Source organism: Salvelinus namaycush, chromosome 28 (assembly GCF_016432855.1).
Source record: "Salvelinus namaycush isolate Seneca chromosome 28, SaNama_1.0, whole genome shotgun sequence".
In the NCBI taxonomy this organism is placed as follows: Eukaryota; Metazoa; Chordata; class Actinopteri; order Salmoniformes; family Salmonidae; genus Salvelinus; species Salvelinus namaycush.
Genome location: NC_052334.1, coordinates 1844647 through 1962146, shown reverse-complemented (window position 1 = coordinate 1962146; position 117500 = coordinate 1844647). Strand labels below are relative to the sequence as shown.

General features: G+C 44.6%; 4 protein-coding genes across 12 annotated transcripts in view; 1 reads left to right on the top strand and 3 right to left on the bottom strand.

The window, feature by feature from the left end:
* Window positions 1-21436, bottom strand: part of zfyve26 (zinc finger, FYVE domain containing 26) — a 112432-nt gene extending 90996 nt beyond the window's left edge. The window contains exons 1-10 of the mRNA XM_038966934.1: window positions 21347-21436; window positions 15053-15356; window positions 14778-14937; window positions 14381-14596; window positions 13965-14280; window positions 11296-11420; window positions 10883-11047; window positions 9931-10019; window positions 9599-9750; window positions 967-1206 (exon numbers count right to left, since the gene is read on the bottom strand). Of these exons, the coding sequence (XP_038822862.1) occupies window positions 967-1206; window positions 9599-9750; window positions 9931-10019; window positions 10883-11047; window positions 11296-11420; window positions 13965-14280; window positions 14381-14596; window positions 14778-14937; window positions 15053-15243 (1654 nt within the window). The 5' untranslated portion in view covers window positions 15244-15356; window positions 21347-21436. The remainder of the gene's footprint in view (window positions 1-966; window positions 1207-9598; window positions 9751-9930; window positions 10020-10882; window positions 11048-11295; window positions 11421-13964; window positions 14281-14380; window positions 14597-14777; window positions 14938-15052; window positions 15357-21346) is intronic.
* An 8235-nt stretch (window positions 21437-29671) lies between these two features.
* Window positions 29672-38374, top strand: LOC120023136. Of its 9 annotated transcripts, none has more exons than XM_038967125.1 (5): window positions 29672-34891; window positions 35096-35187; window positions 35334-35477; window positions 35682-36443; window positions 37703-38374. In XM_038967125.1, exon 1 carries the CDS (start codon window positions 30312-30314, stop codon window positions 32784-32786), a length of 2475 nt encoding a protein of 824 aa, XP_038823053.1. In that variant the 5' UTR covers window positions 29672-30311; the 3' UTR covers window positions 32787-34891; window positions 35096-35187; window positions 35334-35477; window positions 35682-36443; window positions 37703-38374. The 9 variants fall into 9 exon arrangements, with proteins under 9 accessions (XP_038823053.1, XP_038823055.1, XP_038823056.1 ...); XM_038967127.1 differs by having other exon boundaries at window positions 35334-35681; window positions 35890-36443; XM_038967128.1 differs by having other exon boundaries at window positions 35334-35759; window positions 36250-36443.
* Window positions 38375-46249: 7875 nt separating this feature from the next.
* LOC120023138 (tandem C2 domains nuclear protein) lies at window positions 46250-79020 on the bottom strand. Its single transcript, XM_038967130.1, has 11 exons — window positions 78588-79020; window positions 78112-78309; window positions 77673-77819; window positions 74566-74642; window positions 69174-69255; window positions 66171-66271; window positions 65033-65149; window positions 62592-62783; window positions 47769-47874; window positions 47153-47349; window positions 46250-46949 (listed from the first exon to the last, which is right to left on the bottom strand). The coding sequence occupies exons 1-11, from the start codon at window positions 78655-78657 to the stop codon at window positions 46839-46841; spliced, it is 1398 nt and encodes a 465-aa protein (XP_038823058.1). The 5' UTR covers window positions 78658-79020; the 3' UTR covers window positions 46250-46838.
* Window positions 79021-82290: 3270 nt separating this feature from the next.
* Window positions 82291-109999, bottom strand: fbln5 (fibulin 5). Its single transcript, XM_038967508.1, has 11 exons — window positions 109719-109999; window positions 109395-109449; window positions 108947-108995; window positions 108503-108787; window positions 97499-97621; window positions 94886-95002; window positions 94590-94706; window positions 91380-91502; window positions 87870-87996; window positions 86638-86836; window positions 82291-83424 (listed from the first exon to the last, which is right to left on the bottom strand). The coding sequence occupies exons 2-11, from the start codon at window positions 109446-109448 to the stop codon at window positions 83263-83265; spliced, it is 1356 nt and encodes a 451-aa protein (XP_038823436.1). The 5' UTR covers window position 109449; window positions 109719-109999; the 3' UTR covers window positions 82291-83262.
* Window positions 110000-117500: the final 7501 nt, after the last annotated feature.

Below are 117500 nucleotides of genomic sequence, written 5' to 3'. Positions count from 1 at the left end.
TGACTGCAGTAAAGTACCTGGGGGGGGGTTGAGGCCTGACTGCAGTAAAGTACCTGGGGGGGGTTGAGGCTTGACTGCAGTAAAGTACCTGGGGGGGGGGTTGAGGCTTGACTGCAGTAAAGTACCTGGGGGGGGTTGAGGCTTGACTGCAGTAAAGTACCTGGGGGGAAGGGGGGGGTTGAGGCTTGACTGCAGTAAAGTACCTGGGGGGGGGGGGTTGAGGCCTGGCTGCAGTAAAGTACCTGGGGGGGGGGGGGGGGGGGGGGGGCTTGACTGCAGTAAAGTACCTGGGGGGGGGGTTGAGGCTTGACTGCAGTAAAGTACCTGGGGGGGGGTTGAGGCTTGACTGCAGTAAAGTACCTGGGGGGGGGGGTTGAGGCCTGACTGCAGTAAAGTACCTGGGGGGGGGGTTGAGGCTTGACTGCAGTAAAGTACCTGGGGGGGGGGTTGAGGCCTGACTGCAGTAAAGTACCTGGGGGGGGGTTGAGGCCTGACTGCAGTAAAGTACCTGGGGGGGGGTTGAGGCCTGACTGCAGTAAAGTACCTGGGGGGGGGGGGTTGAGGCTTGACTGCAGTAAAGTACCTGGGGGGTTGAGGCTTGACTGTAGTAAAGTACCTTGAGTGGGGGGGGTTGAGGCTTGACTGTAGTAAAGTACCTTGAGTGGGGGGGTTGAGGCCTGGCTGCAGTAAAGTACCTGGGGGGGGGGGGGGGGTTGAGGCTTGACTGCAGTAAAGTACCTTGGAAGGGGGGGGGGGGGGGGGTTGGTTGAGGCTTGACTGTAGTAAAGTACCTTGGAAGGGGGGGGGGGGGGGGGGGGTTGAGGCTTGACTGCAGTAAAGTACCTGGTTGGTTGAGGCTTGACTGTAGTAAAGTACCTTGGGTGGGGGGGGTTGAGGCTTGACTGCAGTAAAGTACCTTGGAGGGGGGGGGGGGGGGGGGGTTGAGGCTTGACTGCAGTAAAGTACCTTGGAGCTGGGTTGAGGCTTGGCTCTGGTCCTTCTCAGCCTCAGGTGTGGCCTGGTGCTCAGGTGTGGCCTGGTGCTGGTGTGTGCACTGCGTGGTGCCACAGTCGGAGCAGCCACTGTACTTGTGAGCGGTGATACACATGGCGTACAGGGCGTACTTCATAGCGCAGAACCCCCTGTACAGAACCAGGTTCCTCTGGACCATAGGACTGGGGCCGTCTACCACCACACCGAGCTCATCTACATTGGAGAAAGAGAGAAAAAGGAGATGTTTATATATATATAACTCAGCAAAAAAAGAAACGTCCCTTTTTCAGGAGCCTGTCTTTTCAAAGATAATTCGTAAAAATCCAAATAACTTCACAGATCTTCATTCTAAAGGGTTTAAACACTGTTTCCCATGCTTGTTCAATGAACCATGAACAATTAATGAATATGCACCTGTGGAACGGTCGTTAAGACACTAACATCTTACAGACGGTAGGCAATTAAGGTCACAGTTATCAAAATTTAGGACACTAAAGAGGCCTTTCTACTGACTCTGAAAAACACCAAAAGAAAGATGCCCAGGGTCCCTGCTTATCTGCGTGAACATGCCTTAGGCATGCTGCAAGGAGGCATGAGGACTGCAGATGTGGCCAGGGCAATAAATTGCAATGTCCGTACTGTGAGACGCCTAAGGCAGCGCTACAGGGAGACAGGATGGACAGCTGATCGTCCTCGCAGTGGCAGACTACGTGTAACAACACCTGCACAGGATCGGTACATCCGAACATCACACCTGCGGGACAGGTACAGGATGGCAACAACAACTGCCCGAGTTACACCAGGAACGCACAATCCCTCCATCAGTGCTCAGACTGTCTGCAATAGGCTGAGAGAGGCTGGACTGAGGGCTTGTAGGCCTGTTGTAAGGCAGGTCCTCACCAGACATCACCGGCAACAACGTCGCCTATGGGCACAAACCCACCGTTGCTGGACCAGACAGGACTGGCAAAAAGTGCTCTTCACTGACGAGTCGCGGTTTTGTCTCACCAGGGGTGCTGGTCGGATTCGCGTTTATCGTCGAAGGAATGAGCGTTACACCGAGGCCTGTACTCTGGAGCGGGATCGATTTGGAGGTGGAGGGTCTGTCATGTTCTGGGGCGGTGTGTCACAGCATCATCGGACTGAGCTTGTTGTCATTACAGACAATCTCAACGCTGTGCGTTACAGGGAAGACATCCTCCTCCCTCATGTGGTACCCTTCCTGCAGGCTCATCCTGACATGACCCTCCAGCATGACAATGCCACCAGCCATACTGCTCGTTCTGTGCGTGATTTCCTGCAAGACAGGAATGTCCGTGTTCTGCCATGGCCAGAGAAGAGACGGGATCTCAATCCCATTGAGCACGTCTGGGACTTGTTGGATCGGAGGGTGAGGGCTAGGGCCATTCCCCCCCAGAAATGTCCGGGAACTTGCAGGTGCCTTGGTGGAAGAGTGGTGTTACATCTCACAGCAAGAGACAACAGAGACAGAGAGAGAGACAGAGAGAGAGACAGAGAGAGAGACAGAGAGAGAGACAGAGAGAGAGACAGAGAGAGAGACAGAGAGAGAGACAGAGACAGAGACAGAGAGAGACAGAGACAGAGACAGAGAGAGAGAGAGAGACAGACAGAGAGAGAGAGACAGAGACAGAGACAGAGACAGAGACAGAGAGAGACAGAGAGAGACAGAGACAGAGAGAGACAGAGACAGAGAGAGAGAGACAGAGAGAGAGACAGAGAGAGAGAGACAGAGAGAGAGAGACAGAGAGACAGAGAGAGAGAGACAGAGACAGAGAGAGAGAGAGACAGAGACAGAGACAGAGAGAGAGAGAGAGAGAGACAGAGACAGAGAGAGAGACAGAGAGAGAGAGAGAGAGAGAGAGAGAGAGAGAGAGAGAGAGAGACAGAGAGAGAGAGAGACAGAGACAGAGACAGAGAGAGAGAGAGCGTGAGAGAGAGAGATAGATTCAGAGAGAGAGAGAGAGAGAGAGAGATTCAGAGCGAGAGAGAGAGATTCAGAAAGAGATTCAGAGAGAGAGAGAGATTGAAAGAGAGAGAGATAGATAGAGAGAGAGTGAGAGAGAGAGAGAGTCATGCTCAACATGAGCTCCTGATATATTTGATTTTTTTTGGTTTTTAGAATGAGATAAACACTCTAATCGAAGAAGAATTCCAGACAAGAAGTGATGAACAACAACTCTATACATTCAGAATAGAAAAAAAAGTAACTTTGCGCCTCAAGTTAAGAAGTTTTGAGTCTAGCTAGCTAGCTACACAACAAAGACCTAGCCAGCAGACTAACAAGCTAGCCAGAAGAAACGAGCTAGAACAAACCTAGCAAGGACAGTTAATACAACTACATCAAACGACCAAACTGAGTGAGTAAACCAAAAAGGAGCACGGACTAACTGTAAACATATCTTCAGTTTTTTGTGTGAGGATTTTTCACTCTTTTTGCTGTTTTTTGAACTAAAGTAGCGCGAACAGCAGACGAACAAATCGGTTGCCATGGCAACGGGGCAGCAGAACAGCGCAGCAGTAGCGGTAGTAGCAGAGCGCACAGACACCATGTCCCCACTCCCCCTCAGCGCAGAATCCATTCTCTACCCAAAAAAGGCCAAAAATGACACAATGAGGAAAGCTTTTAAACAGAAACTACTAGAGGAGAGGCCAGAAACCCTTTTTGCAGACCTCTACAAAAACGGTGACGTGAGTAATCTCATCTTCCTCACTGACCAGCCAAATGCATGGCGCTCAGCAGTCTGCTCTCACTACCCATCCATAAAGAAAGAGGGAATCTGTAATGGGTGGAAGCTGAAAATCAAAGAGACAGACGACCCTGACAGCACCATGATAACAATCAACCTCTACAAGACTGGAACTGTCATGGTGCAAGGTAACATTAGGCTGTTTGAAACAGACTTTCAGACCATTAAGGAGAGAGCGGAGAGAGAGAAGGACACCACCAGTGACATGCCCTCCCACAACACAAACTCCACCCTCACCCCTACCCTCCCCACCCACAAAGGCACATCCAGCACCTCTCTTCCCACCACAGTGGAGGACACGCCCCAGGAGGAGAGCAACCCCCTCAGTGCAGAGCAGGCTCAGGCCCTCCTCACCACCATGGCTGCCATGAGGGATGAGTTCACCAAACTGGAGGGGGAGGTGGTCCTGCTCAGGGAGAGCGTGAGCAAACAGCAACCAGACAACCACACCTTAGAGGAGCTCCTAACCAAGGTGAGGACAGAGCAGGACAGCAGCCTTGCAACACAGCTGAAAGAGGTTCAGCAAGAGAGAGACGGACTCAAGAGAGAGCTGGCTGATCTAACAAAGGAGGTGAGAGAGCTCCAAAAAGACAGGCAGAGCAGCAATAAGGAGCTGACCGCACTAAGAGAGGAGCTGCAGGAGAGAAAGAGAGCAGAGGACAGGCTGCAGGAGCAGATAGATCACCACCCTATGACCTGCCCTCACACAGCAGAGGAGCCCAGCTCAACCAGCCAGACTTCCCCAGCCCTGCCTGCTGCACCCCTCCTCCCCAACCCACAGAACAGCCTCCCACTGACAGTGGCACCGACACAGACCAGCCACACCCCAGCTCCAACACCCACCAGCCCCCACTCTGCCCCCCCCAGTCCAGAAGAAACACTGGCTGACATCGTCCTGTTAATGGACTCAAATGGGAAGTATGTTCAGGAGAAGAAACTTTTCCCTAGACACAAAACGAGAAAGGTGTGGTGCCCAACAACGCAGAGTGCCATGGAGCTGCTTGATAAGGCCCATCTCGGGTCGCCAAGCCACATAATCATACATACCGGAAGCAACGACCTGCGTGCTCAGCAGGAGAGGGTGGCGACTTCACTACGGGGAGTGATTGAGAAGGCCTCCGCAATCTTCCCCAACACAAGAATCATAGTGTCAACCCTTCTACAGAGGAGGGACTTCCACCCTGCCACAATCCAAAGAATAAACGCCAGCCTATCCCGGGACTGTGCCCTGCGACCCAATGTACACCTGGCCCACCATCCCACCCTCGATCTGGACTGTCTCTATGACCATGTTCACCTGTACAGGGAGACAGTCCCCATCCTTGCCAAGACTCTCAAGGACGTCGCTTTAAACCGCAGCCCGACCTCTCCACCCAGGAACAGCGGAGCAATCTCCACCCCGCCGAGATCACCGAGACAACACCCCGGACCAGCACCCTGGACCCCCCAGCCACGACCACAGCACCACCAACCTCAATGCCCACCACAGCCAGCGCAGCACAGACCACCCCAGCCCAGCTTCAGAGCCACCCAGACGAGGCCTCCCACCCCCCTGCCCCCCACCGCAGACCCACACCTGGAGGAGCCACAGCCCAGCAGGCAGAGCTACGCACAGGCTGTGAGAGGAGCAACTGGCCCAGCCCCCACCAACCAAATGAGTGACATCAAACAAATGCTGAGTCTACTATGCTCACATGTGATGGGCCGAGGGTCATGGTAAGATGAGCACATGAACTCCACCATTCTCACACTACATCCACCCAAGTGGCATGACACAAATTCTATCTTAAATTATAAACAAATCACATTTGCAAAATAAGAGTTTACTTTAATTGAAAAGTCCTATTTTAATGGTTCTTCTTGGATTGTGAGTGTTTGTCTCATTTTGAAAGGTAAAGAAAAGAAAAGAAAAAAAAAAAGTTATGAAGTCTTTTTACGTTGCATGTTGGAATTTACAAGGATTGAAGTCCTCTGCTTTTGGGCTAAAGAGCAGAAACCCAGACTTCATGAAAGAAATTGATGATGTTGATATTGCAGTACTACAGGAAACATGGTGCAGAGGTGATGTTTCCACTGGCTGTCCACTAGGTTATAGGGAGATAATCATACCATCCACTAAATTAAAAGGAATCAAACAGGGCAGAGACTCAGGGGGAATGCTAATATGGTATAAATCTGAACTAATTAATTCAATCGAATTGATCAAAACAGGAGAATTCTTTATCTGGTTAAAAATCAACAAGGAGGCTATCTTGACAGATAAAAACGTCTTCCTCTGTGCCACATACATTCCCCCCTCAGAGTCACCCTACTTCAATGAAGAGAGTTTCTCCATTCTAGAGGGGGAGATTAGTCACTTTCAGGCCCAAGGCAACGTACTGGTCTGTGGAGACCTGAATGCTAGAACAGCAGAAGAACAAGACACTATTAACAGTCATGGGGATAAACACCTACCAGGAAGCAATAACCTTTCCCTCCCCACATACCCCCACAGAAACAACTATGACAAAGTGAAAAACAAAAACGGAGTACAGCTCCTGAGGCTCTGTCGAACACTGGGTCTGTACATAGTCAATGGCAGGCTGAGAGGAGACTCTTTTGGTAGGTACACCTACAGCTCATCTCTTGGCAGCAGCACTGTAGACTACTTCCTCACCGACCTAAACCCAGAGTCTCTCAGAGCCTTCACAGTCAGCCCACTAACACCTCTCTCAGACCACAGTAAAATCACAGTGTATCTGAGAAGAGCAGAACCCAACCATGAAGCATCACGGCCCAATAAATTACATGGTACTAAACAAGCCTATAGATGGAGTGCAAACAGTACAGACATCTACCAAAAAGCAATTAGTAGCCAAAAAATACAATCTCTCCTGGACAACTTTTTAGCCTTAACATTCTCCTTCAGCAATGAAGGTGTAAATTTGGCCGTTAGGAACATAAACTTTATATTTGACAAATTAGCCTCCTTGGCTAATCTAAAGAAGCATAAGAGCAAACCAAAAATAACAGATAATGAAAAATGGTTTGATAAGGATTGCAAAAATCTAAGAAAGTCATTGAGAAATATATCTAATCAAAAACACAGAGAACCAGACAACAAAAATATACGCCTTCAATATGGAGAAACACTGAAGCAATACAAACGCACCCTAAGAACAAAAAAGGAACAGCACATTAGAAATCAGCTGGATGGAATTGAGGAATCCATAGAATCAAACCACTTCTGGGAGAATTGGAATAAATTAAACAAACCTCATCATGAGGAATTGGCTATCCAAAATGGGGATATGTGGAGAAATCACTTTGCAAACCTCTACAGCAATATAACAAAGAGCCCAGAACAAAAAGATATACAAGAAAAATTACAAATCCTTGAATTAGCAGTCAAAGACTATCAGAATCCTGTGGATACCCCAATTACAGAAGAAGAATTATTGGAAAAACTATGCAATCTCCAACCCAAAAAGGCCTGTGGTGCTGATGGTATTTTAAATGAAATGATCAAATATACAGACCACAAATTCAAATTGGCTATACTCAAACTCTTCAACATTATCCTCACTGCAGGTATTTTCCCCGATATTTGGAACCAGGGATTGATCACACCAATCTATAAAAATGGAGACAAATTTGACCCAAATAATTAGAGGAATTTGCGTTAACAGCAACTTGGGGAAAATTCTCTGCAGTATTATAAATAGCAGACTACATCATTTCCTTGACGAACACAACGTCCTGAGCAGAAGCCAGATTGGATTTCTAAAAAATTATCGTACAACAGACCACATTTACACCCTCCACACTCTAATTGATAAACAAGTTAACCAAAACAAAGGCAAAATCTACTCGTGTTTTGTAGATTTCAAGAAAGCATTTGATTCAATTTGGCACGAAGGTCTTTTTTATAAACTAATAGAAAGTGGTATTGGAGGGAAAACATATGATTTTATTAAATCAATGTACACTAAAAACAAATGTGCGGTTAAAATTGGCAACAAGCAAACAGACTTCTTCTCTCAGGGGCGTGGAGTGAAACAGGGCTGCCCAATAAGTCCAACATTATTTAACATCTACATTAATGAATTGGCAAAAATATTAGAAGAATCGGCAGCACCTGGTATCACCCTACACAACACTGAAATCAAGTGTCTGCTGTACGCAGATGACCTGGTGCTGCTGTCTCCCACTAAAGAGGGGTTACAGCAGCACCTAGATCGTCTTCACAGGTTCTGTCAGACCTGGGCTCTGACCGTTAACCTAAAAAAAACAAATATAATGATATTCCAAAAAAGGTCGGGAAATAAGGATGACAAATATAAATTCTATTTGGACACAGTTCTATTAGAACACACCAAAAACTACACATATCTAGGACTAAATATCAGCAACACAGGTAGCTTTCACATGGCTGTGAATGAGCTGAGAGACAAAGCAAGAAGAGCATTCTATGCCATTAAAAGGAACATCAAAATTGAAATTCCAATTAGAATCTGGCTCAAAATTTTTCAATCAGTTATAGAACCAATTGCTCTATATGGCAGTGAAGTATGGGGTCCACTCTCTAATAATGAATTTACCAAATGGGACAAACATCCAATTGAAATATTGCATGCAGAGTTTTGCAAGACTGTATTGCAAGTACAAAGAAAAACTCCAAATAACGCATGTAGGGCAGAATTGGGCCAATACCCCCTCCTCATTCGAATAGAAAAAAGAGCCATCAAATATTACAACCATCTAAAAACAAGTGACCCCAAAACATTCCATCACACAGCTCTACAATGTCAAGAGATGAAACCAGAGAAGAGTCCCCTCAGCCAGCTAGTTCTGAGGCTCAGTTCACCAACCCAAACCAACCCCATAGAGCCTCGGGACAGCCCTCAGAAAATCTGGCCCAACCAAATCATCACAAAACAAAAATAAAAATATATCACCTATTGGAAAGACACCACAAAAAATCAAAGTAAACTTCAATGCTATTTGGCTCTAAACAGACAGTACATGGTGGCAGACTATCTGACCACTGTGACTGATAGAAAACTGAGGAAAACATTGACTAGGTACAGACTCAGTGAGCACAGTCTGGCTATAGAGACCGGTCGTCACAGACAAACCTGGCTGCCCAGAGAGGACAGGCTGTGCTCACTCTGCTCCAGGGGAGAGGTAGAGACAGAGGTGCATTTCCTACTACACTGTGACAAATACTCAGACCTAAGAGCATATTTCTTTCCCAAAATTATAACTCAATACAAAGAATTTGAAACTATAAAAGATGAAGAAAAAATCAAATATTTATTGGGTGAAAAGCCAAAATGTGCAGTTTTGGCAGCCAAATATGTGTCCTCCTGCCACAACCTGAGGGACAGCCAGTGAAAAATGCAAAGTAATGTTGATAATATTTCCCATTTAGCTTAGTTTTGTTTTGTCTTTCATACCAGGTCATATGTCTTCTCAAGTCATGTTGACACTGGTCTACTACCATTGATTTAATTTATTGTTGTTCTGATTAATATTGTTGTTGTAGTTGCTGTTAATGGTAATCCCATGTACACTACTACTATTATTATTACTGTTGGTTCCACCATTTATTTATATATAAATATATATATATTTTGTATATATATACATATATATTAGATTTTTATTTTTCGATATGTATACTTTGACAATGTAAGTAATAATGAACTTGCCATGTCAATAAAGTCAATTGAATTGAATTGAATTGAGAGAGAGAGAGAGAGAGACAGAGAGAGAGAGAGACAGAGACAGAGACAGAGACAGAGAGAGAGAGAGAGAGAGAGAGAGAAAACAAGAAGACTGCGTGTAACACTGACCTGCTCCGGTGGGTTTGGGCTGTGTATTCAGCAGGTCCAGTACCATGTGTTCCTCATTCTGGGCCAGAGGGGTGAGACAGTGAAGGACGTACAGGGCTGAGTGATTGTCCAGTGTGTGCAGCTGGCCAAGCAACGCGTCCTTGGGGATCCCTCTACACACACACACACACACACACACACACACACACACACACACACACCACACACCACACACAGAAGATGGCACATTTATAAAAGGAACATGAATCCTACGTTATACACATGCCCACCTCAAGTACAAGCAAACTAATCGTGTTTTAATATGAACTATACAAAACTACTGCTATACTCACGGGTTGCTCTCAACACACCACTCCAACACTCTCAACTGAGAAGACAGACCGTTGGCAAACTCTCTCAGAACTGAGTCGTTGGCCAGCGCCTGAGAACAGGACAGGCAGGAGGATCATGTTATAGACATATGGGCAGTCTGGGTTGTGTTCATTGGGTACCAAACGGAAGAAAATGGACTGAAACAGGAACAGACTATGGTACCCTGGACTTGTGCAATAAGAAAACACAAAATGTTGTGTTAACGACCTAACCTGGCCGTGGGGTAGGAGGCCTAACCTGGCCGTGGGGTAGGAGGCCTAACCTGGCCGTGGGGTAGGAGGCCTAACCTGGCCGTGGGGTAGGAGGCCTAACCTGGCCGTGGGGTAGGAGGCCTAACCTGGCCGTGGGGTAGGAGGCCTAGCCTGGCCGTGGGGTAGGAGGCCTAACCTGGCCGTGGGGTAGGAGGCCTAACCTGGCCGTGGGGTAGGAGGCCTAACCTGGCCGTGGGGTAGGAGGCCTAACCTGGCCGTGGGGTAGGAGGCCTAACCTGGCCGTGGGGTAGGAGGCCTAACCTGGCCGTGGGGTAGGAGGCCTAACCTGGCCGTGGGGTAGGAGGCCTAACCTGGTCGTGGGGTAGGAGGCCTAGCCTGGTCGTGGGGTAGGAGGCCTAACCTGGTCGTGGGGTAGGAGGCCTAGCCTGGTCGTGGGGTAGGAGGCCTAGCCTGGTCGTGGGGTAGGAGGCCTAGCCTGGTCGTGGGGTAGGAGGCCTAACCTGGCCGTGGGGTAGGAGGCCTAACCTGGTCGTGGGGTAGGAGGCCTAACCTGGTCGTGGGGTAGGAGGCCTAACCTGGTCGTGGGGTAGGAGGCCTAACCTGGCCGTGGGGTAGGAGGCCTAACCTGGCCGTGGGGTAGGGGCCCTAACCTGGTCGTGGTGTAGGAGGCCTAACCTGGCCGTGGGGTAGGAGGCCTAACCTGGTCATGGTGTAAGAGGCGTAGCAGGGTCTGAGCTGAGAGCAGGCTTTGGCACTGGGTCCACCCCAGGAGGAGCAGGAGGCGAGACAGAGGCTGGAACTCCCCCTTCAGCAGGTCCTCTAGCCTACAGAACTCCTCCCTCTTCACCAGGTCCAGAGCAGTCACCTGAGGAATGGAGAAAAGTAGGGTTATGACTGAGGCAGTGTCACAAAATGGCACCCTAATCCCTATATAGTACACAACATTTGACCAGAGCCCGAGTACACTATATAGGGAATAGTGTGCCATTTAAGATAGAGCAAAAACAAAAAAGGTGCCTTATATGCAAGGAACTCATCTCATATAGTACCTGTTGATATCAGGATGCCAATAGTTACAGTACCTGTGTTGATGTTACACACTATTACACTCACCAGGACCTGTTCAAGGAAGTGCTTGCCGCTGCTAAGACACTCAAAGTAAATGGTTTTCCAGACGGAAGGCCGGTCCCCGTGGCAACACAAGCCCAGCAGTAACTTCTCCGCTTCAGGAAGATCCACTGGGATGAAGGGAGGAGGGAAAAAAGGTTAAAAGAAAGAAGGCTAGTGGTGGCATGACCTCCACGTTGTTGATACCCCTACCCGAGGTACAACAATACACAACCATGTTTTAACCGCGCAAATTGTTAGGTCAAAATATTTTGACACAACCATCGATTTCATAAAAAAAAAAATGGGAGACCGTAGAGATATGGCAAAAACCATGGTTGTGCTTTGTTCTTCCCTCGGGTAGGGGCGTCTCAACAACTAGGCCAGAGGATTGACCATATACAGCATATGGGGTCAATACACAGTATAGGGGCTCAATACACAGCATATGTGGTCAATACACAGCATATGGGGTCAATACACAGCATATAGGGGCTCAATACACAGCATAGGGGGTCAATACACAGCATAGGGGGTCAATACACAGCATAGGGGGTCAATACACAGCATAGGGGGTCAATACACAGCATAGGGGGTCAATACACAGCATATGGGGTCAATACACAGCATATAGGGTCAATACACAGCATATGGGGTCAATACACAGCATAGGGGGTCAATACACAGCATAGGGGGTCAATACACAGCATAGGGGGTCAATACACAGCATAGGGGGTCAATACACAGCATAGGGGGTCAATACACAGCATAGGGGGTCAATACACAGCATAGGGGCTCAATACACAGCATAGGGGGTCAATACACAGCATAGGGGGTCAATACACAGCATATGGCATCAATACACAGCATATAGGGTCAATATACAGCATATGGGGTCAATACACAGTATAGGGGCTCAATACACAGCATATGGCGTCAATACACAGCATATAGGGTCAATATACAGCATATGGGGTCAATACACAGCATATAGGGTCAATACACAGCATAGGGGGTCAATACACAGCATAGGGGGTCAATACACAGCATAGGGGGTCAATACACAGCATAGGGGCTCAATACACAGCATAGGGGGTCAATACACAGCATATGGCGTCAATACACAGCATATAGGGTCAATATACAGCATATGGGGTCAATACACAGTATAGGGGCTCAATACACAGCATATGGCGTCAATACACAGCATATAGGGTCAATATACAGCATATGGGGTCAATACACAGTATAGGGGCTCAATACACAGCATATGTGGTCAATACACAGCATAGGGGTCAATACACAGCATATAGGGGCTCAATACACAGCATAGGGGGTCAATATACGGTGTGTATATATATATATATATACACACAGTATATAGCGTTAACAGCAGCTGTACTGTCAACATTGCATAGAAACACATCATAACAAGTCTTCCTCCTCTCCTACAGTATATATTTATATTTCTACAATTTCCATAAGATAACCAAACAAAAACATCATTACTTTTTACGAGACGTGTTTGTGCCGTCATTCTAACTTAATTACATTCGTATGTTGACTCGATTGTTTTACGATTTGGCTGACTTTTCGTAGCAGATTGAATTATGGGACGTTTCAGGCCCCGAAAGTGAACATAATTGTACACTCGACAAACTCCATTAGAAAACAAAGGCTTGAGGGGGCTTACGTTGCAAACTTCCCTTGCTTGGCTAATCATGTGGACCGATGACAAGGCCGCGGGGATTCCCCCCCCAAGGGCACAACGCGAGGGTAAGTGGACGAGGGAGTGTCTTTGTTGGGAGTATTAACCGCAGTCCATGTCACGTTCCAAAAGACTCTTTGGTAAATGGCATGGAGTTAGAAGGAGATGAATGCCAGCTAAATAGACCGGTACTCAGGTGAGAAGGCAGTCAGGAGGCAAGATCGTGTGGGACCATTCTAGCCAATGAGAGGGCAGTGTGAACAACAGGTACAACTCAGATATAAAAAGTGTTTTTTTTCTCCTCAAAGTTGCCGGGGGACGTCACGTAACCTATCTATCAGTACACTCGTAACAACCTAAACACGATTAAACTTCCATTAGAGTAAATTAACCATTATACATTTTTTATTAACCGAATTCAACAATCTGTCATTGACCTCCGTACATAAACTCCTGGCTTGGTGAGCGAAAACAACAAGGGGCCAAGTTATCCCTCTCTCTTCTCGTCATCCTCTCTGATGTGCCTCACACGTTTCAGTTCATTAATATAGCTAAGGCCAAATCGGTATAATTTTGTAAATGCCCGGATACCTACGGAAAGACGCGTCTTTCACCCAAGTTTAGTCAAAAACAAAAAAAAACGGGGCTAGTGCCGTATCTGAGATATCGTGTGACTAACGGACGGACGGACGGAGATCGATTTCATCGTGGGAGACAATAAAGTTAGTTTTTTTCGATCCACTGTTTGTAAACAACGCAATTGTAAAGAAACACATTATAGTTTCAAAACATGGTCGTAACTATACTGTTGATCTCATGGATGGTCAGTCCTCGTGTCTATAGCTTTGTCTATGAATTTGAGAGTAGTTACTTCTGCCACATGGTGGGGTGACCACTTGTTGTCTGAACTTCAGATTGCCCCTTTTAGGTTTCAGGTAAAGTTAAGGAAGTAAAAGTCCATCCTCACCCTGGGTGCTGGGAGTCTCTCTCAGTAGTCGGTCTCTGTGCAGCCTGAGGGCTGTGGAGCAGTAGTGGGAGAGCAAGGTGTGGCAGTGGGGCCGTAGCAGGGAGCTCAGGACCCTCTCCTCTCTCAGGGGCCCGTCTCTGGCCCTCCACAGGGCCTCACACAGGGCCTCCAGCTGGCCCCCGCCTCCTCCACCTCGCTCCGACCTCAGGGGCATCAGGGCTAGGACCACACACATCTCCTCCGCCCAGCCCTCCATCTTCTCTGAGCCTGGACCAAGATGCTCCACTCTCTCCATCAGGTAACTGATGAATGTGTCCTTTAATAGAAGTAATAATAGATTTTATATAAACCCGGGAGGGAGGGGGGGGGGGGGGGGGGGGGGGGATGGGTGTAAAACAATTTCAATTAAAAGCTACCTGTAGGATGTGGTTCCCTGTATTAACACTCCTGGGGTGGTCCTCCAGGAAGCTAACCAGAGCCTGGGCCACTCTGGGTCTCTTCTGGTCCAACAAGGCTTCGAGACAGGTCTCTATCCCTGGACTCTGAGCATCGCCCGTCCCTGGTGATACCCTTGGAACCCCTGGTCCCTTTCTCTCCTCCGACTGGGTGGTCAGGAAGGCCTGGTGGAGCTCCTGGGGACGAGAAGAACATTTGTCTAATAACTCTTCCCCCCCCCTCCCAATTACTCTAAAATATTAACTTGCACCTAACCTTATGGTTCTGTATCAATAGCGGTAATTGTTGAAGTTAACTTTATGGTCTCTATATAAAATGTTGTCCTTGTCTATTTTTAATAAAATAAGAAGTATAAACCTTGAGCGTGGTCTCTGGCACCTCGTCTCCCAGCTCCTCTAGAAGCAGTAGGAACTCTAGTTCTCTCCTGACTGAAACAGAAACCTCTTCTTTGGTCCATTTCTCCAGGACTTGAAGCCAAAGCCAGGCCAGTTTGTGAGGGCTGCCCACACTCTCCCATCTACAATACACACAAAATATAAATTATATAAGCTATTTATATTGGCTAATCAATAATAATGTACCATAATTTCTCCCCCCCCCCCCCCCCCCTCCAGGTAAGCAGCCTAACTCACTCTAGCAGGTAAGGGTAGGTGATGATGGCCTTGACGATGTCCCGTAGCCGTTGTGACACCTCTCCTCCAGCGTCACACAGCTGAGACACGCAGGCTTCAGCCAGCTCCCACTCGCCATTCTGCAGACACCGAGTGAAGAAATCAAACAGCTCCTGAAGGGATGTCTCTGCCTCACAGCCGTACGGGTGCATGTCTGTCTGTCTCCTCCTCCTCTGGTTTAAATCACAGTCTGGTCGCCTCAGGATCAAGGGTTCACACCCCCCCGTCTTTCACGACATGGCAGTGGAGGAGTAATAACCAGGAGCTGGGTGAAAATACAGGATTATAAATCAGTTAACATCTAAGAGATGCTTTTATCAAAAAAAATGACTTACAGTCATCCGTGCATACATTTTTCCATATGGCTGGCACCAGCGGGAATTGAACCCAGGACCCTTGGTGTTGCAGGTTCTAGGCACAGAGGACCAACTAGCTGAGAAACGCTCAACTCTGTTCTCTTATATAAAGAGAGTTGAGCATTCTGCTAGAGGACCATAGGATTATTATGATTTAAAATCCCAAACTGTAACATGATTGATAAGGAAGAGTAGGGCTGTATCCCCAATGGCAATCTACTCCCTATCTAGTGCAGACTTTTGTGCTACATTTGACCGGTACCATATTCCCTATTAAAAACAACAAAACACGGTGTTTTAAGTGAGCAGTAGGCATTGGTCTGAAGGAATTGGTCACGATACCTGCTCCACCCATGCTCTACCAAGGTTTTCCAGCACTACAGTAGCTATGTTGGTCTATTGTTCTCTGAACAATATGTAGGCAGGTTTCTTAGGATTCAAACCAGCCTAATTTATACTCTTAGAGGAATTGTTGACACAATTCCTGGTTGATGTAACTGTTAGCTTACCTGTGTAATATTGACATAAGCTTGTTTTGTAAACATGGCCCTGTGCGGATCAATGGACAGTTCATTAGCTCTGTCAAATTAACATTTAGCTCAAAGATGTGTATTTTGTATTTATTTTTGCAATAAAGATGGTGACGCTAGAATAATACACATTTACAATAGGCCTATATCAAAACACACACAGTGAATTCAGAAAGTATTCAGACCCCTGGACTTTTTCCACATTTTGTTATGTTACAGGCTTAATCTAAAATTGATTAAAGTATTATTTTTCCTAATCAAAAAACACACAATACTCCATAATGACAAAGTGAAAACATGTTTTTAGAAATTTTTGCAAAAGTATTAAAGATGTAAAACAGAAATACCTTATTTACGTAAGTATTCAGACCCTTTGCTATGAGATTTGAAATTGAGCTCAGGTGCATCCTGTTTCCATTGATCATCCTTGAGATGCTTCTACAACTTGGGAGTCCACCTGTGGTAAATTCAATTGATTAGACATGATTTGGAAAAGGCACACACCTGTCTATATAAGGTCCCACAGTTGACAGTACATGTCAGAGCAAAAACCAAGCCATGAGGTCGAAGGAATTGTCCGTAGAGCTCAGAGACAGGATTGTGTCAAGGCACAGATCTGGGGAAGGGTACCAAGACATTTCTTCAGCATTGAAGGTCCCCAAGAACACAGTGGCCTCCATCATTCTTAAATGGAAGAAGTTTGTAACCACCAAGACTCTTCCTAGAGCTGGCCGCCCGGCCAAACTGAGCAATTGAGGGAGAAGGTCCTTGCTCATGGAGGTCACCAAGAACCCAATGCTCACTCTGACAGAGCTCCAGAGTTCCTCTGTGGAGATGGGAGAATCTTCCAGAAGGACAACCATCTCTACATCACTCCACCAATCAGGCCTTTATGGTAGAGTGGCCTGACGGAAGCCACTCCTCAGTAAAAGGCACATGACAGCCCGCTTGGAGTATGCCAAAAGGCACCGAAAGACTCTCAGACCATGAAAAACAAGATTCTCTGGTCTGAAAATGTAACTCTTTGGCCTGAATGCCAAGCGTCACGTCTGGAGGATACTTGGCACCATCCCTGCGGTGAAGCATGGTGGTGGCAGCATCATGCTGTGGGGATGTTTTTCAGTGGCAGGGACTGGGAGACTAGTCAGGATCGAGGGAAAGATGAACAGAGGAAAGAACGGTGAGATCCTTGATGAAAACCTGAGCTCTCTGAAGCAGGTTCTCAGACTGGGGCCAAGGTTCACCTTCCAACAGGACAACGACCCTAAGCACACAGCCAAGACAGCGCAGGAGGGGCTTCGGGAAAAGTCTCTGAATGTCCTTGAGTAGCCCAGCCAGAGCCCGGACTTGAACCCGATCAAACATCTCTGGAGAGACCTGAGAATAGCTGTGAGTGATGCTCCCGATCCAACCTGACAGAGCTTGAGAGGATCTGCAGAGAAGAGAATAGGAGAAACTCCCCAAATACAGGTGTGCCAAGCTTGTAGCGTCATACCCAAGAAGACTCAAGGCTGTAATTGCTGCCAAACGTGCATCAACAAAGTACTAGGTAAAGGGTCTGAATACTTATGTAAATGTGATATTTCAGTTTATTTTCTTGTATACATTAAGCAAAGATTTCTAAAAACCTGTTTTTGCTTTGTCATTATGGAGTATTGTGTGTAGATTGATGAGTAAAAAAACGATTTAATACCTTTTAGAATAAGGCTGTAACGTAACAAAATGTGGAAAAAGTCAAGGGGTCTGAATAATTTCCGAACGCACTGCATGTAGTTGGTTTTATTCAAACACTGTCTATATATGGGAAAATAAGGTTAAACATTTGGACCAATCGATTGGTCAAAAGAACAGGACGACTCTCAGTCTACCAAGATAGTTTTTTGTCGGGGACAGCCCTAATGCATTTAATGATTAACCTCAGCTTGCAAACCAACAGACGGGCTGGTGCAGGCAGTGAGCTCTTTGTGTTGTTGAGTTGCTGGGCAACAGAGTTGCTGGCCCAGTTAGACAGAATGAGATTTAGCTAAAAAGACGCGAGCATCATCAGAAATGCTACAAAAAGGTTCATGTGTAAAGTCAACAGACCTATGCCATGTGAACCCTACTCCACAGGAGAGCCATGTGAACCCTACTCCACAGGAGAGCCATGTGAACCCTACTCCACAGGAGAGCCATGTGAACCCTACTCCACAGGAGAGCCATGTGAACCCTACTCCACAGGAGAGCCATGTGAACCCTACTCCACAGGAGAGCCATGTGAACCCTACTCCTTGGCCAGAGCGTCCAGTGTACGCTCTGAATGCTCCGAGAGTGAAACCCTCTGAATTTACAAATGCCCAGAGTGCACTCTGGCACTCCAGATTAAATTTACGAAATACACCCGTAGTATAAACCAGCCTTAACTCTTGAAATCTTTGGTTGTTTAATACACTACCGTACTCACTCTGTTTAGCACATGGCCTCACATGTGAATCCTTAAAGAGATGGGTGGAGCTAAAGCTTAAGAGGGTGTGAACAATGCTGAATGGGTGGAGACAAAGAAGAGCTCTCCAGTAGGTGTACCAAAATATTCAAGAGCAATTCTCTCAAAAGTGAGGTTACAAGTTTACCAACTTTCAAAGCAGAATTACTTTCCCCATTGTTCCTCAACTGTAGTGTATGATATACCATTTTCTAGCTCCGAGTCTCTACTTTTATCCAATGGGAAAAAAACACAATTTCAAATTTTGCTACATAAGACCAAACCGAGCGTGTCGGTCACAAATATGCAGTTGTCACACAACACAAATGCCACAGATGTCTCAAGTTTTGAGGAAGCGTGCAGTTGGCATGCTGACTGCCGGAATGTTCACCAGAGCTGTTGGCAGAGAATGTTATGTTAATTTATCTACCATAACCCAACTCCAATGTCATTTTAGATCATCAGTGCGTCCAACCGGCCTCACAACCGCAGACCATGTGTATGGCGTCATGTGGGCGAGCGGTTTGCTGATGTCAACGTTGTGAACAGAGTGCCCCCATGGTGGCGGTGGGGTTATGGTATGGGGCAGGCATAAGCTACGGACAACAAACACAATTACATTTTATTGATGTCCATTTGAACGCACAGAGATACCAATAAAAAAGATGCTGAGGCCCATTTTCGTGCCATTCAGCCATCAGCAGACATGTCACCCGTTGAGCATGTTTGGGATGCTCTGGATTGATGTGTACAGACAGCTTGTTTTCAAGTTCCAGCCAATAACCAGCAAGTTGGCACGGCCATTGGAGAGGAGCGGGACAACGTTCCACAATCAACAGCCTGATCAACTCCACACCAAGTGGATGCAAATGGTGGTCACACCTGATTAGTGGCAGTCGGTATCATTTAAGATGAGGACAATCATTTTTTTTCTTCATGTACATGGCCTTATTTCTATTACAGCATGTTGGATGACTGTCATTCTTTATTCCATTCATCCAGTTCAATGTAACAGTGAAAGGTTTAGGTTACTGTCATTCATATTCCATTCACCCAGTTCAATGTAACAGTGAAAGGTTTAGGCTACTACCTGATTCTAGAATGTTCCCTGTACCCATCATGAGGTTGCTACAACCTAGACTATGAATGAAAGTTTACAACGTAGGTGCACACAGGTCGAGTTAACATTTTGAGGTGACAGACAGTGACACATGGACAGACAGTGACACATTCAATACCGCCTTGAACACTCTTGCCTGCATCTAGCTGATCTAGGGTGTAATCATTAGTCCAACAGTTGCAAACAAGAGTTTCTATTGGACAAACTCAGGTATGTTTATTTCATTTCATTCTGTTTCCTTCCGTTTAAGAAACATCTATCAACAGAATCGGCGGAATGAATACACCCCTGATCACGCTAAAAACACAGTTCACTTTCTAGCAGCCACGTTGTATTCTTTCTCACATCTATTCACTCTCTTCCTCTCACCTTTTCCCTTCACTTGTCAACTTCAATGCACACCAGATGTATGTGACCAGGCGGAAAAACCTTTCCAAACCAAACCATATCATAACCGCTACACAGCCTACATCGTTGTCCCCATATTAGCTAAAGTAACGTCATAGTCAACATAGCTAATAGAACTAACGTGTTAGTAAAACCTGCTACAATCATGCAGTAACATTACAGTGTAAAGTCAGTAAAGCAGTTTAGCACTTACACTGGCGGGCCCCAGTGGCAATACATTTGTAAAAACCAAAAGCTTACTTTGTCTTGGAAGTGTTCCAGTGTTGTGTTGTTTAGTCATAGCCAGCTAGCTAACGTAGCATCCCTCTGTTTGAGCAGGTGTTTGAATACGCTAAACTAGCTAGCTGCATTTGCTAGCTAAGTAAGTGAAAGTTAGGGGGAAATAATGACAATCTCTCTCTATCCCTTTCTTGCTTCTCCTTCATTTTGGAAGAAATTAATTTGTTCAAAACTGTTCAACTATTGTTTTTCTCTCTCTTTGAGTCAACTACTCACCACATTTTATGCACTGCAGTGCTAGCTAGCTGTAGCGAATGCTTTCAGTACTATATTAATTCTCTGATCCTTTGATTGGGTGGACAACATGTCAGTTCATGCTGCAAGAGCTCTGATAGGTTGGAGGACATCCTCCGGAAGTTGTCATAATTACTGTGTAAGTCAATTGAAGGGGGTGAGAACCATGAGCCTCCTAGGTTTTGTACTGAAGTCAATGGACTCAGAGGAGGACGGAAGCTAGCTGTCCTCCGGCTACACCATGGTGCTACCCTACAGAGTGCTGTTGAGGCTACTGTAGACTTTTAGTGCAAAAAAAAGTGTTTAATCAATTATTTGATGAATATATTTTGTATAGTTTTGTCTAAAAAGGTCAACTTTTTTAATGTTTTACAATTTTATTTTTATAAAATTCACTAAGGAGGAGCCTCCAATGCACCTGATACTGACTGGTTTTCTGATCTGCGCGGCTATCTGTGACCAACATAGCATATCTGTATTTCCAGTCATGTGAAATCCATAGATTAGGGACTAATGAATTTATTTCAATTGACTGATTTCCATACATAAACTGTAACTCAGTAAAATCCTAGAAATTGTTGTATGTTGCGTAAATACTTTTGTTCAGTGCAGATATTTTTATAATAAAGGTTCGTGCTTATTTGAGTGTTGTTAAAAGAAACGCGACCTATATCATCATGAGACAACATTACTGACATAGAAAAAAGCACCATCCAAATAATAGCCAGCTAGCTAACGTTAGCTGTCAAAAGAAATGGCATTGGATTCATGAAAGACGTAAGTTAACCGACTAAATCATAAACACATCATGCTGATTAGATCAAGAGAAACCAATGCACAGTAAACAACTAACTTACATTGACTTACTTTTTATCGATGTGAATGTATTCCTTCTTATAATATTTCACTGTTATTTCTTCCCTCTTCCGAATTGTTATGCTAGGCGCACAGTGACCAAGCTAGAGAGCTATGTCATGTGACGAAATCAGCTGATTTTGCTTGCAGTTCAAAGGTTGAAAGAGACCTTCGCGCAAGATAGGCTATACCACGGGTGTATTCATTACGTCGATTCTGTTGCAAAACGTTGCACCTGTTGCAAAACGTTCTGAATTGTTCCGAATTGTTTTGTCATTGTTGCAAATAATTTTTCAACAGAAACGAAAGTTTCTACTGGACAAATTCAGTTAGGTCCATCCACATTTCATTGCGTTTGCTCTGTTTGCTTCCGTTTGCTTCTTAAACGTTTAACGGTTTCCGTTGCAAGACGTAATGAATACACCCCAGAGATACTGGATATAATGACGAGATGCTTATGTCTCCGCTCTAACAATGGGATTCGTTGTCCACAGAGCGGGACAGCCGTCTGTCGAAGCTCCCGCCTATTCCTCTCTTTCGATTGGTGGATACATATCGGTATTCGAATATTGTCTTGAATATTCAATGAGGGGTGTTGACGTCAACCGCCTGTGATTGAATGGAGAGTGATATGCTAACCTCATGAATATGCATAGCCCGTCTCGAATTTCAATAGGAACAATCGATGACGTCTACCGCCGGTGCTACGATACTGATGATCTGACGCCACATATGGTTTGTTTACTTTTCTACCGTTGTGGCTAGATGGAGTAGGCCTAGAGCTCGATCTCGTGGTCACGTCGGGGATAACAATTGTTGACAACCTGACATCTCGATCATACCGACAGTGTCATTGCGTTTTATGTACACCAGAAGTACATTCATTTCCAATGGAACGCTGCGTTTGCCTTGCAGCATTGCGTTGGAGAGGAAGTTGCAGTGAGTTCTGTGTGGTGCATAACGTACTAGGGGGTTTACTATCCCCCTGCGCTAAATAGTACGCAGCCTTAACTGGATATGTGTGTAACAAAAGTTCAACATTCACCTTCTGCTACCATTTCTGTCAAGCCTTCTACGCATAACATAAATTCGATAAATCCAACATATGCACCACACAGAACGCACTGGAACTACCTCTGCAACACAATGCTACAAGGAAAACGCAGCGTTCCATTGGAAATTAATGTACTTCTGGTGTACCAAAAGGCAAATGGCTCTGTTGGTGTGATCAAGGCGTCAAACTGTATGCTTGAAATGGTAGCAGGAGGTGAATGTTGAACTTTTGTTGTACGCATACCCAGATGATGCTGCGTACTATTTTGAGCAATAACTCTTATCAGTGTGATCGAGGCACAACCCTAACCCTTTTCATAACCTTAAGCTCATTGTTCTAACCTGCTATGTTAGTTCTCCTAACCTGCTGCATTAGTTCTCCTAACCTGCCGCATTAATTCACCTAACCTGCTGCATTAGTTCTCCTAACCTGACACATTAATTCCCCTAACCTGCTGCATTAGTTCTCCTAACCTGCTGCATTAGTTCTCCTAACCTGCTGCATTAGTTCTCCTAACCTGCTGCATTAGTTCTCCTAACCTGCCGCATTAATTCACCTAACCTGCTGCATTAGTTCTCCTAACCTGCCACATTAATTCACCTAACCTGCTGCATTAGTTCTCCTAACCTGCCACATTAATTCCCCTAACCTGCTGCATTAGTTCTCCTAACCTGCTGCATTAGTTCTCCTAACCTGCTGCATTAGTTCTCCTAACCTGCTGCATTAGTTCTCCTAACCTGCTGCATTAGTTCTCCTAACCTGCTGCATTAGTTCTCCTAACCTGCCGCATTAATTCACCTAACCTGCTGCATTAGTTCTCCTAACCTGCTGCAATAGTTATCCTAACCTGCCACATTAATTCACCTAACCTGCTGCATTAGTTCTCCTAACCTGCCGCATTAATTCACCTAACCTGCTGCATTAGTTCTCCTAACCTGCTGCATTAGTTCTCCTAACCTGCCGCATTAGTTCTCCTAACCTGCTGCATTAGTTCTCCTAACCTGCCGCATTAGTTCTCCTAACCTGCTGCATTAGTTCTCCTAACCTGCCACATTAATTCCCCTAACCTGCTGCATTAGTTCTCCTAACCTGCTGCATTAGTTCTCCTAACCTGCTGCATTAGTTATCCTAACCTGCTGCATTAGTTCTCCTAACCTGCCACATTAATTCCCCTAACCTGCTGCATTAGTTCTCCTAACCTGCTGCATTAGTTCTCCTAACCTGCTGCATTAGTTCTCCTAACCTGCTGCATTAGTTCTCCTAACCTGCCGCATTAATTCCCCTAACCTGCTGCATTAGTTCTCCTAACCTGCTGCATTAGTTCTACTAACCTGCCGCATTAATTCACCTAACCTGCTGCATTAGTTCTCCTAACCTGCTGCATTAGTTCTCCTAACCTGCCACATTAATTCACCTAACCTGCTGCATTAGTTCTCCTAACCTGCTGCATTAGTTCTCCTAACCTGCTGCATTAGTTCTCCTAACCTGCTGCATTAGTTCTCCTAACCTGCCGCATTAATTCTCCTAACCTGCTGCATTAGTTATCCTAACCTGCCACATTAATTCACCTAACCTGCTGCATTAGTTCTCCTAACCTGCTGCATTAGTTCTCCTAACCTGCTGCATTAGTTCTCCTAACCTGCTGCATTAGTTCTCCTAACCTGCCGCATTAATTCTCCTAACCTGCTGCATTAGTTATCCTAACCTGCCGCATTAATTCTCCTAACCTGCTGCATTAGTTCTACTAACCTGCCGCATTAATTCACCTAACCTGCTGCATTAGTTCTCCTAACCTGCTGCATTAGTTCTCCTAACCTGCCACATTAATTCACCTAACCTGCTGCATTAGTTCTCCTAACCTGCTGCATTAGTTCTCCTAACCTGCTGCATTAGTTCTCCTAACCTGCCGCATTAATTCTCCTAATCTGCTGCATTAGTTCTCCTAATCTGCTGCATTAGTTCTCCTAATCTGCTGCATTAGTTCTCCTAGCCTGCCACATTAATTCACCTAACCTGCTGCATTAGTTCTCCTAACCTGCCACATTAATTCACCTAACCTGCTGCATTAGTTATCCTAATCTGCTGCATTAGTTCTCCTAACCTGCCACATTAATTCACCTAACCTGCTGCATTAGTTCTCCTAACCTGCTGCATTAGTTCTCCTAACCTGCTGCATTAGTTCTCCTAACCTGCCACATTAATTCACCTAACCTGCTGCATTAGTTCTCCTAACCTGCCACATTAATTCACCTAACCTGCTGCATTAGTTCTCCTAACCTGCTGCATTAGTTCTCCTAACCTGCCACATTAATTCACCTAACCTGCTGCATTAGTTCTCCTAACCTGCTGCATTAGTTCTCCTAACCTGCCATGTGAATTAACCCTGTTATGTAAACAAACCATCTGTGGCAACAAATCATTAGTATCACCACATCTGTATTCAATGGAGAGTAAAATATTTGCCTGAATATGTGTAGACCGTCTCGAATTTCAATAGGGACAACTCCGACATAAAGTGTTTTTTTCCTCAGTTTCGAGGATGTCACGTGCATCACACTTACTGTATATCAGTATAGTCTTACCACCCTAATCATTACGAAACTTCTATTAGATCAAATAACTATTAGATCAAATAAGCCTCATGTATCAAAATAGTCATTCATTTGATCCTGACACTCTTTCATTGCCCCCCCCATACAAAACTCCTCACATGCTTAAAGAGCGACTGCCACTAAAAAGCAACTTTTCGTTTTTTTTTTAAAATGGCCTCTGTGGCATCGATGAGTCAGAAACATTTATTCTAGTGTCAACATGGTCTAGAATGTGTAAATATGATAATTTTGGTCATAAAGTCAGTCTCTTCCAAAAACGATATTTGTGAGATGATAGGAAAACATTTACGTGGAATGAAAGGTACCATAACCGTTTTCATTGGGTTGGGTTTATTTTCATCTTGCCCACATGCTGGCAGCACAAGAGTAATCGTCAATTCGGAGATACACTGAACAAGACCAGATCATGAAGCCTGGTCTCATAAAGTACCACAGTAGCAGTCATAATACCCATAAAACCTAGCGGTCAAACAAGGAAATGGTTACAATTATTTTCCCACCATTCATTATTTTTCCCATAGGTGATTTTAGAAACACTTAAAAATAAGGGTTGTGTTTAGTGTCTACGAAATGTTTACATATCATACTAAATGTGGGAACTCGTGTTTTACATACAGAATAAAACAAAATGTGCTGAGACCAGATTGCTGGCCAGGATAAACGAAACTGTAGCATTGTGTGGGCTATTTATAGCCCATTTGTTTGTGAGAAAATATGTGAGTGGGATAAAAACTGGTTTTATATTCAAACTTGGGCTAACCTAGACTTTTTCAATCCAAAATGATTAACTGGAAATGGAATCAATAAACACAATAGCTAACAGACTGAGTTAATGTTTTATTGAGACCTACAGTTGAACAGGGCAGGACTACCACGATTCAAACCTGCATACAGCAAGCTCAGCTTTTTATTGTCCAATCATATGTTGCTTTCTCTGTGTCTGTGTATAGGAACCCCCCCCCCCCTAGTCGTTCTTTAAAATGTAATGAATATGAACAAGAACAAGATAGCTGCAGTTTGACAGGGTTTTCATCCTCCCCCGAGACCAGGAGTTTTTACAGGAGTTTTATTAAAACCGTGTGATATGACTAGAAAAACTCTGGTCCCATCATAGCCCATATTACATATTTTTACTACAGATTAATCACGTGACCGGATCAGGAAAAACTACAGCCCCCAGAATTATTTTTTTTGCCACACCACTCTGGGACCTGTGGTTTATCGAGGCTGTTTACTACTGTAAAGTGCGTCCAATTAAATGAGAGACGTTTAAGGCCTATAGGCTACTTTGCCAGTATGAAACGAATACAGTCAGAAAAAGTGAGGAATTTATTCAGCAATGATCATGGTATTGAAATAAGAAATAGGTTTCTAACTATTTTAGAGTGCAAAGATGCAACAACAACAAAAGATCTTCGCTCTTCTCACAAATGGAAAATTATTGCATCTTATTATTATATTTACCTGCTTTTTTTGTTATAAATAAGCATGTCATCATATCTCCCATTTACACAAAACAGTAGGCTATTTAACAAAAAAAAATGTTTAACCTTTATTTAACTAGGCAAGTCAGTTAAGAACAAATTATTATTTACAATGACGGCCTACCGCGACGTTGGGCCAATTGTGCGCCGCCCTACGCGACTCCCAATCACAGCCGGATGTGATGCAGCCTGGATTCCAATCACGTAATGCAGTGACACATCTTGTACTTAGATGCAGTCTTAGACCACTGCGCCACTATTGCCTGCTTGCGATGCTATTAGAAACGATTAGAAACTGTGCATGCACACGGTCTAAAGTTTGCGGAAAGCTAAGCACGCACGCCAAGTTCCGTGTTTATAAACGACAACTTTGGCTTGAAAACTGACGCACGCATGTTTTGGGGTATATTTTGTACGTACGCAACGTTTCAAAATGAGTCCCCAGGTCACAGAACTGCTGGAGAAGATAGAGGACATGGTGGTACAATTGCAAGTCCAATTAATATGATGTAATAACTTACTGATTGAGTCAATGTTATCAATAAATCAATAATTCTGTTTTCTGAATAACCAGGCACTCCATATTACAACAGTTCACGCGTTGCACAATTTTGTAGATAAAAGGTACATTTTTTTTAAAGTATTTGTTTTATTATGAACAATAGAGCAAATACAAAAACAGAAATATACAAACAAGAGTACATAAACCTAACAGACAGGGGGGTATTACATATCGAGATACATTTTCAATTTGTCAAAAAGTTTTATGGTATGTAATGCTTTTGTGTTTTTACACAAACTAATATTTAAATTCTATCTTAAACAATGTGAAGAGGGGATTGTTCTCCGCCCATTTCATTTAATGGATAAAGAATCTTCCATGAAAAATAAACAAATTAACAATGAACGTTAAATCAGGGTCCATATCATTTGGATCAAAATTAAACATAATATCAGTCTTTCAAATTAACATTAATAATAGTTTATTTTAAAATAAAATCTAACACACTCCAAAATCTTCTGACATAAGAACAGTCCCCAAAAAATCTAATCAAATCAACCACAACCACAACCACAAAATACACATTTGTTAGCTATTTTGAATCTGTGTATAATAAAGGTCTTTAGAGGGTAGATTCTATGAATGAGTTTGTATGATTTGTATGATTCTTCTTTCACCTTATTAGATATACAATATTTGCCAGACAACAACGAGACTTTGTTCCAGTTCACTTGTCCTAGGGCCGCATCATTGACGTCACCAGACCCGGGCTTTCGGGCTTCCCGGAGTGATTTTGTCTCAGCCCCGAGTCTTTTGCCCTGCTGGGATGGTGTAAAACAAGCTAGGCTACACTGCATTACACATTGCAATGAATCCTCCAAACATGAGGCCCACACATATTCCTCTCAAGCCAGAGGAAGTAGTCCTTGCTAAACATTACCTCTCAAAAAACGAAAGATGACACTTCTGACATGCCCTCGGTGTATAAATTGTTAGACCCTCATATGTTCCCATCGCTGAAGGGAATCATACAGGCCTCGCTGACCATCCCAGTTAGCAGCTGTGAGAGATCTTTCAGTGCATTAAGACGTCTATATACATGGTTTAGGAGCCCAATGACCCGAGATAGAATGCATCATGACAATTGACTAAGATCTACATACTAACACGCTTGGGAAAGAGTGAAGTCATAGACAGGTTTGCACCTACAGTTTCATTCTGTTTCATTTCTAATCTTTATGGATGGACTAACATCCTAGTACTGTGTAATATAACTCACAAACATTGTGAATATTTAGTTGGAGAAAGGATTGTATGCTGGTATGTACATGTGTGTAAAATTGTGAAGTGTTGTTACTACAGGGGTGTTGGAGGGGGTGTATTTGTTTTTGTGTAATTAATTAGGTAGAAATATTGTCCTGTAGCTAATTGGGAAAGGTTGACCTTGGAATCTGAGGCAGCAGGTAGCCTAGTGGTTAGAGCATTGAGCCCGTTACCCGAAAGTTTGCTAGATCGAACCCCAGGGCTGACAAGGTAAAAAATAATATCTGTCGTTCTGCCCCTGAACAAGGCAGTTAACTCACTGTTCCCCGGTAGGCCGTTATTGTAAATAAGAATTTGTTCTTGATTTACTTGCCTCGTTAAATAAAGGTTGAACAAAATTAATTATTACCAAATTATATTATAGAATCATGATTTTCAAGCGTGTTTGGTGCCTGCGTATGTACATATTATCTGCAAAATCAGCCAATTCAACCCACACACTCTACAGTATTAATACAAGCCTACTGCTATTGTGACTTTTCCAACATAATCCAAAGGATGGCAGCCTAAAATCCCAATCCTGCTATACTGCACGTAACTAGATTTTGTTTGAATGCGAAACATTAATTTGTGGTTTAGGCTGCAACCGTTTCGATTATTTTGGAACTACACGGTGCACGCAGCATGACTAGCTCACAATAGTTAGCAGTAACGTCACCGACATCAACATGAGGCGTTTTTTTATTGCCAATCAAATATTGGACATGGTTTTTGAAAAGATTACAACAAAATTATAAACTCCTTTTTCTAACAAATTACGATATAGTTATGCACTTGTAATTTGTACTTGCTAATATATTTATAAACAATATTAATGACACCTTATTCCATGGGTTACCTGACCACAATCCATTGAATTCATATTAAGAACTGTTGATTATTTGGCGTCAGGAGAGCACAGCACGTTGAAGAAAGCAGTGAGATATGCAACATAGCGTTATGTTTTGGTTGTCAAACCAGTTCTGGAAGAACAAAGACTTGTTTTTGTATTTTATATATTTATTATACCAGACTGTATATCTATGTAGGGAAGACTTATGTTTGTACATGAGGTTCCAAGTTAGAAGTATTAGTTTATGATGTTAATTCCTCAATATGAAGTAATTTAGTATCAACCATTTTAGTTACTGACAGAGTGGATATCCAAGGCAACGGAGGTATAAACTAAACCAAAGATAGTATATTATGAAGACTAAAGCTGCTTCTCCAATAGAGATTCCGGATCACACTCGTAGGCGATGTCATGGCAACGTTGGTTAGGTAATGCGTAGAAACACGTCATCGGGTCTAACGGTCGTCTCGCGTCGAACTGCGCATGTGCAAGCCGTCAAAATCAAAGGCACTCCTTCGATTATATAAAGTAGTTTTTTGGACGAAAATGAAAACGTGTCAATTTGTCAATCTCACGAGTCTGGAGCAATACCAAATTCAACTACATAAGACATTGGCTCGAATTTAGTTTATGCCTTCAGATTTAGAGAAAACTAACAAATTAAGAGATAATTGTTCACTTCTCAAACCAAAGGGCTGGTCTGTTTTGCAAGTGTTCCCGGATGTCGCACGTCTGGGTTTAGAAACTCTCTGCGTAAATGTTACATTCTGGTGCATACCGCTTTTTACTAGCTAGCTGACGAAGTTTTCAGAAATATTTCTCAAAAGATATGGGAAGTCTTTTTTTTGTCTCGAATTTCATTCAAACATAATGGAGGCCAAGGGATTTGCAGTAGTCCACCACCAGTAAAGGTACAGCGTTAGCTAGCCTTTCAGGTTAGGTCAACTAACTAGCTAGCTAACGCAGCTGCAAACTGCACTAGCCTAACCTAGCTTGCTAGCTAGCGAAAGAACAGGTAACTAGGTATATAGCAAATGTTAGCTGGATCTCCAAATACGATGTACGCGTTTGCAGCCACTTAGCTAACTTATATTTGGCAAATGATAATAGCTAGGTATCAAGTTAGCTTGCTCACATCAGTTTTATGGTCCCTGTATTCATTGATGCAAAATGGATGTTGTCGTTAAACTAGAGGAAGATGAGAGGGAGCTATCCCAAACAATAATTTGGTCTGATTCGATTAATGCCTGGATAGATTACCCAAGTTCTCCATTGTCGAGAAACACAGTAATAGGTTCCCATGTGGGTTTACTGAAAGAGCTTACATATGTACCTACCATAAGTCCCCAAACAACAAGTCAAGGGCAGATTTTACGTATTTTTCCTGAAAAGACCGGAGCACGTGATGGGGAGAACAGGGCTGTCAAAATGGTTTATTTCTGTAAAGACCAAGATACCATCAGCACATCTGAAAGGCATTTGATCAAAGAGAAGTCATGGTGTGCAACACTATCCAGTGATATTCTCAAATCAAGCTCAAATCTCAAAGCTCAAATCAACCCAACTTCACAGGAGTTTAGCCTAAACCAAAAACAGACCCCGACCAATAATGAATTGCCTGTAGACAATGTTAATATCCCAAGTCATAGTACTGCCATTCCTTCTGTACTAACCTCACCTGCAACAGAAAGCGGCTGTCATTTAGCTGTATCTACTAGGCTTATTCTTCCAGAATATTGTGAGCCAGTGAACTTCACCTCTGATGAAGACGAAGACTACAATGTCACTTTAAGACAAAGACTACAGTGCAAAAAAAGGGTAGATAAATATATACAGCAGTGTCGTGGCTGTTACTCAAGACCTAACCTAAGAAAGTTTGGAAAATGTTGGAAAGATCCATACGCCAAGTGCAAGGAAATAGGAATAGATTTCCACGTTGGATCTGGAGCGACGCAGAAACTTGATTTGCATTTAATGACAATTGGTGTCATGATTGAGGTGTCTGAATATGCTAAAGAGATTAATAGAGCTCACAAGCATGTTATCTTTGATATTCTAGAGTACAATTTTGATCTTGGTGTAGAAAATGAAAAACGATATCACTTTTCAAACAAGATAGAAAGAAAAATAAAAGAAATGCTGAAAATGTACCCCAAGAGAACACCTGATTGGTTAACAGAAGTGTTTGAACTTCCTGATCCAAAGACAATGAAAGTATTGGAATACTCTCTTAAATGGGCACGGTCTCATTTGCATAACAGCGTGTCAGAAAATCCGACACCTTTTGACATCTGCATAAAGGAGGAGCCTGTTGTGGACCTGATAGCTCCTCTGCATGTGACGACTGAGAGCTTCTCTACTGAGACAGATGTAACACAATGTGCTGATGAGACCGCAATCCTTGACCCTGAAAATGGACCTAATGATATCTGCACGAGGGATGAGTCGGGGACCATCACCACTCAGACAGACATGACAATGGATCAATCCTTCATGATGCCCACAGTAGAAGAAGCATTGAGGGAACTCTACCCAATCTGTAAGGAAAAAGGACTTGACCTTGATGTGAAATCAAAATTTGGGAAAATTGAGAAACTTGACTTGCATCTATTGACCAGAGACGTAATGGTTGAATTGGCTGATTTTGCCTCAAAAGTGTGTGGAAATTGGAAGCAGATGGTCTGTGATGTTGTTGAGTATAATTTTGATCTGGATTTACAAAGTGGGAAAACTGAGCAGGCTGAAGATATCATGAATAGGTTAAGAGCAGTTTTACAACGCAAGGCAGGTTTAAATGGTCAATGGAGATTTGAACTTGAAAAGGAAGCATTTTTCTTGAAAAAGTCACGCAAACGCAAGAATCATACAGAGATGTCCAGTAACCAGGTAACTACAGCATCATTTGTGCCGAAATATCAAATGAAAGAAGTGTCAAATAGGAGGAGATTGGATTTAATGAGAAAGAAAAAAGAAATGGACACGTGCGTAACCAGGGAGACGGAGGGAGTCCATTTTGAAGTCAGACCAGTAGAATCTCATTGTGTCAAGAAGCAGAGAATCTCTGAAGAGACTGACCTTGCACTTTGTACTGATGAAACAAAGCAAATTGTTGTTACCAACTTGGACCAATCAAATGTGACGTCTAACACCAAAAAAGGGGTCAAAGAGCGCTACTCACTCTGTGAGGAAATAGGTCTGGACCTTGATGTTGCATTCAAACCCTCTAAAAAGAAACTGGAATTTCAGTTACTGACAAACGGTGTAATATTTGAGGTGTATAAATATGCAAAAAGGGCAGCAGAGTCTAAGAAAGCAAAAGGATGGGGGTATATTCTCTATGATATTCTAGAATACAATTTTGATCTTAGTTTGCAAAATCAGATACGCAATCAATTTCAATTACGTATTTCCCATAAAGTGCGAAGAACGGTTCAGAAACACAAACATGGGCAAAAACCGGAAAGCAAACAAATCTCCAAAGATTTGTTCATAATACCGAGTGTGATTCAGAAAAGCAAAAAAAAAAGTGCTTTCAGATTATTTTCCCAAACAAAATACGGAACAAGATGCAAGACTGGTAACCTATATCCTCATCATGGTAAAGACACTATCGCTATGGAGACGGTTGAAAAAAATCTACACTGATGAGGCAGCACTGCTTGGCCGGGATAATGGACCAGCTGACATCTGCAATAAAGGAGGAGTCAGATCTTCACTCTGAGGTCAAAGTGGTTTATTTCTGTGAAGACCAAGATACCGTCAGCACATCTGAAGAACACTTGATCAAAGATGGATCGACACCCAGTAATATTCAGCCAGAAAATGTATTCAGCCTCCCACAGTCACCACTACCAACTGCAGAAAGGGATTCTTTTGAAAGTCAAGTCAACGCAACTTCACAGATGTAACCAGAAGGTCACTACAGCTTCACTTGAGCCAAAATACCAAAGACTGAAAGGAGAAACAGAAAAGAGGAGATTTAATGAGGAAGAAGAGTTAAGTTGACATGTTTATAGCCAAGAAGACCAATGAAATGTAATTCTATAAAGTCAGACAAGTAGAACCTCATTGTGACGAGACAGAGAGCATCTCTGATGTTTCATCCCAGTAGAACCTCATTGTGACGAGACAGAGAGCATCTCTGATGTTTCATCCCGGTAGAACCTCATTGTGACGAGACAGAGAGCATCTCTGATGTTTCATCCCAGTAGCACCTCATTGTGACGAGACAGAGAGTATCTCTGATGTTTCATCCCGGTAGAACCTCATTGTGACGAGACAGAGAGCATCTCTGATGTTTCATCCCAGTAGAACCTCATTGTGACGAGACAGAGAGTATCTCTGATGTTTCATCCCAGTAGCACCTCATTGTGACGAGACAGAGAGTGTCTGATGTTTCATCCCAGTAGCACCTCATTGTGACGAGACAGAGAGCGTCTCTGATGTTTCATCCCAGGAAAGGAAAAGCAGTTCCTTTACTTCAAGAAAATTCTGACCAAGATCTCAGGGGACAAAAAACAACAGATGCAAGATGGAAATCTCATCTCGGCCAGGAAAAAGAATGGAAGAAAAAAACAATGACCTTCTGACCTGGAAAAGGAGTCGGAGGACAGTGAAAAAGACAGTGTTGAAATCAGAGCAGAAAGCAGAGAGAACAGAGTTTTGCCTAAAGGTAGAAGGGCTGTTGAGCAGGTGTGGTAGAGAGAAACACACTGAAGCAGTGGAGGAGCTGAAGTCTGGACAGGATGTAGCCTAACTGTGGAAAAATTACAAACTAGCTGATGCACACATTACAAATGACAACAGTTGCAACAAGCTTACTCTGCATCAATTGGTCTATTTGTGCTGCTTGGCCTCCTCGTCTCAGCTGTAGGGTGGATAGCTCTCTCAATGCTACAGTGATCCAAAGGAATGTGAACGGTTCCTAATGGAAGACTCATTTCCTGTCTCCCTGAAGTCAATAGACTCACATTCTATTACTCACTGAGTCAACAAGCCTACCGGATATTCAACTCCTTCATTGTATTCATTAGGGACATTGTAGCACAACATGCAAATGGTGTACCAATTAGTAGCCTAGTCTTTTTAGTATTCAGGGAAATAATTGGAAACATATATATTGTTTGATTGATTTGGATTAAGGGTTTAGTCTTTGATTTGGATTAAGGGTTTAGTCTTTGATTTGGATTAAGGGTTTAGTCTTTGATTTGGATTAAGGGTTTAGTCTTTGATTTGGATTAGTGGATTGTGTGGATTCCCTTGGCCTCCTGTTGGTTATCTCTTGATGTCTGGTCTTGCTGTAAAGAGACTGAATACAGTATGATTATTGCTAGACTTCATTTGTCTTCACCGTTGAACGACGTATCAATTGACAAGTCAAACTCCACTACTTTTACAAGCCTCTATAGAAGAACCTCTGATCATTTTTTGTTCGATATAAGAAAGCAAACAAGGATATATATTTTTTTTAATTAAGACTTTTGCATTGGTGAAAGAACCTACTATGATGGAGCATGTTTTTCTTTTAGAAAATATATTTGGAACTTTTTCGGGGGGGGGGTTTCTAGCGAGATTAAGAAGACCGTACATCAAGACTTGGTTTACTGCAACCAATACTTCCTGTTTTGAACATGAAGTTATTCTACCATCAACTGTGAAGTGGAAGTGTTTTGTTTGTTTTGAAGAGGACACTTCCGCTAACATTCTTAGCTGTTTCTCTGACACCTGTGAGCCTCGGATTAAAAGGTTATGTAAGTAAATGTGTGACTGGAATTCACAATCTAGTTTTTCTATTGGTATTTAATATTTGTACAAAAAAAAATTGGTAAATTATGTTAAAATTTTAATAATTCATATAATCTGACTGGTGCCAATTGCATTTATTTCAACACTTAAATGAATGTAACCTAGGTGTTATTGCTTGGTCTGATAACCTTAAACATGTTTATTCACAGGTGATGTGTGTTTCCAGTCCTTAAAGCAGCGTGGTCTTATCCCTTCTCTACTGTTTCAACTCGTCACAAATGAAAACATCTCATCGCCAAAGGTTGTTGTCAGTATTCTTTTGAAGAATCAGATAATTGACTATTTGTGGCTTAGAAGATCGTCTTATTGGTGATGCCAGTATTGTCCAATTCTTATTTGTGGAACTCACTTGTCCACGGGCACTAAACATGTTCATTTCCCATCTAGTGGTGAAGAAGGAGGTCATCTACAGTATGACAGGAGCTGTGGCTTGTTCCTTCCAGAAGACTTGAGGATGCAACTTCTCAGTCGTGATGACGAGGTGGCCTCTGCTGGTGATGACGAGGTGGCCTCTCTGCCGGTGACGACGAGGTGGCCTCTCTGCCGGTGACGACGAGGTGGCCTCTCTGCCGGTGACGACGAGGTGGCCTCTCTGCCGGTGACGACGAGGTGGCCTCTCTGCCGGTGACGACGAGGAGGCCTCTCTGCCGGTGACGACGAGGTGGCCTCTCTGCCGGTGACGACGAGGTGGCCTCTGCCGGTGACGACGAGGTGGCCACTGCCGGTGACGACGAGGTGGCCTCTCTGCCGGTGACGACGAGGTGGCCTCTCTGCCGGTGACGACGAGGTGGCCTCTCTGCCGGTGACGACGAGGTGGCATCTCTGCCGGTGACGACGAGGTGGCATCTCTGCCGGTGACGACGAGGTGGCATCTCTACCGGTGATGACAAGGTAGCCTCTCTGCCGGTGATGACGAGGTGGCATCTCTACCGGTGACGACGAGGTGGCCTCTCTGCCGGTGACGACGAGGTGGCCTCTCTGCCGGTGACGACGAGGTGGCCTCTCTGCCGGTGACGACGAGGTGGCCTCTCTGCCGGTGACGACGAGGAGGCCTCTCTGCCGGTGACGACGAGGTGGCCTCTCTGCCGGTGACGACGAGGTGGCCTCTGCCGGTGACGACGAGGTGGCCACTGCCGGTGACGACGAGGTGGCCTCTCTGCCGGTGACGACGAGGTGGCCTCTCTGCCGGTGACGACGAGGTGGCCTCTCTGCCGGTGACGACGAGGTGGCCTCTCTGCCGGTGACGACGAGGTGGCCTCTCTGCCGGTGACGACGAGGTGGCCTCTCTGCCGGTGACGACGAGGTGGCATCTCTACCGGTGATGACGAAGCCTCTCTGCCGGTGACGACGAGGTGGCATCTCTACCGGTGACGACGAGGTGGCCTCTCTGCCGGTGATGACGAGGTGGCCTCTCTGCCGGTGATGACGAGGTGGCCTCTCTGCCGGTGATGACGAGGTGGCCTCTCTGCCGGTGATGACGAGGTGGCCTCTCTGCCGGTGAGTTCCTGACATTTTGTGGGTGGAGGTTTTTCATGTTCACTGTAGACTTCTATCAACATGGACCGACTAGGGAGAATAACTGCATCTACACAACGGTCTCCCTTAAAACTAGCTGCTTTTAGCAACGCTAGAATGTTATGTACACGCTAGCGTTGCTGGGAATTATTTAGCGAAAAATCTGAATAGTCCACCGGGGGGGGGGGGGGGGGGGGATTAATTTAAAGTAGAATTAAACCAAATTTTCAAACGTGGGTTTGAATTTTATTTAGCTTCCGGGCGGACTATTCCGTTTTTTTGCAAGCTAATTCCTAAATACTTACTAAAAGCAGCTACTGTAAAACATTTTGATGAGGCACTTATTTTTTGGTCCTTCTCTAAATGTAACGTTTATTTTTACCAGGGTGGGTCCATTAAGAACATATGATTCTTTACAATGACGGCCTGGTAAAAGGTGAAAGGACTCCAGTGGGGCAGGAAGTGGTTGATTTAAATCAGTTTTACTTTTTGATATTGTATATTTTAACACAGATTTAGCAGATTTTCAGGCTAATGTAACTGTATAACTTTATTATTATTACTTTTTATAACTAGCTAGCCATTTCACATCGGTTACACTAACTACCAAGCCAGACACAGAACTAATAATAATACTAATGTATTTACAGATACATTTCCCATGCTCAATGAGCATGTTATTTGTCTTTCCATTTGTGTCTCAACCATACAGTTGGGCTGAATGGTTCTGTGTTCATCCAGGTGCCTACAGTACCTGAAAGGAATCACAATCCCCAAACACGTCAAAACACATCTCGGGCAGACTTGAAAATCCAGGCTAGCTTTCACTTGTCATAAAGAAGACCTTGTTGTCATAGAGATTGCCTTGTTGTCATAGAGATTACCTTGTTGTCAGGATTTCCGTACAAGGTTTTTCATTTGTACCAAAACAATTAATTCCATATATCCTATATATTCCATAATCCTAGGTCCCGTGTGGCTCAGTTGGTAGAGCATGGCGCTTGCAATGCCAGGGTTGTGGGTTCGTATCCCACGGGGGGCCAGTACAAAAAAGTATGAATGTATGTACTTGTAAGTCGCTCTGGATAAGAGCGTCTGCTAAATGACTTAAATGTAATCCTTCAGGTGACAAATTAAATCATTATTTTAATCACAAGTGTCTTTTTTTTTTTTTTTTTGTTACCTCCAGAAACTTGATTGCCACTGTGGATGTATAATTTGTCGTCTCATTTTATTCACAGATCCTCTATTTCCATACAAGAGGGACAAGAAGTCTGACTCCATCCTCAACCTGTGGACCTGCTCTGAGGATGTTGGACACCTTCAGCCACACTGATTTCCTGTCAGACCGGTTGTCTTTGAACTCCATGCCATGTGACTGACTAACCTGAACATTTACTACCACAGGAATACAATGTTCATCAGACTCCCCACACGGTGGACAGACTACTCTCTATCTGGTTGTGAGGTCACAGGAAATAGACTGATCTGTTCATGAGGGACTGTAAGTTGTTGTAACAGAATAATACAGGCCAGCTCGTCTTCGTGTCTCTTCTGTTAGGCCTTCTGACACGTTGGTCTCTGTCAGTCTTTGTTCGGTGCTTCAGTTGTCATCATGGTGGAGGCAGAATTCTAATCCTGATAGATTATAGTTGTAAAGACTTCAGGATGTAGCCAGGACATTGATGTCCACTCTGTAGATGACATAAAAGTCCTGGGAGAGGGACCGCGCTTTCAGGAGAAGGATAACAGGACCTTGTCCAGAGACAACCCCCAGCCCTTAACCTCCAAGGCACTTGTGTACAGGGAGTTTAATACATTATTTGATACAATCAGGGAATTTGACATACAGTATGGATTACGTTTTGAATATTCAATGATCATTAAATGTATTTTTGTAATTTTTTTCCACAGTAAGTGTTTGGCAGTTGTCATGGAAACGTTGTGAAATTTTTAAGGTGTCTTATTAAGAGTGGAAACTCTGGCAACTTACCCTCTGATAGGCTAGATCGAATCATTTCAGATCATTGAACATTTCGTCTTTCAGAGGGTCAGTTTACCTGATTATACCACAGTCTTTGAGTTTTACATGAATTCTAGTCTTATCAACAAAAAAACACCACATCCGGCATGGGCGCCAGATTTGTTTTGGGGAAAACGTTTTAATTTTATAAAACATCCTGTAATTCTACACATTTTGCCATGGTTTTATGACGTGTTCATAGTCTGATTTGTATTCTATTCTTTGGGTTGGGGGCCCCCTGCAGGTCAGACAAGTGCCCTGCATGTCCGGTCGGTAATCCTGCTCTACTTCTATGTCGGGTTCACAAATTTTTTTCTGCAAACAATTCCAAATTGACACTAGAAAATGAAGGGGGACCCCACTTGGAGAAATTATAATCCCAAATGAACACTTCAGATTCACAGCTTCAGGTACCTCAGGCTGTCCCAACAACAATAATGACATGAAAGCGCATTCCAATAGTGTAAAAGGCAATAAGGGCCCGATTCAATCAGATCCGCACGTTGTCGGAGCTGTCAAATCCACAAGTGTCTGCACGGAGTTTCATTAGCATATGTACCTAAATATTTTTTGCTCTGCGACCTGGAATTTTAATTTACAGAGAAGGGGGGAAATCGCCCAGATAATTGTTGCAATGATTCCTTCACTACGGCAGCCCCTACATGTAGGGAACTCACTGAGCACAGATTCATGACCGTCATACTTGCACCATTACTACAAAGAAAAACTGATTGTTATCAACAACAACAACAAATAGTACTCCTACATTTTTCCTTGTTAAAAAAAAGTAGAGGCCTGCCTTGTTTACGTGTTCAAACACTGGAATGTGAGATGTAATCTACACCCTGATTAGAATGAGAGGAACTCCTCATTCTTTAATGGTTTTTCAATTTGAGCGTAATTATTTCAATATAGCCTAATTTTGAACTTCCAACAGGAACGGGGACGGTTGTGACTTTGTGACAATGATGCAAGGGCAGTTGCTCACTAATTTAAAGGCTCCAATTCAGTCCCACTGCCAAAATATCCGCTATGCGGGTGTCTGCTATTGCTGGGTAACACTTGATCTTATTAAATCTAGACCTGAGAGTTTGTATTCCATAGCCACTTGAAGAAAAAACTAGTTTTTAATTTGTTTGTTAAAGATGATAGTTTTTCCTCAGGTGACCCCAAGTACTGTATGTCCTTAGCTGTACTCCATCTAGCCAAAAAAACAAATCGCAAAAAGGTGAGATAATTACAATTTTTTTGCATCACTTCCGTTCCTTAGCTGTACTCCATCTAGCCAAAACCAGAACACACAGAGTTAACTTAGATCCTGGTGACCCAGGATGGCTCTGGTCACCATAGAAACACTGAGGCCCTTCACTCATTTTATCCATAGTGACGGTGGAATTAACTTGTGTAACACTTTTTTTCCTGTTGCATAGTCCCCAAAGAAATGGTTTGTAGATGTTCAATAACTGTCAACAACATTTCAACTAACTACTTACTAACCCTAACCCTTATTCTAAACCTAACCCTTATTCTAAACCTAACCCTTATTCTAACCCTAACCCTTATTCTAACCCTAACCCTTATTCTAAACCCTTATTCTAAACCTAAACCTAACCCTTATTCTAAACCTAACCCTTAATCTAAACCTAACCGTAAACCTTAGCAAGCAGTTGCTTATCAACAGATAGTTTGTGGAAAGTATGACCACCTGTAGATCATCAGTGTGGGGCAATCCAAATAAAGACCTGAACATAGAAGGCAGGTTGGAATGTTTGACCGCAGGTTGCCAACATGAGAGATAGCCTGTTACACACCAGACATGGGTTCAAATACTATTCAAAATCATTTAAAACACTGTATCTGTGCTTGATTGAGCTTGCCTGTTGCAATGGAACCAATAGAAAAGTCTCAAAAGGTGAAAACCCCGCCCACCTCACACACATTCTAAAGCCAAGTAGTATTTGAACCCAGGTGTTACACACAACTTCCCGAAAAACCTAATGAGACAGTCTCTCCATAAATTATAGCAGTACTTCCTGTTCTCTCAGTTAACAAAGAGCAAAGGGTCTGGCTGAGTGCTATGAAAAACTATTGGCCAATGTGTGTCTAGAATGCTTGCAGGCTGGCTAAACATTAACTTAGATCAAACATTAATTACGTAAATGACGACTGCCGATTAAACATCCAGGATGTAGTGGCGGTATTTGACGCTTGTCGCACGTCACGTGGAAAGCCTTGTTGTTCTGGATACACGCAAGCAAGCATTGCCCATACACACCATGTATTGTTGTCTTAGTCCACAACGTAAGTGTCCCTTGAGTGTGTTTGTAGAGATGTGCCATCACAGCTGCTCACACACACCTTCCACTGATCAGCCTGACCAATATACCACACTCCTAATAGACACTGATCAGCCTGACACCAATATAGCACATTCCTAATAGACACTGATCAGCCTGACACCAATATACCACACTCCTAGACACTGATCAGCCTGACACCAATATACCACACTCCTAGACACTGATCAGCCTGACACCAATATACCACATTCCTAATAGACACTGATCAGTCTGACACCAATATACCACACTCCTAATAGATACTGATCAGCCTGACACCAATATACCACACACCTAGACACTGATCAGCCTGACACCAATACACCACACTCCCAATAGACACTGATCAGCCTGACACCAATATACCACACTCCTAATAGACACTGATCAGCCTGACACCAATATACCACACACCTAGACACTGATCAGCCTGACACCAATATACCACACACCTAGACACTGATCAGCCTGACACCAATATACCACACACCTAGACACTGATCAGCCTGACACCAATACACCACACTCCCAATAGACACTGATCAGCCTGACACCAATATACCACACTCCTAATAGACACTGATCAGCCTGACACCAATATACCACACACCTAGACACTGATCAGCCTGACACCAATATACCACACACCTAGACACTGATCAGCCTGACACCAATATACCACACACCTAGACACTGATCAGCCTGACACCAATATACCACACACCTAGACACTGATCAGCCTGACACCAATATACCACACTCCCAATAGACACTGATCAGCCTGACACCAATATACCACACTCCTAATAGACACTGATCAGCCTGACACCAATATACCACACACCTAGACACTGATCAGCCTGACACCAATATACCACACTCCTAATAGACACTGATCAGCCTGACACCAATATACCACACTCCTAATAGATACTGATCAGCCTGACACCAATATACCACACTCCTAATAGACACTGATCAGCCTGACACCAATATACCACACTCCTAATAGACACTGATCAGCCTGACACCAATATACCACACTCCTAATAGATACTGATCAGCCTGACCAATATACCACACTCCTAATAGACACTGATCAGCCTGACACCAATATACCACACTCCTAATAGACACTGATCAGCCTGACACCAATATACCACACTCCTAGACACTGATCAGCCTGACACCAATATACCACATTCCTAATAGACACTGATCAGCCTGACACCAATATACCACACTCCTAATAGACACTGATCAGCCTGACACCAATATACCACACACCTAGACACTGATCAGCCTGACACCAATATACCACACTCCTAATAGACACTGATCAGCCTGACACCAATATACCACACTCCTAATAGATACTGATCAGCCTGACACCAATATACCACACTCCTAATAGACACTGATCAGCCTGACACCAATATACCACACTCCTAATAGACACTGATCAGCCTGACACCAATATACCACACTCCTAATAGATACTGATCAGCCTGACCAATATACCACACTCCTAATAGACACTGATCAGCCTGACACCAATATACCACACTCCTAATAGATACTGATCAGCCTGACACCAATATACCACACTCCTAATAGACACTGATCAGCCTGACACCAATATACCACACTCCTAATAGACACTGATCAGCCTGACACCAATATACCACACTCCTAATAGACACTGATCAGCCTGACACCAATATACCACACTCCTAATAGACACTGATCAGCCTGACACCAATATACCACACACCTAGACACTGATCAGCCTGACACCAATATACCACACTCCTAATAGACACTGATCAGCCTGACACCAATATACCACACTCCTAATAGACACTGATCAGCCTGACACCAATATACCACACACCTAGACACTGATCAGCCTGACACCAATATACCACACTCCCAAAAGACACTGATCAGCCTGACACCAATATACCACACTCCCAATAGACACTGATCAGCCTGACACCAATATACCACATTCCTAATAGACACTGATCAGCCTGACACCAATATACCACACTCCTAGACACTGATCAGCCTGACACCAATAAACCACACTCCTAATAGACACTGATCAGCCTGACACCAATATACCACACTCCTAATAGACACTGATCAGCCTGACACCAATATACCACACTCCTAATAGACTAGAACATTGCTGGTAACACTTTACACTAAGGCTGCCTTGATAATTGGTTTAGAATGGGCTTCTAAGGGTTTATATATGCACATTGCTGTAATTTGATACTATATGTTCATGTAAAGACAATATTAATGTCCCCTTTCAGGTAGATAAAGTGGTTTCTAACCGTGATATTTAAAATATATATATAAATATAGTCTTTTTAAATCCCATTTTTCAATGGCCAGACCAAAACCGTTTCTCTATTGTTGGACAAGAAAATCCTTGATTGAATTTTTGTAGAATACAGGTCAGTGGACAACACATGATTTCAGATGATTGCAACCCGAACCAGCAGGAAACTTACATTTTTGAGAGTTGGAAGGAGGTGAGTGACGCAGTGGACATGTCTATTGTATTGAGGCCAGTGTGGAATCTTTCACAGTTTTGTTCTGAACATGTGTCACTCACGCAATTCTATAATAAAAGGCTACAAATTGTTTATGGTTGTTGGTCCCATTTCAGAGAAGATACACACTGGCCTATAGAATACTGAGGGATACGTTAGCATCGTATGCTACACATACTGAAACAACAGACTGGACTGTTTCCTTGCTTTTACAACACCTTTGATCAGAACAAACCAGGTTTGACATCTGTACAGATTTGGGTTTAAGATAGGACCTTAGTTTTAATCATGCTTATCTTTACAATCTTTACATGTCATTACATAAAAGACAGGAGATGAAAGACACTCATACCAGTGTTTATATGCTAATATGCTAATGTGAGATTAATAATTATACTATACGCTAATATGCTAATGTGAGGTTAATAATTTATTATGTTTATACAGTAGTTCTCTAGATTAAGATTAGAAGACTAAACAAGGAAGTGCAAAAAATATTGATACATTATAATAGACAAGGGATTCATACATGCTACAATTCCTAGCAGTTATAAACAGCTATAAATATATTAAATAAGAGTTTAAAAATCATTTTCTTTCTTTAAAAACATCCATATCCATTCAAAAATAACTTTCCCCGAATGTACTGCACGTTCACTAAAACATTTGACAACATACAAAAACAAGTCAAACTTTATCGACAAAAAAATAAACAAATCCATTTGTTCTTCCAGACATTCACAGAATGTGTTTAAATAACAATCCCTTTTTAATTAAGCAGAGTGAGGGTACATAATCTGTAGTGGAAGCAGTGTCCTGTGATCTTATAAAACAACAGGATGTGCCCACATTCAGACGCAGGCCCGATTTATGTCGGAGCAGATGGTCGGGGGGGGGGGGGGGGGGGGGGGGCAGAACATAACTCTATACTAATATTTACATTTTGGCGGTATCGGAGGTGGAACTGCGTTAGAGACGTGAAATCCACAAGTGGCTCCTGGCGTTATACCTAAAGCGACCATTGTCATTGGTTGCACGGCGTCGCATTAAGAGAAATCCCATGCAGACTTGTTTACATGTTGGGAACACTGGAATGTGAGATGTAATCTACACCTCCATTAGGGTGACAGACATTTTTTACCGCTCCAACGTAGTTCCACCTCCCGACACGGTCAAAACATCAGCTATGTCAGTTTGATCTGATTGAATCTAGGCCTAAGCCCCAAAATAATTGAACATATTTACTATATTAAACAAATTTTAGCTGAATTCCTGGTGATTTAACAGTCTTTGAAAAAGCTGCCTGTTGGGCAGATACGGCGGATGAAACTGTTTACATTTAAATGGTTGCTTATGTTCACAAGTATGACCCCAAGGAGTTTTACTATGACTTTGGCAGCGCGTGGCCTGGCGAACCAAGTCTTGAGCCCTGGGAAGGAACGTTTTAAAGCCCCGCTACTTGGCATCGGAGAGAAAATTTTGCAGTTTTTGTATTTTTTATTCTGTAATTCTACACATTTTGTCATGGGGCAGAGAGATGTCTTGTTGTTGGGTAACAATTAAGTACGTTACTGTGATTGTTTCAAATGAAATGGTCAAAAATAAACAAAAATAGCTTCTTAGTAAAGAGACATTTCTAAAGCAAGAATTTTGCTAGGACTGTCTGGGAGTGGTCTGAGTGGGGGAGGGGGAAACTGAAAACGAGCTGTTATTGGCAGAGAGATTTGAAAATCTCTTTCTTATTGGCGCCGGAGGGGATGGCTGATGTTTTACGTGCTCCTAACCAACTGTGCTATTTTGTTAGTTTTTTGCGTTGTTTGTAACTTATTTTTTAAACTTATTTTGTACATAATGTTGCTGCTCACCGTCTCTTATGACCGAAAATAACTTCTAGACATCAGAACTGTGATTACTCCAGTCACCCAAATCACAGACTGTTCTCTTGCTACCGCACGGCAAGCGGTACCGGAGAGCCAAGTCTAGGACCAAAAGGCTCCTTAACAGCTTCTACCCCCAAGCCATAAGACTGCTGAACAATTAATCCAATGGCCACCTGGACTATTTAAATTGACCCCCCCCCCCCCCTCCATTTGTTTTATACACTGCTGCTACTCGCTGTTTATTATCTATGCATAGTCACTTCACTCCTACCTACATGTGCAAATTACCTTGACTAACCTGTACCCCCGCACATTGACTCAGTACCCTGTATATAGTCTCGTTATTGTTATTTTATTGTGTTACTTTTTAATGATTTTGACTTTAGTTTACTTGTTAAATATTGTCATAACTCTTTCTTGCGCTGCACTGTTGGTTAAGGGCTTGTAAGTCAGCATTTCACGGGTAAGGTCCACCTGTTGTTTTCGACGCATGTGACAAATAAAGTTTGATTTCATTTGATTAATTAATTTACTGCTTGGTGATGTCTTCAGGCAGACCAAAACTCCATCTCACCAAAACAGGATGAAATTTCAGGTCTTTTCAAAACAGCTCTTACACTAAAAGGGCATTATCATAATTTTCACAATTTCACAGTATTATTCCAACCTCATATATAAAACATAGGAAAATCACAGTTTTGACTGCATTAGGCCTTTAAGAACATACATTTTAGGTTAATAATATAACATTGTATTACACACCATAAACTTATTCCATAGATCCATATGCGAAAATTTGTGTTTAACCTGTTGTTGTTTGTAATATTAATAAGAAATTTATTTTATTTTATTTTAATATTTTTTAAATATATATTTTGAGATGTGGCCACGGACTCCGTGGCAGTACCACCGTGGACCCCACTTTGAGAACCCCCGAAATAGGGTGCCATTTTGAATGTAGGCTGTGTGAGTTTCTACAGGCTGTGACAGGCTGTGTGAGTTGCTACAGGCTGTGTGAGTTGCTACAGGCTGTGTGAGTTGCTACAGGCTGTGTGAGTTGCTACAGGCTGTGTGAGTTGCTACAGGCTGTGACAGGCTGTGTGAGTTGCTACAGGCTGTGTGAGTTTCTACAGGCTGTGACAGGCTGTGTGAGTTGCTACAGGCTGTGACAGGCTGTGTGAGTTTCTACAGGCTGTGTGAGTTTCTACAGGCTGTGTGAGTTTCTACAGGCTGTGACAGGCTGTGTGAGTTTCTACAGGCTGTGTGAGTTTCTACAGGCTGTGTGAGTTTCTACAGGCTGTGACAGGCTGTGTGAGTTGCTACAGGCTGTGTGAGTTGCTACAGGCTGTGTGAGTTTCTACAGGCTGTGACAGGCTGTGTGAGTTGCTACAGGCTGTGTGAGTTGCTACAGGCTGTGTGAGTTGCTACAGGCTGTGTGAGTTTCTACAGGCTGTGTGAGTTTCTACAGGCTGTGTGAGTTTCTACAGGCTATGTGAGTTTCTACAGGCTGTGTGAGTTTCTACAGGCTGTGTGAGTTTCTACAGGCTGTGTGAATTTCTACAGGCGTTTCAGGACCCGTTGAGTCTGTGCCATACAGCCACCACCCTCTCGGGGTGAGACATGCTGTCCCTCCACTGCTCTGCTGCTTCCTGCGTTGGGCTGTCGAAGCCAAGGTGAACCTACAGAAAAATGGATGTTGTTATGTAACTGGCCTAATCTTCGAAAACGCAAACACTCCACGTGGTTACTGGTGTGTGTGACAGCGAGATAGGCAGAGCGTTTGTGTGCATGGAATAGTGGCAAGAAGAAGAAGAAGAAAACGAAGAAGAAAGTCAAACAACAACAAAGTCATACAGATACAGTACGTTTAAGCCGTTATCACCTGTCCGAGGAAGTGTTTTCGTCTGACAGAGCGGTGACTGTAGAGTTTGACTGACAGAAGGAAGCTCTGGTCCAGAGCTAAGGGGAAGTAGAAAGACTCAGTCCAGGTCAGCTGACCTCCGGAGGACTTCAGGGTGTGAGTCTTCTTCTTCATCACCACCCTGCCCGACTGCTGCATCTCTATCTTCACAAAGAACGCTGTTTCACAGACAAGGAAGGAAGGAAGGGGCGGGGACACACAAACAAAATGGTTACTCGTTAGCCTCGGAATCCCAAGGCTTCTCACGTACCAGACGGGATTTGTAAGGATGGCCACTCAAGATTACTCATCGTTCAAATAATTTCTAAATGTTTTTCTTCGAAGAATGAGGTACGTGAATAATGTAGGTGGTCAGATCCAGACCTGGGTTCAAATACTATTAGATATACTTCTAAAACATTTAGTATTTGCTGTTGTAGCCTGCCCGGAGTGCCTGGTGGTGTCCAGGATTGGCACTTGTTGGACATTCCATTGGTTCCATTGCAACAGACAAGTTCAATCGAGCACAGCTACATTTTTATTTTTTTTTCAAATAATATTTTGAACCCAGGTCTGGTCAGGTGAAGAAGACACCTACCCTGCCGGAGTGGAGCAGGGAGATTCTGGGCAGCGAGAACCTGCAGTTGGATGCGTCCGTTAACGGGCTGGAAACAGGTGGCCAGGTGCAGCTCAGCGTGACACACCTGGAGAAAGACGGAGAGGAAGAAGAGGAGAACTTCAGACACTGGAGACTGGACACATTTCTAACAGTTTCAAACATTTCCTACCGACAACCTCATGTTGCTAAACACACTGGTGCTATCCCAAATGCCTGTACTTGGTTAGGTAGCTAATGAGGCGTGACAACAATGTGATTTGGAGGTACGGTAACGTCAGACTAGGTAGCGACGTAACAACAACGTGATTTGGAGGTATGGTAACGCCAGACTAGGTAGCGATGTAACAACGTGATTTGGAGGTATGGTAACGCCAGACTAGGTAGCGACGTAACAACGTGATTTGGAGGTATGGTAACGCCAGACTAGGTAGCGACGTAACAACAACGTGATTTGGAGGTACGGTAACGCCAGACTAGGTAGCGACGTAACAACAACGTGATTTGGAGGTACGGTAACGCCAGACTAGGTAGCGACGTAACAACAACGTGATTTGGAGGTATGGTAACGCCAGACTAGGTAGCGACGTAACAACAACGTGATTTGGAGGTATGGTAACGCCAGACTAGGTAGCGACGTAACAACAACGTGATTTGGAGGTATGGTAACGCCAGACTAGGTAGCGACGTAACAACAACGTGATTTGGAGGTATGGTAACGCCAGACTAGGTAGCGACGTAACAACAACGTGATTTGGAGGTACGGTAACGCCAGACTAGGTAGCGACGTAACAACAACGTGATTTGGAGGTACGGTAACGCCAGACTAGGTAGCGATGTAACAACAACGTGATTTCCAGGTACGGTAACGCCAGACTAGGTAGCGACGTAACAACAACGTGATTTGGAGGTATGGTAACGCCAGACTAGGTAGCGACGTAACAACAACGTGATTTGGAGGTACGGTAACGCCAGACTAGGTAGCGACGTAACAACAACGTGATTTGGAGGTACGGTAACGCGAGACTAGGTAGCGATGTAACAACAACGTGATTTGGAGGTACGGTAACGCCAGACTAGGTAGCGACGTAACAACAACGTGATTTGGAGGTATGGTAACGCCAGACTAGGTAGCGACGTAACAACAACGTGATTTGGAGGTACGGTAACGCCAGACTAGGTAGCGACGTAACAACGTGATTTGGAGGTACGGTAACGCCAGATTAGGTAGCGATGTAACAACAACGTGATTTGGAGGTACGGTAACGCCAGACTAGGTAGTGACGTAACAACAACGTGATTTGGAGGTACGGTAACGTCAGACTAGGTAGCGACGTAACAACAACGTGATTTGGAGGTACGGTAACGCCAGACTAGGTAGCGATGTAACAACAACGTGATTTGGAGGTATGGTAACGCCAGACTAGGTAGCGACGTAACAACAACGTGATTTGGAGGTATGGTAACGCCAGAGTAGGTAGCGACGTAACAACAACGTGATTTGGAGGTATGGTAACGCCAGACTAGGTAGCGACGTAACAACAACGTGATTTGGAGGTATGGTAACGCCAGACTAGGTAGCGACGTAACAACAACGTGATTTGGAGGTATGGTAACGCCAGACTAGGTAGCGACGTAACAACAACGTGATTTGGAGGTATGGTAACGCCAGACTAGGTAGCGACGTAACAACAACGTGATTTGGAGGTATGGTAACGCCAGAGTAGGTAGCGACGTAACAACAACGTGATTTGGAGGTACGGTAACGCCAGACTAGGTAGCGACGTAACAACAACGTGATTTGGAGGTACGGTAACGCGAGACTAGGTAGCGATGTAACAACAACGTGATTTGGAGGTACGGTAACGCCAGACTAGGTAGCGACGTAACAACAACGTGATTTGGAGGTATGGTAACGCCAGACTAGGTAGCGACGTAACAACAACGTGATTTGGAGGTACGGTAACGCCAGACTAGGTAGCGACGTAACAACGTGATTTGGAGGTACGGTAACGCCAGATTAGGTAGCGATGTAACAACAACGTGATTTGGAGGTACGGTAACGCCAGACTAGGTAGTGACGTAACAACAACGTGATTTGGAGGTACGGTAACGTCAGACTAGGTAGCGACGTAACAACAACGTGATTTGGAGGTACGGTAACGCCAGACTAGGTAGCGATGTAACAACAACGTGATTTGGAGGTATGGTAACGCGAGACTAGGTAGCGACGTAACAACAACGTGATTTGGAGGTACGGTAACGTCAGACTAGGTAGCGACGTAACAACAACGTGATTTGGAGGTATGGTAACGCCAGACTAGGTAGCGACGTAACAACAACGTGATTTGGAGGTATGGTAACGCCAGACTAGGTAGCGATGTAACAACAACGTGATTTGGAGGTACGGTAACGCCAGACTAGGTAGCGATGTAACAACAACGTGATTTGGAGGTACGGTAACGCCAGACTAGGTAGCGACGTAACAACAACGTGATTTGGAGGTACGGTAACGCCAGACTAGGTAGCGACGTAACAACAACGTGATTTGGAGGTACGGTAACGCCAGACTAGGTAGCGACGTAACAACAACGTGATTTGGAGGTACGGTAACGCCAGACTAGGTAGCGACGTAACAACAACGTGATTTGGAGGTACGGTAACGCCAGACTAGGTAGCGACGTAACAACAACGTGATTTGGAGGTACGGTAACGCCAGACTAGGTAGCGACGTAACAACAACGTGATTTGGAGGTACGGTAACGCCAGACTAGGTAGCGACGTAACAACAACGTGATTTGGAGGTACGGTAACGCCAGACTGGGTAGTGACGTAACAACAACGTGATTTGGAGGTATGGTAACGCCAGACTAGGTAGCGATGTAACAACAACGTGATTTGGAGGTATGGTAACACCAGACTAGGTAGTGACGTAACAACAACGTGATTTGGAGGTACGGTAACGCCAGACTAGGTAGCGATGTAACAACAACGTGATTTGGAGGTATGGTAACACCAGACTAGGTAGCGATGTAACAACAATGTGATTTGGAGGTATGGTAACGCCAGACTAGGTAGCGATGTAACAACAACGTGATTTGGAGGTATGGTAACGCGAGACTAGGTAGTGATGTAACAACAACGTGATTTGGAGGTATGGTAACGCCAGACTAGGTAGCGATGTAACAACAACGTGATTTGGAGGTATGGTAACGCGAGACTAGGTAGTGATGTAACAACAACGTGATTTGGAGGTATGGTAACGCCAGACTAGGTAGTGACGTAACAACAACGTGATTTGGAGGTATGGTAACGCCAGACTAGGTAGCGACGTAACAACGTGATTTGGAGGTACGGTAACGCCAGACTAGGTAGCGATGTAACAACAACGTGATTTGGAGGTACGGTAACGCCAGACTAGGTAGCGACGTAACAACAACGTGATTTGGAGGTATGGTAACGCCAGACTAGGTAGCGATGTAACAACAACGTGATTTGGAGGTATGGTAACGCGAGACTAGGTAGCGACGTAACAACAACGTGATTTGGAGGTACGGTAACACCAGACTAGGTAGCGATGTAACAACAACGTGATTTGGAGGTATGGTAACGCCAGACTAGGTAGCGATGTAACAACAACGTGATTTGGAGGTATGGTAACGCCAGACTAGGTAGCGATGTAACAACAACGTGATTTGGAGGTATGGTAACGCCAGACTAGGTAGCGATGTAACAACAACGTGATTTGGAGGTATGGTAACGCCAGACTAGGTAGCGACGTAACAACAACGTGATTTGGAGGTATGGTAACGCCAGACTAGGTAGCGACGTAACAACAACGTGATTTGGAGGTACGGTAACGCCAGACTAGGTAGCGATGTAACAACAACGTGATTTGGAGGTACGGTAACGCCAGACTAGGTAGCGATGTAACAACAACGTGATTTGGAGGTACGGTAACGCCAGACTAGGTAGCGACGTAACAACAACGTGATTTGGAGGTACGGTAACGCCAGACTAGGTAGCGACGTAACAACAACGTGATTTGGAGGTACGGTAACGCCAGACTAGGTAGCGACGTAACAACAACGTGATTTGGAGGTACGGTAACGCCAGACTAGGTAGCGACGTAACAACAACGTGATTTGGAGGTATGGTAACGCCAGACTAGGTAGCGATGTAACAACAACGTGATTTGGAGGTATGGTAACGCCAGACTAGGTAGCGACGTAACAACAACGTGATTTGGAGGTATGGTAACGCCAGACTAGGTAGCGATGTAACAACAACGTGATTTGGAGGTACGGTAACGCCAGACTAGGTAGCGATATAACAACAACGTGATTTGGAGGTACGGTAACGCCAGACTAGGTAGCGATGTAACAACAACGTGATTTGGAGGTACGGTAACGCCAGACTAGGTAGCGACGTAACAACAACGTGATTTGGAGGTATGGTAACGCCAGACTAGGTAGCGACGTAACAACAACGTGATTTGGAGGTACGGTAACGCCAGACTAGGTAGTGACGTAACAACAATGTGATTTGGAGGTACGGTAACGCCAGACTAGGTAGCGACGTAACAACAACGTGATTTGGAGGTACGGTAACACCAGACTAGGTAGCGACGTAACAACGTGATTTGGAGGTATGGTAACGCCAGACTAGGTAGCAACGTAATCGAGGTATGGTAACGCCAGACTAGGTAGATAAAATACTTACTGCTTCTGTGTCAAATCATTAAATCAAATTGTATTGGTCACATACACATGGTTAGCAGATGTTAATGTGAGTTTAGTGAAATTCTTGTGTAAGGACTCGAAGCGAGGTGACCATCTCTGTCGGCACCATCTTGCGTTGTGGATTAGTTTGAAGGAGTACCAAGTTGAAGAAGATAGTGAAAATACCACATGGACATTTTTAGGAGTTAACCGACAGGAATTGGATGTTCTGTGCTTGTTTGTGCTGTCTATGTGTACCATTAAGTGGTAGACTAAATCATATGGTTTAACAACGTGCTGTTGGATGTCTCTTTTCTGAGAAAGCATAATGATGATTTGTGTCTGACTTCTGGACCACAGAATGTCCTCTCCCTCTCTCCGTCCCTCCTGAGGTTTGACCTACCACTGACTTCTGGACCACAGAATGTCCTCTCCCTCTCTCCGTCCCTCCTGAGGTTTGACCTACCACTGACTTCTGGACCACAGAATGTCCTCTCCCTCTCTCCGTCCCTCCTGAGGTTTGACCTACCACTGACTTCTGGACCACAGAATGTCCTCTCCCTCTCTCCGTCCCTCCTGAGGTTTGACCTACCACTGACTTCTGGACCACAGAATGTCCTCTCCCTCTCTCCGTCCCTCCTGAGGTTTGACCTACCACTGACTTCTGGACCACAGAATGTCCTCTCCCTCTCTCCGTCCCTCCTGAGGTTTGACCTACCACTGACTTCTGGACCACAGAATGTCCTCTCCCTCTCCCTGTCCCTCCTGAGGTTTGACCTACCACTGACTTCTGGACCACAGAATGTCCTCTCCCTCTCTCCGTCCCTCCTGAGGTTTGACCTACCACTGACTTCTGGACCACAGAATGTCCTCTCCCTCTCTCCGTCCCTCCTGAGGTTTGACCTACCACTGACTTCTGGACCACAGAATGTCCTCTCCCTCTCTCAGTCCCTCCTGAGGTTTGACCTACCACTGACTTCTGGACCACAGAATGTCCTCTCCCTCTCTCCGTCCCTCCTGAGGTTTGACCTACCACTGACTTCTGGACCACAGAATGTCCTCTCCCTCTCTCCGTCCCTCCTGAGGTTTGACCTACCACTGACTTCTGGACCACAGAATGTCCTCTCCCTCTCTCCGTCCCTCCTGAGGTTTGACCTACCACTGACTTCTGGACCACAGAATGTCCTCTCCCTCTCTCCGTCCCTCCTGAGGTTTGACCTACCACTGACTTCTGGACCACAGAATGTCCTCTCCCTCTCTCCGTCCCTCCTGAGGTTTGACCTACCACTGACTTCTGGACCACAGAATGTCCTCTCCCTCTCTCCGTCCCTCCTGAGGTTTGACCTACCACTGACTTCTGGACCACAGAATGTCCTCTCCCTCTCTCCGTCCCTCCTGAGGTTTGACCTACCACTGACTTCTGGACCACAGAATGTCCTCTCCCTCTCTCCGTCCCTCCTGAGGTTTGACCTACCACTGACTTCTGGACCACAGAATGTCCTCTCCCTCTCTCCGTCCCTCCTGAGGTTTGACCTACCACTGACTTCTGGACCACAGAATGTCCTCTCCCTCTCTCCGTCCCTCCTGAGGTTTGACCTACCACTGACTTCTGGACCACAGAATGTCCTCTCCCTCTCTCCGTCCCTCCTGAGGTTTGACCTACCACTGACTTCTGGACCACAGAATGTCCTCTCCCTCTCTTTGTCCCTCCTGAGGTTTGACCTACCACTGACTTCTGGACCACAGAAACAGAACACCTTCCATTTATAATGTAATTTTCCCCCATACTGACCTATTATCTGCCAAAGGGAAGGCCCTTTCCTGTTTCAGCATGACAATGCCCCCGTGAACAAAGCGAGGCCCATACAGAAATGGTTTGTTGAGATTGGTGTGGAAGAGCCCTGACCTCAACCCCATCGAATACCTTTGGGATGAATTGGAACACCGACTGCGAGCCAGGCCTAATCGCCCAACATCAGTGCCCGACCTCACCAATGTTCTTGTGGCTGAATGGAAGCAAGTCCCCGCAGCAATGTTCCAACATCTAGTGGAAAGACTTCCCAGAAGAATGGAGGCTGTTATAGCAGCAAAGAGGGGGGGGGCCAACTCCATATTAATGCCCATGATTTTGGAACGAGATGTTCGACAAGCAGGTGTCCACATACTTTTGGTCATGTAGTGTACAGTAGTTGTGTGTCTGTAACTTTCTAACTCATTGTTATTCACGATTCATTCAGGACTATCCGTAACCATGGTAGCATCCACATTAACGTAGAAGTGTTTATAAACATATTATATTCTTATTTACAATAAAAGTGACACCAAAATTATACAATAGTTGAGTTACCATTCATTTCTATTGGGCAAAAGATGGATCTGAAACACAACCAAAACAAACCGCAAATGACTCCAACAAATTGACGTAATCATTGCACGCTAGGAATATGGGACAAATTACTAAACTTTTGACTACATTAATACACATAAGTGAATTTGTCCCGATACTTTTCGTCCCCTAAAATGGGTGGACTTTGAACAAAAAGTGCTTTAATTTCTAAACGGTTCACCCGACATGGATGACAATACTCTCAAATTAAAGCTGACAGTCTGCACTTTTAACCTCATAGTCATTGTATCGTTTCAAATCCAAAGTGCTGGAGTACAGAGACAAAACAACAGCAAATGTGTCACCGTCCCAATACTTTTGGAGATCACTGTACATGTCCTGTGTTACCACAACATTTTAAACACAATCATAACCGTATGTTATCCCTAGAAAATACATATTATTTGTTTAAGCATAGTCTTTAAACACAATCGTAAATCGATTCATGAGTACAAAGCTCAGGCTTCAGAATCACATGATGACTTCATCCGAAAATGGCACCCTATTCCCTATTTAGTGCACTACTTGTTGTCCAGGTTCCATAGGGCTCTGGTCAAAAGTAGTGCACTAAATTTCATTTTATTTAACCCTTATTTTACCAGGTATGTTGACTGAGAACACATTCTCATTTACCGAAACGACCTGGGGAATAGTTACAGGGGAGATGAATGAGCCAATTGTAAACTGGGGTTTATTAGGTGACCGTGATGGTATGAGGGCCAGATTGGGAATTTAGCCAGGACACCGGGGTTAACACCCCTACTCTTACGATAAGTTCCATGGGATCTTTAGTGACCACAGAGAGTCAGGACACCAGGGTTAACACCCTTACTCTTACCATAAGTTCCATGGGATCTTTAGGGACCACAGAGAGTCAGGACACTCGATTTAACGTCCCATCCGAAAGACGGCACTCTACACAGGGCAATGTCCCCAATCACTGCCCTGGGGCGTTGGGATATTTGTATATATTTTTTTTTTAACAGGGAACAGGGTGCCATTTGGAACGCAACCAATGTTGCAACAGAGCTCTTAATGACATTCCCATTGCCAAGTGACACATTTCTCCTGCTCCTCTTTTCAGCAGACAGCCACTGCTTTTCAGCCAGGAGCATGACCCGTTTCAGCCACAAGACGGACATGTTGAGGCCTGACAACAACAATATGTAGAAGGACATTTCCTGTTACGGTAAGTACAGTCCATAACCTTTCTTAAACTTCCTGGACTGTGGATACAGGTGTAGGATCGTAATTTGATCACCCTGTTGCAGGACATGTAAAACTTGTAGTGTATTTGAGGTTTAAAAATGTTTCTAAAGTTTGTAATTTCCACTTTGAAATTTCGGACTTGATTTTCCCTTATGAAAACGGTATCAACCCCTTCAAAAATGTCCATGAATTATAATCCACATTTCCTGTTGCCGTATGATGATTTTCCCGATGCAGCTCAAATTAACTGGCTCAAATTAAGATCCTACATCTGTACCTCAGATGCCTATAATATCCATTAAAAACCTTTCACATTATTACACAAGGCTATTTTTAAAGAATATTATTGCATCAATTGCTTCTAACCGTTTCCAAATCACCTGATCTCCACCAACAACTCTCCACATAATAAACCTATCATCTCCCCCAACAACTCTCCACATAATGAACCTATAACCCCCGTCAACAACTCTCCACATAATGAGCCTATCATCTCCACCAACAACTCTCCACATAATGAGCCTCTAACCTCCCCCAACAACTCTCCACATAATGAGCCTCTAACCTCCCCCAACAACTCTCCACATAACGAGCCTCTAACCTCCACCAACAACTCTCCACATAATGAGCCTCTAACCTCCACCAGTAACTCTCCACATAATGAGCCTCTAACCTCCACCAACAACTCTCCACATAATGAGCCTCTAACCTCCCCCAACAACTCTCCACATAATGAGCCTCTAACCTCCCCCAACAACTCTCCACATAATGAGCCTCTAACCTCCCCCAACAACTCTCCACATAATGAGCCTCTAACCTCCACCAACAACTCTCCACATAATGAGCCTCTAACCTCCACCAGTAACTCTCCACATAATGAGCCTCTAACCTCCACCAACAACTCTCCACATAATGAGCCTCTAACCTCCACCAACAACTCTCCACATAATGAGCCTCTAACCTCCCCCAACAACTCTCCACATAATGAGCCTCTAACCTCCACCAACAACTCTCCAGATAATGAACCTATAACCTCCACATAATGAGCCTATAAGCTCCACCAACAACTCTCCACATAATGAGCCTCTAACCTCCCCCAACAACTCTCCACATAATGAGCCTCTAACCTCCCCCAACAACTCTCCACATAATGAGCCTCTAACCTCCACCAACAACTCTCCACATAACGAGCCTCTAACCTCCACCAACAACTCTCCACATAATGAGCCTCTAACCTCCCCCAACAACTCTCCACATAATGAGCCTCTAACCTCCACCAACAACTCTCCACATAACGAGCCTCTAACCTCCACCAACAACTCTCCACATAATGAGCCTCTAACCTCCACCAACAACTCTCCACATAATGAGCCTATAAGCTCCACCAACAACTCTCCACATAATGAGCCTCTAACCTCCCCCAACAACTCTCCACATAATGAACCTATAACCCCCGTCAACAACTCTCCACATAATGAGCCTCTAACCTCCACCAACAACTCTCCACATAATGAGCCTCTAACCTCCACCAACAACTCTCCACATAATGAGCCTCTAACCTCCACCTACAACTCTCCACATAATGAGCCTCTAACCTCCACCAACAACTCTCCACATAATGAGCCTATCATCTCCACCAACAACTCTCCACATAATGAGCCTCTAACCTCCCCCAACAACTCTCCACATAATGAGCCTCTAACCTCCCCCAACAACTCTCCACATAATGAGCCTCTAACCTCCCCCAACAACTCTCCACATAATGAGCCTCTAACCTCCCCCAACAACTCTCCACATAATGAGCCTCTAACCTCCACCAACAACTCTCCACATAATGAGCCTCTAACCTCCACCAGTAACTCTCCACATAATGAGCCTCTAACCTCCACCAACAACTCTCCACATAATGAGCCTCTAACCTCCACCAACAACTCTCCACATAACGAGCCTATAACCCCCGTCAACAACTCTCCACATAATGAGCCTCTAACCTCCACCAGTAACTCTCCACATAACGAGCCTCTAACCTCCACCTACAACTCTCCACATAATGAGCCTATCATCTCCACCAACAACTCTCCACATAATGAGCCTCTAACCTCCACCAACAACTCTCCACATAATGAGCCTATCATCTCCACCAACAACTCTCCACATAATGAGCCAACAGAAAGGCTTTTCCTAAAGATGCATGTATTGTATCCACTGTCTCAAATACACACTCTTCATAGGATAGGTTAGTGTATTTCAGAAAGAGGGATACAACAAAAGGGAAGCTCTTATGTATGACTCTGTCTAAGGCCTGTGTTATCTAAGGGCTTGGTTGGGTGCCTTAAGAAACTGCAAATAAGCCAGTGCGTCACAGTTGGGCAGTAAAAGGAATAATGAAAGCAACAGCTGGGACCAGGACGATACTCCCAGAGGACAGGTTGGTGTTCAGAGGGATACTCCCAGAGGACAGGTTGGTGTTCAGAGGGATACTCCCGGAGGACAGGTTGGTGTTCAGAGGGATACTCCCAGAGGACAGGTTGGTGTTTAGAGGGATACTCCCAGAGGACAGGTTGGTGTTCAGAGGGATACTCCCAGAGGACAGGTTGGTGTTCAGAGGGATACTCCCAGAGGACAGGTTGGTGTTCAGAGGGATACTCCCAGAGGACAGGTTGGTGTTCAGAGGGATACTCCCAGAGGACAGGTTGGTGTTCAGAGGGATACTCCCAGAGGACAGGTTGGTGTTCAGAGGGATACTCCCAGAGGACAGGTTGGTGTTTAGAGGGATACTCCCAGAGGACAGGTTGGTGTTTAGAGGGATACTCCCAGAGGACAGGTTGGTGTTCAGAGGGATACTCCCAGAGGACAGGTTGGTGTTCAGAGGGATACTCCCAGAGGACAGGTTGGTGTTTAGAGGGATACTCCCAGAGGACAGGTTGGTGTTCAGAGGGATACTCCCAGAGGACAGGTTGGTGTTCAGAGGGATACTCCCAGAGGACAGGTTGGTGTTCAGAGGGATACTCCCAGAGGACAGGTTGGTGTTCAGAGGGATACTCCCAGAGGACAGGTTGGTGTTCAGAGGGATACTCCCAGAGGACAGGTTGGTGTTCAGAGGGATACTCCCAGAGGACAGGTTGGTGTTCAGAGGGATACTCCCAGAGGACAGGTTGGTGTTCAGAGGGATACTCCCAGAGGACAGGTTGGTGTTTAGAGGGATACTCCCAGAGGACAGGTTGGTGTTCAGGGGGATACTCCCAGAGGACAGGTTGGTGTTTAGAGGGATACTCCCAGAGGACAGGTTGGTGTTCAGGGGGATACTCCCAGAGGACAGGTTGGTGTTTAGAGGGATACTCCCAGAGGACAGGTTGGTGTTTAGAGGGATACACCCAGAGGACAGGTTGGTATTCAGAGGGATACTCCCAGCGGACAGGTTGGTGTTCAAAAGGTTACTCCCAAAGGACAGGGTCGTGTGACGCAAGATACTCCCAGAGGACAGGGTGTTCATCCACAAAATTATTAATTCATTTAAGGTTTACACAAATATGTCCATTCAATAAAGTATTACGTTAGCTTGTCAGTGGGCGTTCGAAGTGAGCACTGTTCTGCCTCGGAGCAACGAAACAGAGTTCTAATGAGCAGCGACCGCTTTTTGATCATTCCATTCAATCTAAATATGAGCAATTCTCAGAATAAAACGTCTAACTTTTGAACTGTACATGGTAGAGACATGGGTTTTGGACCATTTGTTTTTCTGACGTAATACTTTATTGAATGGACATATTTGTGTAAACCTTAAATGAATTAATAATTTTGTGGATGAACACCCTGTCCTCTGGGAGTATCTTGCGTCACACGACCCTGTCCTTTGGGAGTAACCTTTTGAACACCAACCTGTCCGCTGGGAGTATCCCTCTGAACACCAACCTGTCCTCTGGGAGTATCCCTCTAAACACCAACCTGTCCTCTGGGAGTATCCCCCTGAACACCAACCTGTCCTCTGGGAGTATTCCTCTAAACACCAACCTGTCTTAGGTCAGTTAGGATCACCACTTTATTTTAAGAATGTGAAATGTCAGAATAATAGTAGAGAGTGATTTATTTCAGCTTTTATTTCTTTCATCACATTCCCAGTGGGTCAGAAGTTTACATGCAGTCAAATTAGTATTTGGTAGCATTGCCTTTAAATTGTTTAACTTGGGTCAAATGTTTTGTGTATCCTTCCATAAGCTTTCCACAATAAGTTGGGGGAATTTTGGCCCATTCCTCCTGACAGAGCTGGTGTAACTGTGTCAGGTTCGTAGGCCTCCTTGCTCGCACACACTTTTTCAGTTCTGCCCACAAATTTTCTAACGAATTGAGGTCAGGGCTTTGTGATGGCCACTCCAATACTTTGACTTTGTTGTCCTTAAGCCATTTGGCCACAACTTTGGAAGTATGCTTGGGGTCATTGTCCATTTGGAAGACCCATTTGCGACCAAGCTTTAACGTCCTGACTGATGTCTTGTGATGTTGCTTCAATATATCCACATAATTTTCCTTCCTCATGATGCCATCTATTTTGTGAAGTGCACCAGTTCCTCCTGCAGCAAAGCACCCCCACAACATGATGCCTCCACCCCGTGCTTCACGGTTGGGATGGTGTTCTTCAGCTTGCAAGCTCCCCCTTTTTCCTCCAAACATAACGATGGTCATTATGGCCAAACAGTTCTATTTTTGTTTCATCAGACCAGAGGACATTCCTCCAAAAAGTACGATATTTGTCCCCATGTGCAGTTGCAAACCGTAGTCTGGCTTTTTTTATGGCGGTTTTGGAGCAGTGGCTTCTTCCTTGCTGAGCAGCCTTGAAATACATCCACAGGTACACCTCCAATTGACTCAAATGATGTCAATTAGCCTATCAGAAGCTTCTAAAGCCATTACATCATTTTCTGGAATTTTCCAAGCTGTTGTAAACTTCTGACCCACTGGAATTGTGATACAGTGAATTATAAATGAAATAATCTGTGAACAATTGTTGGAAAAATTACTTGTGTCATGCACGAAGTAGATGTCCTAACCGACTTGCCAAAACTATAGTTTGTTAACAAGAAATTTGTGGAGTGGTTGAAAAATTAGTTTTAATGACTCCAACCTAAGTGTATGTAAACTTCCGACTTCAACTGTACATTCTAAGTACAACTGTACATTCTATGATTTCAATGAGTCTTTCTCCATTCTGATTGTTTTATACTGTTCAATTCAAATTCAACCAAAACAAATTTCAGCACTTTTATCATTTCTGCATTTTCTGCAGTCAATTGCAGTGGTGGAAAGTAAAAGTAAAGATAAGTTAATAGAAAATGACTCAAGTAAAAGTGAGTCACCCAGTAAAATACTACTTGAGTAAAAGTCTAAAATTATTTGGTTTTAAATATACTTAAGTATCAAAAGTAAAAGTATAAATAATTTCAAATTCCTTATATGAAGCAAACCAGACGGCACCATTTTCTTGTTTTTTTTAATTTACAGATAGCCAGGGGCACGCCCCAACACTCAGACATAATTTACAAACAAAGCACTTGTGTTTAGTGAGTCGTCCAGATCTGAGGCAGTAGGACCAGGGATGTTCTCTTGATAAAAGTGTGAATTGGACCATTTTCCGGTCCTGCTCAGCAGTCAAAATGTTACGAGTACTTTTAGGTGTCAGGGAAGATGTATGGAGTGAAAAGTACAGTATTTTCTTTAGGAATGTAGTGAAGTAAAAGTAAAAGTTGTCAAAAAATTTAAAAAGTTGGAGTCATTAAAACTCATTTTTCAACCACTCCACAAATTTCTTGTTAACAAACTATAGCTTTGGCAAGTTGGTTAGGACATCTAATTAGGGCAACTTGCTAAGAAAAGACAAACTAGCTGTTTGCTGATGTAAGAAACACAAGCTAATAGTGTCATTATAGAACGCTAGTGGATTTATATTGAGAAGCAACATGAAACCAGCATTGTTGTCATCAACAGTGTTGTAAGTGCTGCTTTGACCAGCAGACTGAACACAAGTGTCTCGTGGTCGAGGAACATCAAACACGCTCCTTGAGTGACAGGGGGCGGGACTAGGTCTGTGTGGAAAGTGGCACTGAGAGAAAGAGCGGAGAGAGATGATTCAAGTAACAAAGTACTTGGTCTGAGAGTCTTTTAGGTGCCTTTTGGCAAACTCCAAGCCAGCTGTCATGTGCCCTTTACTGAAGAGTGGCTTACGTCTGGCCACTCTACCATAAAGGCCTGATTGGTGGAGTGCTGCAGAGATGGTTATCCTTCTGGAAGGTTCTCCCATCTCCACAGAGGGACTCTGGAGCTCTGTCAGAGTGACCATCGGGTTCTTGGTCACCTCCATGACTCATTTTTACACGCTTTGGTGCGACTCGGTCGGGGATCAAACTCTACAAAGTTCCAATCTCAGGCCGGACACTCAAAACCACAAGGCCACTGAGTTGGAATGGACTTTCTAGTCATGCTAATATCTATACTCACAGTGGTCTTGGAGGGGGGGCTGAGCTCCATCCAGTGCTGTGTCTCTTCAGGGCCCAGCTGTCTGAGGGAGAGGACACACTCTGCCACCGTCCTCTTCCTGGGGTGATGGGTCTGCAGACGGAATACCAGAGCACAGCAACGCAGCTGCTGCAGTCGCAACGTAAACACAAAGGTCTCCATGAAGACTGTGTCCTAGGAGGGAGGGAGGGAGGGAGGGAGGGAGGGAGGGAGGGAGGGAGGGAGGGAGGGAGGGAGGGAGGGAGGGAGGGAGGGAGCAGAGATAGAAGATTAGAATGGTACTCCACTCTGACTAGTACCTGGTAGATTAGGATGGTACTCCACTCTGACTAGTACCTGGTAGATTAGAATGGTACTCCACTCTGACTAGTATCTGGTAGATTAGAATGGTACTCCACTCTGACTAGTACCTGGTAGATTAGGACGGTACTCCACTCTGACTAGTATCTGGTAGATTAGGACAGTACTCCACTCTGACTAGTATCTGGTAGATTAGGATGGTACTCCACTCTGACTAGTATCTGGTAGATTAGGATGGTACTCCACTCTGACTAGTATCATTAGGATGGTACTCCACTGACTAGTATCTGGTAGATTAGGATGGTACTCCACTCTGACTAGTATCTAGTAGATTAGAATGGTACTCCACTCTGACTAGTATCTGGTAGTTTAGGATGGTACTCCACTCTGATTAGTACCTGGTAGATTTGGCCACTCTGACTAGTACCTGGTAGATTAGGACGGTACTCCACTGACTAGTACCTGGTAGATTAGGATGGTACTCCACTGACTAGTATCTGGTAGATTAGGACGGTACTCCACTGACTAGTACCTGGTAGATTAGGACGGTACTCCACTGACTAGTACCTGGTAGATTAGGATGGTACTCCACTCTGACTAGTATCTGGTAGATTAGGACGGTACTCCACTCTGACTAGTACCTGGTAGATTAGGATGGTACTCCACTCTGACTAGTATCTGGTAGATTAGGATGGTACTCCACTGACTAGTACCTGGTAGATTAGGACGGTACTCCACTGACTAGTACCTGGTAGATTAGGATGGTACTCCACTCTGACTAGTATCTGGTAGATTAGGACGGTACTCCACTCTGACTAGTACCTGGTAGATTAGGATGGTACTCCACTCTGACTAGTATCTGGTAGATTAGGATGGTACTCCACTCTGACTAGTACCTGGTAGATTAGGATGGTACTCCACTGACTAGTATCTGGTAGTATGTTATCAGAGAGGATCACATTGTTTCTTCACTTACTTACTCGTAGATCCTAGTGGAGCAAAAAACATCAACAGTATAAATGGGATGAATCCTGTTCTCACGTTATTTACTGACACTGAGTGTTCAGGCCTGCAACAGCTCAACAACAGAAACACTGCACTCGACAAGAGGCTAAACTATCAGTGAGACCTAAAAGCCAGTGACGCGGTCAAGGAATGTAAGAGCTCAGAGGAGATCTCTATCTATTTTCCTTGGTCACATCTGGGCCCGTATCCACAAAGCATCTTAGAGAATGAGTACTGATCTAGGATCTGTCCATATAGTCTGATTCAATATGATCTAGGATCTGTCCATATAGTCTTATTCATTATGATCTAGGATCTGTCCATATAGTCTGATTCAATATGATCTAGGATCTGTCCATATAGTCTGATTCAATATGATCTAAAAAGGCAAAACTGATTCTAGATCAGTACTCCTACTCAGAGACGCTTTGTGGATACAGGACCAGGTTAGCCAATGTAATGCCCAGGGGAGAGGAGAGAGATATATATATATCCCAGAGAGAATAACTTTTACTTTCTCCCAGACAGACATTTCCTCTCTATTAAACATAAACACATTCATTGGGAACTACCAGCGCCATTGCAGATCCTAGAGGATTGAACCAGTGACCAGCGAGACAGTAAATCAGTTATATCACGTGAATGGTTAGTAGTTCGCTGAAAATCACTACGATTACGTTTATTTTCCACTTGGATGACACATTTTCTGTACTGCTAACATTTACTTCCAGTCATTTTTGCTCAGGAGCTGTGCCAATTAATCTGTTTATATTCGAACGAATTATTAGGTTGTCTTAAGCTGTTTTGTTTCGACCTAGAGATAGGTGATGAAATGCTCGACAATCCTGATCCCAGATCTGTTTGTCCACGACAACCACCTATAGGAGTTGACTATAGGCCTTACAACTCAAACAGGTATGGGACCAGGCTAACGCTAGTCTATCTTAGATGTGATTGGATTGGAGACCTAGCATTGTACAGTAAATGGGTTTAGACTGGTGCCAGAACCGTTTGTGTTGTCTTTCCTACATCACTGACCATATGAGTTAGCAAGACAACACAAACAGATCTGCTACCAGGCTAACATGTTTTTTTTTTGGATGCGTTAAATAACTCACCGGAGAACCTTCCTTGACGGAGCTCTTGAACTGTACCGGTTTGCTCATAGTGATGATGCCTTTAAAGCTAATCTTCTGCTGCTCACTGCTGTTCTGAGCGAGGGACACATCCTTACACTGAGAGAAGGAGAGAAAGAAGAATTAGAGGTCCGGCTACAGAGTTAGAGGTCCGGCAACAGGGTTAGAGGTCCGGGTACAGAGTTAGCGGTCCGGCTACAGAGTTAGAGGTCCGGCTACAGAGTTAGAGGTCTGGCTACAGAGTTAGAGGTCTGGCTACAGAGTTGGAGGGCTGGCTACAGAGTTAGAGGTCTGGCTACAGAGTTAGAGGTCTGGCTACACAGTTAGATGTCTGGCTACAGAGTTAGATGTCTGGCTACAGAGTTGGAGGGCTGGCTACAGAGTTGGAGGGCTGGCTACAGAGTTGGAGGTCTGGCTACAGAGTTAGCGGTCCGGTTACAGAGTTAGAGGTCCGGCTACAGAGTTAGCGGTCCGGTTACAGAGTTAGAGGTCCGGCTACAGAGTTAGCGGTCCGGCTACAGAGTTAGAGGTCCGGTTACAGAGTTAGAGGTCCGGCTACAGAGTTAGAGGTCCGGCTACAGAGTTAGAGGTCCGGCTACAGAGTTAGAGGTCCGGCTACAGAGTTAGAGGTCCGGCTACAGAGTTAGAGGTCCGGCTACAGAGTTAGCAGCCCGGCTACAGAGTTAGAGGTCTGGCTTACAGTAGGTATCATAGTGCATTTATTATACAGAGACTTCTAACCAAGTGTCTCAGGACTTCTCTTGTTTTTGGTTGAAAGTAATTTACTTGTTAGTGTATCTACGTTGTGATTTTATGTTGTGATATGATCAGAAGAGTATGACCTTTTAATTTTTGATTGGAAAGGAAGTGGTTGTTAATCTACTTTACTGTTGAAAAATAAACTCAAAGCAGTGATTATTTCTCCTCAGTAAAAAACTTCTCAGAAGTTAACAGAGCAGTGACTCGCGAGAGAGAGGAGAAATTGAGATGGAGTTTCTGGGTCCTGGTTTCTGGTCCGACAGTCTGAGACAGAGGCTCCTTTCAGTCACCTAGCAGGCAGGTACAATAGGCCCTTCAGTCCCCTGGGTAGCCCCCTTCCTCCCGCGGCCTATAACCGTACCTGTACCAACGTGATCCACACCTGCTCCAGGGCCTCCTGGTAACTCAGCCGGACACACACCTTCCCCAAGTCTCTCTCGTCTCCAGACAATGTGATGGACTCTACAAAGACAGACACAACAGAGACATGTCGGATCAATGGAAAACACCAACAGAGACATGTCAGATCAATGGAAAACACCAACAGAGACATGTCGGATCAATGGAAAACACCAACAGAGACATGTCAGATCAATGGAAAACACCAACAGAGACATGTCAGATCAATGGAAAACACCAACAGAGACATGTCGGATCAATGGAAAACACCAAAAGAGAGACATGTCGGATCAATGGAAAACACCAACAGAGACATGTCGGATCAATGGAAAACACCAACAGAGACATGTCGGATCAATGGAAAACATCAACAGAGACATGTCAGATCAATGGAAAACACCAACAGAGACATGTCAGATCAATGGAAAACACCAACAGAGACATGTCGGATCAATGGAAAACACCAACAGAGACATGTCAGATCAATGGAAAACACCAACAGAGACATGTCAGATCAATGGAAAACACCAACAGAGACATGTCAGATCAATGGAAAACACCAACAGAGACATGTCGGATCAATGGAAAACACCAACAGAGACATGTCGGATCAATGGAAAACATCAACAGAGACATGTCAGATCAATGGAAAACACCAACAGAGACATGTCAGATCAATGGAAAACACCAACAGAGACATGTCGGATCAATGGAAAACACCAACAGAGACATGTCAGATCAATGGAAAACACCAACAGAGACATGTCAGATCAATGGAAAACACCAACAGAGACATGTCAGATCAATGGAAAACACCAACAGAGACATGTCGGATCAATGGAAAACACCAACAGAGACATGTCGGATCAATGGAAAACACCAACAGAGACATGTCGGATCAATGGAAAACACCAACAGAGACATGTCGGATCAATGGAAAACACCAACAGAGACATGTCGGATCAATGGAAAACACCAACAGAGAGACATGTCGGATCAATGGAAAACACCAACAGAGACATGTCGGATCAATGGAAAACACCAACAGAGACATGTCGGATCAATGGAAAACATCAACAGAGACATGTCGGATCAATGGAAAACACCAACAGAGACATGTCAGATCAATGGAAAACACCAACAGAGACATGTCGGATCAATGGAAAACACCAACAGAGACATGTCGGATCAATGGAAAACACCAACAGAGACATGTCGGATCAATGGAAAACACCAACAGAGACATGTCGGATCAATGGAAAACACCAACAGAGACATGTCGGATCAATGGAAAACACCAACAGAGACATGTCAGATCAATGGAAAACACCAACAGAGACATGTCGGATCAATGGAAAACACCAACAGAGACATGTCGGATCAATGGAAAACACCAACAGAGACATGTCGGATCAATGGAAAACACCAACAGAGACATGTCGGATCAATGGAAAACACCAACAGAGACATGTCGGATCAATGGAAAACACCAACAGAGACATGTCGGATCAATGGAAAACACCAACAGAGACATGTCGGATCAATGGAAAACACCAACAGAGACATGTCGGATCAATGGAAAACACCAACAGAGACATGTCGGATCAATGGAAAACACCAACAGAGACATGTCGGATCAATGGAAAACACCAACAGAGACATGTCGGATCAATGGAAAACACCAACAGAGACATGTCGGATCAATGGAAAACACCAACAGAGACATGTCGGATCAATGGAAAACACCAACAGAGACATGTCGGATCAATGGAAAACACCAACAGAGACATGTCGGATCAATGGAAAACACCAACAGAGACATGTCGGATCAATGGAAAACACCAACAGAGACATGTCGGATCAATGGAAAACACCAACAGAGACATGTCGGATCAATGGAAAACACCAACAGAGACATGTCGGATCAATGGAAAACACCAACAGAGACATGTCGGATCAATGGAAAACACCAACAGAGACATGTCGGATCAATGGAAAACACCAACAGAGACATGTCGGATCAATGGAAAACACCAACAGAGACATGTCGGATCAATGGAAAACACCAACAGAGACATGTCGGATCAATGGAAAACACCAACAGAGACATGTCGGATCAATGGAAAACACCAACAGAGACATGTCGGATCAATGGAAAACACCAACAGAGACATGTCGGATCAATGGAAAACACCAACAGAGACATGTCGGATCAATGGAAAACACCAACAGAGACATGTCGGATCAATGGAAAACACCAACAGAGACATGTCGGATCAATGGAAAACACCAACAGAGACATGTCGGATCAATGGAAAACACCAACAGAGACATGTCGGATCAATGGAAAACACCAACAGAGACATGTCGGATCAATGGAAAACACCAACAGAGACATGTCGGATCAATGGAAAACACCAACAGAGACATGTCGGATCAATGGAAAACACCAACAGAGACATGTCGGATCAATGGAAAACACCAACAGAGACATGTCGGATCAATGGAAAACACCAACAGAGACATGTCGGATCAATGGAAAACACCAACAGAGACATGTCAGATCAATGGAAAACACCAACAGAGACATGTCGGATCAATGGAAAACACCAACAGAGACATGTCGGATCAATGGAAAACACCAACAGAGACATGTCAGATCAATGGAAAACAAGCTATTGAACATGACTTTTCATTTGGATATCCATCTGCATTTGTGTGTTGTGAAATTCTTGATGTACATTGTGTGTGTGTGTGTGTGTGTGTGTGTGTGTGTGTGTGTGTGTGTGTGTGTGTGTGTGTGTGTGTGTTCTATTTTCCTCCTAAATAAAAAAATTAATACATTCTGACAAAGTCTGTTAGGAAGTGAATTGTTGTCTTTGTTCTGTAGTCAGGGTTTAGTGTTTCCTTTATATTGGTTACCAAGGCTACGACAGGGGTGTGTGTGTGTGTGTGTAATGGTTACCAAGGCTACGGCTGTTCTCCAGGGAGTCCCTCTGGGAGGACGACGCACTGCTGCTCTGGACACTGGACACACTGTCGTAACGCTACAATGGGACAAACACACACACACACACACACGTTAGGCACTGGACACACTGTCATAATAAACACAGAGACAACCTAGCGTGACATCAAGACATGAAATCAGCAGGACATGAACAGGATGCTCAAACAGACTGTGTATTATTATCTCTGCATGAATACATTACACAGCAACAGCTCAGTAGCTGGACTTCCCTGATATTACATTACACAGCAACAGATAGACTTCCCTGATATTACACTACACAGCAACAGCTAACAGATAGACTTCCCTGATATTACATTACACAGCAACAGCTAACAGATAGACTTCCCTGATATTACATTACACAGCAACAGCTAACAGATAGACTTCCCTGATATTACACTACACAGCAACAGCTAACAGACAGACTTCCCTGATATTACACTACACAGCAACAGCTCAGTAGCTGGACTTCCCTGATATTACATTACACAGCAACAGATAGACTTCCCTGATATTACACTACACAGCAACAGATAGACTTCCCTGATATTACACTACACAGCAACAGCTCAGTAGCTGGACTTCCCTGATATTACATTACACAGCAACAGATAGACTTCCCTGATATTACACTACACAGCAACAGCTAACAGATAGACTTCCCTGATATTACACTACACAGCAACAGCTAACAGATAGACTTCCCTGATATTACACTACACAGCAACAGCTAACAGACAGACTTCCCTGATATTACATTACACAGCAACAGCTAACAGATAGACTTCGCTGATATTACATTACACAGCAACAGCTAACAGATAGACTTCCCTGATATTACACTACACAGCAACAGCTAACAGATAGACTTCCCTGATATTACATTACACAGCAACAGCTAACAGATAGACTTCCCTGATATTACACTACACAGCAACAGCTAACAGATAGACTTCCCTGATATTACACTACACAGCAACAGCTAACAGATAGACTTCCCTGATATTACACTACACAGCAACAGCTAACAGATAGACTTCCCTGATATTACACTACACAGCAACAGCTAACAGATAGACTTCCCTGATATTACACTACACAGCAACAGCTAACAGATAGACTTCCCTGATATTACACTACACAGCAACAGCTAACAGATAGACTTCCCTGATATTACACTACACAGCAACAGCTAACAGATAGACTTCCCTGATATTACACTACACAGCAACAGCTAACAGATAGACTTCCCTGATATTACACTACACAGCAACAGCTAACAGATAGACTTCCCTGATATTACACTACACAGCAACAGCTAACAGATAGACTTCCCTGATATTACATTACACAGCAACAGCTAACAGATAGACTTCCCTGATATTACATTACACAGCTAACAGATAGACTTCCCTGATATTACACTACACAGCTAACAGATAGACTTCCCTGATATTACACTACACAGCAACAGCTAACAGATAGACTTCCCCGATATTACACTACACAGCAACAGCTAACAGATAGACTTCCCTGATATTACACTACACAGCAACAGCTAACAGATAGACTTCCCTGATATTACACTACACAGCAACAGCTAACAGACAGACTTCCCTGATATTACATTACACAGCAACAGCTAACAGATAGACTTCCCTGATATTACATTACACAGCCACAGCTAACAGATAGACTTCCCTGATATTACATTACACAGCAACAGCTAACAGATAGACTTCCCTGATATTACACTACACAGCAACAGCTAACAGACAGACTTCCCTGATATTACATTACACAGCAACAGCTAACAGATAGACTTCCCTGATATTACACTACACAGCAACAGCTAACAGATAGACTTCCCTGATATTACATTACACAGCAACAGCTAACAGATAGACTTCCCTGATATTACATTACACAGCAACAGCTAACAGATAGACTTCCCTGATATTACACTACACAGCAACAGCTAACAGACAGACTTCCCTGATATTACATTACACAGCAACAGCTAACAGATAGACTTCCCTGATATTACACTACACAGCAACAGCTAACAGATAGACTTCCCTGATATTACATTACACAGCAACAGCTAACAGATAGACTTCCCTGATATTACACTACACAGCAACAGCTAACAGATAGACTTCCCTGATATTACATTACACAGCAACAGCTAACAGATAGACTTCCCTGATATTACATTACACAGCAACAGCTAACAGATAGACTTCCCTGATATTACATTACACAGCAACAGCTAACAGATAGACTTCCCTGATATTACACTACACAGCAACAGCTAACAGACAGACTTCCCTGATATTACACTACACAGCAACAGCTAACAGATAGACTTCCCTGATATTACATTACACAGCAACAGCTAACAGATAGACTTCCCTGATATTACATTACACAGCAACAGCTAACAGATAGACTTCCCTGATATTACACTACACAGCAACAGCTAACAGACAGACTTCCCTGATATTACATTACACAGCAACAGCTAACAGATAGACTTCCCTGATATTACACTACACAGCAACAGCTAACAGATAGACTTCCCTGATATTACATTACACAGCAACAGCTAACAGATAGACTTCCCTGATATTACATTACACAGCAACAGCTAACAGATAGACTTCCCTGATATTACATTACACAGCAACAGCTAACAGATAGACTTCCCTGATATTACACTACACAGCAACAGCTAACAGATAGACTTCCCTGATATTACACTACACAGCAACAGCTAACAGATAGACTTCCCTGATATTACATTACACAGCAACAGCTAACAGATAGACTTCCCTGATATTACATTACACAGCTAACAGATAGACTTCCCTGATATTACACTACACAGCTAACAGATAGACTTCCCTGATATTACATTACACAGCAACAGCTAACAGATAGACTTCCCTGATATTACATTACACAGCAACAGCTAACAGATAGACTTCCCTGATATTACATTACACAGCAACAGCTAACAGATAGACTTCCCTGATATTACATTACACAGCAACAGCTAACAGATAGACTTCCCTGATATTACACTACACAGCAACAGCTAACAGATAGACTTCCCTGATATTACACTACACAGCAACAGCTAACAGATAGACTTCCCTGATATTACACTACACAGCAACAGCTAACAGATAGACTTCCCTGATATTACATTACACAGCTAACAGATAGACTTCCCTGATATTACACTACACAGCAACAGCTAACAGATAGACTTCCCTGATATTACACTACACAGCAACAGCTAACAGACAGACTTCCCTGATATTACATTACACAGCAACAGCTAACAGATAGACTTCCCTGATATTACATTACACAGCAACAGCTAACAGATAGACTTCCCTGATATTACATTACACAGCAACAGCTAACAGATAGACTTCCCTGATATTACATTACACAGCTAACAGATAGACTTCCCTGATATTACACTACACAGCTAACAGATAGACTTCCCTGATATTACATTACACAGCAACAGCTAACAGATAGACTTCCCTGATATTACATTACACAGCAACAGCTAACAGATAGACTTCCCTGATATTACATTACACAGCAACAGCTAACAGATAGACTTCCCTGATATTACACTACACAGCAACAGCTAACAGATAGACTTCCCTGATATTACACTACACAGCAACAGCTAACAGATAGACTTCCCTGATATTACACTACACAGCAACAGCTAACAGACAGACTTCCCTGATATTACATTACACAGCAACAGCTAACAGATAGACTTCCCTGATATTACACTACACAGCAACAGCTAACAGATAGACTTCCCTGATATTACATTACACAGCAACAGCTAACAGATAGACTTCCCTGATATTACACTACACAGCAACAGCTAACAGATAGACTTCCCTGATATTACACTACACAGCAACAGCTAACAGATAGACTTCCCTGATATTACACTACACAGCAACAGCTAACAGATAGACTTCCCTGATATTACATTACACAGCAACAGCTAACAGATAGACTTCCCTGATATTACATTACACAGCTAACAGATAGACTTCCCTGATATTACACTACACAGCTAACAGATAGACTTCCCTGATATTACATTACACAGCAACAGCTAACAGATAGACTTCCCTGATATTACATTACACAGCAACAGCTAACAGATAGACTTCCCTGATATTACATTACACAGCAACAGCTAACAGATAGACTTCCCTGATATTACATTACACAGCAACAGCTAACAGATAGACTTCCCTGATATTACATTACACAGCAACAGCTAACAGATAGACTTCCCTGATATTACACTACACAGCAACAGCTAACAGATAGACTTCCCTGATATTACACTACACAGCAACAGCTAACAGATAGACTTCCCTGATATTACACTACACAGCAACAGCTAACAGATAGACTTCCCTGATATTACACTACACAGCAACAGCTAACAGATAGACTTCCCTGATATTACACTACACAGCAACAGCTAACAGATAGACTTCCCTGATATTACACTACACAGCAACAGCTCAGTAGTTGGACTTCCCCGATAAGGCATGAGAGCAACTAACAATACAGCACATTAAGCATCAAATCACAAAGTTCTGGCCCAGGTCCAACCAGTTACAGGATGTGTTCCAAATGACCCCCTATGTGGGCCCACAGGTCACTACGTAGGGAATAGGGAGCAGTTTAGGATGCAACCCTAATATCAGTACACTGTGAAACACTGTGAAACACGTACTGAAACTGAAGTTTCTCACGTTATTTATCACGAGGTTCTGTACGATAGATTGTAATGTTTATCGTGGTTTAATGGGCGAGACATGAGACCATAACAAATTCACTGTCAATATACACCTGGTAACCAACGGATTGTTGATGACTGGTGGCGATTACGATACAATACAATACCCCTGTATATTACTAATACAGCCAAGAGGACCCCACCCAGACCAGCCCTAACCAAACCCTACATATTATTGTGATTGATTACCACTTCATTCAACACAATCAACAGAGCTTTGCGGCGTCTTTTTTTTTAGAGGCTGAGAGGTGAGTGACGGTCGATGAAAACCGTGAAGGTGGCCCCGGTGACGCACAACAACTTTACAGTGGAGGACAGAAAAAGGGTATGGCAGCTCATTGGTGGATTTAGGCTTGGCAGCTCATTGGTGGATTTAGGCTTGGCAGCTCATAGGTGGATTTAGGCTTGGCTTACGCATCATACTGAATGTGTCAGAGGTATACAATACAGGTGTTTGGTTATTACATCAACATCCTCACTCACCTGTATGTTGCTGGGAGGGTTGGAGTTGGACAAGTCAAACATGGATTTGCTCAGATTCCCAGTCTTTATATTCCCACCTGAAAGCCAAGCAAACCTTATTAAGCAAAGATACTTTTATCCCAATGTGAAAGCTAAGCAAACAGTTACTAAGACACAGGAAAATCTCAGTATTTGCAATATGAGGATGGGAGTGATAAATGGGAGACTTTTTTCTTTCTAATTTTACAGTACACACCTGATCCAGAGGTCCTGGTCTCTCCTCACATATAAACCAATACGAGGAGAGATTTTTCTTATCCGTGATATTACAGTACACTAGGGGTTAGGGGTGATATTACAGTACACTAGGGGTCAGGGGTGATATTACAGTACACTAGGGGTCAGGGGTGAAATACAGTACACTAGGGGTTAGGGGTGAAATACAGTACACTAGGGGTTAGGGGTGATATTACAGTACACTAGGGGTCAGGGGTGATATTACAGTACACTAGGGGTCAGGGGTGACATTACAGTACACTAGGGGTTAGGGGTGAAATACAGTACTCTAGGGGTCAGGGGTGATATTACAGTACACTAGGGGTCAGGGGTGACATTACAGTACACTAGGGGTCAGGGGTGATATTACAGTACACTAGGGGTCAGGGGTGACATTACAGTACACTAGGGGTCAGGGGTGATATTACAGTACACTAGGTGTCAGGGGTGACATTACAGTACACTAGGGGTCAGGGGTGACATTACAGTACACTAGGGGTTAGGGGTCAGGGTGATATTACAGTACAGGGTTAGGGGTCAGGGTGATATTACAGTACAGGGTTAGGGGTCAGGGTGATATTACAGTACAGGGTTAGGGGTCAGGGTGATATTACAGTACAGGGTTAGGGTGATATTACAGTACAGGGTCAGGGTGATATTACAGTACAGGGTTAGGGGTCAGGGTGATATTACAGTACAGGGTTAGGGTGATATTACAGTACAGGGTCAGGGTGATATTACAGTACAGGGTTAGGGTGATATTACAGTACAGGGTCAGGGTGATATTACAGTACAGGGTTAGGGGTCAGGGTGATATTACAGTACAGGGTTAGGGGTCAGGGTGATATTACAGTACAGGGTTAGGGGTCAGGGTGATATTACAGTACAGGGTTAGGGGTCAGGGGTTAGGGTGGTATTACAGTACAGGGTTAGGGTGATATTACAGTACAGGGTCAGGGTGATATTACAGGTCAGGGTTAGGGGTCAGGGGTTAGGGTGATATTACAGTACAGGGTCAGGGTGATATTACAGTACAGGGTTAGGGTGATATTACAGTACAGGGTTAGGGTGATATTACAGTACAGGGTTAGGGTGATATTACAGTACAGGGTTAGGGTGATATTACAGTACAGGGTTAGGGTGATATTACAGTACAGGGTTAGGGTGGTATTACAGTACAGGGTTAGGGTGATATTACAGTACAGGGTTAGGGTGATATTACAGTACAGGGGTCAGGGTGATATTACAGTACAGGGTCAGGGTGATATTACAGTACAGGGTTAGGGTGGTATTACAGTACAGGGTTAGGGTGATATTACAGTACAGGGTCAGGGTGATATTACAGTACAGGGTCAGGGTGATATTACAGTACAGGGTCAGGGTGATATTACAGTACAGGGTTAGGGTGGTATTACAGTACAGGGTTAGGGTGATATTACAGTACAGGGTCAGGGTGATATTACAGTACAGGGTCAGGGTGATATTACAGTACAGGGTTAGGGTGGTATTACAGTACAGGGTTAGGGTGATATTACAGTACAGGGTCAGGGGTGACATTACAGTACACTAGGGGTTAGGGGTCAGGGTGATATTACAGTACAGGGTTAGGGGTCAGGGTGATATTACAGTACAGGGTTAGGGATCAGGGTGATATTACAGTACAGGGTTAGGGGTCAGGGTGATATTACAGTACAGGGTTAGGGTGATATTACAGTACAGGGTCAGGGTGATATTACAGTACAGGGTTAGGGGTCAGGGTGATATTACAGTACAGGGTTAGGGTGATATTACAGTACAGGGTCAGGGTGATATTACAGTACATGGTTAGGGTGATATTACAGTACAGGGTCAGGGTGATATTACAGTACAGGGTTAGGGGTCAGGGTGATATTACAGTACAGGGTTAGGGGTCAGGGTGATATTACAGTACAGGGTTAGGGGTCAGGGTGATATTACAGTACAGGGTTAGGGGTCAGGGGTTAGGGTGGTATTACAGTACAGGGTTAGGGTGATATTACAGTACAGGGTCAGGGTGATATTACAGGTCAGGGTTAGGGGTCAGGGGTTAGGGTGATATTACAGTACAGGGTCAGGGTGATATTACAGTACAGGGTTAGGGTGATATTACAGTACAGGGTTAGGGTGATATTACAGTACAGGGTTAGGGTGATATTACAGTACAGGGGTCAGGGTGATATTACAGTACAGGGTCAGGGTGATATTACAGTACAGGGTTAGGGTGGTATTACAGTACAGGGTTAGGGTGATATTACAGTACAGGGTCAGGGTGATATTACAGTACAGGGTCAGGGTGATATTACAGTACAGGGTCAGGGTGATATTACAGTACAGGGTTAGGGTGGTATTACAGTACAGGGTTAGGGTGATATTACAGTACAGGGTCAGGGTGATATTACAGTACAGGGTCAGGGTGATATTACAGTACAGGGTCAGGGTGATATTACAGTACAGGGTTAGGGTGGTATTACAGTACAGGGTTAGGGTGATATTACAGTACAGGGTCAGGGTGATATTACAGTACAGGGTCAGGGTGATATTACAGTACAGGGTCAGGGTGATATTACAGTACAGGGTTAGGGTGGTATTACAGTACAGGGTTAGGGTGATATTACAGTACAGGGTCAGGGTGATATTACAGTACAGGGTCAGGGTGATATTACAGTACAGGGTTAGGGTGATATTACAGTACAGGGTTAGGGTGATATTACAGTACAGGGTCAGGGTGATATTACAGTACAGGGTTAGGGTGATATTACAGTACAGGGTCAGGGTGATATTACAGTACAGTGTTGGTCAGGGGTCAGGGGTCAGGGTGATATTACAGTACACACCTGATTCTGAGCCCCGGAGACTCTTTTTCAGATTGCTGTGTCGTGTTGTTCCGGGAGACATGTTGGGGGAGGAGTCGGGGTTATAGACTATGTGACTGGCCCCTGACAGCTCCGCCTTCCTCTCTGCATAGGTGCTCCTGGCTGAACCTGGGGCACATAGAGGTTAGAGGTCACAGGTCAGAGGTTACCTAACACATCCCCCTAAACCTGGGATACACAGAGATTAGAGGTCACAAATTACATAACACATCACCTAAACCTGGGTTACACACAGAGAGGTTATTGCCATAATCAATACAGTATGTACATTATGATATTAGCAATAAAACATTAATCAATATACATTTTCGCTCTGAGAAAAGCCCAGACAATGGTGGTTGTAAAAATGTCCAAATGTGTGACAGTAAAGAGACTGATTGATTGATTGATTGATACATACCGTGTAGCCCTGGTGTCTGGTAGCCGAGGTAACGTGATCCTCGTGGTTGGATGTAGGAAGGTTTGAACGTGGGGATGACAAATGGAACGTCTTTCCCACCCGGTGGGAGTTTAGAGAGGAGATAGTCCTCCGATACCCCTATACTCTTCCTGAGGTCACCTGAGATGGCTCTGGCAGGGTGCATCTTCATTGTAATCACTACAAAGTAGAATAAACCATTTTTATCCCCCCCCCCCCCCCCCCCAGAGGGGACTTCAGTGTACTAAGTAGTGGACATCCCATCACATCTGATATGATAAGGCTTTACAATACGGTACTACATTTTTAAAAAGGGGGGAAATAACACAACGGATAGATTATAAATCAATATATTTTCTTCAATAAGCATTTGATAGATGGGTGATATAATATAAACCCACGAGTAATCCAATAGCTTTAGGCTATATTTATTTATATGTATAAAATTAACAATTTACCTTGCTGTTCGATCTCAGCGTCTTTGCCTAGGAAGGTTTTGCAGCAGTTCTTGATGCATTCCATTGCCATGCCGTAATAGGGTCGTAATCAGAGTACGCAACAGAATAAACAGCAGCACTAAGCCAACTGTATACCGCTTGAAAGTTTCGGGGGGAATTTACATTCAAATAACTGACTACGATTATCTTTCTGACGACAGAATAGTTCAGGAAATCAATTGACAGGAGTCAGCTATATCTTCTGATACGAAGAGATACATATCTAGAATAAGATTTCTAGACATTTCAGAAATATTTTTTTTATCTCACAATAACCACATGAACCAAACTAAAACAATTTATAAAAAACCTGCTAAGCAGATATTCCCGATCCCAGGAAGACGCGCAACTTTCTTTCACAACTTCTCTACAGAACAGCTGGAATAGTGGGCATTCTCCCAGGCTGTCCTCCTTCTTAACTTCCACAGACACGTTTTAGGTCCTAGTGCCCGTCGGGTTTTAGGGGCTGGTTGGTTCTGTTGACCTGCTTCCCCTCTCTCCGGTAATGCCCTTCAACGAGACGTTCTCAGATTAACGAGCTTCCTTCTCCACAAACAAAGTTAATAATAAAACAAGTAGGAGACTCAATTGCTTCCTTAATAAAGATAAAGAATGTTATAGTCTATTCATGTATCTCCATGTTATAATCTATTAATGTGATCTCCTTATGTTATAATCTATTCATGTGATCTCCTTATGTTATAATATATTCATGTGATCTCCATATGAGCATGTATTACCCTGATCAGAAGTATTCTCATTTGACCTTCCAGTTTTGGCCACTATTGGCTTTTGTTGCTAATCCCCAAAATATGGAACATCATTACATAAGAAGAATAACTTTGACATGGCATTGTTATATAAGAAGAATAACTTTGACATGGCATTGTTATATAAGAAGAATAACTTTGACATGGCATTGTTATATAAGAAGAATAACTTTGACATGGCATTGTTATATAAGAAGAATAACTTTGACCAGGTGCAGCATTCAGATCCAGTACGTTGTATTTGACAGACCAGGTTCACTTACAGGTTGTAATTGGAGAGGACTTGACCAGGTTCACTTACAGGTTGTAATTGGAGAGGACTTGACCAGGTTGATACTGGAGAGGACTGACCAGGTTGATACTGGAGAGGACTTGACCAGGTTGTTATTGGAGAGGACTTGACCAGGTTGATACTGGAGAGGACTTGACCAGGTTGTTATTGGAGAGGACTGACCAGGTTGTTACTGGAGAGGACTTGACCAGGTTGTTATTGGAGAGGACTGACCAGGTTGTTACTGGAGAGGACTTGACCAGGTTCACTTACAGGTTGTTACTGGAGAGGACTTGACCAGGTTGTTATTGGAGAGGACTTGACCAGGTTGTTATTGGAGAGGACTGACCAGGTTGATACTGGAGAGGACTTGACCAGGTTCACTTACAGGTTGTTATTGGAGAGGACTGACCAGGTTGTTATTGGAGAGGACTGACCAGGTTGTTATTGGAGAGGACTTGACCAGGTTGTTATTGGAGAGGACTGACCAGGTTCACTTACAGGTTGTAATTGGAGAGGACTTGACCAGGTTCACTTACAGGTTGTTATTGGAGAGGACTTGACCAGGTTGTAATTGGAGAGGACTTAACCAGGTTCACTTACAGGTTGTTATTGGAGAGGACTTGACCAGGTTGTTATTGGAGAGGACTTGACCAGGTTGTTATTGGAGAGGACTTGACCAGGTTGTTATTGGAGAGGACTGACCAGGTTGTTATTGGAGAGGACTTGACCAGGTTCACTTACAGGTTGATATTGGAGAGGACTTGACCAGGTTCACTTACAGGTTGTTACTGGAGAGGACTTGACCAGGTTGTTATTGGAGAGGACTGACCAGGTTGTTATTGGAGAGGACTGACCAGGTTGTTATTGGAGAGGACTTGACCAGGTTCACTTACAGGTTGATATTGGAGAGGACTTGACCAGGTTGTTATTGGAGAGGACTGACCAGGTTGTTATTGGAGAGGACTGACCAGGTTGTTATTGGAGAGGACTTGACCAGGTTGTTATTGGAGAGGACTTGACCAGGTTGTTATTGGAGAGGACTGACCAGGTTGTTATTGGAGAGGACTGACCAGGTTCACTTACAGGTTGTTATTGGAGAGGACTGACCAGGTTGTTATTGGAGAGGACTGACCAGGTTGTTATTGGAGAGGACTTGACCAGGTTGTTATTGGAGAGGACTTGACCAGGTTCACTTACAGGTTGTAATTGGAGAGGACTTGACCAGGTTCACTTACAGGTTGTTATTGGAGAGGACTGACCAGGTTGTTATTGGAGAGGACTTGACCAGGTTGTTATTGGAGAGGACTGACCAGGTTGTTATTGGAGAGGACTTGACCAGGTTGTTATTGGAGAGGACTGACCAGGTTGATACTGGAGAGGACTTGACCAGGTTCACTTACAGGTTGTTATTGGAGAGGACTGACCAGGTTGTTATTGGAGAGGACTGACCAGGTTGTTATTGGAGAGGACTGACCAGGTTGTTATTGGAGAGGACTTGACCAGGTTGTTATTGGAGAGGACTGACCAGGTTGTTATTGGAGAGGACTTGACCAGGTTGTTATTGGAGAGGACTGACCAGGTTGATACTGGAGAGGACTTGACCAGGTTCACTTACAGGTTGTTATTGGAGAGGACTGACCAGGTTGTTATTGGAGAGGACTGACCAGGTTGTTATTGGAGAGGACTGACCAGGTTGTTATTGGAGAGGACTGACCAGGTTGTTATTGGAGAGGACTGACCAGGTTGTTATTGGAGAGGACTTGACCAGGTTGTTATTGGAGAGGACTGACCAGGTTGTTATTGGAGAGGACTGACCAGGTTGTTATTGGAGAGGACTGACCAGGTTGTTATTGGAGAGGACTGACCAGGTTGTTATTGGAGAGGACTTGACCAGGTTCACTTACAGGTTGTTATTGGAGAGGACTGACCAGGTTCACTTACAGGTTGTTATTGGAGAGGACTTGACCAGGTTCACTTACAAAGACTTTTCGAGAAGTAAAAAACCCACAAAACAGGACAGACCATCGTTTTGTTTTTTTATGGGGAAGTTTGGTCCATGGATAATGTATATAAGAGTGGCAAAATTAAACACATTTGACGTCATATATTACTTCAAGACAAATATTTCAGGGAAATGTATCTTGTAAAATCAGTAGTACATCTGATGGGCACCGTTGACAAATGATTGTGTCAAAATAAAAACACAAATTGAATGAGTAACTTGATTAGGACACTGTACGGTAATGTCCAGTCGTCAGCTAACGTAGCAGAAGTGAGCCCCCTGCATCAGTAGAAGATCTACAGTGACAGAAACAATGTGTACTCAGACCAGAGCAGTCATAGCCTGGTAGCAGTCATAGCCTGGTAGCAGTCATAGCCTGGTAGCAGTCATAGCCTGGTAGCAGTCTATTTGGGCTAACATTCCACTCCTTATGCCATGACAAGGAATGGGAATGTTAGCACAAACAGATCTGGGGCCAAGCTAGTTCAAGTCAGGCAGGAATCAAAACATTTCAAAAGGTTGAAAGTGTATTTCTTGATAGCTCTACATACTGTAGAGAGAGACGCTGCTACACAAAACAACACATTGTATCAGATATTGTAAGCTCACGTTCACAGTTTATTTAAAGTTTAACGCTTCACAGGAAATAACGGAAGACTAAGTTCAATCGATAACAAATAGAAATATGTAGTAAACAGCAAATACTGACAATAATTTCAATCAATGACCTTAATCATAAATGTTTTATTTTTAAAGAGGAGAGAGAGAGACACGCACATAGCCTTTACAATACAACATAAATATCCTTATGTGTGGAAAATACGTTAGTCTGCTAGATACAGTTATAATATCCAGTAACAGTCTGATGTGGATGTAAGAGTGGGGAAGGGAGGTGGGGAAATGTAGCGCAAGGTGCCCTCCGTGTCCTATAACAACAGATGAGAGTTCATTGAAAGTTTATTCAGACGATAACGGTGGTAAGACGGACAGCATCACATCTCGAGAACAGGAGACAGACAGCATCACATGTCGAGAACAGAGAGGAGACAGACAGCATCACATCTCGTGAACAGAGAGAAGAGGAGACAGACAGCATCGCATCTCGTGAACAGAGAGAAGAGGACACAGACAGCATCACATCTCGTGAACAGAGAGAACAGGAGACAGACAGCATCGCATCTTGTGAACAGAGAGAAGGAGACAGACAGCATCGCATCTTGTGAACAGAGAGAAGAGACAGATAGCATCACATCGTATCTCGTGAACAGAGAGAAGAGACAGATAGCATCACATCGTATCTCGTGAACAGAGAGAAGAGACAGACAGCATCACATCGTATCTCGTGAACAGAGAGAAGAGACAGATAGCATCACATCGTATCTCGTGAACAGAGAGAAGAGACAGATAGCATCACATCGTATCTCGTGAACAGAGAGAAGAGACAGATAGCATCACATCGTATCTCGTGAACAGAGAGAACAGGAACAGAGCTGTCTGATGAGAGATGGTAGATTTGGAGAGTAAAAGATTCTGAGATGGTATCCTTAGGGTTGTGAGAGTACGTGGTGATTGGTCAGGGGGGGAGGGGCCTCAGTAAGGATGCTCTGATACGTATATCGTGAGCCGTATGATGCTGGTGCCCCTGAAGTTGATGACGTTGTTAACGGTTACCATCTCCAGGTCCAGGACCAGCTCCCTGGGACCCTTGATGGGCCGAGATAGGACCAGAGTGGCACTCACGTTACTGGTTTGCTGTAACACGAGAGAGAGAGAGACAGAGAGAGAGACAGAGAGAGAGACAGAGAGAGAGACAGAGAGAGAGACAGAGACAGAGAGAGAGAGACAGAGAGAGAGACAGAGAGAGTGACAGAGAGAGTGACACTCACATTACTGGTTTGCTGTAACACGAGAGAGAGAGAATAAAGAAGAGAGAGAAGTTTGAGACAACTCTTGATGTAAAAAAGGGATTGATAAATAAACATGACAGATTGATTGACATCATGTACTACTATTTAATGTGATCCTATCTCCCCACAAAACTGGTTTTACCAGGCCTATCGCGTAATGGTAATATACAGTTCATTCAGAAAGTATTCAGACCCCTTGACTTTTTCAACATTTTATTCTAAAATGGATTAAATTGCCCCCCCCAATCAATCTACACACAATACCCCATAATGACATCACAATACCCCATAATGACATCACAATACCCCATAATGACAAAGCAAAAACAGGTTTAGACATTTTTGCTAATGTATTAAAAATGTAAAACTGAAATACTTTATTTACATAAGGTATCTGTTATTTATTTTTAATACATTTGCATTTCTTTGTCATTATGGGGTATTGTGATGTCATTATGGGGTATTGTGTGTAGATTGATGAGGAAGACAAACAATTTAATCCATTTTAGAATAACGTAACAAAATGTGGAAAAAGTCAAGGGGTCTGAATAGTTTGCGGATTCAGTAAGAAAGTGGAATATAATGGCAACATGCCTTTCCCTTCTGCATAGCAGTTGTTAGGTTAAAACCACTTCCTACATTCCTACATGCAAGTCATGATTTATGGTTTCAGACCAAACACTGACGAGTCATGAGCAAACAGAGGATTCAACACAATACTATACGCCACAGTGTACTTTGGAAGGATTCCATCACCGTCTTTGCAGTAGATTATTTCACACCCAAAAAAATTCTTAAAACGTAGATTATTTCACACCAAAATGTTTTTTTTTTAAACAGCTGAGAACCTCTAATCTAAAGAGAACACAATCAGAATCTAGCAGAGTAGAGCATCTCTAACGCTACACACTCTTAGTGCCCCATCTGCTGGCCAACTATACCAAGCACATACTGGATCCTGGACTTCCTGACGGGCCGCTCCCCAGGTGGTCAGGGTAGGCAACAACACATCAGCTGACCATCAACACGGGAAATGGAAAAGAGGGATACTTAGTCAGTTGTACAACTGAATGCCTTCAAATGAAAATGTGTCTTTCGCATTTAACCCAACCCCTCTGAACCAGAGAGGGAGGGGGGGGGGGGGCTGCCTTAAATCGACATCCACGTCTTCAGCGCCCAGGGAACAGTTGGTTAACTGCCTTGCTCAGGGGCAGAACGACAGATTTTTACCTTGTCAGTGTGGGGATTTGATCCAGCAACTGCCCACAGGGTCCCTCACAGTTGCTTGCTCACAGTTGCTTCCAACTGCCCCTCACAGTTGCTTGCTCACAGTTGCTTCCAACATTAAGTTTGACGACAACGAAGGGACAGCCTATAGTGAGGAGGTCAGAGACCTGGCAGTGTGGTGCCAGGACAACAACCTCTCCCTCAACGCGATCAAGACAAAGGAGATGATCGTGGACTACATGAAAAGGAGGGCCGAACAGGCCCCCATTCACATCGACGGGGCTGTAGTGGAGCGGGTCGAGAGTTAAGTTCCTTGGTGTCCACATCTCCAACAAACTATCATGGTCCAAACACACCAAGACAGTCATGAAGAGGGCACGGCAACACCTTCTCCCCCTCAGGACACTGAAAAGATTTGGCATGGGTCCCCAGATCCTCAAAAAGTTCTATAGCTGCACCATTGAGAGCATCCTGACTGGTTGCATCACCGCCTGGTATGGCAACTGTTCGGCATCCGACCGTAAGGCGCTACAGAGGTTAGTGCATACTGACCAGTACATCACTGGGGCGAAACTTCCTGACATCCAGGACCTATATACCAGGCGGTGTCAGAGGAAGGCCCAAAAAATTGTAAAAGACTCCAGTCACCCAAGTCACAGACAGTTCTCTCTGCTACCACAGGGGAAGCGGTACCGGAGAGCCAAGTCTAGGTCCAAAAGGCTTCTAAACAGCTTCTACCCCCAAGCCATAAGACTGCTGAACATCTAATCAAATGGTCACCCGGACTATTTGCATTGACCCCCCCTCCCTCATGTAGAACGCTCCTCCCTCCCTCCCCCTCATGTAGAACTCTCCTCCCTCACCCTCATGTAGAACGCTCCTCCCTCACCCTCATGTAGAACGCTCCTCCCTCCCGTAGAACGCTCCTCCCTCATGTAGAACGCTCCTCCCTCATGTAGAACGCTCCTCCCTCCCCCTCATGTAGAACTCTCCTCCCTCCCTCATGTAGAACGCTCCTCCCTCCCCCTCATGTAGAACTCTCCTCCCTCCCTCATGTAGACCTCTCCTCCCTCCCTCATGTAGAACGCTCCTCCCTCCCTCATGTAGAACTCTCCTCCCTCATGTAGAACTCTCCTCCCTCATGTAGAACTCTCCTCCCTCATGTAGAACTCTCCTCCCTCATGTAGAACTCTCCTCCCTCCCTCCCTCCCTCATGTAGACCTCTCCTCCCTCCCTCTCTCTCACCCTCACGTAGATCTCTCCTCCCTCCCTTCCTCCTGTAGAACTCCCCTCCCTCCCTCACTCCCTCATGTAGACCTCTCCTCTCTACCTCCCTCACATAGAACCCTCCTCCCTCCCTTTCTCTCTCACCCTCATGTAGAACTCTCCTCCCTCCCTCCCTTCCTCATGTAGAACTCTCCTCCCTCCCTCCCTCCCTCATGTAGAACTCTCCTCCCTCCCTCCCTCCCTCATGTAGAACTCTCCTCCCTCCCTCCCTCCCTCATGTAGAACTCTCGTCCCTCCCTCCCTCCCTCATGTAGAACTCTCGTCCCTCCCTCATGTAGAACTCTCGTCCCTCCCTCATGTAGAACTCTCGTCCCTCCCTCATGTAGAACTCTCGTCCCTCCCTCATGTAGAACTCTCGTCCCTCCCTCATGTAGAACTCTCGTCCCTCCCTCATGTAGAACTCTCGTCCCTCCCTCATGTAGAACTCTCGTCCCTCCCTCATGTAGAACTCTCGTCCCTCCCTCATGTAGAACTCTCGTCCCTCCCTCATGTAGAACTCTCGTCCCTCCCTCACCCTCATGTAGAACTCTCGTCCCTCCCTCACCCTCATGTAGAACTCTCGTCCCTCGTTTCCCGGTCCTTTGATCTGGAAGATATAGAAAGCTCCAGGGTATCTGGTAGTGGCCTGCATCTGGAAGATGTCTGCTGGGACGCTGCGGCCTGAGGACAGGTCCATGTGGCGGTAAAGGATGGTGAAGGGCCTGTCTCTACAAGCTGGGTTCTCAGCACTACACATACACTGACTGGAAAGAAAGAAAGAAAGAAAGAAAAGAAAGAAAGAAAGAAAGAAAGAAAGAAAGAAAGAAAGAAAGAAAGAAAGAGAGGAGGGAGGGATGGGAAAAAGAGAGAGAGATGTATCACTTAGAGAGAAATAAATATCACTTGAACTCCTGTGTTCCTGTTCATAAAGCATCAGAGTAGGAGTGCTGATCTTGGATCAGATCCCCCTCTTGTCCATGTCACGAAATTCATTATCATCGAAGATGCTAAACTGATCCGAGATCAGCACTCCTACTCTGAGATGCTTTATGTACATAGGAGCATTACAACGAGAGCGAGTATAAAAGAAGTAGTGAGTAGAATTACACAACCACAGTCCAAGACAGACAGACTGGCTATGTGTATGTTCGTGCTTCTACACCTGCATTGCTTGCTGTTTGGGGTTTCAGGCTGGGTTTCTGTACAGCACTTTGAGATATCAGCTGATGTAAGAAGGGCTATATAAATACATTTGATTTGATTCTTAGTCCAAGACAGATATACACCGAGTATACAAAACATTAACAACACCTTCCTAATATTGAGTTGCACCCACCACCCTTTTTCCCCTCAGAACAGCCTCAATTCGTCGGGGCATGGAATCTAAAAGTTATCCACAGGGATGCTGGCCCATGTTGACTCCAATGCTTCCCACAGTTGTGTAAAAAAAAAAAACAGCAGCTTTGCAGTTCTTGACACACACAATCCAGTGCGCCTGGCACCTACTACCATACCCCGTTCAAAAGGCATTTCAATATTTTGTCTTGCCCATTCACCCTCTGAATGGCACACGTCTGTCTCAATTGTCTCAAGGCTTAAAACTCCTTTTTTAACCACCTGTCTCCTCCCCTTCATCTACACTGATCGAAGTGGATTTTAACAAGTGACATCAATAAGGGATCATCATTTTTCACCTGGATTCACCTGGTCAGTCTGTCATGGAAAGAGCATGGGTTCACAATGTCAGTGTAACCATAACCATAGTCTAAAACACAGACGGACAGTATCGGTACTCACTTGTCACCGAGTTCAACGTACGGTGGATCACATTTTAGCGGATCCAAGCACGTATAGCCTCCCTGGAAACTGAAACAAACTTGTGCTGTTGTACACGTGTTGTTACCAGTCTCACACTCATTGATATCTTCAAAAAAAACACACAACAACAATTCACGTCAGTTAGACAGCAATCGTCCCATTATTATCACACAACAATTCACGTCAGTCAGACAGCAATCGTCCCATTATTATCACACAACAATTCACGTCAGTTAGACAGCAATCGTCCCATTATTAATCACACAACAATTCACGTCAGTTAGACAGCAATCGTCCCATTATTATCACACAACAATTCACGTCAGTTAGACAGCAATCGTCCCATTATTATCACACAACAATTCACGTCAGTTAGACAGCAATCGTCCCATTATTATCACACAACAATTCACGTCAGTCAGACAGCAATCATCCCATTATTAATTACACAACAATTCACGTCAGTTAGACAGCAATCGTCCCATTATTATCACACAACAATTCATGTCAGTTAGACAGCAATCGTCCCATTATTATCACACAACAATTCACGTCAGTTAGACAGCAATCGTCCCATTATTATCACACAACAATTCACGTCAGTTAGACAGCAATCGTCCCATTATTATCACACAACAATTCACGTCAGTCAGACAGCAATCGTCCCATTATTAATCACACAACAATTCACGTCAGTTAGACAGCAATCGTCCCATTATTAATCACACACAAGAGGTTGGCATGACATTTTACAATTGATTGTAAACCACGTTGACAACGGTATGTCCGGTTGGTCACGGAATGAATCTCAAATGAGTCCTCCTTTCTCACCATTTGAGGAAGGAGGCAAGGAAAGAGGACTTGAGGAATCAAGGAAAACAACTGTTGAGATTCACCCACAAAGTAAGGTCCATCAGAAATGGTATTCAATTCCTGATACAGTGCATTAGTTTTCAACCAGAACTCTCTGCACTAACAGTGATTATCATTAGTTTTCAACCAGAACCTCTCTGCACTAACAGTGATTATCATTAGTTTTCAACCAGAACTCTCTGCACTAACAGTGATTATCATTAGTTTTCAACCAGAACCTCTCTGCACTAACAGTGATTATCATTAGTTTTCCACCAGAACTCTCTGCACTAACAGTGATTATCATTAGTTTTCAACCAGAACTCTCTGCACTAACAGTGATTATCATTAGTTTTCAACCAGAACCTCTCTGCACTAACAGTGATTATCATTAGTTTTCAACCAGAACTCTCTGCACTAACAGTGATTATCATTAGTTTTCAACCAGAACTCTCTGCACTAACAGTGATTATCATTAGTTTTCCACCAGAACTCTCTGCACTAACAGTGATTATCATTAGTTTTCAACCAGAACCTCTCTGCACTAACAGCGGATATCATTAGTATTCACCACCACCACCCCCCTTTTGACTTCTAAACATTTTATTGTGTAACAAAGTGAGGTTAAAATGGATTTAAATTGTAATGTTTTGTCAACAATCCACACACAATACTCTTTAATGTCATAGTGGAAGAAAAATATTTTTTACATTTTTTATATTAATTTAAAATAAAACAATAATATACCTTTATTAGATAAGTATTCACCCCCCCCCCCCTCCCCCACAACACAACCTAGGTCAGGTCTCCAATACCTTCACAGGTTAGGGTTAGTACAGTAGGCCTCCAATACCTTCACAGGTTAGGGTTAGTACAGTAGGCCTCCAATACCTTCACAGGTTAGGGTTAGTACAGTAGGCCTCCAATACCTTCACAGGTTAGGGTTAGTACAGTAGGTCTCCATACCTTCACAGGTTAGGGTTAGTACAGTAGGCCTCCAATACCTTCACAGGTTAGGGTTAGTACAGTAGGTCTCCAATACCTTCACAGGTTAGGGTTAGTACAGTAGGCCTCCAATACCTTCACAGGTTAGGGTTAGTACAGTAGGTCTCCATTACCTTCACAGGTTAGGGTTAGTACAGTAGGCCTCCAATACCTTCACAGGTTAGGGTTAGTACAGTAGGTCTCCAATACCTTCACAGGTTAGGGTTAGTACAGTAGGCCTCCAATACCTTCACAGGTTAGGGTTAGTACAGTAGGTCTCCATTACCTTCACAGGTTAGGGTTAGTACAGTAGGTCTCCATTACCTTCACAGGTTAGGGTTAGTACAGTAGGCCTCCAATACCTTCACAGGTTAGGGTTAGTACAGTAGGACTCCAATACCTTCACAGGTTAGGGTTAGTACAGTAGGCCTCCAATACCTTCACAGGTTAGGGTTAGTACAGTAGGACTCCAATACCTTCACAGGTTAGGGTTAGTACAGTAGGACTCCAATACCTTCACAGGTTAGGGTTAGTACAGTAGGCCTCCAATACCTTCACAGGTTAGGGTTAGTACAGTAGGACTCCAATACCTTCACAGGTTAGGGTTAGTACAGTAGGCCTCCAATACCTTCACAGGTTAGGGTTAGTACAGTAGGCCTCCAATACATTCACAGGTTAGGGTTAGTACAGTAGGCCTCCAATACCTTCACAGGTTAGGGTTAGTACAGTAGGCCTCCAATACCTTCACAGGTTAGGGTTAGTACAGTAGGCCTCCAATACCTTCACAGGTTAGGGTTAGTACAGTAGGCCTCCAATACCTTCACAGGTTAGGGTTAGTACAGTAGGTCTCCAATACCTTCACAGGTTAGGGTTAGTACAGTAGGACTCCAATACATTCACAGGTTAGGGTTAGTACAGTAGGACTCCAATACATTCACAGGTTAGGGTTAGTATAGTAGGCCTCCATTACCTTCACAGGTTAGGGTTAGTATAGTAGGCCATTCCATGGACAGGTTAGGGTTAGTACAGTAGGCATCCAATACCTTCACAGGTTAGGGTTAGTACAGTAGGCATTCAATACCTGGACAGGTTAGGGTTAGTATAGTAGGCCTCCATTACCTTCACAGGTTAGGGTTAGTATAGTAGGCCATTCCCTGGACAGGTTAGGGTTAGTACAGTAGGTCTCCAATACCTTCACAGCTCCTCCCATCCTCATAAAGGTAGTATCCCCCTGGACAGGTTAGGGTTAGTACAGTAGGTGTCCCGGATTACCTTCACAGCTCCTCCCATCCTCATAAAGGTAGTATCCCCCTGGACAGGTTAGGGTTAGTACAGTAGGTGTCCCGGATTACCTTCACAGCTCCTCCCATCCTCATAAAGGTAGTATCCCGCTGGACAGGTTAGGGTTAGTACAGTAGGTGTCCCGGATTACCTTCACAGCTCCTCCCATCCCTGGACAGGTTAGGGTTAGTACAGTAGGTGTTCCTGATTACCTTCACAGCTCCTCCCATCCTCGTAAAGGTAGTATCCCCCTGGACAGGTTAGGGTTAGTACAGTAGGTGTCCTGGATTACCTTCACAGCTCCTCCCATCCTCATAAAGGTAGTATCCCCCTGGACAGGTTAGGGTTAGTACAGTAGGTGTCCTGGATTACCTTCACAGCTCCTCCCATCCTCATAGAGATAGTATCCCGCTGGGCAGTGACACTGGAAGGAGCCAGGGGTGTTCACACAGCGGTGCCGACACAGAAACTCTGAGAAACCACACTCGTCCAGGTCTGCAGTCGACATACACCGTCAGTCGGCATCACAGTAACATGGCATCACAGTAAATCAACACTAGTGGCAGACTACCGTTGGTTTAAATAAACAGATTTTACAGCATTCTACTTGCCTTTAAGCATTATGGTAATCGGCCAAACATTATAGCTCAAAGTTAAATAAGGTTCACAGGCAATTAATTAATAATCATTTGTGTCGCCTTTTATGACTTAAAACACTGAGTGAATAAGCTTAGCGTAGCCTTTTGAGACACTGGGTGATTAACTTAGCCTTTTGAGACACTGGGTGAATAGCTTAGCGTAGCCTTTTGAGACACTGGGTGAATAGCTTAGCCTTTTGAGACACTGGGTGAATAGCTTAGCGTAGCCTTTTGAGACACTGGGTGAATAGCTTAGCGTAGCCTTTTGAGACACTGGGTGAATAGCTTAGCGTAGCCTTTGGAGACACTGGGTGAATAGCTTAGCCTTTGGAGACACTGGGTGAATAGCTTAGCTTAGCCTTTTGAGACACTGGGTGAATAGCTTAGCGTAGCCTTTTGAGACACTGGGTGAATAGCTTAGCGTAGCCTTTTGAGACACTGGGTGAATAGCTTAGCTTAGCCTTTTAAGACACTGGGTGAATAGCTTAGCCTTTTGAGACACTGGGTGAATAGCTTAGCGTAGCCTATTGAGACACTGGGTGAATAGCTTAGCTTAGCCTTTTGAGACACTGGGTGAATAGCTTAGCTTAGCCTTTTGAGACACTGGGTGAATAGCTTAGCGTAGCCTTTTAAGACACTGGGTGAATAGCTTAGCCTTTTGAGACACTGGGTGAATAGCTTAGCGTAGCCTTTTGAGACACTGGGTGAATAGCTTAGCGTAGCCTTTTAAGACACTGGGTGAATAGCTTAGCGTAGCCTTTTGAGACACTGGGTGAATAGCTTAGCGTAGCCTTTTGAGACACTGGGTGAATAGCTTAGCTTAGCCTTTTAACTTTTTATGGCTGCAGGGGCAGTATTGAGTAGCTCTGTTTAAGGTGCCCATTTCAAACGGCCTCGTACTCAATTCTTGCTCGTACAATATGCATATTATTGTTATTATTGGATAGAAAACACTCTCTAGTTTCTATAGCCGTTTGAATTATGTCTCTGAGTGGAACAGAACTCATTCTACAGCACTTTTCCTGATATGGTATGAGATTTCAGAAATCTTGGCCCCTGCTCCCAGGTCAGTTCATAAGTCCCTGTGAAGGCTATGATGCTACAAACACTGCCTACGCCTTCCTCTAGATGTCAGTAAGAGGTGACAATTTGAATGGAGTCGATTGCGCAATCAGGGCCTGTATAAAACGCCAAAGACCGGATGTACCGTTCTTTTCCTGCTGCGCCTGACGCACGATGTACGTTGGACCTGCTCTCTTTCCAAGCTTGGGTTTAGCCAGTAATATTTCGCCGGTCATGTTTTTACTCGTTATAGGTGTTAAAGACATCATAAGGTAGTTAATTTAAACCGTTTTATAGCAATTTATATCCGTTTAGTGCGATTTTGAGGCAATTCTTGGTGATGCACTTTGAAGCGCCGGGCACGTTTCCAGTACCGGTCGAACGTTAGTGGGCATTTCGACGGACAAGAGGACATCTTTCGACCAAAAGAAGATTAGACCCAAGAAAGGATACATTGCCCAAGATTCTGATGGAAGATCACCTCATAGTAAGAAATATTTAAGATGATAAATCGTTGTTCTGTCGAAAAACTTTAAACGCATATTCCGCCATTTTCTTTGGTATAGCTTCGCTTGGCGAACCCTGTATTGCACAGTAAGGATAATTTTAGAAATGTAATTCAGCGATTGCATTAAGAACTAATTTGTCTTTCGATAGCTGTCCAACTTATATTTTTTTAGTCAAGTTTATGAATAGTTAATCATGAGACAAGATCACTGTCAAATATGGCGCCCGACATTTTCAGGCTAGTTTTGCTAGTTTTGTCATTGTATAACCACGGTTTTTTGTGGCTAAATATGCACATTTTCGAACAAACTCTATATGTATGTTGTAATATGATGTTACAGGAGTGTCATCGGAAGAATTCTGAGAAGGTTAGTGAAAAAATTAATATATTTTGGCGATGATTACGTTATCGCTCTCTTTGGCTAGAATCAATGCTCTGGTAACGTTTGCACATGTGGTATGCTAATATAACGATTTATTGTGTTTTCGCTGTAAAACACTTAGAACATCTGAAATATTGTCTGAATTCACAAGATCTGTGTCTTTCCATTGCTGTGAGCTGTGTATTTTTAAGAAATGTTTTATGATTAGTAATTAGGTAATACACGTTGCTCTGTGTATTTATTCTAGTCGAGTTGTGATGGTGGGTGCAATTGTAAACTATGATTTATACCTGAAATATGCAAATTTTTCTAACAAAACCTATCCTATACAATAAATATGTTATCAGACTGTCATCTGATGAGGTTTTTTCTTGGTTAGTGGCTATCAATATCTTTATTTGGCCGAATTGGTGATAGCTACTGGTGGAGAGAAAAAATGGTGGACAAAGAAAAATGGTGTCTTTTGCTAACGTGGTTAGCTAATAGATTTACATATTTTGTCTTCCCTGTAAAACATTTTAAAAATCTGAAATGGTGGCTTTATTCACAAGATCTGTATCTTTCATTTGGTGTCTTGGACTTGTGATTTAATGATATTTAGATGCTACTATTTAATTGTGACGCTATGCTAGCGATGCTAATCAGTGTGGGGGGGGTGGGGGATGTTGTCATAGGTGTACCGACCTCGGGCTTGCAGCCATAAGAGGTTTTAAGACACTGGGTGAATAGCGTAGCCTTTTGAGACACTGGGTGAATAGCTTAGCGTAGCCTTTTGAGACACTGGGTGAATAGCTTAGCTTAGCCTTTTGAGACACTGGGCGAATAGCTTAGCTTAGCCTTTTGAGACACTGGGCGAATAGCGTAGCCTTTTGAGACACTGGGTGAATAGCTTAGCCTTTTAAGACACTGGGTGAATAGCTTAGCTGTGTGTCTGCAACACCATGGTCATTGGTTGTAATTTAACACAGAATATTATGCTCTCTCATCATCACCGTTGCAGGTGGTCCCGTCAGAAGCCAGCTCAAATCCCTGATCACAGTTACACATGTAGGAGCCGTAGGTGTTGAAACAGCCGTGGGTACAGGGGTTGTCCTCACACTCATCCACATCTAGAGAAGAGAGAAGGTTAGAGGACCACTTTTAATATATCACTATATAAACACACTAATGCTAAATAGTTAGTATAGGCCACCTACAGGTGTGTGTGTGCATATGTACATGTAAGCACGCTTGTGTGTGTGTGTGTGTGTGTGTGTGTGTGTGTGTGTGTGTGTGTATGTATGTGTACCTTGGCAGGTCCTGCTGTCGGGGTTGAGGAGGAAGCCAGGGTTACAAGAGCAGGAATAGGAGCCTGGCACGTTGGCACACAGCTGCTGGCAGTACCCGTAGCGACACTCATCAATGTCTGGACACAGAGAGATGGAAGTTAATCAATGTCTGGACACAGAGAGATGGAAGTTAAATAATATCTGGACTCAGAGAGATGGAAGTTAATCAATATCTGGACACAGAGAGATGGAAGTTAATCAATATCTGGACACAGAGAGATGGAAGTTAATCAATATCTGGACACAGAGAGATGGAAGTTAATCAATATCTGGACACAGAGAGATGGAAGTTAATCAATATCTGGACACAGAGAGATGGAAGTTAATCAATATCTGGACACAGAGAGATGGAAGTTAATCAATATCTGGACACAGAGAGATGGAAGTTAATCAATATCTGGACACAGAGAGATGGAAGTTAATCAATATCTGGACACAGAGAGATGGAAGTTAATCAATATCTGGACACAGAGAGATGGAAGTTAATCAATATCTGGACACAGAGAGATGGAAGTTAATCAATGTCTGGACACAGAGAGATGGAAGTTAATCAATGTCTGGACACAGAGAGATGGAAGTTAAACAATATCCGGACACAGAGAGATGGAAGTTAATCAATATCCGGACACAGAGAGATGGAAGTTAATCAATATCTGGACACAGAGAGATGGAAGTTAAACAATAAATATCTGGACACACAGAGATGGAAGTTAAACAATAAATATCTGGACACACAGAGATGGAAGTTAAACAATAAATATCTGGACACACAGAGATGGAAGTTAAACAATAAATATCTGGACACAGAGAGATGGAAGTTAAACAATAAATATCTGGACACAGAGAGATGGAAGTTAAACAATAAATATCTGGACACAGAGAGATGGAAGTTAAACAATAAATATCTGGACACAGAGAGATGGAAGTTAAACAATAAATATCTGGACACAGAGAGATGGAAGTTAAACAATAAATATCTGGACACAGAGAGATGGAAGTTAAACAATAAATATCTGGACACACAGAGATGGAAGTTAAACAATAAATATCTGGACACAGAGAGATGGAAGTTAAACAATAAATATCTGGACACAGAGAGATGGAAGTTAAACAATAAATATCTGGACACAGAGAGATGGAAGTTAAACAATAAATATCTGGACACACAGAAATGGAAGTTAAACAATAAATATCTGGACACAGAGAGATGGAAGTTAATCAATATCTGGACACAGAGAGATGGGAGTTAATCAATATCTGGACACAGAGAGATGGAAGTTAATCAATATCTGGACACAGACAGAGAGATGAAAAACATGGAATGAAACAGAGGAAACTGTTTGACACAGGAACTAAACCAAACAGAGGAAACTGACACGCGTAGGGCTGGGCGGTATACCGTATTTTACTATATACCGGTATTGATGCACGGACCGGTTTGGGTTTTTACTTTACCTTCTATAACGGTATTTGAATGTTTGGTTTGTTAATTGTGATACGTCGTGTGTAACGTCCATTTGTATAGTTTACTCCGCTACTTGAAGTCATCCCTCTCCACACAGACCTAGTCCCGCCCCCTGTCACTCAAGGATCGCATTAGTTGTTTCTTGACGACGAGACACTTGCGTTCAGTCTGCTGGTCAATGCAGCACATGAAACAATGTTGATTCAAATTTGATCTTAATATAAATCCACAAGCATTCCATAATTACAATATTAGTTTGTATTTTCTTAGCAAGTTAAGCTAAATCGTGTTAGCCAGCTAACTAGCGAGTCAGAGCAAACGTAGCTAGCTAATACAGCCTGATACCAGTGATGGTGGAGGCCTATATCAGCACGTTGTTTGTGCAACAGTATCTTTTAAATCAAAGAGGAATAGGCGAAGCATGAATATGTTTTAGCTATAAGAATAATGATTTAATGTAGCCAAAGATTATAGGGTCCCCAAGGAAACACTGAACATCACTTTGGTTCCTATCCGTCACAATAACTCGTCCATGACATCTTCATTCGTTGCCATGTCAAACACTGTATTCAAAGTGCCCACTATTATTTATATTATAACTATAAAAAACATTATATTTCCATGATTCCAAAAGTTCACCCAAGTGTTTTGGTCTAAATCGCAATTGCAACATTTGGTTATAAATAAGGCATAGCATTTTTTCCCATATCGTGGCAGTGTGGAAATTATTTCAAATGAGTGCAGGAAATGCAGGAAATTACTTTAGGTTGAAGTTGAATTGAACAGTATAAACCAATCAGAATGGAGAAAGACCCATTGAAATCATTTAGAATATATGTGTTGCCAGCCAGGATCATTCCCTACTCATAAAGCAAATGTACAACTTTTATAAATCAAAAACATAAAATAGCATCAAATACCGTCAAAAACTTGAAAAATACCATATGATATGATATTTTGGCCATATCGCCCAGCCCTACTTACGCGTAGTGATGACATATCTGACCTACCCCTGAAATAGTATGATCTCTGTAAAAGCTCTGATCCCAGCTGTAATGGGTGACCTACAGTTTAACACACACACACACACACGTGTTTCAGTTCGTACCCTGACACTGTCCCCCGACCAGCCAGTAGCCCTCGGTACAGGAGCAGGTGTATCCTCCAGCTGTGTTGATACACACCTGGGTGGGGTTACACTGGTGGGAGTCTGTCTCACACTCATCAATGTCTGGAAGAGAGAGAGAGAGGACGGGGTGGGGGGGGGGGGGGGGGGGGGGGGGGGGTGAGAGAGAAAGGACGGGGTGGGGGGAAGTGAGAGAGAGGGGGGGGGGGGGTCAGGTGGTAGAAACGTCACTATTGGTGGATTCTACGTGGAGTAACTAACCTTGTTTGTCGACTCTACCAAATAATACAATGTTTTTCCCCCCAGAGGGTGACTACCCCTCACATTCTAAGTTCCTGAAATAATGCAGGTGCTCTAGGCCTCTCAAACAGACCTCGAAGCCAGTGACACTGCATTTTTACCATTGTTCAATTAGGGATTTAGACCTGGGACAGTAGGGTGAGTGCAATTAATTATTTACATTTTTTTTCATTTAGCAAGCGCTCTTATCCAGAAAGACTTACAGTATGAGTGCATACATTTTCGTACTGCCCCCCTCGGGAATCGAACCCACAGACCTGTCGTTGCAAGAACCATGCTCCACCAACTGAGCCACACGGGACCAGGAAGAACAGAAAACCCAGCAGGTTTCGGACCTCATAGGGTCTGGGAGTTGAAGACCCCTCTTCCTATAGCTCAATATCACAGTAACTCAAACCAAATGTATTTATAAAAGCCCTTCGTACATCAGCTGATATCTCAAAGTGCTGTACAGAAACCCAGCCTAAAACCCCAAACAGCAAGCAATGCAGGTGTAGAAGCACAGTGGCTAGGAAAAACCTCCCTAGAAAGGCCAAAACCTAGGAAGAAACCTAGAGAGAGGAACCAGGCTATGAGGGGTGGCCAGTCCTCTTCTGGCTGTGCCGGGTGGAGATTATAACAGAACATGGCCAAGATGATACATGTATATGCTGTAATTCCCACAGACCGTACATAAAATATCTCAAATGCCATTTCACTGTACTTGGTGATGTTAAACCTTGAATTCCCTATGCAGTTAAAAAGGTTATTGCACAAGATTAATTGTTCTGGGTGACATTCCTTTAACTCCCCTTAAAATCGTTTCACACTGCCCTACGTTTCCACATTTCCTTATGTGGATATCACAAATCAAAATGCCAAACATTTTATGCTCCTCAGACAATTAAGTCATTTTAAGAGAGAGCCGAGAAAGGCAGAGAGAGAGAGAGAGAGAGAGAGAGCCGAGAAAGGCAGAGAGAGAGAGAGAGAGAGCGCCGAGAAAGGCAGAGAGAGAGAGAGAGAGAGCGCCGAGAAAGGCAGAGAGAGAGAGAGAGAGAGCGCCGAGAAAGGCAGAGAGAGAGAGAGAGAGAGAGCGCCGAGAAAGGCAGAGAGAGAGAGAGAGAGAGAGCGCCGAGAAAGGCAGAGAGAGAGAGAGAGAGAGAGCGCCGAGAAAGGCAGAGAGAGAGAGAGAGAGCGCCGAGAAAGGCAGAGAGAGAGAGAGAGAGCGCCGAGAAAGGCAGAGAGAGAGAGAGAGAGCGCCGAGAAAGGCAGAGAGAGAGAGAGAGAGCGCCGAGAAAGGCAGAGAGAGAGCGCCGAGAAAGGCAGAGAGAGAGAGCGAGAAAGGCAGAGAGAGAGAGAGAGAGCGCCGAGAAAGGCAGAGAGAGAGCGCCGAGAAAGGCAGAGAGAGAGAGCGAGAAAGGCAGAGAGAGAGAGCGAGAAAGGCAGAGAGAGAGAGCGAGAAAGGCAGAGAGAGAGAGCGAGAAAGGCAGAGAGAGAGAGCGAGAAAGGCAGAGAGAGAGAGCGAGAAAGGCAGAGAGAGAGAGCGAGAAAGGCAGAGAGAGAGAGCGAGAAAGGCAGAGAGAGAGAGCGAGAAAGGCAGAGAGAGAGAGCGAGAAAGGCAGAGAGAGAGAGCGAGAAAGGCAGAGAGAGAGAGCGAGAAAGGCAGAGAGAGAGAGCGAGAAAGGCAGAGAGAGAGAGCGAGAAAGGCAGAGAGAGAGAGCGAGAAAGGCAGAGAGAGAGAGCGAGAAAGGCAGAGAGAGAGAGCGAGAAAGGCAGAGAGAGAGAGCGAGAAAGGCAGAGAGAGAGAGCGAGAAAGGCAGAGAGAGAGAGCGAGAAAGGCAGAGAGAGAGAGCGAGAAAGGCAGAGAGAGAGAGCGAGAGCGAGAAAGGCAGAGAGAGAGAGCGAGAGCGAGAAAGGCAGAGAGAGAGAGCGAGAAAGGCAGAGAGAGAGAGCGAGAAAGGCAGAGAGAGAGAGCGAGAGCGAGAAAGGCAGAGAGAGAGAGCGAGAGCGAGAAAGGCAGAGAGAGAGAGCGAGAGCGAGAAAGGCAGAGAGAGAGAGCGAGAGCGAGAAAGGCAGAGAGAGAGAGCGAGAGCGAGAAAGGCAGAGAGAGAGAGCGAGAGCGAGAAAGGCAGAGAGAGAGAGCGAGAGCGAGAAAGGCAGAGAGAGAGAGAGCGAGAAAGGCAGAGAGAGAGAGCGAGAAAGGCAGAGAGAGAGAGCGAGAAAGGCAGAGAGAGAGAGCGAGAAAGGCAGAGAGAGAGAGCGAGAAAGGCAGAGAGAGAGAGCGAGAAAGGCAGAGAGAGAGCAAGAAAGACAGAGAGAGACAGCGAGCGAGAAAGGCAGAGAGAGAGCAAGAAAGACAGAGAGAGACAGCGAGCGAGAAAGGCAGAGAGAGAGCGAAGTCAGGGGGACTCCAGCTAAGATAAGCATTCTTCTTTAAAACAGGCAGCTGATAAAGTCTGCAGGCCGGCAGGTTAGTGTTGGTCTGTGTGTATCCCAAATAGCACTCTATTACCTACATAGTGCACTGATTTTGACCAGGACCCATAGGACTGTGGTCAAAAGTAGTGCACTATGTAGGAAATATATTGCTATTTGGGATGCAACCTTGGGTCTTGGGAGGAGGAGGAGGAGGAGGGGGTTTTAGACCAAGTCAAGAAACACAGCGACAGACCTGCTTACAGTTAAAACGCCATGCTCTCTCAGGCTGACCTGGGTTCAAATACTATTCACAATCATTTACTAAGACTGTATCTGTGCTTGACTGAAGCAGACCTGGGTTCAAATACTATTCACATTCATTTACTAATACTGTATCAGTGCTCTCTCAGGCAGACCTGGGTTCAAATACTATTCACAATCATTTACTAAGACTGTATCTGTGCTCTCTCAGGCTGACCTGGGTTCAAATACTATTCACAATCATTTACTAAGACTGTATCTGTGCTCTCTCAGGCAGACCTGGGTTCAAATACTATTCACAATCATTTACTAAGACTGTATCTGTGCTCTCTCAGGCAGACCTGGGTTCAAATACTATTCACAATCATTTACTAATACTGTATCTGTGTTCTCTCAGGCAGACCTGGGTTCAAATACTATTCACAATCATTTACTAAGACTGTATCTGTGCTCTCTCAGGCAGACCTGGGTTCAAATACTATTCACAATCATTTACTAATACTGTGTTCTCTCAGGCAGACCTGGGTTCAAATACTATTCACAATAATTTACTAATACTGTATCTGTGCTCTCTCAGGCAGACCTGGGTTCAAATACTATTCACAATCATTTACTAATACTGTATCTGTGTTCTCTCAGGCAGACCTGGGTTCAAATACTATTCACAATCATTTACTAAGACTGTATCTGTGTTCTCTCAGGCAGACCTGGGTTCAAATACTATTCACAATAATTTACTAATACTGTATCTGTGTTCTCTCAGGCAGACCTGGGTTCAAATACTATTCACAATCATTTACTAAGACTGTATCTGTGCTTGACTGAGCGTGCCGGTTGCAATGGAACGCTCAAAGTAGTTGAACGATTTTGAATCATGTTTGAACCCCGTCGGTCTCTCAGTATGGTAGTGAGAGCATTTGCACCCCATGTGTTGTAACTCAGAGAGAGGCTGAACTGTGGAACGTGTGTGTGTGTGTGTGTGTGTGTGTGTGTGTGTGTGTGTAACACTATGGGAGCGCTTCAATTCAGCTCCTTATTTAGACCGGTTCATGGGCGGCCCGAACCCAAACCCACAAGGAGATAGAGGAGGAGGAGGAGGACAGAGAGAGAAGGAACGAGGGAGCGGACAGAGAGAGACGGACAAAGAGGGAGCGGACAGAGAGAGACGGAACGAGGGAGCGGACAGAGAGAGACGGACAAAGAGGGAGCGGACAGAGAGAGACGGAACGAGGGAGAGGACAGAGAGAGACGGAACGAGGGAGTGGACAGAGAGAGACGGAACGAGGGAGAGGACAGAGAGAGACGGAACGAGGGAGAGGACAGAGAGAGACGGAACGAGGGAGAGGACAGAGAGAGACGGAACGAGGGAGAGGACAGAGAGAGACGGAACGAGGGAGAGGACAGAGAGAGACGGAACGAGGGAGAGGACAGAGAGAGACGGAACGAGGGAGAGGACAGAGAGAGACGGAACGAGGGAGAGGACAGAGAGAGACGGAACGAGGGAGAGGACAGAGAGAGACGGAACGAGGGAGAGGACAGAGAGAGACGGAACGAGGGAGAGGACAGAGAGAGACAGAACGAGGGAGAGGACAGAGAGAGACGGAACGAAGGGAGAGGACAGAGAGAGACGGAACGAGGGAGAGGACAGAGAGAGAAGGAACGAGGGAGAGGACAGAGAGAGACGGAACGAGGGAGAGGACAGAGAGAGACGGAACGAGGGAGAGGACAGAGAGAGACGGAACGAGGGAGCGGACAGAGAGAGACGGAACGAGGGAGAGGACAGAGAGAGACGGAACGAGGGAGAGGACAGAGAGAGACGGAACGAGGGAGAGGACAGAGAGAGACGGAACGAGGGAGAGGACAGAGAGAGACGGAACGAGGGAGAGGACAGAGAGAGACGGAACGAGGGAGAGGACAGAGAGAGACGGAACGAGGGAAAGGACAGAGAGAGAAGGAACGAGGGAGAGGACAGAGAGAGACGGAACGAGGGAGAGGACAGAGAGAGACAGAACGAGGGAGAGGACAGAGAGAGACGGAACGAAGGGAGAGGACAGAGAGAGAAGGAACGAGGGAGAGGACAGAGAGAGACGGAACGAGGGAGAGGACAGAGAGAGACGGAACGAGGGAGAGGACAGAGAGAGACGGAACGAGGGAGAGGACAGAGAGAGACAGGAAAGAGGAGAGGGGGAAGAGATGAGGAGAAAACATAAGGAAGATATTTGCAGAGATAAATTAGATACAAAAAAACATAATAGAAAATAAAACATTTATATAAAATGCCACTAGTGAACCTACAGTACACCACACCAGATGATGACGCCACACTAGTAGTAGTGCGCCACAGAAATGCATGATGAAGGCCTGTCGATTGGCATATCGCTGGTCAACCAGCTAACCTATGCCTTGTGTGCGTGTCCCAGACAGGACCCTATTCCCTTTATAGGGCACTACTTTTGACCAGAGCCCTATGGGTAGCGCACTACTTTTGACCAGCGCCCTATGGGTAGTGCACTACTTTAGACCAGGGCCCTATGGGTAGCGCACTACTTTTGACCAGAGCCCTATGGGTAGCGCACTACTTTTGACCAGAGCCCTATGGGTAGCGCACTACTTTGACCAGAGCCCTATGGGTAGCGCACTACTTTGACCAGAGCCCTATGGGGGTAGCGCACTACTTTAGACCAGGGCCCTATGGGTAGTGCACTACTTTTGACCAGAGCCCTATGGGTAGTGCACTACTATTGACCAGAGCCCTATGGGTAGCGCACTACTTTTGACCAGAGCCCTATGGGTAGCGCACTACTTTTGACCAGAGCCCTATGGGTAGCGCACTACTTTTAACCAGAGCCCTATGGGTAGCGCACTACTTTTGACCAGAGCCCTATGGGGTAGTGCACTACTATTGACCAGAGCCCTATGGGTAGTGCACTACTTTAGACCAGAGCCCTATGGGTAGTGCACTACTTTAGACCAGAGCCCTATGGGGTAGTGCACTACTTTTGACCAGGGCCCTATGGGTAGTGCACTACTTTTGACCAGAGCCCTATGGGTAGTGCACTACTATTGACCAGAGCCCTATGGGTAGTGCACTACTTTTGACCAGAGCCCTATGGGTAGTGCACTACTTTTGACCAGAGCCCTATGGGTAGTGCACTACTTTTGACCAGAGCCCTATGGGTAGTGCACTACTTTTGACCAGAGCCCTATGGGTAGTGCACTACTTTTGACCAGAGCCCTATGGGTAGTGCACTACTTTTGACCAGAGCCCTATGGGTAGTGCACTACTTTTGACCAGAGCCCTATGGGTAGTGCACTACTTTAGACCAGAGCCCTATGGGGTAGTGCACTACTTTTGACCAGAGCCCTATGGGTAGCGCACTACTTTTGACCAGAGCCCTATGGGTAGCGCACTACTTTTGACCAGAGCCCTATGGGTAGCGCACTACTTTTGACCAGAGCCCTATGGGTAGCGCACTACTTTTGACCAGAGCCCTATGGGTAGCGCACTACTTTTGACCAGAGCCCTATGGGTAGTGCACTACTTTAGACCAGAACCCTATGGGTAGTGCACTACTTTAGACCAGAGCCCTATGGGTAGCGCACTACTTTAGACCAGAGCCCTATGGGTAGTGCACTACTTTTGACCAGAGCCCTATGGGTAGTGCACTACTTTTGACCAGAGGCCCTATGGGTAGTGCACTACTTTTGACCAGAGGCCCTATGGGTAGTGCACTACTTTAGACCAGAGGCCCTATGGGTAGTGCACTACTTTAGACCAGAGGCCCTATGGGGTAGTGCACTACTTTTGACCAGAGCCCTATGGGTAGTGCACTACTTTTGACCAGAGCCCTATGGGTAGTGCACTACTTTTGACCAGAGCCCTATGGGGTAGTGCACTACTTTTGACCAGAGCCCTATGGGGTAGTGCACTACTTTTGACCAGAGCCCTATAGGGTAGTGCACTACTTTTGACCAGAGCCCTATGGGTAGTGCACTACTTTAAAGGGAATAGGGTGTCATTCGGGATGTAATCCTTGTGCCATAGCAATTTAACGTCTGCTGTCATTACTGCTCATAACATGTCTTATGTAGGCCTTACGACAGGTTATGTAGGCCTTACGACAGGTTATGTAGGCCTTACGACAGGTTATGTAGGCCTTACGACAGGTTATGTAGGCCTTACGACAGGTTATGTAGGCCTTACGACAGGTTATGTAGGCTTTACGACAGAGAGTTCATTTTTGTACACCACACATACAGATAATTGTAAGGTCCCTCAGTCGAGAAGTGAATTTCAAACACAGATTCAACCACAAAGACCAGGGAGGTTTTCCAAAGTCTCACAAAGGCACCTATTGGTAAAAACAAAACAGTAAAAGCAGACATTGAATATCCCTTTGATGGTGAAGTTATTAATTACACTTTGGATGGTGTATCAATAAACCCAGCCCACTATCCCACCACCAGGTATACAGCCCACTATCCCACCACCAGGTACACAGCCCAATATCCCACCACCAGGTATACAGCCCACCAAGACCACCACCAGGTATACAGCCCACCAAGACCACCACCAGGTATACAGCCCACTATCCCACCACCAGGTATACAGCCCACTATCCCACCACCAGGTATACAGCTCACTATCCCACCACCAGGTATACAGCCCACTATCCCACCACCAGGTATACAGCCCACCACCAGGTATACAGCCCACCAAGACCACCACCAGGTATACAGCCCACTATCCCACCACCAGGTATACAGCCCACTATCCCACCACCAGGTATACAGCCCACCACCAGGTATACAGCCCACCAAGACCACCACCAGGTATACAGCCCACTATCCCACCACCAGGTATACAGCCCACTATCCCACCACCAGGTATACAGCCCACTATCCCACCACCAGGTATACAGCCCACTATCCCACCACCAGGTATACAGCCCACTATCCCACCACCAGGTATACAGCCCACTATCCCACCACCAGGTATACAGCCCACTATCCCACCACCAGGTATACAGCCCACTATCCCACCACCAAGTATACAGCCCACTATCCCACCACCAGGTATACAGCCCACTATCCCACCACCAGGTATACAGCCCACTATCCCACCACCAGATATACAGCCCACTATCCCACCACCAGGTATACAGCCCACTATCCCACCACCAGGTATACAGCCCACTATCCCACCACCAGGTATACAGCCCACTATCCCACCACCAGGTATACAGCCCACTATCCCACCACCAGGTATACAGCCCACTATCCCACCACCAGGTATACAGCCCACTATCCCACCACCAGGTATACAGCCCACTATCCCACCACCAGGTATACAGCCCACTATCCCACCACCAAGTATACAGCCCACTATCCCACCACCAGGTATACAGCCCACTATCCCACCACCAGGTATACAGCCCACTATCCCACCACCAGGTATACAGCCCACTATCCCACCACCAGATATACAGCCCACTATCCCACCACCAGGTATACAGCCCACTATCCCACCACCAGGTATACAGCCCACTATCCCACCACCAGGTATACAGCCCACTATCCCACCACCAGGTATACAGCCCACTATCCCACCACCAGGTATAGAGCCCACTATCCCACCACCAGATATACAGCCCACTATCCCACCACCAGGTATACAGCCCACCACCAGGTATACAGCCCACTATCCCACCACCAGGTATACAGCCCACTATCCCACCACCAGGTACACAGCCCACTATCCCACCACCAGGTACACAGCCCACTATCCCACCACCAAGTATACAGCCCACTATCCCACCACCAGGTATACAGCCCACTATCCCACCACCAGGTATACAGCCCACTATCCCACCACCAGGTATACAGCCCACTATCCCACCACCAGGTATACAGCCCACTATCCCACCACCAAGTATACAGCCCACTATCCCACCACCAGATATACAGCCCACTATCCCACCACCAGGTATACAGCCCACTATCCCACCACCAGGTATACAGCCCACTATCCCACCACCAGGTATACAGCCCACTATCCCACCACCAGGCATAGAGCCCACTATCCCACCAAGACCACCACCAGGTATACAGCCCACTATCCCACCACCAGGTATACAGCCCACTATCCCACCACCAGGTATACAGCCCACTATCCCACCACCAGGTATACAGCCCACTATCCCACCACCAGGTATACAGCCCACTATCCCACCACCAGGTATACAGCCCACTATCCCACCACCAGGTATACAGCCCACTATCCCACCACCAGGCATACAGCCCACTATCCCACCACCAGGCATACAGCCCACTATCCCACCACCAGGCATACAGCCCATTATCCCACCACCAGGCATACAGCCCACTATCCCACCACCAGGTATACAGCCCACTATCCCACCACCAGGTATAAAGCCCACTATCCCACCACCAGATATACAGCCCACTATACCACCACCAGGTATACAGCCCACTATCCCACCACCAGGTATACAGCCCACTATCCCACCACCAGGTATACAGCCCACTATCCCACCACCAGGTATACAGCCCACTATCCCACCACCAGGTATACAGCCCACCACCAAGTACACAGCCCACTATCCCACCACCAGGTACACAGCCCACTATCCCACCACCAGGTATACAGCCCACTATCCCACCACCAGGTATACAGCCCACTATCCCACCACCAAGTATACAGCCCACTATCCCACCACCAGGTATACAGCCCACTATCCCACCACCAGGTATACAGCCCACTATCCCACCACCAGGTATACAGCCCACTATCCCACCACCAGGTATACAGCCCACTATCCCACCACCAGGTATACAGCCCACTATCCCACCACCAAGTATACAGCCCACTATCCCACCACCAGGTATACAGCCCACTATCCCACCACCAGGTATACAGCCCACTATCCCACCACCAGGTATACAGCCCACTATCCCACCACCAGGTATACAGCCCACTATCCCACCACCAGGTATACAGCCCACTATCCCACCACCAGGTATACAGCCCACTATCCCACCACCAGGTATACAGCCCACTATCCCACCACCAGGTATAAAGCCCACTATCCCACCACCAGGTATAAAGCCCACTATCCCACCACCAGGTATACAGCCCACTATCCCACCACCAGGTATACAGCCCACTATCCCACCACCAGGTATACAGCCCACTATCCCACCACCAGGTATACAGCCCACTATCCCACCACCAGGTATACAGCCCACTATCCCACCACCAGGTATACAGCCCACTATCCCACCACCAGGTATACAGCCCACTATCCCACCACCAAGTATACAGCCCACTATCCCACCACCAGGTATACAGCCCACTATCCCACCAAGACCACCAGATAAAGAGACGAAAGATACATTATTTTATATATATGTAACAGTATAACTTTAGTACGTCCCCTCGCCCCGACCTCGGGCGCGAACCAGGGACCCTCTGCACACATCAACGGTCACCCACGAAGCATCGTTACCCATCGCTCCACAAAAGCAGCGGCCCTTGCAGAGCAAGGGGAAACACTACTTCTAGGTTTCAGAGCAAGTGACGTAACTGATTGAAACGCTATTAGCGTGTACCCGCTAACTAGCTAGCCATTTCACATCCGTTACATATAGGTCCATTTTTGGGGGAAGCCTGATTTCCTTTGGCATCTATAAATATAATCCACTAGATATACAGTCATCCAGGCCCTCTAGCCCATCATCCAGGCCCTCTAGTCCACCATCCAGGCCCTCTAGCCCACCATCCAGGCCCTCTAGCCAGGCCCTCTAGCCCACCATCCAGGCCCTCTAGCCAGGCCCTCTAGCCCACCATCCAAGCCCTCTAGCCCGCCATCCAGGCCCTCTAGCCCGCCATCCAGGCCCTCTAGCCAGGTCCTCTAGCCCATCATCCAGGCCCTCTAGCCCATCATCCAGGCCCCATTTCAACTGTACGTAACATTGCGTAAACATTTATTTTGAATAGCTGCTCACCATTACAGGTGCCATCTTCTGCCAGGGTGTATCCCAGGAGGCAGGGAGTGGAGCGGTTTACGACGGGGTAGCTGGGTGCCACGGGGGGGCCTGGAGGGGGTGGTAGAGGGTAGGGGTCTTGGAACCCCAGCGAGGTGTCCGGGTAGGCGGGCTCCCCTCCTCCACCCCGAGGGTAGGTAGGCTGTCTGTACAGCCCCCGGGGGACGCAGAGATAACCTCCGTTCTGGTTCACACACTGCATGTCCCCTCTGCAGGTGTCTGGTGCCGTAAGACACTCATCGATGTCTAGAGAGGAAGGACAGTTAGTCAAGGTTAAGAATAGGGATAAACTTTAAATGTTCCAGAGTGGAAAATTGTCTCAAACACATAGTAAACAACCTGCCTTCAAAAACACAGCCTATAGAGATACAGAATGAATGGATAGGAAGGAGTGATTAAACTCACCAACACATACTCTTGCTATGCGGTCATAGGCGAACCCCTCTGTGCAGGTCTACGTGACAGAATAGGAAAGAGGAGATGGCCAAGAGCCTTATTCAAACAACCAGTGAGTGAAAGCAAAAAAACAAATCACTACAGTAGAAGCTGATTTCATTCAAATAACTTTTAAAAAAAACACTTGGAACATTGCAGTAACTTTGTTTCATGTCTTGTTCATCGTTTAGAATCCTTCATTGAAGCTGTAGCTTACTTCTGTCCATCACTTTAGTATTCTCTTTGCAGATCCGTGCAGGAATGAATGAAACGCAGACAGCCAGGCAAACAGACAGGCAAACAGACAGCCAGCCAGACAGGCAAACAGACAGGCAAACAGACAGCCAGCCAGACAGGCAAACAATTTAAAAAACACTTTCTCAAGAAATACAATGAGAGGAAAAAACGCGTGTCTTACCTGCCCATTTCCGGAGTGGACGCAACATAAAGCCAACACCAGAACAGTCAACATTCTGAAAATATAGTTTTGTTTTGTTGTTGTTGTTGTTGTCAGGGATAGACTTCATTCCACAAGGATGCATAATGTATTGCCCATCTAATCCCAATATTAGGCTCCTGTATTCAATGGGACAAATACGTAGTATAAAAAGCTGTTTTAAAAGGACCAGGATATACAAACCACTGCGTGTGCATGAGTATGATTATTTTTGGTGACGTAAAAGTAAATATATTGCTCTGGCTAGAAAACAAAACTTGGTCACAACCAACATCATTCACTAACCTTGAGTAAATCAGGACATTCAAGCCACTCGTGTCAAAAAGTATAGTCTATGGATCCCGTTGATCGACTCAAGACGACCAGTGGATACTTCGGTACAAGAAACCTGTTGATCCCCCTAGCTACTGTTGCGAAGGGGGAAATCCAAGGACGCATATGGTGGGCTACTCTCGCAAGTCACACCACCGCTGACTCTGCGCCTTTACTGCAAAAACTAGGATTTCATTAACAGCTGTCCGTCGACCCAAAGCCTCGATATGGACCAACAGTACGGGGAATGTATTTCAAAACGGTATGTTCCCCCCGCTCCCTCCCTCTTCCAGCTGTTCAGACAGTTTAGCAATGCAAATTAACGGGTCCCCGAGCACTTCTGACAACAGCTGGATTCAATTATTGAGAGGCCGCCCCCTCACCAAGGCGCACGGAGGGGAGGGGAGGGTAATGGGACTATTTAAAATACCCAAATGCGGGAGAACAGGATGCTTTTGTGAGACAGTGTAGTAGCCTACATGCAAAAAATAAATAAAAAATTCAACAAGATATGTTAAATAACAGTCTTAAAAACCACTTGAAGGCAAATAAATTAGATTTGACTGTTCAGACACAAGTCACATGGCCAGGAATCACATTTGTATCTGATTTCAAACCACCTAAAGTGATGGCTTGAAATATCAGATTCCATGTGCTTTTTGGCGGTCCAGACTGCAGGAAATAGAACAGATACGAATTAGAGATGCAATTATTTTTTTTATCACTTCCAATTTTTAACATTTTACTGCAGTGGGCTAAATCAGTGTCACATGGTGTTTCTTGGTAGTCATAAACAAATCTACTTTGAACCAAAAGTATACACCTCACTCACGGTTATGGGCTTAAAATAAGAAGAAACGTGTATCATGTCAGATACAGAGTTGAAATGTATTACGTTTTGAATTTGCATCCCAATATTACACTTTATAGACATCACAGACGTCGGGTTTTTGAAATAACGTTAATGAATTATGAACATTTTAAACAACATTCAATCCGTGAGACTAGGAGCTGCACCAGGGGTAGACATTATCTTTATCATATATGTTCTGTTAGATTCTATTCTGTCTGGTTCTGTAGCAACGTGACCGTCTGTTTGATTCTATTCTGTCTGTTTGATTCTATTCTGTCTGGTTCTGTAGCAACGTGACCGTCTGTTAGATTCTATTCTGTCTGGTTCTGTAGCAACGTGACCGTCTGTTTGATTCTATTCTGTCTGGTTCTGTAGCAACGTGACCGTCTGTTTGATTCTATTCTGTCTGGTTCTGTAGCAACGTGACCGTCTGTTTGATTCTATTCTGTCTGGTTCTGTAGCAACGTGAACGTCTGTTTGATTCTATTCTGTCTGGTTCTGTAGCAACGTGAACGTCTGTTTGATTCTATTCTGTCTGGTTCTGTAGCAACGTGACCGTCTGTTTGATTCTATTCTGTCTGGTTCTGTAGCAACGTGAACGTCTGTTTGATTCTATTCTGTCTGGTTCTGTAGCAACGTGAACGTCTGTTTGATTCTATTCTGTCTGGTTCTGTAGCAACGTGACCGTCTGTTTGATTCTATTCTGTCTGGTTCTGTAGCAACGTGACCGTCTGTTTGATTCTATTCTGTCTGGTTCTGTAGCAACGTGACCGTCTGTTTGATTCTATTCTGTCTGGTTCTGTAGCAACGTGACCGTCTGTTTGATTCTATTCTGTCTGGTTCTGTAGCAAAGTGACCGTCTGTTTGATTCTATTCTGTCTGGTTCTGTAGCAACGTGACCGTCTGTTTGATTCTATTCTGTCTGGTTCTGTAGCAACGTGACCGTCTGTTTGATTCTATTCTGTCTGGTTCTGTAGCAACGTGACCGTCTGTTTGATTCTATTCTGTCTGGTTCTGTAGCAACGTGACCGTCTGTTTGATTCTATTCTGTCTGGTTCTGTAGCAACGTGACCGTCTGTTTGATTCTATTCTGTCTGGTTCTGTAGCAATGTGAACGCCTGTTTGATTCCATACGTGAAGCACGGGGGTGACAGCATCATGTTGTGGGGGTGCTTTGCTGCAGGAGGGACTGGTGCACTTCACAAAATAGATTGCATCATGAGGATGGAAAATTAAGTGGATATATTGAAGCAACATCTCAAGACATCAGTCAGGAATTTATAGCTTGGTCGCAAATGGGTCTTCCAAATGGACAATGACCCCAAGCATACTTCCAAAGTTGTGGCAAAATGGCTTAAGGACAACAAAGTCAAGGTATTGGAGTGGCCATCACAAAGCCCTGACCTCAATCCTATAGAAAATGTGTGGGCAGAACTGAAAAAGCCTGTGCGAGCAAGGAGGCCTACAAACCTGACTCAGTTTACGTATGGTTGGCTCCATGTGGGAATCAAAACCCAAGATCACCTTGCAACGCAATACCAACTGAGCCACGTCATCGTTAGGTAATAACCCCCTCTTTTAAAGCACAATGTACATAATCCACACTGGTTCTATGAAGGCAGTGATCTGTTAAATCACAGTTGAATGGAAGATGGTCAACCTCCTGTTGACTCGCTAATAACAGAACAATATTAGAAATACCTGGTTATACAAACCTGGTACGCCTCCAACAGCAGAACATTCAGAGATAAATTAGTAATATATTTTTTATTTATTTAACTAGGCAAGTCAGTTAAGAACAAATTCTTATTTACAATGACGGCCTACACCAGCCAAACCCGGACGATGTTGGGCCAATTGTGCACCGCTGTAACGCTTGTCGTGGTTGGAAGAAGAGGACGACCAATGCGCAGCGTGGTAAGTGTCCATATTGTTTTAATACGAAATAATGAACACTGATCAAAAACAATAAAACGACAAACGAACACTCCTGTACGGTGAAACAAAACACAGAACAGAAAATAATCACCCACAAAACACAATGAAAAACAGGCTACCTATATATGGCTCCCAATCAGAGATAACGACTGACACCTGCCTCTGATTGAGAACCATACTAGGCCCAACACATAGAAATCTACCAACAGAACAAAACATAGAAAAACAACATAGAATGCCCACCCCAACTCAAGCCCTGACCAAAATAAAATAAAGACATAACATAGGAACTAAGGTCAGAATGTGACAATCGCCCTATGGGACTCCCAATCACGTCTGGATGTGATTCAGCCTGGATTCGAACCAAGGACTGTAGTGTCGCTTCTTGCACTGAGATGCAGTGCCTTAGACCACTGCGCCACTCGGGAGCCCTATATGACCAAGTGTAGAATATTCAGACACTTTGTAACATAAATTAGGTAACTTTTCTGATATGCATAGGAGCGTATATACACTTAATTCGTAAAGTATTCAGACCCCTTCGCTTTCTCCACATTTTGTTACGTTAGTCTTAGTAAAATTGAAAATCCAATATCCCGTAATGACAACGCGAAAGCAAATTACAAATAAAAAACAAAAATAACTTATTTACATAAGTATTCAGACCCTTTACTATGAGATTTGAAATTGAGCTCAGGTGCATCCTGTTTCCATTGATCATCCTTGAGATGTTTCTACAACTTGATTGGAGTCCAGCTGTGGTAAATTCAATTGATTGGACATGATTCGGAAAGGCACACACCTGTCTATATAAGGTCCCACAGTTGACAGTACATGTCAGAGCAAAAACCAAGCCATGAGGTGGAATGAATTGTCCGTAGAGCTCCGAGACATGATTGTGTCAAAGCACAGATCTGGGAAAGGGTACAAAAAAATGTCTGCAGCATTGAAGGTCCCCAAGAACACAGGGGCCTCCAAAAAGACTCGAGGCTGTAATCGCTGCCAAAGGTGCTTCAACAAAATACTAAGTAAAGGGTCTGAATAATTATGTAAATATGAGTAAAAAAAAATTATTGAATACATTTGCAAAATTTTCTAAAAACCTGTTTTTGCTTTGTCATTATGGGGAAATAGTCTGGGTAGCCATTTGATTTGTTGTTCAGGAGTCTTACAGTATGGCTTGGGGGTAGAAGCTATTTTTGGAGCCTCTTGGACCTAGACTAGGTGCTCCGGTAACGCTTGCCGTGCGGTAGCAGAGAGAACAGTCTATGACTAGGGTGGCTGGAGTCTTTGACAATTTTTAGGGCCTTCCTCTGACACCGCCTGGTGTAGAGGTCTTGGATGGCAGGAAACTTGGCCCCGGGATGTACTGGGCCCGTTCGCACTACCCTCTGTAGTGCCTTGCGGTCGGGAGGCCGAGCAGTTGCCATACCAGGCAGTGATGCAACCCATCAGGATGCTCTCGATGGTGCAGCTGTAAAGGCTAGTTGTTCTGAGTACAGAGGCTAGTTGTTCTGAGTTGCAGCGTATACAGAGACTAGCTGTTCTTTGCTGAGGAGGTCAAGGTGGAAAATGGTGGAAATTCAAAATACCTGGAGATACTTGTGGAGATCATGAAACATATTAAGCTGATAAATCAGTGGTTTTTGCCTCAAACTCAAAGGCAGCGTCTCAAATGGCACCGATTCCCCAAAATGTGCACTGCTTTTGACCGAAACCCTATGGAACGCTATGGGAACCTTATGGAACGCTATGGGAACCTTATGGGCCCTATGGGAACCTTATGGAACGCTATGGGAACCTTATGGAACGCTATGGGCCCTATGGAACGCTATGGGAACCTTATGGGCCCTATGGAAACCTTATGGGCCCTATGGGAACCTTATGGAACGCTATGGGCCCTATGGAACGCTATGGGAACCTTATGGGCCCTATGGAAACCTTATGGGCCCTATGGGAACCTTATGGAACGCTATGGGCCCTATGGAACGCTATGGGAACCTTATGGGCCCTATGGGCCCTATGGAACGCTATGGGCCCTATGGAACGCTATGGGAACCTTATGGGCCCTATGGAAACCTTATGGGCCCTATGGGAACCTTATGGAACGCTATGGGCCCTATGGAACGCTATGGGAACCTATGGGAACCTTATGGAACGCTATGGGCCCTATGGAACGCTATGGGAACCTTATGGGCCCTATGGAAACCTTATGGGCCCTATGGGAACCTTATGGAACGCTATGGGCCCTATGGAACGCTATGGGAACCTTATGGGCCCTATGGGAACCTTATGGAACGCTATGGGAACCTTATGGAACGCTATGGGCCCTATGGAACGCTATGGGAACCTTATGGGCCCTATGGGCCCTATGGAACGCTATGGAAACCTATGGGCCCTATGGGAACCTTATGGAACGCTATGGGCCCTATGGAACGCTATGGGAACCTTATGGGCCCTATGGGCCCTATGGAACGCTATGGAAACCTATGGGCCCTATGGGAACCTTATGGAACGCTATGGGAACCTTATGGAACGCGCTATGGGCCCTATGGAACGCTATGGGAACCTTATGGAACGCTATGGGCCCTATGGAACGCTATGGGAACCTTATGGGCCCTATGGAAACCTTATGGGCCCTATGGGAACCTTATGGAACGCTATGGGCCCTATGGAACGCTATGGGAACCTTATGGGCCCTATGGAAACCTTATGGGCCCTATGGGAACCTTATGGAACGCTATGGGCCCTATGGAACGCTATGGGAACCTTATGGGCCCTATGGGCCCTATGGAACGCTATGGGCCCTATGGAACGCTATGGGAACCTTATGGGCCCTATGGAAACCTTATGGGCCCTATGGGAACCTTATGGAACGCTATGGGCCCTATGGAACGCTATGGGAACCTATGGGAACCTTATGGAACGCTATGGGCCCTATGGAACGCTATGGGAACCTTATGGGCCCTATGGAAACCTTATGGGCCCTATGGGAACCTTATGGAACGCTATGGGCCCTATGGAACGCTATGGGAACCTTATGGGCCCTATGGGAACCTTATGGAACGCTATGGGAACCTTATGGAACGCTATGGGCCCTATGGAACGCTATGGGAACCTTATGGGCCCTATGGGCCCTATGGAACGCTATGGAAACCTATGGGCCCTATGGGAACCTTATGGAACGCTATGGGCCCTATGGAACGCTATGGGAACCTTATGGGCCCTATGGGCCCTATGGAACGCTATGGAAACCTATGGGCCCTATGGGAACCTTATGGAACGCTATGGGAACCTTATGGAACGCGCTATGGGCCCTATGGAACGCTATGGGAACCTTATGGAACGCTATGGGCCCTATGGAACGCTATGGGCCCTATGGGCCCTATGGAAACCTTATGGAACCCTATGGGAACCTTATGGAACGCGCTATGGGCCCTATGGAACGCTATGGGCCCTATGGAACGCTATGGGAACCTTATGGAACGCTATGGGCCCTATGGAACGCTATGGGCCCTATGGAACGCTATGGGCCCTATGGGAACCTTATGGAACGCGCTATGGGCCCTATGGAATGCTATGGAAACCTTATGGAACGCTATGGGCCCTATGGAACGCTATGGGAACCTTATGGAACGCTATGGGAACCTTATGGAACGCTATGGGAACCTTATGGGCCCTATGGAAACCTTATGGAACGCTATGGGCCCTATGGAACGCTATGGGAACCTTATGGAACGCTATGGGAACCTTATGGAACGCTATGGGAACCTTATGGAACGCTATGGGAACCTTATGGAACGCGCTATGGGCCCTATGGGAACCTTATGGAACGCTATGGGAACCTTATGGAACGCGCTATGGGCCCTATGGAACGCTATGGGAACCTTATGGAACGCTATGGGAACCTTATGGGTCCCGGTCAAAAGTAGTGCAATGTGTACAGGGAATAGGGTGCAATTTGAGACGCAACCAATAGCTTCAACTCAAAAGGAGGAGACAGACCTACATACTTTTGAAGGGTAGTAATACCTTTATTTTATCAAAACAACCAACATAGCAAGTCACTAGTTATCTGAGTGTTCTTCCATTTTTTGTTTTCCCCCCCAAAAAAATTCATTAACACTTCTCTATCTGAGGGGTTTCCTAGTAATTCATTACCACTTCTCTGAGGGGTTTCCTAGTAATTCATTAACACTTCTCTGAGACTGCATCTTTAACATGTTTTGGGGAGTATGAGGATATATAATTTCAATATTATTTGACTATTTTATCATCTCGGAAGTATGGGTGAAAATCATTTTCCAGCAGTTGACTGTGGAGGATATTCCTAGAAAAATGTAGAGCTAACTTGACAGAGTTGGCGAGAGGTAAAGCTTTTTAATGTGCAGTTGTTATTACAACTTTGTAAATATATATTTGTATTTAATAATTTACAAACCAAATCATATACCTTTATATCTTAATAGCAAAATTGGTAGACACTTTGGACAGTACTTCCAGAACTGCCTTAATTATTATTAAAATATCACCCATTTACACATACACTACCAGTCTAAAGTTTGGACACACCTACTCATTCAAGGGTTTTTCTTTATTTTCTACATTGTAGAATAATAGTGAAGACATCAAAACGATGAAATAACACATATTGAATTAAAATAAAAAATATATTTTATATTTGAGATTCTTCAAAGTAGCCACCCTTTGCCTTGATGACAGCTTTGCATTCTCTCAACCAGCTTCATGAAGTAGTCACCTGGAATGCATTTCAATTAACAGGTGTGCCTTGTTAAAAGTGAATTTGTGGAATTTCTTTCCTTCTTAATGTGTTTGAGCCAATCAGTTGTGTTATGACAAGGTATGGGTGGTATACAGAAGATAGCCCTATTTGGTAAAAGACCAAGTCCATATTATGACAAGAACAGCTCAATTAAGCAAAGAGAAACGACAGTCCATCATTA

Coding starts and splice junctions, on each gene's coding strand:
- LOC120023136 (XM_038967122.1), top strand. CDS start 30,312: ATGGATGTTGTCGTTAAACTAGAGGAAGATGAGAGGGAGCTATCCCAA.
- LOC120023138 (XM_038967130.1), bottom strand. CDS start 78,657: ATGGCAATGGAATGCATCAAGAACTGCTGCAAAACCTTCCTAGGCAAA. Junction 78,310..78,587: donor CGCTGAGATCGAACAGCAAG/GTAAATTGTTAA, acceptor TCTACTTTGTAG/TGATTACAATGAAGATGCAC. Junction 47,875..62,591: donor GCCCCCCCTCCAAGACCACT/GTGAGTATAGAT, acceptor GTCTTTCTCCAG/GTGTGTCACGCTGAGCTGCA.
- fbln5 (XM_038967508.1), bottom strand. CDS start 109,448: ATGTTGACTGTTCTGGTGTTGGCTTTATGTTGCGTCCACTCCGGAAAT. Junction 108,788..108,946: donor CATAGCAAGAGTATGTGTTG/GTGAGTTTAATC, acceptor CTTCCTCTCTAG/ACATCGATGAGTGTCTTACG. Junction 94,707..94,885: donor CGACAGCAGGACCTGCCAAG/GTACACATACAT, acceptor TCTCTTCTCTAG/ATGTGGATGAGTGTGAGGAC.